The sequence below is a fragment of the Pogona vitticeps genome, chromosome 6 (assembly GCF_051106095.1).
Source record: "Pogona vitticeps strain Pit_001003342236 chromosome 6, PviZW2.1, whole genome shotgun sequence".
In the NCBI taxonomy this organism is placed as follows: Eukaryota; Metazoa; Chordata; class Lepidosauria; order Squamata; family Agamidae; genus Pogona; species Pogona vitticeps.
Window position 1 is genome coordinate 98,319,448 of NC_135788.1, and position 140,468 is coordinate 98,459,915.

General features: G+C 42.6%; 2 protein-coding genes and 3 long non-coding RNA genes across 5 annotated transcripts; 3 read left to right on the forward strand and 2 right to left on the reverse strand.

Annotated features, from left to right (window-relative positions):
• The first annotated feature begins 18,678 nt into the window (after positions 1 to 18,678).
• On the forward strand, positions 18,679 to 34,529 carry NXPH3 (neurexophilin 3). The gene is made up of 2 exons (XM_073004370.2): positions 18,679 to 19,067; positions 30,933 to 34,529. Exons 1-2 carry the CDS (start codon positions 19,011 to 19,013, stop codon positions 31,683 to 31,685), a joined length of 810 nt encoding a protein of 269 aa, XP_072860471.1. The 5' UTR covers positions 18,679 to 19,010; the 3' UTR covers positions 31,686 to 34,529.
• A 6,940-nt stretch (positions 34,530 to 41,469) lies between these two features.
• Positions 41,470 to 46,788, forward strand: LOC140708454 (uncharacterized). Its single transcript, XR_013537580.1, has 2 exons — positions 41,470 to 41,541; positions 45,566 to 46,788. It is a non-coding gene; the product is annotated as an uncharacterized LOC140708454 (long non-coding RNA).
• Positions 46,789 to 59,818: 13,030 nt separating this feature from the next.
• LOC144583662 (uncharacterized) lies at positions 59,819 to 81,224 on the forward strand. The gene is made up of 3 exons (XR_013537581.1): positions 59,819 to 59,975; positions 61,538 to 61,617; positions 68,061 to 81,224. It is a non-coding gene; the product is annotated as an uncharacterized LOC144583662 (long non-coding RNA).
• Positions 76,894 to 94,018, reverse strand: LOC144583661 (speckle-type POZ protein-like). Its single transcript, XM_078377958.1, has 5 exons — positions 86,073 to 94,018; positions 85,808 to 85,932; positions 83,075 to 83,252; positions 82,100 to 82,155; positions 76,894 to 80,789 (listed from the first exon to the last, which is right to left on the reverse strand). The coding sequence occupies exons 1-5, from the start codon at positions 86,074 to 86,076 to the stop codon at positions 80,637 to 80,639; spliced, it is 516 nt and encodes a 171-aa protein (XP_078234084.1). The 5' UTR covers positions 86,077 to 94,018; the 3' UTR covers positions 76,894 to 80,636.
• A 34,672-nt stretch (positions 94,019 to 128,690) lies between these two features.
• LOC144583663 (uncharacterized) lies at positions 128,691 to 133,740 on the reverse strand. The gene is made up of 2 exons (XR_013537582.1): positions 133,135 to 133,740; positions 128,691 to 130,906 (listed from the first exon to the last, which is right to left on the reverse strand). It is a non-coding gene; the product is annotated as an uncharacterized LOC144583663 (long non-coding RNA).
• Positions 133,741 to 140,468: the final 6,728 nt, after the last annotated feature.

Genomic DNA, 140,468 nt, shown 5'->3' on the forward strand with positions numbered 1-140,468 from the left:
AGACACTAGGTAACAAAGCGGCTTAGTGCTGAACTGTTGTTCTTTAGTTTAGCGCTAGCCCAAGAAACTTTGAGGAATTAAGTCATTTCACTGCTACTCAATTATATATATAAAAAGTTTTAAGTGGACTTGGTACCAATACAACAAAATGTTGTAAGTATTTCTCTTAAAAACTGTAGTGACTTTTAAGATGGGTCAGGAAGGGAGTGGGCAAAGATGAGAGTGGTAGACATGGTGAGAGAAGGAGTGAAATGGGTGAAGAATAGGGTAGAGAAATTGGAATAGAAGGATGACCCAAAATGCTTCAGATTACTCTATCTGGATGGATATTTAGCCATATTTAAAGTGGGCTGACCGAAATCAATGAGAAACTTTGACCCCATTGATTTCAAAGGGTCTACTTCAGGTACAACTGTATTTCAATCCAAACTATAGCTTTCAGTCTGGTTCGTGTCTCTGCATTTCTCTTTTTAGAAATTAACTGCTGATTTCTCCCAGCTGAATTTCATGCTTGACTTAAGCTTCACCTGTATTTAGACTAGGTTGATAATACATAATAACAAATGTGAGTCATGTGTTTTTCTCCTATGACATCATTATTTCCTATGATTTCAACAGGGATAAATGTAAGGTCCTACACCTAGGCAGAAAAAAATGAACTGCACAGATATAGGATGGAAGGCACCTGGCTAGGCAACAGTACTTGTGAAAGGGATCTAGGAGTCTTGGTAGACCACAAACTGAACATGAGTCAGCAGTGTGATGTGGCTGCCAAGAAAGCTAATGCAATTCTTGGTTGCATCAATAGGAGTATAGTATTGTATTGTATAGTATTGTTTGGCCTAATTCATGAAAACTTACAGGGAAATCTAAATATCATCATCATCAATTTCTAACACTACTGAAGTTTTCCATTCCTGCTTCCATTTTTTTTTGTCTCAGAAAATCTATTAAGATAGCTCAGTGGCTACAGCAGAGGTTGGGAGTTTGATTCCCCCACTGTGCCTCCTTACCAATGGCTGGCCTCAGTGATCCATAGGGTCCTTTCCAGCTTTGCGGTTCTGAGAATCTCTGCACAATGTCTTTTCCTTTCCACGGACATCTCTAATTTTAAAGTCCAAGCTTCCCCTCTCCTACTATCCCATGTTTTACTGCTGAAAAGCAGGAATACTGTGACTGATACAGATCATGCTTACACTTAAACCAGAGGTCACTGGGTTCTTCTGCTAAGAGAAGAAAGGGTTCCTTCGCTCACATTCTTCATGGAGATGCTGGACAACCACTGTAGGAGGTGCTTCAGCTCTTGATTTCTTGGTTTGAGCAGAGGTTGTCTAGATGACCTACAAAAACCTTTAGAATTTAATACTTTTGTCTGCACATTAACTATGAATGGTTCTTCACCTGATGGAAGTTATTTTCTATACTATACCAGCTTCAAAGCAAGGGAAGATAAAAAAATAATAATAATTACAGTACAGAGTAACTACACAGTACCTTTTGGTGCACCAGAAACACACTGTCTCTTGAGACACCCTATAAGCCTCCATAGCAACTGGGTACCCTTATAATGTTCAAAAACAATGTCTAAATTTCCTTGTTTTGCTCTTTCTTCCTCACCACTTTTTTCCTTTCGTACTATGTCTTTTAATTTAGACGATAGCGCTGGTTTTTTTGTTGCTGATCTATTCCAAGTCAAAACAAGCGCCAGCAGTAAAGGCACATTGGAAGACTTCTCAGCCAAGGCAAAGCTACTTAAAATAAAAGAAAGACATGCAGTTGTTCGTTTCCAATCTGTTGGGCATGGAGGGCGATGGAAAAGTTACCCAAATAGCTGTGATGAACTCCAAAAACTTGAACGTTTTCAGAAAAAGATGTTGGTCAACTTCTTTTTGTGCCTCCTTTTCGTTTCCCTGGTTCTTGCCCTTGACCAGCTGCCTGTAGCAGTTCTCTGCTGCCCTCTGCTGTAGTCCACAGCTTGGTCCAAAAATCAAATACATGCAAAAGACCATACAATTTGCATGTATTTGCAACATAGCAAAGTCAGCATGGAGATAAAGGGGATAAATATAGAATAAAATTAGCACAAAGTAGGTTCTTTGGCTTTTTTTTCTCCTGGGAGGACTCTATGTCTTTTAATACTTTCAAAAGGTAGACATTCAAGTTAAGCTTTTGCTTGCGCAAGATTCTAGGTGTTGTGCAGAATCTGAAAGCACAGGAGTCACTGCTGACAAAAGTGAGTGGCAACTCTAAAACCACAGCACCAGAATTGACACCTTTAAAGTTCTCACTGGACCTGCTGGCTGTGAGATCATGGGAGTTGTAGTGCAAAATGTATAGCAAGAATAAAAACAAGATTGTTGGCACCTTGAAGCCAAATAGATTTATTTCTGGGTGAGCTTTCATGCATTGCAATCCACTTCCTCAGACACAGAGTGTAATCAAGGAAAACCCTTGTGGAAGTACGTAAATTTTATAGTCTTTAAGGTGCCCTCATTCCTCCGTTTTTATTTTTGTTGCATACTGAAGTAGTTTTTAGATGGTAACCTTTCCAAGCATTGCCCTTTATCTTTCTCTGTGCATTACAATAGTTGAGTAAAGGTTTTCAGGGTTGAAGCTCCAGGGCTTTCTAATGAGTTGGAAGTGTGACATCTCTGCCATGCTCCTTAGGCTTATTTGCTCCCCCTGAATTTAGCTTCCTCACAGTAGCTGAGGAAGAAATGGATTTTCTCAGGAACAGTATATTCTTGGAAGTTATCTGTTTTGTAATGCAAGCTATGGATGATGTTTTGCTCTTGAATAGGCAATGACCATTAACTTTACAAAACACCTGTCCTCATTTGAAGACTTCTAGTTGCTTGGGACCTTCATGATAAGCATTTCCAAAGTCATGACTACACCCCTTTCCCTGTGTAGCGTCTGTATGTACACAACCATGACATCATTGCACACTATATCTGCTAGCAGGATGCTGTCACAAAAATATATATGAGAATCAGTGGCTGACAATAAAGAAACAGTGTTTAAATGAAGCAGTTACACATTTCAGCTTCTCCTTTTTGTCACCTATTGACAATGGGAGAAACCAAAATGTCTAATAGAATAATATGAAGTTTGTTTTGGGGAGCTGCAATTGTTTGGTGCAACTGTGCACGTGAGAGAAAAGACCTACTGGATTTATACAGAGCTGAGCCAGCACATTTTGGTGCCATAGAGTAGACAGTACTCCTCTCCCACTCAGATCAAGGTGCGTAGCACCCCAAGCCAGCAAAGTTTATTTCAGTACATAAGCATAACATCTGACTAACAACCACACCATGGCTGCTAAAGTAAAAATACTGCAAAACAAATTTAATAGCTATCAAATGCTGCTGCCCAAGGGAGACTGTCTAATGATAGAGCCATCCCTGGATGAAGCAGCTTCGTCCAAAACTAGAGACCCAAAGAAACAGGAGCTTGAGGGTCAGAGGCAGAAAAGAGCTGGGGAGAGGAAGCACCATTTCAAATATTCCTTCCCTACCCTAATTCTGTTTATCTTCATTTCCTTCTGTTTCCACTGTTTCCTGCCCCCAACATCCTTCTTCTGGAAGGCAGAAGACCATAGGAATCTCCACACACACACACACACACACCGTCCAAACCTCAGACCTCCATTAAACTGAGATTTCAGTAACTGTAGCCGTATGTTTGGGCAAAACATTTGGGTAAAAAGCCATTCCATCCCTCGTTCTATTCCCGTTTCCAACCACTGAAGATGTATTTCTGGTTGCATCTCAATTTGTATTCACTGTGCCATGCAGTCGGGCTGACCTCCCTGCTTCCCTCTCAAAATTAGACATTGCCTAACATCTTACATGAAAGAGAGTCATCATTGTGGGTAAACAGACTGTGAGAGCTAAAACGAATGGGACAGTGAGAGTTCACGATTGGATCTCCTGAGGACTTGTTCAAAGCTATAGAAACAGAACAGGGCGGGGCTCTCTGGAAGCTTCCTAACCTCCCTTTCATGCCATTCTCCCCATGTTCTCCTTTCAAAGTAGGTTCTAGGAAGTGGGGAATAAAAATCAATTACATTATAGGTGCCAGGAGTAACCTTTGGGCAGCTGTAGCCCATGGGGTTGGTGGGGTGGAAAGCAGGGATGTTGGCAAGTCTTTGGTTCCAAATTCAAATCTTTGGTACCAAGTCCCAAATCCCAAGACCCTACTAAAAACAAGCTTTCCCACCCCCCAGGGGAAAAAAGGGAGGCGTGGGTATGTTCTGAGTCACAAATCAAGTCCAAGTCATTGGAAGATTTTTAATTGTATTTTGATTGTTTTATCTTTTTATTGTATTTTTATTGTATTTTAATTGTTGTAAGCCGCCCAGAAACCTTTGGGTAGAGCGGGCGGCATATAAGTTAAATAATAAATAAATAAATAAAATGAAAACCTCCGAGTTGAGTCACAGGTGCAATTTAAGTCCAGCTTGATAGTGAGTCACACAAATTGAGTCCCTATCCCTGGTGGAAGGAGAAAGGTGGTGAGATGTGGGATGGTATACAGCAGTGGTTCCCAACGCTGGCTGCCCTGATGTTCTTGTACCCCCCCCCCAACAGCCTTCATTATCAGCTGTACTGGCCAGGACTTCTGGGAGTGGTGGTCCATAAACCTCTGGCAAGCCAAGGTCGGGAACCACTGGGATAGAGGGTGGGAAGGAATGGTTGTAATCCCCACAGCAAAAGTGGTGTTAACACTGAAGCATAAACACAAACACACCATTCCCTCTGTTGAGGAGGCAGGCGGGTGGACGGGCGGGCTTGTGCTGGCAGTGGGGCAGACCCCTATTTCCCCAAAGGATGGGCCTGCATTGCTCATTGAATTGGCAATAGAGGAGTACTGCAGATGGGGGGGGGGGAAGTCTACAGGCAGTGACTCTTCTAGGTTCTTTTGTCTCATCCAGTGGTCCAGTTCTCCATCTATTGCATCACATCTGGCTCATCCATGCTCCAGGTTCTTAAAACTAGGGATCTGTATTCCTTTTTGTTTTGATTGTTTTTGTTGCCCTACTTTCAAGTGCCCACGGTGAGGGAAAGCTTTATATATCATTTCCATGTCCCGAGTTAAAAATGGTTTTAATCTACCTGTATGCATACTTCACAGACACCCAAGAAAGGCAGACCCATCAAAGTTACTTTTTCCAGGCCCTATTCCCTTGGTACGAGAGGGCAGGGCTAAACAGAGAACTGCAATTTCTTCTTCTTCTTCTAATTTAAATTTCTGAGGATGTTTGCTTAACCCTCGTAACAGAAATACACAATAGCTTTCAAAACAACAAAAAAGGAGCATTTCTTGAACGGAGCACTAATCCTTACATTAATTAATTAATCCATATAATTTTTTGATTGCCTGGAGTGTCAGGGTTTTTTTTTCCTTTGAAATATTTAGAATGTAGCAATATACCTTTTATATGGGTTTTCCCCCCTCCCTGCTAATCCTGGTCCACAAGTCACCACAGCTTCCATTTAATTATAAGGCCTGGATTATCAGTCCACCCTCTGTTTAACTGTTCAGATTCCCACTGTGCCTCTTAGGAGACAAGCCAAGTGAGATCACCCATAGTGGAGCTGGTGTGTGGAATTACATGTCCTACCCCCAGAAAGACAAAGAAGGATCCCAAGGTCTAAACTATCTCTCGACAAACCTCCATTCTGAGTACCTGTGCACAGGACTGTAACGTTAATATCTCATATCTGTTTTGATTGTATGGATGTTGTGATTCTTCCAATATACAGTATTTATTTATTCATTTTTGTATTATTAACCACTTTGATTCACCACCATCAGGACAGACACATTAGGAATTCAACTAAATGCACCTATCTTTTTAAAAATTATAAATAAGTGGGAAGAATAGCCACAGGTCTTCCTCAAGAAGCCAACGATCAAAATAGTTAATTTCAAACTTCAGCCCTGTACAGTGCACGTTTTGCTAGATATGCCCATTAGAGGGCAGTACAGTTTCAAGGAACGCATGGAGGGTTTAAAAACAAAAAAAGATGCTGCTACTCTGCAAATAATAATGCCAAGCTCAGTTTATCATACTTGGGACAACTCCCACATATTCCCAAACCATTTGCTGCTCATTCTTCAGTCATCAAAAACTGGTTAGGCCTCACCTTATCCATCCTTCATTCCTGGCTTATCTGGAGAGAGGGAATCTTCTTGCAGTCGAGCAAAGAATACAGAACAATTCTTAGCAGAAAGGACAGCTCCGGCACCATATTGAAAATAGCAAAATCTGTCCATTTTACTTTCTCCTACAGTTACTTCAGGAAAAGAGAGGAGAGGTAGAAACCTTGATTCAGTACCAGCATAGAATGAAACTGGGTGGCCCAATTATCCGAGCCTGGATTATTCTAGATTGTGCTAAGCAGAGTAACTTTGAGGTGCAGTATGTCATTTGGGGTGATCCATGTTTCCACATACAGGGACCAACCCCACTGCACTTCAAGGAACCCTGTTTAGCACGTGCAAGATCTTCTTTCCCTTTAAGGGGAAAAACAAAACAGAACAAAAACAAAAACAACAAAAAACTCTTCTGTCTTCTTCTCTGTGCTTTGCCTAAGGCGCTTAATGATTTTGAGAAATGAAAAGTTTCCTGCTCTCCCATGGAAGAAATGGGAAAATACACTTTCCATTCCTTTTTCATTGTTACTGACACCATGGATCAGCAATGCTTTTAAAGGACTTTGTTAAAAAGAGCTTTTTCAATGTATCACTAATGTATTAGTAACAATTAGAAAGAAATGGAAACCTTCCTCTCTTTTCCCCATCCACAGGGGAGGAGGAAGGAAGCTTTCCATTTCTCAATTTTGTTAGGTGGCTTAAGCAAAAGGACAGCTTAAGCCATCCACTTTGGTGTGATCCCAGCAATCATGCATGCTGCAACTGAACCAAAATAGATAAAAAATAACAGTTGCCCCGACAGACACCCAAAAAGGTACAGGTAGGTATAAGTTAGGTGCAGGCTGGTTCATGATGTTGCCAGGAAAAGGAAGGAATCAGCCCATCCCTACTCTGGACCAAACCATGGGGCAAAAGCCTATTTAGTCACACTGATAGTTGAATCAGGGATGGAAACCTCAGGTTTTATGCATTCATTTGCATTGGTTTCTGTTTTTCAATTGCAAATGGTGAAAATCCTGTTGCGTAGTTACCACCAGTATAAAACTAACTGTGGAAATAGTGGAAGCAAATTGCCTCAAGAAATTGCTGCACCTGTTTTCTCTTATATATCTTCAGTAATTTCTTAACTTGAAACAATTCACATCCATAAATTACACTGTTACAACGTTATGCCAGAAGAATTATGCAACAAGATTTGGGCCACTGATTAAGAAAACCTATGACAGAAACATTTTAATGAAGGAAACTGAAAGTAACAGATTTGTCCATCCATGCCCTGCTCCTAGATAGGCGAATCTACCCATTATGGCTTTTCCTACCAGTTCAAATTCTTCTGCTGTATGTTTACCCAAGGAACTGGAGAAAGAAAACAAATGCAGCTCCTATAGAAATTGTTATCTTGCTCCATCTAGGCCTGAGTGGTTTGGCACCTGGTTGAGAGGATGAACAGATTCAGCCACTCATTCAGTTTTCTGTTGTAAAAATGAAAGTAATTTTGTCCAATTCACTTATAATAATAATAATAATAATAATAATCATCATCATCATCATCATCATCATCATCATCATCATCATCATCATCATCATCATCATCATCATCATCATCATCATCATCTTAAAATTGCAGAGCTGGAAGGGACCCTATGGATCACCGAGGCCCAGTGGGGAACTGAACTCCCCAGCTCCACCTGGGTGCAAGCCAGACAAATGGCAATCCATAGTGGTTCATGATTTGTGGCTACCCATGAATCTTGAACTTTCCAAACTTTTTTTTTAAAAAAAGAACCATGAGATGGTTCATTTTTTAAAAAAATTGTGCTTGGGGGAAGCAATCCACACCCCCGCTGCTACCCACCTGCCCCCTTCACACTGCCCCATCACCTCCCTTCCCGGTCTTGCTGCCTCCTCCTTCATGGTCGTTCTGGCTGCCACTGGAAACAAATGGGCAGCCCCAATTCAGGGCTGTGCTGCCACCCAGCTTACAGGGAACACTGATCCCAGCTGATCTTCCTGGCGCATGTGCAGAGACATCAGGCCCAGCTTCCAGAAGTATTAAAAACATAGAAGCATAAAATAATTGAGTTGGAAGGGGCCTATAAGGCCATCAGGTCCAACCCCCAGATGGTGGTCTGATTTTTCCCTTGAACACCTCCAGCACTAAAACACTCACCACCTCCAGAGGTAATTAATTCCATTGTCATGCTGTTCTAACGGTTGAGGTTTTTCCTCATATTCAGCTAAAATCTGGCTTCCTGTAACTTGAGCCCATTGTTGCGTGTCCTGCACTCTGGGATGATCGAGAACAGATCCTGCCCCTTCTCTGTATGACTACCTTTCAAGTATTTGAAAAGTACTATAATAACTCCCCTCTGTCTTTTTTTTTCCTCAAGGCTAAACATGTCCAGTTCTTACAATCTTTCCTCCTAGGGCTTGGTTTCCTTGTTGGCCTCCTCTGAACTTAAGAAAGGTCTGTGTATCCACCTGGATGCTTCTCTTGCTCACCTCTGCTTCTACTGTGATACCATTAAGTTGGGCAGATGGTCACTCAACTTAGTCTAGTAGTTCCTTCCTTCCTCACAATCTCGCCTGCATCCTTGTTACACTGTGGAACTGGAACCTGAGGGCCAGTGTGTGTAATGGTTTGTTGGACTGTGTGTTAAGAGATCCAAGTTCAAGTACCATTTGAGCCATTAAAATCACTGAGTGTCACTGTCTCATCTGCTTCATGGGTCTATTGTGAGGATGGAGAGGAAGGAGGATACCACATGTCATCTTGAGCTTATTTGAGGGAAAGTGGGATATACTGTTGTTGTTGTTTAGTCGTTAAGTCATGTCCGACTCTTCGTGACCCCATGGACCAGAGCATGCCAGGCCCTCCTGTCTTCCACTGCATCCTGGAGTTTGGTCAAATTCATGTTGGTAGCTTCGATGATACTGTCCAACCATCTTGTCCTCTGTCGTCCCCTTCTCCTCTTGCCTTCACATTTTCCCAACATCAGGGTCTTTTCCAGGGAGTCTTCTCTTCTCATGAGATGGCCAAAGTATTGGAGCCTCAGCTTCAGGATCTGTCCTTCCAGTGAGCACTCAGGATTGATTTCCTTCAGAATGGAGGGATATACTACCGTGTTTCTCCAAAAATAAAACAGGGTCTTATATTATTTTTTTGCTCCAAAAATGCATTTGGGCATATTTTCAGGGGATGTTTTATTTTACAGTCATGTCATCTTCTTCTGGATGCTGCACAGTGCTGCACAATGGTGGAGGGTGGGGTTTCACTTAACTAAGGCTTATTTTCAGATTAGGTCTTATTTTGGGGAAAACAGGGTAGTAACAAAGAAATGAATTTTACCATGATACTTGCTATGAGTACGACCTTTTAAATAAAATCCCCTCCCTAAATTTTTTTCCCTTTAGACATGGCCTCCCCTACCATGTGCCCTCTGAATATTCTTCAAAGTCAAAAGGTTTTAGAAATTTCTCCCAAGGCCACCCAACAGGTAAAATAGTTTGTGATGAAATATTGCAACAGCCAGTGTCTCTTGCTATCTTTCCAAAGTTTTCTCTGGGGAGCACCCTGGAGAAGGAGCAGCAGGTGTTAAAGTCCAGATAGTTCATCTAAAAATGGCAGGCAGGTATTTCTGTGCATTATTTCTGTGGCTGCATCAATATAAAATTAAAGCCGTTAAGATAAACGAATAAACCCACCAGATAATATTTTGCTAGCATAACAAAGAGATTCTTGTCAAGGTCGGCTGGTTTTGCAAAGAGCTGCCTCTTCCTCTGCAGTCTTATTTTTAATTCTGTTTATAAATAGACTTGCTGGCATTTTATTGGTCTTGCTGTTGTATCTTTAACAGGCAACCAACCCCCAAATCTGGGAGATCAAACCATGCCGACTGCGTATTTCAACACCGGGTAAAATGTTTCCCACCACATTTCTGAAGGTTGGGCTGCTGTGAAAGTCATAGAATCAAGTTTTGTTTCTTGGGTTTTTAGTGGTAAACTAATTTATCCATAAAGTTGGCTGGCTCAGAACGACTCTGTAGTTTAAGGTTGGCCACATGTAATAGAAAGCAGGGCTTCTGTACCTTTCCTTGCTGTATAGAACAGGGAATTTCCACAGATGTAGCCCAAAAAACAACTATTTCCTTTTAATTGTGCCCATCCTATTAGTCAAATTAGATATGCTTAGCATGTTCTTAGAAGAGCTGCTCCCTCCAGTGTTGAAATACTTTTGCTTGTCAAACAATAGTGTGTTTTTTTCACCTCCACATCTTGCATTTAGCATGTTTTTTTTGGGGGGGAGGGACAGAGTTATTAGCTATCAGAAAATAAACACAGCCTTTATTTACAAGGCTGAGTGCTGAGGCACTCACTTCTGAGGAATCTTACTGAGAGAGAGAGAGAGAAAGAGAAAATATGCATTCCCTTTGACATCCTGTTTGTCCACATATATCTTCTAGTAACTTGGTATGATTTTTGTCATAATTTGTCCTAATAATGACAGGAAAATCCTGTATCTGACATCTCTGTGAAATACAGCATTCCTTTCAGGACAGGCCTGTTTGTAAAAGTATGAATTGGGGATTGAATTGAATGGTGAAATATTAATAGCATTCAGTATTACCCTCCTTTTTCTCTCCTGGCAGAAGTCTTGCATTTGTAACATCCGAGTAATGAGTAAACATTCATCGGATGCCATCTGCCTGCACATGTGAATGTGTCTGCTCTCACTCCCTTGCAGTCTCTCAGGCATATGTGCACTTTCTCTGTCTCTCTGTCCCTCTCTCTCTCACACACACTGCTTTCCTCCCTTCATTCTACTTCCATCTCATTCTGTGCAGCCGTTTGCTGTTGCTTGCCATCTCTCCTTCTCACTCCCCATTTCCCATCTCCCTATGGCCCCACCTCCACAAAGAGAAACAGTGGGGAGGGGAAGCAGGATTGGCACCAACCACCCATCTGCCCCTTCTTCCCCTTCTCATCCCACCCACCCTACCAGAAACAAGTATCAGGCAGACACTTGTTCCACTGAAAAAGTAGTAAATTGCAATGATCATTTTTACTAGACTAGCAGTAAAGTAGCTTCGTTTCAGCTGGTTTCGGGGAACACCACTTGCCCTAGAAGTAACTTATTTAAAATAGTTCACTTCCTAGTTGTGGATAAGATCCTTTATCATACCTACATCATCAACTTCATTTGGAGAAGGAGGGGGGGTAGAGAGAAGGTTATGTGACCTCTAACCCAGGTGTCCTTGGACTGCAACTCCCAGAAACCCCAGCCAGTACAGCTGGAGGAAAAGGCTTCTAGGAACTGCAGTTCAAGAACACCTGGGTTACTCAAGGCTGAGAACCACTGCTCTAAAACCTTACTGCTGCCACTCTCTGGCATCTGCTGCCTGGGGCACGGGGCTCATTCTACTTAATGGTACAGCCTTTCATTTTGGCAGTCAAAACTTTTCATGATGTGGGTCTCCCTCCTGAAGGGTTGTGGATCTACTTGGGATTCTTGATGAAGTGGTACTCAATCCTCCACTGATGCAGAACTCATGAACTGGCCTAGTTTATCTATGTGAAGTGTTCACCTTTGACCTCAAAGACTTTTGCCCACTTCCTAGCTCCTTGCATCAAGCCTTCTTATGTTGAAGACCTAGGTGTGCTAACTGCTGTACAGGAATATAATCAGGACCGGCCCTACCATTGGGTACAGTGGGTTGACACCAAAAGACAGGAAATGGTTGGATAGCTGTGTTCGAGCTAGAGATGGGGACAGGCCTTTGTGGGACTTTCTACCTCTTGATAACTGGCTGAATTTGGGATACCTTGACTGCCATCTGCTGCTCTGCACAGGGAGCAAAATATCTTAGGCTGGGCTCAGATATAGGCAGGTTGCTTTATAGTCAGACCAGGGATGCATATCTTTCAGTTTGGGGGGAGGGAGGGGTAATGAGCAAGACCCGGGGCTGCGCAGCAGTAACCCAGACCCCAGGACTGGCTTTGCCCTTTCCCCCTCCACATCCTCAGTGCTGTAAGAAGATAAATTTGTGTATTTAAATGCATGGAATATTGGCACAATAAAATGCATTACATCGTTTGAGGTGTTGTATTTTATAGTGATGAATTCATTAATAACCATGAATGCCAGTTCAATAGACAGGCAAGCCTACTTTAATGGCATGCAGAAAGAATATTTTATAATTGCAGGAAAATAGGAATTATTTATGATGACTAAAATTAAGGCTAGAAGTTATCCAACATTTGCATAATTCAAACAGTTATCCTTTATTACAGAAATTAATGAGTCAACCAGTCCTTAAACAGGTAGCTTCATTGAGCAGCTCTTGCTTTGCTTTCACCCTGGCAAACCTGCTGATGGAATTATCATCGGAGATTTTTCTAGCGAGCTCACTGCCTGCTGAAAGCTAGAATATGGGTTAAGTTATTCTTGCTTTACAATATATCTTAGGCGATGTTTTCAGAGCTTGGAATTAACTAGGTACTGCTAACATAATCAATTGTAGTTATCTCAGTGTGATAAGTAACTAGGAGTTACAAAGTTCATTTTTGTGTAACTAATAACACCGGAGAGCTAATGTACTGCAGCGGACAGAGTGTTGGTTTAGGACTCCAGAGACCTGGGTTCAAGTCTCCACTCAGAAATTAAATAAGAAGCAATGCTGTCTGGGAGCATTTGAAGATGTTTGCTCTGTAGTTGACTCCTGTTGCATGGGTGAGGAATCTGTGCTCTGTGTCCCAACTGATATTGACCTAAAACATCCATCACGCCCCACCTCTGCTGGCTAAGACTGATGGGATTTGAAGTCTTTACAGCATTTGGATGGCCGCAGCTCACCCAACCCATCTTTGTCTACTTGCCTAGGAGAAGATGGCTGAAAAACTGCAGAGCATAGAAAAGTTATTTTTTGGACTAGATCTCCAAGAATCCTCAGCCAACATGGCCACTGTGGGGTTCTGGAAGTTGTAGTCCAACAAGTAACTTTTCCCAGGCTGTGAACCATAGCTAAAAAAAATCAGCTCTTTGGCCTTCGAGCTGGGTTTGGCAGTCCTATACTTGATGGGTGCCTAGAGCTGAGAGCTGATACAACTTAATGACTTTAGAGTAGAGATAGACAGAGACACTCAAAACTTTGAAGGTTTTCCCTTCAGGGGCTCTCACAGGCCAAGTCAAATCAGATCAGGTGTCCCTTGAATTTGCTAAGCAGCAGCTTGTATGTAGCAGAGTGGAAGACATTTGACTTTTTCCCCCCTTTGTGAGAGGGGAGAATCCTAAAGGAATTGATGAGTCACACGCTGACTCCACTTGTGTCCTTTAGTGTCCCCTTCTTGTCATCTGCTGCAGCTGCTGAAGAAACGGAGAGAACACACTAAAATGACTGGTTCTATCACATCACAAGAGCAATGTTCCCTGCCCAGGAAATCAAGGGGGAGGGCCTTAGTTTTCACAAAGTTTATTTGCTGAAAGGAACTTGTGGCATTTTACTCCTTGCTTTGCAATAACAGGGTTACTGTGATGCTTTGTTATGTGTTCCACAGAATCTGCACCCTGTCATTTTTCAGGATGCCAAAGAAAAACCTTTTGGTTCCCTCTAGTGGTCAATTCTGATACTGCATCATAAAAATGCAAAGGGCAAAATAAAACCATATTTTTGTTGCCACTTAGGATTGCTAAGAGAATGGCCTAAAATTGGAACATTTCCTGTCAAAATGACTCTAAAAGTGCTACTCAGGAATCCTAAATGAATGGCCTAAAACATTAATGTTTCCTATAAAAATGCCTTTAAAATTCTTTAGAATACCTTTTTAAGCTTCTGGAAATGAAACCCATCATAGCAAAATTGACTATGTAATGTACATTACATTGCTTTTGAAATATAACTTAGTTACATCTCTGTTACCCACAAGTAACTACTTGCAGGTAATTGTGTCACTGGTAACAGTTCCTTCCAAGCTTCCTCTTTACAGCTTTGAGTCACACCATTTGTTCATCTAGTATGGTGTTGACAAGTGGAGCTCTCCATAAATGGTTGGGCTGCATTTCCCAGAATTCCTCTTAGCCCATAAGACTTCTGGGAGTTGATGTCCAACCATGTCTGGAGGGCTACACTATGCCCATCCCTGATTCTAGTATATTGTCCATCCGAAAGTGTTCATCCAGCCTAGATTTCTTCTGCTCAGCAGCACCTTCCAGATATAGTGGACTACAACTGCCAGCATCCCCAGGAAACATGGCCATTGTCTGGTGTGTTCTGACTGGCAGTGTATCTGGCAGAGAACCTTCTCATTACCTTCTCTTACAGGGGTGGGAAAATTTTGACTTTCTAGTATTTATTTATTTTTTTAATTTTTACCCCACCCATCTAATGACCAAGCCACACTACAATACTGATGAACTTCAGCTCCCATCAGCCCTCAACATTGCCCAGGTTACTAAGAATTAGAAATCCAGCAACATCTGAAGGGCCATGCCTTCTCCAGCCAAAAAGTATGGTGTATCCAGTTCTTTTTTAGCTACATGCCAGGGATTGTCACTGATAAGGAATGAGGGGAATTATAGCCTGAAACAGCTGCAATCAATGTGCAATGAGAATTTGGGGCTAGAATTTGCACAACTGCATTATTTTCATCACATCAAAAGTAATGTGATAAACTGCCCCCCCCAAAAAAAAACTCCCACAACCCAATAAAATGGCAAGATTCAACAGCTCTGGGGCTGATGAGTATGCAACTGGGAGTGGTTTGGGAAAAGTTAAGGAAGAGTGGCAGGAAGAGTCAGGATTCTAGGACGGCTTCTTTGAGGGCAACAGAGAAGATGCCGAGAGACCTGAAAGGATGACTAGGCACAGAAGTGCAACGTGGGGGGAGCTTATCTAAGAGCACAGCAATGAGGGAGGGGAGTTCATGCTCAGCTGCCATTTGAACAGGGGTGGAGAATCTTAGTCCCTTGGGTCCCAATCATGTTCTCAAGGGTTCTCCAGAAGACCATGACCCCTTGCCTCTGGCATCATCATCTGGCAGTTTCCCTGTTTTTGTACAGGCTTCTTTCCCACTCTGTAAGGTTGACACAACTTTCTCAAGTCTTATTGTTATTGCCAGGAAGATGTCTTTAGCTAAAACATGTAGAGTGTTTTGCTCTGTTTTGTCTTCTAGTTCCACTCTTTAGCCTTCAGTCCTGCTTGCCACTGAAACTGAGTGTTGCTTTTAGACCAGAAGAAGCTCCCCGTTCTTGTATTAAAACAAAAATGAGCAGCTTGTGCCATCAACTCCCTGATTCTCCTCCATCAGTCCCACAGAGCATGACCAGTGTTTGAGGATAATGGGAGCTTTAATCCCAACATCTGGAAGGCTACAAGTTGCCCACTGCTGTGTGAAAGAAGCACAAAGAGCATTCTTCACAGCAAGACAAAAATCCCCACACAGAATATGCCTCAAATACAGGTTGCTAACAAGAGCAAAACCTGATAGGTCAAAAACACAGACCTTCTTCTTAACCTGTGCAGAATCTCTTGATCATTTCTGAGGAATCACAAATAGTCCATCTCTACTCACTCAGTGTTTAAGATTATATAGCTAAGATTTGCCTGATCAGGATGTGGAAACTTTAAACTGCAAGGTCTTAAGTGCTTGTGCAATGCAATCTGATTTTTAATTTGCACAATTAATGTGTGTATCTTAAAAAGGAAAGGATTTGCAGACTTAGCATTGAAGCCGATCTGAAAACTCAACACTTTGTGTTTGGTTTTAAAGCAAGGGTGATAAACTGGTTTGATTTGGTATGGACCAACCCATTAGGATTCTTAGGGCTTGTGTATGCTCTTGACTGATGATCATTGTACTACTGCTGATTCATGTTGTACAAACAAAACTTAAATAAATTTAAAAGAAAAAAGGTATTTGCAAGCTGTGGAGCCACTTGTAACACCCTATAGTTCCACTCGTAAAGGTGCTGAACAATTAAATCCTGCTAGTTTTCTTAAGGATGCCATCTCTTTTCCTAACAGAGGCTCCCTGTGCATTTAGCAGCTGCATTGCAGGCAGGAATTAAAGGAGGACATGTTGGCTTGATAGATAAGCAGACCCCGTAAATATTGCTTTTTTTTTTTTAACCACAGCTCTAAAAATCTTCCAGCCAGCAAGGCCACTATTTTGAAGACTTGGTTGAAGTGCAACCTCTTGCCAGGATGGGACATGTAAAACTGTGTTGTACCTGGTCAAACCATCCATTCATCAGTGCTAGTATTGTCTTAGTCAAAGTCATTTCCAGGTATGATACTAAAGATTTCATTGCAAACTGACCACACTGGGGATGGAATCCAGTATCTTCAGGATGCAAAGGGAGTGCTCTCTGACTGAGGTGAAGTTGCCACTCCCAACTTCTTTATATAAATGAATCTCTAGTTTTGTTCTTGTAGATCAGACCTGGAGAACGCCTGGCCTCCAGATGTTGCTGGACTGAAGTCCCCACCTTAACTCACTATGGGCTATGCTGGACGGGGTCATTCCCCATTCCCTGCTGTAGGTGGCTCCAGAAAGGATAACATTTCTTTTGTTACTGATGAAATAGAATAAATATTTCTTTGATGATGATGATGATGATGATGATGATGATGATGATGATGATGATGATGATGATGATGATGATGATATTATTACAGGTCTGAATTTTTCCCATGTTGCTACATGGTCTTCTGTCTTCTTGTGAAATCTGGCATTCAGAGTTAGAAAGAGCTACAGCTGCTGTATTATGAGCGCCACCCATTACAGAGCTGAACTGGTATTCTCTGTACTCCAGATCCACAGAGATCCTTTGTTGCCCATGAAGACTTGGAGGATTACTGCAACCTGACACAGCCATTTATGTATCTGTTCAATGTCTATGCATATTCACAGCTGAATCCAGGTCTTGCTGGTGGGCTTCCCACAGCCATCGAGATGGCCATGGTGAGACCATAGCCTAGTCTAATCGGGCATGACTCTTCATGTTCTTAAGTTCTCCCATTGTTTCTACTTTCCAATGAAAAGCTGCATCTGTTAAGGTCCTTTAAGGGTACAGGAAATATCTAAAGGCTGCTGGTTTTAATTGCCTTGCTCTTTACTGGCTTGAGCAGCATCTTTCCTTCTCCACCCCCCCCTGCAAAAAAAGAACAGTTCATCAGTGTCCTTGTTTGTACTCTGGGATTTGCAGTCCTACATCTCAAGGGCATCTCTAGTTGCCCACCATTTGTATAAACTATTGAAGAAAGCCCAGAGACCACAAGGAAAATGGTGCTATAGCTGTTTTCTGCATTATAATGGAAGGGGCATTCCAGGCAGACCTGACCCATATTACTGATGTACCGTAACATACATCGGCCCCTTTTTCATCCGAAATGAAGGTTCGGATTGAGGTGGGTTGGGGGAAGAAACATAATACAATTAAAAATCAAATGTAATTGAAACCAGTTTAAAACATTTAAGAACAGCCAAAGAATCAAAGGAGAAGCAAAATCTGCACAGAACCATCAGTATCCTGAAGAAGAGCTTAATGAAGACCCAAGCTCAATTGCAAATGAATGGGACCTGTCAAAGGCTACAGTTCATCCTAATGAGGTTTTCTAAATGGGAAGTTCTTGGTGGATTGGGCCCCTTGTGAAAGTGGGGTGAGAGGAGTCCTTTGTGTTTCCTTCTTAAATCACAAAATGTCTTGGCCCAGATCTCCATACAAATCCTCCTGTCATTCAAAGCTGGCAAAATATAACTGAGTCTAATAGGGTTCTCCTGTGCTTTTTCTCTGTATGCTGCTTCATCACTTAAAAAAAACTATTATTTCATATTCACTGCCCTAGAAGCTGTTACCCTGATTCCAGAAAAGAGGTGGAGCCGGTAAAAAATAACTTTTTATGGATTACAGCTCCCAGAACTCCACCACGGACATTTTTTCTGGGCTGGTATGTTTTTCTGAGCTACTTCTTCCTCCAAACTCCATCTATTTTAGGAACAAATGCTTGCCTTGAAAACAAGTTTGGGGGCTGATCCCCATCCCAAAGTCAGCCTTGACTAAACCTAAATCAGAGTTTGGAAATGTTACTGTGGGGATTACAATTTCCAGAATACCCCAACCAGATGTGCTGGCTGGGGGGTTCTGGGAGTTGTAGTTCAAACAGTAGCCTCTCCATACTCGGGCCAAAACCCGGAATGTCTTTCCCCAGCTTTAGGGAAACCATCACCCAAACTCCAAACCACTATCAAACTCCTGTTATATTTCTGCATGTCTCAGAAGAGTGTTTCTTGACTGTCCCCTAAAATCTCACCAGCACATTCTTCCCTAGATGCTGGCCTAACAATGGGGCAGGCTCGGGAAAGAGACCTCTGCCCAATTCCTCCCTGCAACCAAGCCATGCTATCCCTTGAGCCAACTTTTCCTTTTCTGTGCTGCCGGAGTTTTGGTGAGTTTGCAGGCAGGCAAGGGTTAAGGCAGGACTGCTCCGCTGCTTCCAGTGGTGGCACCTGCCAGTGGGAGGGAGCTAGTGGAGAGCAGAGCAGGGAGAGGGAGAGAGAAAAAGAGAGAGAGAGAGAGAGAGAGGGACTGGAGTTTTACCAGAGTCTCCAGCAAAGGCGAGCAAGCAACCAGCAGGCAGCCACATGGAGGTCTCCAGCTGCAGAGAGTGAAAAGGCATAGCTCTTACCCCACTGACTGATTAGAAAGCCAAGGGCGGGAAACTGGCATGGGGGGTACCTAGGAGGCTGGAGGCCAGATTATAATAACACCGGTGAGAAGGAGATAGAAGAGGCTGAACAGACTGACCAGAAACCAACCGAAGGGAAAAAAAACCAAGGGAAGAGGTCTGAAAATGCAGCTGACACGGTGCTGTTTCATCTTTCTTATCCAGGGAAGCATCTATCTGCTGGTAAGTGACTGATGGGACCAGGGGTGAGAAGTGGGTGGTGGTGCTGGAGGAGTGACGGGCCATGCCCTTGTATCTACCTGCAAGCAAAGCAAAGGGGCGCCTCCTCTCCTTTCCTCTCTATCGGGTGCGATGTCCAAGCAGTTGCTGTGGTCTGCTGTTTCCACAACCCTTCTCTTAGCACATTTCTGCTTGCTTCTTACCATCTAGCCTTGCCGCAACTTTGACAGGTGGGTTGTGGCAGCACAAATTCACAAAGACTCAAGAGGCCATCTAGTCCAACCCCGGCTGTCTGTAAGGGAGAACCACCGGTCTGTTTACCAGAACCAAGAGTAGTGAGAGTCTTATTTCTTTAGCCTGACAGTGGGAGCATTTCTGTATTACTTTGTTTTCATGTCAGCAGCAGTTTCTCCTGCTCTGTGATTTTGTGCAAGGGAGACAGGCTGGCGACTCTGCCACCCCACTGCAAGCAGTATTCCCTAGACCTCAGTGCCACAAGAAAGAGGTATTCCACCTTTCTACCTGACTCAAGCAAGTGAGCCAGGCTGCAAATAACCCAAAAACCATCCCGACCACCCAAGAAAGGGTAGGAGAAATCTGGCCAGTGATGATGCCAGGCGATGAAGTCCTTTCTCCAGTATGCAGTCAAATCCTAAGCAGAAACCCATGCTGCAAATTGGGCTGAACAAAAATGGAAGGCCATGGAATACCTTGCTTCTACTTATAGGGGAGGTTTTACACCCAAGAGAGGACAAATAACTTGTCACTCAAGGGAGCAGGGGGTGCAGAATCCTCCCAAACCTAGTGGGACATAGAAGGAAGCAGATGAGCAGCAAATAAATAATAGAGATGACGGAGGTCACCAAGCGAGATTTCTCACTGTATGGATTTGAATGCAGCTTCGAAGGCAAGGCTAAACCCGACCAATTATGTACCATCAACCGATAACATTCCCTAAGGTCCTCTCTAAGACACACTGGTTCCCCAATGCCTCCTCTTTCAGCAACTGCCCAAACTTAACGAAGACTAATTACCAAAGAATGTCTTAGGAAGAGCTCAGGTTTTAAAGGGGAGCCAAGCCTGAGAAACATTGTTTACCTACCAAGAGTGTTTGCGTCAGCCAGTGTCAAAATGGATAGCTGCAAGGTTAATTTTTAAATCCTCTCTTCTCGATGCTCCAGAGCTGGGAGTTTGCGATGTGATGGACTCACAACACTTCAGTTGACAGGAGTGGGCTGAGATAAGACCGCCACTCTGAATCCAACGAGGTGACTTCTGTGATTGTTTTCCTCCGAAACTGTAGGCAGAGAAACCAGGGGAACTTATTCAGAGATTTTCTGAATGGTGTTTCTATTTCAAGGTGGAGGAGGGCTTTGCCTGGTATGAATTGGCAGAAGTGGAAATAAGAACTATTTCTAAGATGTGGGAGAAGACGTAATGTCCTCCACTTCCCCTCCCAACGAAGAGTCTCTATGCTCAAGAGAAAAACAAACAGAATCTCGTGGCACCTTAAAAGCTAAGAGATTTATGGGAGGGGAATCTGTTCAAAAAAGAAAAGAAAAGAAACACACAGTATTGAACCATTTAATCACTGTTCTGTGTAACAAAAACCTTAATGCTGTTTTTAAAAATGGTAGTCTTTAAGGTGCCACAGAACTCTTACGTTTTTCTTGCAAGAGGCTGGCATGCCTGTCCCTTAGAAGACAGTTCAGAGAGAGGTCCTCCCACTGGAATTGCAGGGGGGGTCGCCTGTACAAGCTTATCTCCTGTAGAAGCTGCTCAGCGTCAGTAACTACTCGACCCTCTCTGTCTTGCTCTTAAGAGCTGAACTCTTTCCCGCTACCTGCCTTCTTCCATCGTTTTGTTGTTCTTTACACAAAAACACATTTCAACTCCACAGGGAAATGAGCCCAGAGCGTTCTTTGGCAGCTGAGTGCCCTTAATCCCTGTGGATCTGGCATGGAATCATCTTCCTCCAAAAGCTGTGGGCACTGCGGAGGGTGGCAGCTGGGCTGAATAAGAATGGAGTTGGCTGGTGGGATTCTGTGATCGCCTCCAACCTGGGCATCTTTGCCCATCCACCTTTTAAACAAAACAATACAAAAACGTATCTTTAATGCCTGACAAGGGCCTGCTTACAATTGGCAGACATTTACGTAACTTGAAGTACACCCAGGAGGATGATCGGGGCCTTTCCAAGTTTATGAGAGGTCTCCCTCACAAAGAACTGGGAGGCTCCTTACTGAGGTAAACATATGAAGGTATCTTACACTGAGTCAGACTGGTGGTCCAGCTAGGCTAGCAGCATTTGCTCTGGGTTGTAGCAATTCCCCTGGCACCTCATTTCAGCTGAGAATAACCAAAATTGCTGGCAAGTTAATCATCGTCATTATCCTAGAACTGCAGAGATGGAAGTTACTTTTTGGATGATAGCTCCCAGAATCCCTCAACCAGTGTCCCTCAATGGCCAGGCCAGCTAAGGGATTCTGTCAGTTGTGGGCTGAAAAGTAACTTTCCCAAGTAAAGGGTGAGCATGCTTGTTATATGAAACAGGTACAATCCGTTTGGACACACAGTGAGCAAGATCTATATAGGAGGTGGGGGAAATGATTTGGCCTTGGAAATTCTTCAATTTTAGCTGGATAATCTATATAATGCGGCAAGATGATTTGATCCCCAAAGGCTTTTAGTGATTTTTGTTTGTTTGTTTGATCTTATACAAATAGATGAAACGTTCTGGTGCATGTTTGAGATACAAAAATCTAATGAGGGCATTGACTATTTTGCAAATTTTAAAAATATATTTGTTAAGCACACTTTGGTTGTTTATGGAAGAGAACTTGAAAGTTCTGACCCACCTTTCTGTACATGGTCTGTCGAATATTTATTTATTTATTTGTTTGTTTGTTTGTTTGTTTGTTTGTTTGTTTGTTTGTTTGTTTGTTTGTTTGTTTGTTTGTTTATACCCCACCTATCTAGTCATTTCGACCACTCTAGGCGGCTTACAACATAAAGGATAACAAGTTCAAGAAAAATTTATAACAATTAATTAATTAAATGATTCTGCAAGATGGGAAAAATACAAAATAAATCAAATAAAGAGAAAAAGAATAAAAAAGGAAAGAGGACAGGAATTAACTGGAAGGGAAGGCCTGCCTATACATCCACGTTTTTAGTTGGTTCTTAAAATACCACAGGAAACTACAAATAATGCAGGAGTTGGGAATCTTGGGTCCCTTGGGTGTTTGGAACTACAGTTCCCATAATGCCTTATCATTGGCCTTGCTTGTTGGCATTTCTGAGAGACCAAACTCCATTAGAGAACCAAAGATTCTTTGACCCAGTGGAATGTAATAGTAAAGCTGGGTCCTATATCAATGGAGGCACAGTGCCTTGAACGGTGGAGACCCCCTTTGGCTTATCATGACTATCGGCTAATAGACATTTGAGTGCTTCTTCTATATTAAGTAAACATACTAAGTTACACATACAACTCCAGCTTGCTTCATATAAATGGCCAAACCGAGCTACGTTCAAAATCGCTCTTCAAAAACAGGGATCACTGAGACACTCTCTGTGAGCAGTCCTGTCACAACAACCCTGCAAAGTAGGTTAGGCCAAATAACAGAGAGTGGCATAAGAGAACTAACTGAGTGGAACCTGTTCACAGATATTACCCACAGGCAGTGGGGAAATTTAAAACAACAACAGCACTTTTTTGCCTTTGAAGTAGTAATTTCTTCAAAATAATCCATTGTCATTAAAAAAAAAAACATAGTCTTTGCAAACATTGGCTTATATGGCTGTGCAGCCATATTGAATTGTGAGGTCTATGGTAGGCCCGTGTAACAGATGGAAAACTGAGGCTGAGCAGAGATTTAAATTAATGTTGCTGCTGCAATCAAAGTGCTAGATCGAAACATGCATTCATTGGCTTGCTTCATACCTGCCGTCCTATGCCTGGGATTCTTTTTCTGGGAGCAAGTTCTCCCAGGTTAAGATTTACTTTCCAAACAGATGTAGAACAGTGGAAGACAAGAACGGCACTAAATAAACGCTGAGATTGAGGGAATGAATATTGCAATATTCTCACGTATTCTCATCCTGACAACCATGAGACAACCTTCTGCGCTTGTCACCATACAGAGATCCTGGGTCAAAATCTGCCCCCTATCCTCTCCCTTTCCCAGCCTTTCATTATGGCAGAGCAAACCAAATGCAGCTTGTTCTATAGTGTTAAGGGCCATGTATTGAATGTTGGACACAAGAGATTTAATATATATATATTTTGGCCAATGGGGGGGGGGGGAGTACATATCAGTGACAGAGCACCTGCTATGCATGCAGAAGACAGCAGGCGCGTTCCCCAGAACGTCCAGTTAAGAAGATTCTGTGATGGGAAAGCTTTCTTCCTCTGACCCTGGAGAGCAGCTGCTGCTGCCGCCGCCGCCTGTCAGGAAACAGACAATACAGTCCTGCTAAATGGACAAAATAGGCTGACCTTGTATAAGGCTATATTTTTTAATGGAGTGTTCATATGAATACAGACTTGCTGGGCCAGGAGCAATGCTAGGGACCAGCTTGCAGATCCCTCTCTAGTGTGGCACCCACCAGCTATCTTGGACTGGAGGTCCCATTAGCCCCAGCATGACCAAGGCTGATGGGAACTGTAATCCAGCAACCTATGGAAGGCAGCACATTGGGGAAGTAGCCACCAGTTTCTGGAAGAAACGGGTTTCAGTGGGGAATAAAAGGGCTAAATCCAGCTGCTGGTACTACCTAGCTAGACCCAGTCAGTCAATAAAAATCACATAAGTATCCAAAGTTCCATAGATTCAGTAGATTCATGTTTTCGTCTTTATACAGGGCTAGCCAAGTTTTTCTTTCCTTTTTAAAATAGGCTGCTATCACTGGCCAGTTGTGCAGGAAGGGAATCTTTTTCAGGCAGCAGCATACGACTCTTGGGGTGGGCAGCAATGAAAGTAGCTGTTGATGCTGACACAACTGTTGGTTGTCACACAGGGCTGTCTGGAGAGGCAGGCTCTTATCCTGGTTCTGCTTCAGGTGGCAAAATGTAGTGGGATGGCACTGCTGACACATACTTTACAGTAGCTGTGGAATGAGGTTCTGGTTATCAGCAGTTTTCAAAGATTCTGAGACACCAGTGGGAAACAGCTGAGCATTCTAGACGTGTATTAATAAAGGACCAACTTCTACCCTCTTTTCAGGAATAGAAATATTTCAGTTCCTGAGGAACAGGAGGATAGAGAAGTAGAAAGAGCAATCATTGGGACATTCACGAAAGGACACTGAATTGTCCTTGAGGTTAGCAGCACAGCCCAGAATCTTCTGACACTACAGCCCTGTATATTATATTGTGATGTGAAAACTTCTCTGTCTCAATTCTGTTCTGTTTCCCTGAATCCCACCTGCATTTTCTTCAAAACTTTGCTTTTCTCAGATTTTGAGACAGCTTTTCTTCCCACACTGAAAAGTATGCACATTTTTCTTATTGATTTTCTCTAACGGGTGCATTTATGTGTGCATTTTCCCCATTTAAGGCAACTTTCATTGTCTAGACTAGAGCATAACCGTGCTTGTTTGATCCATTATATACACTTTTAGCCATCTGTATTTTCAAACGTGACATTGCCACATGCGTGCTTTGTTTCTCCAGAATGCCCTGCTAGCCTTGCAGGTTCTTGGGTTCTTGAAGCAAGGTGTGTTTCTTCTTGCGAAAGGTGGGGGAAAGGTGCAGAAGGCTACTTTCATCAAAACTGTTAAATCCAACAGAATTCTTGGCCATCCATCATGCACAGCTTTATGCAACTGCTCGTGAAACTATCCTGACACAATCAGGAATGTTGGAAAAAATGGATGCAACCCCAGTGTGTGCAAACTCTCTTCTAACTTGTAAGATTGAAGGCTGGAAATGAACACTTTTCCAGACTACAATTCCCATGGTAACCTGGCCAGTATGGAGTCCAAAAAAAGCAGTATCTTCCAGCTCTGTATAGGATCAGGACATAGAGGCAGTGGAAATGGGGAAGACAGAGGCTATTCTAACCATTTCCCCCTCTATAGTCCCTAAATTGTATCCCCCTGATCTAGGAACGACTTCTACAATAACACTACTGGTAAAAAGGAGAGGAGCCAGGTTATGGACATGACTCTAAAAATGAACAGACCGGATATATGAGATGAGGATATAGATAACAGACCAAGTGAGGATAGCTTGTTAACACAGAAATGGAACTATTTTTTAAAAAAGCAAAGTGTGCTGCTTATATACCGCCCATACTGTTTCAAGCACTCTCTGGGCGGTTTACAAGTTATTTATGCAGGCTACACATTCCACACACACCCCACCAGCAAGCTGGGTACTCATTTTACCGACCTTGGAAGGATAGAAGGCTGAGTCAACCTTGAGCCGGCTACCTGGGACTGAACCCCGAGTCCTGAGCACAGTTTTGGCTGCAGTGCAGCAGTTTAACCACTGCACCACGAGGCTCTTTCTATAAGACAGTTAATTAGCAGAGCCTAACCAGGGTGGTAAATTAGGTTGACCTGGCTGCTACAGGAAGGCGAAGAGTTGTTTAAGGGACAGAGGTCAAAGTCTGTCAAGGGACACAATTATTTCTCTTTGCCTTCCTTGTGTCTGAAGAAGTTCATTTTGCTGAAATAAATCTGTTATTCTGTAATAATAATTCTGTCAAGTCAACTCTGATTTATGGCAGCCTTTGGGGGGGGGTTAAGGTAGAGAGTACTCAGAAGTGGTTTACCATTCCCTTCTTGTTGGGCTGGTATGAGACTTTTCATGTTTTCCCAAGGCTGGCTCTTCTGGATCCACAGTGAGGAATCGAACTCCCAGAAACCTAACTCACTGAACTATCCAGCTAGCTTTCATTCATGGACAAAAAAAATCAGATTAACGTGGCTACTTCTTTGGAGCTTGATGAGTAATACTGTGGCCCTCCAAATGTCACTGGACTACAAATTCACAATTGCTTCACCCAGAATAGTACAGGTTGATGGGCCCTGCAGTCCAAAAATCCAATGGTCCATATTGCCCAGCCTTTTAATACTCATTACTTTAATCTTTAAATACTGTCTTTTAATGATATAAGCCACGTTTGTATATTCATTGTTTTTCACTTTTAATATTGTCTTTCAATGATGTAAGCTGCCTTGGGTCCTTTTTAATAAGAAAGGCAGGGTAAGAATATTTTAAATAAATACTGTAATATGCATCTTTGCCTCAGAGTTAAGTAGGTGGTGTCTTACGCATGACACACTGTCGCTAGAAGCTCTTCCTCCTATGCATACTGGTAGAGCGAACATCAGAGGGAATGCAGTACCATTTCCAGTACAAGTGATAAACCAAATACAGGGCAGAGATCAAGTTATAAACCATCTCTGCTCAGGCGGATCTGTTTTGTAAAGTCCCAGCAGGCGCTAAATTCACTCTAAATTGGAACACATGGAATTAAGCTACCATGTTTTTCAAGAACAGAGAGGATTCTGGGAACAATTTTTGTGGCTGCTGTTCAATATTAATCCTGAACTGGCTGATTGCAGTAACGAAACAGGAGTGGGGTGGAAGTAAGCTGTTTCCCTCAGGATTATAAAGCAGCCCACTTCTTGTCTAACTGCTGGAGGTTGTAGGGGGAGTACAGCAGAGCAGCAATTTTGGGTACTCAGCATGCTTTACACATGGTTCATGTCAGTCTTGTTCCATGTTGTGGGGCCTCAACTAAACACATTTTCAGTGTAAGGTCAGGTTCACGCAGCATCTTAATTCACAAGCACAGCTTGTCTGATTGGGGAACACTAACGAAGCACTGGGTCAGGAAAAGTTCTATTTTTTTTTACTACAACTCCCAGAATCCCCCAGCCACCATAGTTATAGCCACGCTGGCTGAGGAATTCTGGGGGTTGTGGTTTCCAAAGTCATTCTTTCTAGCACCTAGTTGGATGTACCAAATCCAGCAGTCTGATTCAGCATAAGCTTGAGTCTTTACGTCTCCCTCTCTCCCACCTGTTTGCTTTTGAGAAAACACTGCTGGTGGCAGGAGTAGCTGATTACACACCGAGACCTATTATTTGCATTGCTTCCTCATTTTCACCCGTTCCCTATTGCTGCTGACCAATTAATGATCTTTGAATCAATGAAGTCCCTAGCCTTGTACTGATTAATTGAATAAATGCTAGCATGACCTGTAGTAAAATCTCAGTGGGTTGCCTTTCCCGCCAAAAGAAAAGAGGCAATTTCTCCTCAGTGTGACAGTTCAGAACACAAAAGCTGCAACTCACTCTGAGGAAGAATGTTTTCTCTCATGCAGTGGAGGGGCTAGGATAGGCTCCGTTATGAAGCACATCAAAGCCTAGACCAGTTCCAAAAATTAGACTGAAGGTATGTTGGGGTTATGGAGGATATAATTTCAAAGGTAGGTTGCTCAGGATTTTTCAACCAAAGATCTTCTAGGAGTCAAACTAAACATTAATAAGACCGTTTAGTCTCTTTGGTTAAAATGTCTGCAAAGACATTTCCTCAGAGACATGTGCATCAGAAGTCTTACAAATAGAGATGGGCACAAACCAGAAAACCAGTGGTTTGTGATGGTTTGAGGCTAACCATGAACCATGAACTACCCCAACCCTCCGGAAAAACACAGTTTGTTTTTCTGGTTCTTGCCTGGGTGGAGAGAGGAACCTACCATCTTGGGCTGACTCTGCCTCCCCCTTTGCCCTCCCACTCCCTTCCCACTGCCCCCATCTTCTCCCTACCGGGTCCTGTCACCTCCACCACCACCTCTGCTGCCACTGCCGCCAGAGACAGCAGTCAAGCTTTCCTTCCAGGAGTCAGGCCGGCCACCACTGCACAAGCGCCCACCTACTTGCCAAAGCAAAATGAAGCGCTGAGCAGAAAAAGGTTTGGTGCTTCATTTCATTTTAGAAAAACGGGTTGCATCAACTGAATCATGAAACAGCCCAGTGCATCCTTTTTTTCCAATTTGTAGTTCGGAGTCTGCCCATCTCTACGCACGAATTAAGTCCGCATTATCTGCTAACAATCAGTCACAAAACAAAGCAATAACAATATAGGAAACACAGATAAGGAAAATGATGGACTGTGATAATCAGATGTCTTTCTTCATTAATGGGAGCACAACACTAAGGTACCTCTGTTGTGTAGTTTGACCACAAATGCATTGACAAGATTGCAGTAGTTTTGCTGTGGGAAATATCTCTCACCATTGTGAAGGAAAAATATATGTCCTCATTGTTGTAACCCTCTTAGGTCCTTCTATAGTGCAGTGACTTGGAGCACTTGGTTCAAGAGCCAAGGTGGACAATTCGAATCTCTTTTGTGCTTCCAGAGGGTAGGACAGGCTGAAATCACCAGGCTCATATGTGTCTGATGGCATTCCATGGCAAGCCACCTGTGTGGCCTGGGGCAAGCTGCACAGTCCTACAGTGTACAGTACTAGAAAGAGTGAGCTGTACACTATTTGGGGGTATTTTACACCTAGAAAACCCTAGCAGATTATCTATAAGTCACAGTAAACATGACAGCACATAGTTATTAATAAACAATCTCGAAGATGCTTGCTCCTGTCCTCAGGATAGTCATCAACCTCCTGCTTTGTAAGACGAACCCAGTCTTCTAACCTTGCAACTTTTGCCATGAACTTCCTTTGTATGGCATCACCTTTCTAACCTTTTTCAAAAGTTATTATAATCAGCCATAATTCATTATAACTGGAAGGAAAATAATCACTCCTTAGACCTATGTTATTCCCCTTTCCTCTGGCCTGGTGAGGATGAGTTAGGGTGTGTTAACTCCCACTTTTAAGTGGCCAAAGTGTGCTTGGTCAAATAACATAGTAGACCTAACAATGGTTTGGGCCAGAGAACATGGTTAAACTTAACTGTAATTTGTTTCAAACAACCAGCTTCACACAATGGATTATTAATCTGGTTTCATTGAAACATATCATAGTTAAGATTAACCACAATTTAGGGTTTACATGCAACATTAAACTGTGGCTGTATGAAAATTCCTGCCTTCTTTCTGCAACCCATGCTGGAGAACAGAAAGTGTACGGATACGTTTGTAGTCTCTTCACCTACCCTGAACTCAGGAGATTTTATTTGTTGCAAGACCTCTTTGAATATGAAAATAGAGGTTGATACATAAACATGAATTATTTAGCACATTTATTAGATTTTAGATTTGTTTTTAATGTGCTTTTTTTTTTAAAAAAGAAAAAGAAAAACTTTAAACTATTTTATTGTATATTGGTTTGGGAACTCAGGGGGTGAAATGTGATTATTAAATACCTTTTTATACTAATAAATAACAGCAAAAGTAGAGAATGTATAACTGTCCCAGATGTTGGTAAATAATATGAGTCCATGCTGGAATGAACATGAGTTAACATTTGCCCCCCACTTTTTTTCTTTCCCATTTTCTGTTGTAAGTGTGGGTGAACTTGTAAAAGGTAAAGGTTCTCCTTGACAATTTGTCCAGTCCTGTCCGACTCTAGGGGGCGGTGGTCATCTCCGTTTCCAACCCATAGAGCTAGCGTTTGTCCAAAGACAATCTTCTGTGGTCACGTGGCCAGCACGACTAGACACGGAACAGCGTTACCTTCCCATTGTGTTGATACCTATTTATCTACTCGCATTTTGCATTTTGCATGCTTTTTGAACTGCTAGGTTGGCAGGAGCTGAGAGAAGTGACAGGAGCTCACTCCGTCATGTGGATTTGATCTTACAACTGCAGGTCTTCTGACCTTGCAGCCCACAGGCCTCTGCGGTTTAACCCGCAGCACCACTACGTCCCTGAACTTGTGACCCACCAATATTTCTGGATTACAGTTCCCATTATCTCAGATGACAGAACATGCTGCTGGGACTTATGAGGGTCCAATATTTGGAGCACCATTGAACTGGTTGCTTTCCCCAATTCACTGGGCTACAACCCTGACTTTTGTTATACTCATCCCAAGTCTTCTGCACATAAGATAAACATTTTGTATACTTATACTCAAGAATTTCTGTAAAAAAGTAAAAACTCATTGCAACAAACAATTATGAGCAAGCTGGTGCTCTAGATCAGTGGTTCTTAAACTTTTTGAAAGAAACACCCCCTTGAGCCATTGAAGAAGTTATCATCGCCCCCCTCCCCATGGTGATGATATCTTATTTGTTTGTTTGTTTGTTTGTTTGTTTGTTTAAAGACACTTAAATCCAATGATCTCTGAAAACAAAATTCAATTCCAAGAAAATGAAATGCTCCCAAAAAGTAACATTTAATTATTTAGTTGTAAGCGAATTTTAAGACGCAAAAAGAAATATAAAAAGGGCATAAAAACAAACTGCAATGCAGGAACTAAAAATTTCAAGACAAAAACTCTGAAACTAAATTAAGATTGGAGGAAAATATATATTCATGCACACTGTAAAAAGGCTGCAGCCATCTTCACAGGTTTAGCTTGCTCCAATGCCCCCCTACTGCCCCCCTTCTGCTCCAGCGCCCCCACACCGCCCCTTTTCGTTCTACTGCCCCCCTGAAAAATGAAATCGCCCCCTGGGGGGCATTATCGCCCACGTTAAGAACCACTGCTCTAGATCAATAGTTCCCAACCTTGGGTTTCCAGATACTGTATTCTTGAACTGCAATTCCCAGAAATTCTGGCCAGCACAGCTACTGACGAAGACTTCTGGGGTTTTTAGACTAATAATCCATTGGAGACCCAAGGTTGGGCACCACTGCTCTAGATCCTCACTCTGCCAGCTTAAATTACATGGCAGAAAAAGACTGCTCTTCATGAATTCATAGATCTTATTGTTCCCATGCAGGTGATTTGCGGCCAAGATGAGACAACAGAAGAGGAGGAGGAAGAAAGTGGGAAATCACCCAAAGAGCAACCAAGATCCCGAGTACATAAGAAGAAAAACCAACTCTCCTTGAAGTCTTCTTCGGCTGCAGCCCCCTCTCACTTCCAAAACACAACCTTACTAGAATTGGCCTCCACCAACACACAAGAATTTTGGGATGTCTTAGATAGCTTGTCCAAGCAGGGCCAAGGACTGCAATCCTTGCGGAGCCAAAGGGACTTGGGCCCTGGCCCTGGCCGGCTTAAGAAAATATTTGGCTGGGGCGATTTCTACTCCAACATCAAGACGGTAAAGCTGAACCTCTTGATCACGGGTAAAGTGGTTGACCATGGGAACGGCACCGTCAATGTCTTCTTCCGGCACAACTCAACAGGGCAGGGGAACATCTCTGTCAGTCTGGTGCCTCCCAACAAAGCTGTGGAGTTTGATCTGGAGCAGCAAATTTTCATCGAGGCAAAAGAATCCAAGATCTTCAACTGCAGGGTAGAGTTTGAAAAAGTAGACAGAGCGAAGAAAACGACCCTGTGTACTTACGACCCTTCTAAAACCTGCTTCCTGAACCACACACAAAGCCAGGTTTCCTGGGTCTGCTCCAAACCCTTCAAGGTCATCTGTATCTACATCACCTTCTACAGTGTAGACTACAGGCTTGTGCAGAAAGTGTGTCCTGATTACAATTACCACAGCAATGTTCCTTATTACCCTTCCAGGTGATGCCGTACCTCTTTTGATCTCAGATGCAGGCCAAGGACAACTTGATTTGGGCCAAGGGTGGGGGCAAGAAACAGAAACAGAGGCCACGAGCAGAGAGGAGGGTGAGCTGTGTCTCTCCAAGGCCAGACAAGCCAACAAAAGCCTGGCTGCTGCTGAAGGACAACAGTTTTGGAGCAGAGTTCAAGAGAACATGGACTCACAGACCATCCTTGGAAGAAACACTTCAGCCCTAAAAAAGAAAGAAAAAGAAATTCTCCCAGTTTTCATGCAAAGGGCAAAACAGTTGCTATAGCAGAAAATCCAAATTGCACATTTCCCACCTCCTCCAACTTCATAAGGGGCCCAATCCAGTAAGATTTGTGACTGTGAAAGTCTTGGTGTGGCTTCCATTGGAGAAGAATGGGATGACTTGCTTGTCAATGGCAGGGGTGGCAATGGGCCCAGCACATGCTTGGGCACTGCGACTACCATAACCCCCTCCCCATCAGTTAGGCTGGCTATGGGGAGAGCGTAGACCTGGAGCACATGGAGGGCTACAATCTCCTACACCACTCTAGGACCAGATCTGTCTATTTCCCATCTTTAATTAGAGTTACCAGGTGTTGCCTGAACATGCTTCCCTTCCGTTCTCCATATTTTTCATATTTAAGGTCAAATTACATGAGACAGTCTGGTCTCACGTAAGAGCTGGCAATACACTATCTCAAAGCTGTGTATCCAAGCTATCTGACTGACAAACGAGGGCCATGTTTACCTTCCAAAGACCAAAACAATGCAAGCAGGTGTGCTGATTGGAGAGATGAAAGATGCTCCTGCTAAGAGTGAAACAGAAAAAAATAGGCATTGGAATTTGTAGGGCTTCATCTAATTTTAGCCTCACCTGGAGTAGTCCCATTAAAATCCATGGGACTTTTACATATTAAAGGTGCTTTGCTCTAAATACACAGCTTATTGTGTTGTGTAGTTTGACCCTCTTTTCTCTTTAAGAGACAGAAGACAGAAAAGAGGATTGAATGAGTGCAACTATAGGCTGAATTCAATCTTAATTCTACCTGAAGCAAACCCCTGAAATCAATGGGCCTACTCTAAGCAGGACTAACATTGGATTTAGTTCTTAAAATTCCAAAGGGGTGTTGCTGGGTCACAAGTTGTGTGACATCAGCTCATGATTCCAGGCTATAGCAGTTGCTTCCCACCCCCCAAGCCTTCTCCTTGCACCTAATTTTGCCTGTCCCTTATAATGGCCAGGTCTTGCCATCCTCTAACGGGTAATGCTTCTCAAATAGGATGCAGATATAATTTATCTGTTGCTACAATGGATTGATCCAATGCCTAGGGCATGAGGCAGGATATGGCACAGAAAATGGATGCAGGCGAAAATAAAACTATTACACCATCACTTGATTTAAAGAAAACCTAGGCCGATTAATTAGATGAATGTTCAGAATGGCTTGTGCAAGTGTAATCAACCCAAGTGAGACAAAAGCTTGATTTGGTCATTAGCAAATCATGCATGCATGGGATGTGGATTTTCCAGGGGCCTGACTCACAGGCAGAACAAAACAAAAAGCCACACACATCTGTGAATAGTGAGGAGCCTCTTCTTCAAACTCATTGCTCTGTTAAGTGTGGGAAAGTGGGAAAACCAGAAATGGAAAAGGTGGGTGTAGAATGCTCCCACTCTGCCCCTGGTTTGCTAATCACTAAGCAGCACTAGGAAGTTTATTGAGAAGGTGTGGCAAGAGGCCCAGTTGGAGAAGGTGTGAGTGGGGCACGGGGCACTCCAGCACGGACCTACCCATTCCAGCCAGGAAAAAATCTAACTCTAACTCTAAATCTAACTTCTTCATGACAACCAAGCAAGGTAGAAGTCAACACCTGATGTCTTTCTTCTGAGTTGCAAGTTGGCGCTTCCTGTGTTACAAAAAGGCACATTCCCTACATTCACACATGGAAGAGAATACTTCTTAAAAATGGGACCAGCTGCTGTTGACTCCCCTGTGACACCCATGTTGGCTGGGGGACTCTGAGAGCTGTATTCCAAAAAAAGTAACTTTCTTTTCATCTTTCTCCAATTCTCTCCTTTTTTTTTTCTCTTGCCATCTCTTTTCCTCCTTCACCACCTAATGGACTGCCAGGCAAGGAGCATGTTGCTATGGCCAGAGGTCTTCCATGAGTCTTTGCAAAAAATTTTGAGATTGAGCCATCACTGTTGGGAGAGGCATTCCACCTTCTCAGAGAAGGTATAAGCAATGCCTCTTCTGATGTGGTGCCCGATGCCCACATTACCGCCACCACCCAATACACAAGTAGTTATGTTTTGTCGTTAAAGTATCCATCTACACACTCTAATGCAGAGCAATCCTACTAATTTGAGAAGATGTAGTAAATTATTGAGATGTAATATATTGTGCTGTGAACATATTAGTTATACCAGTTAGATGACTGCCCAGCAAACCTCAATTCAATGGTCCTGAGAGTACTTCCCTTTGGTGAGTCTCCAGCAGAAGGAAGCTATGAAGCCAATCACTGAGAACATGCTTGTATGCATGTTTAGGTTTGTGTATAGAAATGGTGTACGGAATTCAATCACAGAGGTGGAGGAGGAAGAATAGTACAAACAAGTTTCCTGATTGGCTATGCTGACCGTGGATGATGTGAGTTGTAGTCCAAGATATCTAGGGGATGACAGTCTTGGAAAGGCATCAGACCTGATGGCTAGAGCATCGGATCAGATGTCTAGATGCAATATGGTCCCATGGAAGATTTGCTGTTTGTTATAGCCTGTGGTTGCAAAGGGAACATAGATTGGACATAGACACACTCTTCCTGTCTGTCCCTTGTTCATTCTTTTGTTCTTCACCTGTTCTATACGGAGATTGTTCCTGTAGGAAGGAGTAAAGAGAGTGATGCTATCATGTATACCAGGATTGCTGGCCCATTCTAGCCCAGTGACAATCACAAGTTGGACAAGTTCTCTTTTTTGGACTGCAACTCCCAAAAATCTCCCAGCCAGCACAGTCCGCCATGCAAGATTCTGGAAGTACAGAAAGTTGGAGTTTCAACAAAATTAACTTTTCCAAATTCTGCAGTCAGTTGTTGAATTAACAACTGTGTTTTCTTTTTAAAGAGAAGCCTAACAAGTCCATGATGGGACTTCAAGCTTTCACTGGCTGCCTGTTGCAGGTAACAGCCAACATGATGAAAAGGAATAGGCAGAAAAGAGACTGAGCCACATACCCAGTCTTGTACTGAGAACTGACACTTGGTTCAATCCAGCAGATCACTATGAATGTGTAAACTGTGTGAGCAAAATGGGTTGTTCTGGCTTCTGAGCCAGAGGAACAAAGCAGCACCTAAGCAGATACTGCACAGGTGTTTCTGTGTATATGCAGTACCAAGGAACCTGTGTTTTGGAAGCATAACATTATTATAATATACAATATATATTATAATATACAATATATATTATAAGATGTCCATGATTTTGCCTTCAAACCCACAAAGAATGTGTAATTTTTACAAATGGCAGGAATACCATGTTTCCACTGTAAATCCTTTTCTTTCTAACTGATGGAGAATAGGATTACCCCTCATGTCCCCCCTTGTGGGCTTCCCATGTGCACCTGGCCTACCACCGTAGGGGCAGAATACTTTAGTCTGAAACAGGATAACTCTTAAGTTCTCATGAATCTAAGGAGGATAGGTGTATATGGATTTCTGTCTTAGATGACACCAACGTAAATTCTGGTGACAAAAATCAGGAGCATTTCTCGGCCCTAAAATGTGTGTTTCTGCCAGAAAAAAATAATAATCATGAACTGGGAGGGGGGATGTGAATTTTTTAAAAAAAAATGCACTGAAAAATTGCCAATTTTGCATGGAATTTTGAGTTGGCAAGGTATGCTTTCTGGTATTCTAGAAAGCTCTGCTGGGTGTAATTGTGGCCTAAATCATGAATATGTGAGGTAGTGCATAACATTACATGTGCTGTATATGGTTCACTGTCATCCACATAGGCAGTGTTTCCACACCTGGTGCAAGTGGATCGACACATGGAATGGTGTTTCCAGATGCATTTTATGATTGTGCGACGTGAGACTTGAAGCCAGAGAAGCTGGACTGAAACCTAGATTTCGGGTGCAACCAAATGATGAGGAAGGATCTCATAGGATTGCTTTAGAAAGGGTCACATTCGCGATTTCCCTTAAAGTGACCGTTCCATCCATGAAGGAGTCCCTCCCACCCAGCTCCCCAAAAAGGAGTAGCCCAAACACTGGATGAAAAAGATCCTGCTTGGGCATGAATCAGGGCTGAGCTGGTTTACAACTTCCTGTATATTGTGTCTCCACAGGGAAATAGCTTGCACTGGACCGTATCTCAAACTCCCCAGAATGCAAACTATTTCACCCTCCGTCTGAATGGGTTGCCATGAGTAATTCTCTCTCAACCTGTTCCCTACCTAAAGCTTAGGAAAGTTGTTTTTTGTAACTACCACTCCCAGAATCCCCAGCCCACAGGACCATCAGCCATGTCGGCTAAGGGTTGCAGAGAGTTCGAAACAGCAACTTTTCCAGGCTGTCCCTACTTGTGAAATTAGAACTTGATAAGGACCTACCTCAGAGGACTGTTGTAATGAGAGAAGGATGGTTGTAAAGCATTTGGTGCTATAAAGAAATGTTTCAAGAAAATTGTCTCCTACCTTTTCCGATATTCTCTGCTTCTTTTCTCCTCTGCTTTCCTCAAGGTATCTCTTCTTCCCTCCAGCCCAGCTGTCTCTGTTCTGCCTCCAGTTTACTGTGTATTTCCCTCTTTCTCCGATTCAACAATGGCCACATCTCCACATATCATGTATTTATTTTTTAATACTATCCTTAAAATGGAAAATAAAGTTTCCCTCTAGATGATGGAGGGACAGAATGATAGATGGTAGCTGTTTTTGTTCAAGTTGCAAGGATCCGTGTTGGTCTCCATTGGTACCTTTGAAAGGGCTTAATTGTGTAATGCTTCTGCATGGAGTGAACAGCTTCGGGGTGTTTCCAGTTGGAGGGTTTAGTACTGCTGGTCGGTTAACACAGTGGAGCTATGTTGTCTTTCTGTCCTAATGGGTTTTCTGCAGTGAGGAGGAAAGATGGAAGAAACAGTGGCAAAATCTGGGAATGCTATAAATGGAAGGCTGCCTTCTGTGAATAAGGCAGGGGGGGTGATCACGTAAAGAACAGCTCAACTGGCAGTACCCCTACCCTGGAAGGATCCATGCTAAACATGTTTATCAGTTCAAATTACTATCTCTGAGTTTTAATGTTCCCCAGAATCAAAGATGGGGAAAATTAATTTGCTGGAGTACAAATCAGAAAAATGCTCTAGCCAAAATGGCTATTATTCTAGGAGTTGCAGCCCAAAAATAATGACTTTTCTCATCTCTGCCCAAAATGGTGACGGGCAAGTGATCTGAAGTGCCTCTTTTTGGAATCATTCCCCTCTCATTGTGCTTGGGATCCAATTTTGTTGGGTCCTGTTTTGTCTGAAATCATTCCAAAAGATACATTTCTTCTGCCTCGTTTTCCAGATCTGTGTGTCTTGTGAGAGACTGGCTTTGCCACAGGGAATGGATCAGATATCTTCTAATGATGATGAAAGAGAACGGCCTGATTCCTCTGCCAATTAAAATACAAGAAGCCAGATGGGTTTGGTAAAGGATAAGCATCTGGGCAAAAGAACCATACGAGTGTCCTTCTGTAGTTAATGTAAGCTGTATATAGCTTGCCAATAGGCCATTTAGTATATTTGGATATTTCCAGCAATGAACAGAATTCAGATTCACCATTCTTCCTTGTGATATGGCAGATGTGATCCACTCTCCATATCAAGCAGCAAGTGGCATTGATACCTGGTGTCCTTGGGCAAGAGCCAGGACTCCAGCACATGCCCGTGGCCACGTCCTCTTTTCTTCTCTAAGCCCTGTGGGCTGAGCAATGCTAGGGCTTTGTATCTCATCACCCATTTGAATATCCCACAATGTTTCTGGTGGGGCTTTTGCTCTCAGACACTGTGGGACATTATAGTGATAAGGTGAAGATTTCTATGACACGCCACATTTTCTCTGCAACCTATATTTGAACCCATAGGCAAGTTCAAACATGTCAATGAGGAATTCTCACCAGATTACTCACCCATAAGATCAAACATAGGTTGACGAAAAAACATGAGTTGTCATAGAAATCCTTCCCCTAAAAGATGAATAAACCATGATGTTGGGGCCCCTGACCTCAAATCTAAATTGATGAGTCCATGAGCAGCCGTCTGACTGTGGGACTCCCTCTCGAGAAAAGTCAGGTTGTTTTCATCTTTGCACTGCTTATGTTGGGAGGTCAAAGCCATTGTTCTGCATATTCTTTCATTTTAAATTAGCTTTTAGAATGGTTTTTAATCTGTCTTCAAAGAATATTGACTGTGCATTGCTTTGGGGGCCTTGCCAGAGAGAAAAGCCATTATTAATTACTTTTAACAGCAAATACAGTTACCTTCTGGTGCTTGGAGGGCTGTTGTGTCTGCCACCATCAGGAAAGCCCCCACTGATGGACGGGGGAGGGGGGAGGACTTACTGATGGATAGTGGGGAGTTGTCCATGGAAAATGCATTTTCCCACAGTCCACCTTAACCTAGAACCTCTGGGACATTATTTTACATGCAAGGCCTAAGAGAATAGCTGATGCTGACCATGGATTTTTACACAGTCAATGTAGTTTAGTATTGAGTGGTGTTGGTGGGGAGACACCTGGCTGCAGCAGGAAATGATTTATAAGGTCGTTGTCCCAATCCAATTGCAATGAGCAGCAGAAGGCTGCACAGATGCTCCAGCATCCACAGAGACACACAGTGGCCAGTAGCCAGCGATGGGAAAGCTGCTGCATTGCAATCTATACAAGTATCCCTTTCAGTCAACCTTTCCCATCCCTGATGCTCTTCAAATATACTGGATGAGAGTGGGCATGCTGCCTGGGGACAATGGGAATTGTAGTTCAACTTATGTGGACAGCATCAGGCTAGGAAATGCAGCTTGGTATTCTTCTGGTGTTCAGCCATTCTTAGATTCAGCCTCTTGCACATTCACATAAACACATGTATGCATAGCCTCGGGGGGATGTGGTGGCGCTGTGGGTTAAACCGCAGAAGCCTCTGTGCTGCAGGGTCAGAAGACCAACAGTCGTAAGATCGAATCCATGTGATGGAGTGAGCTCCCATCACTTGTCCCAGCTCCTGCCAACCTAGCACTTCGAAAGCATACAAATACAAGTAGATAAATAGATACCAACTCGGTGGGAAGGTAACAGCATTCCGTATCTAGTCGCGCTGGCCATGTGACCACAGAAACTGTCTTCGGACAAACGCTGGCTCTATGGCTTCGAAAGGGGGATGAGCACCGCACCCTAGAATCGGACACAACTGGACTAAATGTCAAGGGGAACCTTTACCTTTACCTATGCATAGCTTCACCAGACTGCTAAGTACATTGCTGTGATGCATCAGGATGCATGATTTGTGTGAATGTGAGAGGGAGAATCAAGAAGAAGTACTCACTCAAAACAAGCCTTTCTCTTCAAGAGATTTCATAGAAAAAGTAAACTTTGCCTATGAAACTGTTTGCCACAAGACACTGCAATGGCTATTCCAACATCAAGTATTAAGCAGTAAAGCACAGAAACAAGAGGCGAGGGGTGCAGCCATAAAGGATGGATATTGACAGCTTAGCCACTGGCAAACAGCAATTGTAGGTCTTTTGCTTGCCCATGGAATGCTGGCGATACAGTTTGGCTAACTGGCAGTTCTTAGGGAAGATGAAAGAGTCCTTATACATGGCAACAGTTCTAGCAATATTTGAATCCCATCCCGCCATCATAAAGAAGAGCAAATATATAAACAAATAAAGAGAAGGTCTTTTGCAAAGCTAATGATGCTTAGCTGCCCGTTCAAGATGAAGCCACTCTCAAATATTTTGCATTATAACAGAGAGAAGTTGCAACAATATATTTCACATAGGTATCCATGTATTTCCAGGGTACTGCAGCTGATCTGAAAGAGAAAAAGGAAACCAGGGGGTGGGTGTGGGTGGTGTAATAGCCCCTTTCAATCAAAAAATCCCAGGGCTTTGACCCTTTGAGTCCTGGCTCCACTACTTCACTGATGCCTGCAGGATGGATCAAGGAACCCGATGAACAGTGCTGTGAAGATTTTGTGCAACAAAAGGTAGCTCATAAATTGAGAACTATGTGGTGGTGGTGGGTGTTTGCTGATTGCTTATTAAAAAAAAACTGGCCTGCATCCTAAAATAGTACAGGGGAGGGGGAGGAAAAAAGCAGAGAAGTTGAGCCTCCAAAATTTCAAAATGTCAGAGCTTGACTGCCTTTCCATTGCTCTGATCACACGCAAAGCAGGGGACGAATTTGCTTCCATCTTCCCGAATCTGATGCTTGCCAGTTTGCTAATAAATAGATTCCCTCATTTCACTGGGAAAGGGAGAGGGAAAAAAGTCCTCCTCTAATTTAAATTTAATGAGCCTCAAATGCTGGAGCCTCCAATAACCTTTGCTCCAGCACATCCAGAGAACCAGCCACTTAGAACAAACACCCAAGTCAAATCTGCCACGCTTAGCTGTTAACAGCGAAAGGGAACAAGCACAGCTGCCTGTGCTGCAACCATCTGCCCAGCTGAACTGTACATAAAGGACGAGGAGGAACAGAAATCAGAAAAAACTGTGAGACAAAAGAGAACGATGCCTGCGAACAACAGCTTTCTTGTCTGTGCAGAAAAATAAAAATAATTACTTTGAACATAAAACGGGGATTAGCTTCTGTAAGAGCTGGTCATTCTTTCTGTCATCAGAGCCGAGATGTAGTTAGGATGAATGGCATTCTACCAACAAAATGTAGGATCTCAGGCAGAATCTAGTATCCCAAGGAGCTCAGCTGTCAATTAAGGAAAGAAGCAAGTTTCCAGTCCTCATGGCAGCATCCACAAGAATAAAAATGGGAATGTATCTGAGGATCTGAGCTCCATTGCTTTGACACATTGAGGAGAGGATGTGTTAAATTGTGCAGAATTAACAGACTATGTAATTAATTCTGGAGTTGTTCTGGCCTCATTCTGGAATTGCGGTATTAACCGGAGATGTTGGAGACACAACAAGGATAGGTGACTCCAATTGACCAGATGGCGGAATTTGAACGTCTTCTGGGGATGCAATAGTCATCGTAGGTTGATCTTGTACTGGAAGTTGTTGTAAAGATGATTCTTGAAGAAGGGTGTTAGCCGTTTTTTACACTTTTTTGACTTAGAAGTGCCTGATATAGAAGTAGATTTTGGTACCGATATTGACGCATCCAAATTTGGTGGTTTCAATTTTGATTTATGAATAGTCTTAGATTTAGCAGAGGAAGAAACTGTTAATAGTACTGGAGTTTGCATAGGAGATTGCACTCTATGAGGTGAGGCCATTTTCTGAGGTTTAACGGATTTTCCCCACAAAAAATATCTAAGTCCCTATTGCCTTAATTTCAGAGCCTGTTTTGTCAGGTTTTTACAAAACTGGCAAGATGAGGTTTGGTGGGCTTCCCCTAGACAGAAGAAGAGGCAGACGTTGTGGCCATCTGTGAGGGGAATTGAAGGGGTGCCATAAATGGTGGGAAGGTAGAAAAAGGGGGAAAGTGCAAATAATGTATTTATTTAGCAATATATGTTAATTAGAAGAGCCCGAATTAATTAAACAGTCATAATATTCTTTCATAGAAAAACAACAATGAATGCAGCAGCTCGACTGAAGAGAGACCTCATGCGGCGGTGGCAAAAAGGAACTGAGGTAAATGTGAGGGAGGGCGCACCTCATGGTCTAGGCGGGCAGTCCTTCACGAACGTAGCAAAAAAAGAGCAGCTTTGGAACATCCCAGAGACCTCTGCGCAAGCACACCATTAGTGTGCATTCACAGAGAGCACAAAGAAGAAAAAGTCTTTTCCAAACAAAGAGAATTAACAAATGACATTTTACCTGCCCAGTCCCATAGATTAGCATTAGTAAATAAATCACTTGAGGCTATCATTCTGCAGCCAAGTATCTGAGGAAAGCCTCACTGAATTCAATGGGATTTACATCTGAATTAGCCACATAAACAAGTGCACTGTGGAAGAAACCTGAAGTTCTCCTGGAGCGTCTGCTTTCCAAACTACATCAGCCCCAGCCAACAAGGTCAAAGGTCAGGGGTGATGGGAGCTATAGCCCAACAGTTCATAAGAGCTTTCCCAACCCTTCCATAAAGTGGCAGTTGATTCAACATCACGAGCCAATCTAAGCTTGCAAACGCTAATAAACACTTTATTTATTATTATTATTATTTTATTATTATTATTATTATTATTTATTTAATTTATATCCCGCCTATCTAGTCGTGGTGGACTACTTAATTGCCAGAAGAATTAGGCTGGTGCTCCAAAGGAAGTATAGAGATTTAGTGGTGGGTTGGGGTCCAGACACCAGAGTCTTCCATTTGTAATCCCTCATTTATTTCCCATCATTACTTCTGTCTTTTAATTCACCTCAGAAAATCTACCCAGGAGGAAAAGACAGAACAACTGCACCATGTACACTGACACAATGGCAGAGGAATTATCTGTCTAGAACTAGAAGGCTGTGTGGTCCCCAAGATTACACAAATGTAAAGAGTGAGTGATCCCTTTTATTGGACCACTAAAAATTAAACAAAATGCAAGCTATTGTGGATAAAATTCCACTTCTTCAGGCTTAACACAACCCCTCCATGGCGAGTGCAGAAAAATTGTAGACTGAAGTCCTGAAATCAATGATATATGTCTGTGAGAGGTAATGTATGTTCTCTTGAGGCTGCTGTCTTGAGCAGCTTTGTAGTCTGGTTGGAATTTTTACTCCCCTGCTCTTAAGGTCCCCCCCACACAAACACAGACATTGCCGTCTTTATTTATTTATAATGTTTTTACCCCGCCTTTCTACTTGAAAAAGACCCAAGGCAACTTACAACATTGAAAGATAGCATTTAAAGTTGAAAACAGTGAGTATACAATGGCGGTTAACATCAATAAAAGACAATATTTAAACCTAAGAACACTGAGCATAAAGAGGCAGCTTACATCATTAAAAGGCAATATTAAAGCAAAGAACAATAAGTACACAAATATTAAAAAGAAAAACAAATGTCTCTCTGAGAAATGCAAAACACAAGGATGAAAAACACAAGTAGTACCACGTTTCCTGTAAAATAAGACAGGGTCTTATATTAATTTTTGCTCCAAAAATCCATCAGGGCTTATTTTCAGGGGATGTTTTATTTTTTTCATGGACAACAATCTACATTTATTCAAATACAGTGATGTCATCGTCTGGTTGGTGCACAATGGTGGACGGTGGGATTTCACTTAACTGGGGTTTATTTCGGGGATAGGGCTTATATTACGAGCATCCTGAAAAATCATACTAGGGCTTATTTTCAGGGAAACAGGGTACTAAAAATCCAGTCAAAGCAGTAATGCATAACAGTCCATCTAATCAGTGGTCTTAATCGACTAGATAAGTGGGATATAAAATAAATAAATAAATAAATAAATAAATAAATAAATAAATAAATAAATAAATAAATAAATAAATAAATAAATAAATAAATCACACACGGGGAGCTAGTTACTGAGGAAAGGCTTGCCTGAAGAGAAAGGTCTTGAAACATGGAGTTTGTTTTTGTTTATGAAAGCAAAGAGAAACAGCACAGAGACATAGCAGCCTCAAGTCTAGCACAACTTAATTTGGTTTATGCATCAGGTACCACCACCGGCCACGTGGATTATTCACATCAGCCACAGGTGACTGCAACCTGAAGAGATATCTCCTTGTGCTCACCAGGAAAAAAATGCATTTGATAATTAGGTGCAATTGACTGAATCTACCATGAAATAAAAATTATAACCCCTAATGTCTGCTAGACTAGAGGCTGCTGGTGGTGAGGAATGATGGGAGTAGCAATCTATCAGCATCACTGATGTTGCTAGTCCCAACTGGAGTAGATACATTCAATCAATGGGACACTAGTGTTACTTAATCCAACCCTATTGATTGATTCAAAGGGTCTACTTAGTCAGCTGGTGTCTCAGTGTCCTACTCAAGGGGTTTAGTTCTAGAAACTTAAGACTGATACTTTAAAATGCCAGTGTTTCCTACACATGTACAGATTTTAAAACTCAGCTCAAAAAAGCAAGTAGCAGGAATTGGGGCTTTCTCTTTTTTTGGTGAATATAGAGAGTTTCACATCCCAAAATTAGTATACCTCCAGTGTCAAGATACTGGAACAAACATGGCATAGTTCTCCATCATATCTTGCATGTGAGCTATGAAGACTAGCTGGTAGGACCAGCCCTACCCTTAGGCAGGGTGAGGCAGCCACCTCAAGTGGCAAAAGCTGAGAAGGAAGTACCAAAGGCAGCCCCTAAACTTTGCTTTTGTGTTGTTAAGCACTATTCCGCCTTGGAGTAGCGCCACATAACCTGGCCTGTGCAGACCTTGTTATCCTGACAAGTGCTGGAAGTTGCTCCATACATCAAACAGCCATTGTGCCATTTATTTCAGACAGCAAAGTATCTTGGGTCGGTCCTGTCATCTGGTGTTCATCCCCAGTGTCAGTGCTGTAATATATTAAGCAGGAAAACAACAAGAACAACGTTTGGGTGAATTACTTGCTGAATAAAAAGCTGTTGCCAAAGCGATATGTCACATTGCAGGGAAGAAAGGAACCAAAACAATCCGCCTCCACATCTGGGAGTGTTGCTGTGCCAAAGCCAAGGAAGGGCAGGCTGTTGATGATGCTGGGTGTACCGCTGCATGCCTTGAAGCTGACAAGACCATATCCCTTCACAGAAGGTGGAAAGAGTGAGCCACCTCTTCTCAGCCTTCCACTGTGGTTTCCAAAACTGACCTTGCTTACTTACCCAGAGTGATGCTAATACTCTTCATTTTATCCTAGACAAAGAGATTTCCATTTTTTGTACTTGTCCTTGGGGGCTCCTGTAGTATGTTAATAGAAGGACCAAGATATTTGGTGGGGTTTTGCAACAAAAGAACACAACCTGTGTGTGTGGGTGTGTGTGTGTGTGTGTGTGTGTGTGTGTGTGTGTGTGTGCGTGCGTGCGTGCATGTGTGCACGCGTGCGTGTGTGCGCTCGTGTGTGTGTGTGCAAACTGAGGAAAACTTCAAAATAACATTTTGAGGCAAATATGGTAAATTACACAAAAGGGCAATGGCTGCTGCTTTGTTGCAAGGGTTGCTTGCATCTATTTAAAGCAATCAGTCAGGCATTCTGTGCTTTCTTGCTGGGTGCAACCCTACTTTGTCTCTCAGATGTAAAGGATTTTAAATGTGACAATGAAAATTACAGAGCCCTTGGTGCAAGAGAAGTAGCTTAATACTGCTATTGCTTGGAGGCAAGGGGTCTCCTGGGGTTTAGCAAAACCTCTTGGAGATGTTCCATCTTGTTGAGACAGCCTGAACCATCAAAAATGAAGACTTTATCAAGTATTCTTTACCTCCCCAGGGTTGCTAGTATGGAAGTTGGCTTACCTGGTTGTATTGGACATGATTGTTCAGTGTTGCTGGTGCCCACTAATTTTAGTTATTTATTTTGCCATAACCAAGATATCAGGGCTTTCTCCCTAAAGAATGAACTCTTTAACACCTCTGAACAATAAACAAGCAAGGAAATTGGAGAATCGGATTCCAAATCTGAAATACTTCATCCATTAATTGAGAATTTACAAGCAAGCTTATATTTCTCTGTTGACTGTTCCTCCAGTCTCCTGTTCTTTTCTCCCTTCAGGTCAACTCAGTAATTGATGGTTGGTGGTCTGAGTAGCAGGGCCAAAGGGGGCCTTGTCCTAGCACTGCAGAGTGAGGCCTCTCCCCTGCTTCTGCTGCCATATCGAGAAGTAAACACAGCGAAACAGATCAAAGAAAGGTTCAATCCCAGAAGACTGTAATACAAGAAACAATGGCTCTAAGCACATGGCTTTTGCTTCTGCTCCTGTGAGTCGACAGATCATAGACAACCTTTCATGCTGGAGCCAGAACTACGGATGTGCATATCAGGGGGCAGGGGGTGACCTTCAGCATCTTGGACATCCTCTGTAAATTTTGGAGTAAAACCTGAAGCATTAAACCCTATGGCATACAACCTCCAGTGAGGGACAGCAAAACCAGTGGCTGGTATGAGAAGTAAAAAAATATACAGAGAGCAGTTTGTTTCTTTTTCTTGATCTCAATACTGGAACTTGGGATCCTCTGAGATAACTTGAACGGTAGGGAGTTTGGGGCAGATAAAAGAAAGCCTTTCTTCACAAATGCACAGTGAAATGTGCCATTTGCTATCACAAGATGTAGTTGTGATGGCCCTGGACTGACAGGTGTTTGAAAGTTGATGACAGAAACACATGGAAATTGTGCCACTAGTGGGGATGGCTGTGCACTACTACCAGTATTAGAAACAATGTGATTTTGGGGACTACCTGTGGGGAACACGAAGAAATGAGGGTGCTTCATGGTGGTTCCAATGTTGTGGAACCAGGTCCTGGTGGAGGTACTCCTGTCCTTCTCCCTGCTAATGTTCAGAAGACAACTTGAAACTTAAATAAATAAATGATGAATGGATTGATTGATTTACCATTTCTTTGTGGGCTTCCTAGAAGCATCTGTTTGGCCCACTGTGAAAACCAAATGCTGGGCTACGTAGTCCTTCAGTCTGAGCCAGCAGGGCTTTGCTTGTGATCTTAAATCCACAAGAAAAGAAAGTTCACACTGAACCATTCCCGCTCCCCTCAGCTGCATTGCAGCCCTGGGCCAGAAACCTTACAGAACAGTGGTGGGGGCCAGGGTGTCAGGATTCTGCCATGTGCCTCGCGCTGCCTGTCACGTAGCCAGTAAGAAACTGTAATAGCCTGTGTAAGGTGTATGTGCGTGCTGTCACTTGGCAGATTATCCCCGATGCCCTATTGGTGCGTTATGTTATGTAACGAGTTAACTCAATAAAAGGAGGTGCTGGGTGTAGTCGGAGATACAGTATATTTTTCCTCTGCTAATTACCCCGAGCATGCTTTGTACTTAAAAATTTGACTGCAGTCTCTTAACTTCCTTCAAAGATCTCTCCCTTCATTTACCTTTGCGGGAGCTGGACTCCGACAAGTGGTGCCACGTGTGAGGCCTACTTCTGTGTGTGAGGCCTACTTCTACATGTGAGGCCTGCTTCTTTCTTGTGGGGCCTATTACTACGCGTGAGGCGTCCAGTGGACTCACTGTGTGTGACGCATTTCCATCGACCCACCCACGCCCAGCAAGGATTATTGGCCCGCCATTCATCTTCGGATCCCGGGTGAGTGTCCTTGGTCAAGTTAGAACACAACAGACATGGGCTCAAGATGCAACAGACCTCCATTTTCTTTTAACAAGAAATGGGCACACTGTTACGAAAAATGAGGTAGAAGATTTGGTTTCGGCCATTGACGATGTGTGTCCATGGGTACCAGAGACTGGCACAATAAAACAGGGAGGAAGAGGGGGCGGTATTCCCACAGGGCTGCTCGGCTGGTAACACCATGTCCTGAAGATGTAACTGCAGCCCTCCTTGTGGGCAGGCAGGGGCTCCATTTCCCACATGGTGCATTTTTCTCAGATCACCCATCTGCTCTGCTACCAGCCTCGCCATCTCCAGGGACCAAAGAGGAGAGGGAAGAAACAACAGGTACAGAAACATGGAGCGTCTCCTCCTTGCCTCCATATGCCCTGTCATTTTAACCGTGCTAAAAAAGAAACAGACTTTGCTTGTTTATTTAACACAGCCTTCCTCAACCTGTGGCCTTTCAAAGGAGTTATCCAGGGACCATGAGAGTTGCAATTTAACCCATTAGGAAAAAGCCTGATTTAACCTTCATCAGCAGCTGGGGGAAGACATTCCAGAAATATGTGCTTTCACATATGAAGAGCAAGAAGTTAGGAAGTAGTGCCCCAATATAGAGGAACTGGGAAAGTTTACCACAAAATGTGATGAACTTTGGTGGGGTCTTCTAGATGTTGTCAGACTGCAAATCCCATCATCCCCACCACCACTGGCTGAGCTCAGTACAGCTGATGGAAATTCGCAGTCCAACAACATTCAGAGAGTCATCATGTGTTTCCTAAACATGCTTTATAACTTAGCTCTCCTTGTTAAACCAACATGCTCCACTGGAATCAATGGGAGAATCCCAATTTTTCTCTTAAAGAAACCTGAAAACCTTTTATTAAATTAAGATTCAGGACGCAGTCTATATTGATTCTGCAACTAAAGTGCAATACTGGTGTTTCATAAGGGACCAATTATGTGATTTTTCATTTTAAAAGGAAGGCACCCTGAGCAGGTTTTACTCTACATTCTTTGAATTGACGACACAGTTTCCACCAGTATGATTGCACCTGCTTGGGCAACCTGCCAAAGGGAGCAAATTTCCAGAATAATATTCCATCAATGCTTCATCACATGCTCTTCTTTCTCCTAGTTTTGATCTCAAAAGCCCAATGTTCTTAGGGGCCAACATGCTAGTGTGTCCTTTCAGACAATTAGGATATAAAGTGTTCTTTGGAGGAACATAGAAAGTTGCCTTTCTGAACTTCCAGATAAAGCATTTGTTCTCCATAATGTACCTGATTAATGACTGACGTTGCTGCTAACTTTCCTGCCATCTACTGGATGCATGCCTCGTCTCAGTTTAAACAGTGACAAGGGATGGATCAGAAGGCATCTCCGCCCGAGTGCCACCCATTCTATCAGGACAGCGGGGAAGAAACCCTGAGGGAGAGAGGGGTACAGACAGAGCATTAGAGACAGAAAGGGGCCCTAGCCCTGGAAAGGAGGAAAGGGGAGTGACATCTGAAGTGCCAGAAGACGTGGTAAAGGAAGTAACAGGACAGTTGGAAAGGGCAGGAGCAGAAAAGGAAGAGATTGGCCCATGAGAAGAGGTAGGGAAAGAGAAGCGGGAGAAGAAGGTATGTAAGGAGAGGGCCTCAGGGGAAAAGATAGTGGGGGGTGGAAGGTGCAAAGGAGAGGAAGAAAGGAAAGGCACTCTCCTCTTGTTTAGGAGTGGATCTGGGTCAAAGAACCGTAGACCCGCTCATGGGAAAGATTGATGCCCCCCCACTGCCCCAGAAGAGACTGATAGGTGAAGGAGAGGAATCTTGATGCAAAAACCCTTCTACTGGAGAGAGGGAAAGAGCCCAGGAGTGGGGTAAAAATAGCCACAAAGAAAGGGCTAAAGTAGAGAGAGAAGAGAAAGGGCAAGATGGCTAGCGGTGCATGGAATGGAGCTGCTGGCAACCCAGGAATCCCCGAAGGTGGGTGACGACCTGTTGGGAGGCAGAATACAGCCCAAGGAACAGATGCCCTTGTTGCCATTATCAACAGGGCCAGCATTGGTGGATGCTGACCCCGTGCACATTTGTGGACAGTAGGAGTACACTTTCAATAACACGTTTGTACCTCTAGAGAAGAAGCCCTTCTGTACCCCATTAGGTAGAGACGAGCTGTTAAACATCAGTGTTGAAATAAACGGATGTTTGAAGGTCGAAAGAGAGTTTTTAATTGATTTGTTTGCACCAGAAGAGAACATAGATCTGCCTGAAATGAAGGATGAACCCTCACACAAAATGTGTGACTTTCCTGGGGCTTTTGGCCCTTCTTGAGACATAGATTCTTTTTTATTTTGGTTTGTTCCCTGGAAGAGAGTTTAACATTATGATGCTTCTTAAGACGTTGGTCACCTCTGTACTGAAGAGTTTCTTGGTCAGAAAGTTTTAATTCATTTCAGATTGGAAAGAAACAAATAAAAACTCTAGAAAAGAAGTTCTAGCAGGAATCTTTTACATTATTGTTAAAGTTAGGTCTCTGGCTGCAGAACGAGCCGTTGGGAGACCGGTTCCCCATTGTGTGTGCTAGCAGAAGAGCCAGCCTGTGTCTTATGTCACAGCAGCCCCCAGAAGAAAAGGATGGCAAACCACTTCTAAGAATTTTACTTAGAAAACCCTGAAAAGGATCACCGTCGGTCAGAACTGACTTGACGGCACACTGTTATTATCAAGAGTCACTGAAGAGAGGATGTTTCCTGGGAAGTGACTTTTAAAAATGAAGTTTGAACTTGAAAGCCAGTAAGTCCTGCACCACTTTGAAGGGAACAAGAACCAAACCTGGCCAAAGGGGGACAGAGATTTCTGCCCTCTCTCAACTCTCTCACAAGCCCTAAAATCCTCACACCTCCAGACGGTGGTGTCTACTAGGTATATAAGGCTGAGAGTATCTAGGAGAGAGAGAGAGAGTTCAAAAGAGTAACTTTCCCAACTTCAGTTTATGTTGACTGAAATCCTGTGGCTTAGCATCGTAAGTCACGTGAGAGTAGGGCCATTGAATTAGTGAGGATTTGGTGAGTCGACTCCCCCATAGGTTCCATTGATTAAAACGGTTCTGCTGTAGTCCTATCATAAGTCACAATTAGAGTAGGTTCATTTGAATCAATGGAATTTACAGATGAGAGACTCACCAAATCCCCACTAATTCAATGGGCATACTCTAATGTGACCACATTAAGTAACAGGATTTCAACTGCTGAGTGAGGCTACTGTTTGTATTATCTACCCTAACAGCAGCTTTCAGTGGTCTCACACAAAGCCTGCCTCAGCTCCCTCTGAAAACGTCAGAGAAAGAATAGGGGACCTTTTGCATGCATAATAAAGCCTGATCCCAACCCTATTCCAGCTTAGTGCTTAGGTTAGGCATCCTTCAGTCTCCAGAGACCATGGTATCGTGCTCTGCATGGAGAACTTGGAACAGCATCTAGTGTGGCTGAGACAGCTTAGTGCATAGTTATAAAAAAGTTCTATGCAGTTTGTGGCTATTCCCTAAACAACCTCTCCATCCAACAGTGGTTTAGGCTCAGACCTTGGGAGTTTGTTTCCCCATTTTGCCTCCCTGACAGAGGCTGGACTCGATGATATATAGGGTCTCTTCCAGCATTAAGATTATTATTCAGAAACACCAGGCACAGTCAATCAAAATTATAAAAACATTGACAGGTATTATATAACAGATACAAGTTTTAACCAAAAACCTAAGTATCTGTTAAATATCGATGTAGTATATATGCTGTTCCTAATATTGCTGGCTTTTGTAACTCTGATAATGTTATTTCTGAAATCTGCAACTGCTTATAATACGGCGTGAAACTTATTGAGATGATGATGATGACATTCATGTTTCTGTGAATAGTAATTCTTAGATTTTTTTTTTAATGGAGAAGTATTCAGACATTAGAACTGTAAGGATTTTCAGGGTCTGAGGTCCAGGCTATCGCACCTGGGGAGAGGGAAAACCCAGCAACTCCTTTCAACAGCAGCTCCAGGGATCCTTTCTTCTTCAACTTCTTCCTGAACTGGAAAGAGGTATAAATCCATATATAAATCCATATAAGTGAGGGCTATACTAGATCCATTGTGAAAGACCTGTGAACTGCTTCTCAATTTACTTTTTCAAACAGTTGATTATTAATATTGAGCTTGGTTTGTGTGCGTGAATTTGACTGGGGAGAAAGAGTTTACCTAAACACTTCTCCAAACAGAATAATGCTAAACTTGTAAGAAAAGAAAAGAAAAAGTCTGCTGCGCACAATGATTATAATTTCAGGTTTATCAAGCACTAGATAAGAAAGAGGATGGGGGAGGCAATTGTTTTGATTAAAAACATTATCTGAATTTTTTAAGCTGCTGCCTGCATCAGAAAATCCCTCCAATAAATCAGATTAAGTGCTAGATAGTCAAATGCAAGGAGATTCTTTATTGGCATAAGACATAAGACATAGAAATCACATATTGAGAAATAAGATTAAAAGTACATTGAAATCAGCCTTCACCAACCAAGAGCCCTACAAATATGTTGAGACTATACAGAATGATGGAAGCTGTAGTGCACACATATGGAGACTGCCAATTTGTGGAAATTCTTCTGATATTGCTCTATGCCTTTCCCCCAATCAATACCAGCTTCTCCAAGCTGCTTCCACATTTCTGGGGAAAGATAAGGAGGGAGATATAGAGCATCATCTTGGTGGGAATCTCATCCAGTAGCAACGAGTTCCTACTGCTTCCTACTTCGATGAATGGGAGAGAGAATCCTGTCTCTTACTGAGGATGACAAAATCAAAGCCTTAAATGCTGAAACCTCAACAGCTCTCATGAAACAATGAAGACTTTCTATTTCTACAGCACTTTCAAGCATACCAAGTCCTTTGCCTGAATGATCTGATCATTGCAACAACCCTTTAAGATACGCTAGTATTATTATTCCCTAGACTTGATGACATCATTATCATCATTAATATTCTGCAGTAGTGGGAGGAGAATAAAATTAAAGGAGAGCATCTCACTAAATACCACCTTGTGTGAATTTATGGCAGAGTGGAGACTAAAATCAAGGATTCCCAGGTATAGATAGCCCAAATGGGAAGCTGATATCCACTCCAGGTACTGTACATGACCATCTCTCTCTCTCTCTTTCTTTCTCTCTCTCTCTTTCAATTTGCAAACCACTGGACATGTGAAAAACTCCAGCTGTGACAATAAGACCTTCTCCCCACTTAAGGACATTTTTATGAACAAATACACATATGAAGAGCCTTGCTGTGTCCAATCAAGGGCTGATCCAGGCTAGCATTGAGTCCCTACGGGGGCCAAGCAGAATCCCATGAACAGAACATGAATGAATTAGCACCATACAGCTCATGCCCCCCAACAACTGGTACTGAATAGCACACCGTCTCTGGCCTTAGCAGAAACATCTCATTCCCGGGACTTCTGTACCTATTGAGAGTATTGTCCTCCATGAATTTGTCTAACATGCTTTCACGGCCATCCAAGTTGGCAGCCATCTCTTCCTCATGGGCCAGTGAATTCCAGTTTAACTTTTCTTTTATCTGACCTGACATTCACTTTAAATGATTGACGTAAGTTATAGTATTGTGACAGAAATCATCTCCCTCTCTACCCAGTGCATCATTATCCACTTCTGCAGTATCTCTTTATTTGTCTTCTTTCCTCAGCAAAACAGCCTCAAGGGTCATAACCCTTCCTCATAAAGGAGTTGCTTTAGCCGTATGATCGTCGGCATGTCTTTTTCTCTACTCTTTTCTGGGTGCAGGGACTAGGCATGGGACTTTCAGAGTATTTGGACTGTAACCACCAGCCAGAATTCTTGGGAGCTGCACCCAAGAAGCCTGAATCCACGGAGAAGTCATTCAGCACTCCCATGTGAGCCTTGCTAAGGTTTCAGGCTCATTATTCGCCTCTGAAGAAGGAGGACATGACTAGGAATGGCGAAATTCAAAGGGTCCAGCAAGGGATTATGAGACTAGTAGTCTCTCAGTTTATTGGGATCAGGAAAAACTTCTTAACTGTTAGAGCAGTATGACAGTGGCACCAATTACCTAAGGAGGTGGTGAGCACTTCAATGCTGCAGGCATTCAAGAGAAACCTCAACAACCATCTGACATCTGTTTGCGTTGAGCCGCAGGTCAGACTTGGCAGCCTTATAGGCCCCTTGCAACTCAATTATTCTATGATTCTATAAAGGTTGCTCTTAAAAAAAGCTTACCAGTCCCACAAACCCCTGTGGTGCCCCTGGAGTTTAGCTTTTCCCTTCTTATTCAGAGGCAATTTGTCTCTTGTAAGTCTTATCAAGAATCATGTGTGAGTGCTGAAAAACTCCTTGGTAGACTTCAATTTCCTGGTTGCAGCTTCCAGAATCCCAGCTGGGGAGATTGCTGGTGAATTCTGGAGGCTGCAATGGAAGAAATCCAAAAGTCTGTGCCTAGGGGTGTTTGGACCTGTACATAGCGTTCCATGTCTGGTTACTTGTTAGCTACTTAACCCATTACTTAGACCAACCTTGGATCAGCAGAAGCCTTCAGCATTAGCTGTACTGACCAGGATTTCTGGGAGTTGCAGTCCAAGAACATCTGGGGACTCAAAGTTGGGAACCACTGCGACTTAGAGCAAGGCTAAGGAACCTCTTTCAGCTCAAATCTAGAGATGGTTTAGAGCAGTGGTCCCTAACTTTTTTTAAACAGCGGACCAGTTGGGGGGGCAGGGGGCGGTGTCCATGCACGGTGGGCAGAGCACCTGTATATGTGGGGATGGGGCACCCATACAAACTCGTGTGGATGGGGCACTCGTGCACACGTGGGGGTGGGAGAGGGCACCCATGTGTGCATGTGCGGGTGGGCAGGGCACACATACACGCGCATGGGGTGGGTGGGGCTTCCATGCATGCATGCGTTGGTGGGGCACCCGTACACACACACACAAGTGGGTGGGGCACCCATGTTTGCATGGGGTTGTGTGCATGTTTGTGTGCTTGGGGGCGGCGTACATGTGGAGGGGCAGGAGATCTGTCTCCAAGGCCCGGTCCTGCCAAGGCTATGGCCCAGTACTGGGCTGCAGACTGGGGGTTGGGGACCCCGGGTTTAGAGGATCTGGATTCCAGAAGCAGCTGGGATGAAAGGCTGGAAACCTTTTTTTTAAATTACATTTCAGCTTGAAGTTTTTATTTTCAGAAATGTTGCTCATCCCCCCCCCCTAATGTTCATCAATAGATTAATCTCTAGAATTTGGTGTCCTGCAGCAAGGCCCTGGTTATTCCCCTTTCCTTGGAGCCCCCGCCCGTAAGAAAGGTGTTCTCACTTTTCAGAAAGTGTGTGTGTGTGTGTGTGTGTGTGTGTGTGTAGGTGTGTGTGTAGGGGGGGTCACCAGATGATGGAACGATGGCAAAGGGAATGTAGCTGGAAGGGCCTATTGGGATCTCAGGAGAGCTAAATGGAGATCAAGGGTCTGAAGTTCCCTGCCTTTAGAGATTATCCTCTTCTCCCAGCGGCTCACAGAATAAAAGTACAATAGAACAAATACAGTAAAAATCAGTTTAGATTAGATGTGAGAGCAATCTCAGTAAGAGATCAAATTCTCAGCACAACACAGAGGAGAAAGCGTTGGAAGGCAAGACTAAGGATTCTCTCCATGGGCATAAGCAAGAGTTTATTTTAAGCCTTCTTACCTATCACTGTTTTTGTCTGTTTGTTAAATCATTTCAGCAGCTTCGGGGATCCATTCTTTGGCACATTCTCATTGGCTGAATGCTCTGCTTATCCCTTCTGCAGTCAAGCCTTCTGCTCCCAGCCTCCATTATGGTAAACTCGGTATCTTAATTAAAGGACTCGGCTGGCTTGCTCAACTCAGACAGATGGAGTCTTAATTTAATTAGTATATTTTAATTACCTATGATAATAAGACATCCACCTGTGTCCAGTCTCCCACCACCACCTTCCTTAAAATTGTCTGACAGGGAGAGCATAGCCTTGTCAGCAGTAAGCTGCAAAACTGTTGTTGATTTGCAGTTTTATCTTCCAAACAGACAAGTTTCTGCCCCAAGGAACATACACAAGCTCAGTTCTCAGCCAAAGGGGAAAAACATGTGAAGAAACCTGGGATGTGCATATAAGCACAACCTAGATTAGTATCCTGTTGGACTGTGGCACAAATATGATTGCTCTATCTACCTAGTATCGTTGCATGGCAGAATACTGCTGTGTGGTACTTCAATCTTTAAGACAGGTGTTGTCATGGGTCATTAATGGCCGGGCATTAACAGTGGTCTTTCTTGTGTGTGTGGTCCTGAACTTTCTGGAGAGGGATGAAAGGGCAGCATGATAAACAGGAGACAGATTATATCGATGGCCTCCACCCCTGTTGACTGAGGGATTTTCTATATGCACATGTATGGCCTCCCTGATCTCTCTTTCAAACCACCTATCATCTCTGGTCCAAAAATGAGTTGTTTTTGTTAAACATTGGTGATTAACTCTGAACATCGGAAAGGGAGGAAAATATGAGTTGTTGAAGTCTGCTTGAAAAATAAAACATAGCTTCAAATTTTTAAAAGAAGTAGGAACCCATCTAGAAAAACAATCAAGATCTCCTCTGATATCTAGTTGTCATAACAGAGAAGAAAAACAAATCTCAAATCTGTCAATTAAAAGCCCAATGGACTGGAAACATTTCATTCAAGTTTTGCTCACCCCTCTTATCTCCAGAGGGGAAAGGGGGATGGCAGAGAAGAAGAAGAAAAGGAAGGAGAAATGGCAATCAGAGGAGAAGCAGGCAGCATTTCTCATGAGTCCAAATGCATCCAGAAAAACATTGTGTAGTTGATGACATATCTGCTGCACCCCATATAATATTCGCCACCATTTTACACATTTTAAGAAGAAATAAGGAAGACAAGCTATAGGAACAGCTGGAGCCAGAATGTGGGGGAAAGGATGCAGGAATATCTTACATCTAGTGTGCCTTGTTTCGTGATTGGTTGCTGAAATGTAAACACAGGGAAGTTTGATTGCTGAGGCAGGTATACCCCAAGAAATCCCACTGAGTGAAGAAAAATGGGTTAACTACGAGAATGCAAATGCCTTAATTTCTAGTTTGATGTTTAGAACATTTTCTAATATCTTAGTAAAAGAAACAAACTATAGAACCACTGGTCAATCTGTGGGCACCACCCTCCCCCCTCAAGACCCTAACAAGATTAATATGTGTGGTGTGGAAACTGAAGGCAGAGACGAGGAAACTGACAGAGATCACATGTTACAGCAAAAGCAAATTTTCTCCTCCGGGAAGTTATTCCTCCAGGCAACACAAATCTTTCTCTATGCTTGAGACATCCGACATGAAAACAAAGCCTGTGCTGTCTCCCTATTGACCAATTACCAAAAGAAAAAAGAAAAGCAAACTAATTTGCCAAATGCATACCGAGGCAAGCTTGTGTTAGAACAAACAAACACTATTTTCTTCCTAAGCGAACACTGCTTCTGGATACAGAATCAGCAGCTGGTCCAGTAAGGCCCTGAGACTTTTCCTAAGAGCCAGAAAGACAAATTGTAGTGGAAAGAAGTGCTAGGGTGTATTTGGCATTTCTGTTAAGTAAGAGGACTGTGGAAGTGCAGCAATTCTGTTCCCAGTCTTCTCAGAACTGAATGTGGGGCATGATCTGTTTATGGGCCCTCCACACAGCTCATTCTCACCCTGCCCAAAGTAAGGGGAAAAGCCCTCCATCAAGCGAAGCTTCTTTTCTTTGTGTCTGAATTTTCAGTAATTCAGCCTGACATCTCTCTTCAGACTGGGAAACAGCTCCCCACATCTCTCCTTGCCAACCATTTAAAAAAAAAACACAGAGAGTCGCAACAGGGTAAAGCTTATTAAGGACTATTTCAACCCACGTTGGTGTGAATGTGCCCCTGGAAGTGTCAACAAAAGGAGACACTTGGTGGCAGCTGCAGCTGTTTCTCTTGGGAACGTGGGGAGGTGGTAGGGAAGCAGCGATATCTGTCAGCGGCAAAGACCACCAAGTCGTTCGCCAAAAGTCCTCAGCTGCCCAACAGATGGCCGGGGCTTTGCACCCGCGCCACCAGCTACTGCGACCATATGAAAATGCCGAGCTGCATACAAATGAAAGGCCGGTGTTCCAGGAGAGCAATGCCTTTTTCCCAGCCGTTCTCAACAAACAGAACCTTGGCTTTTCTCATTTGCTTTCTGGCTACTTGCAAGCACAAGGGAGAGAGGGAGGGAGAGGAGCACAAGCTGGCTGAAGGAGCTCTTCCTGGGGAGAAAAGGACCATCCAACAGCTCCTGTGCTCTCCCTACTCCCACCTCTTGACTGACACAGTCCAACACGTGGTGCGTTATTTTTGTCAAATGGCAGCCTGTGTACAGACTAGACAAGGAAGATGTCTGTGCAAGACCGTTGAAGTGAACCATACCTGTGTTATCTACCTAGAGACAGATCACTGGGATTAGCCGATAGATTCCTTCCTTGTTTTGTCTGATCTCATATTTCCCTTACCTAGACTGATATTCTCAGGACGACCCAAGTCTCTCTCTGAGCCCATAATTTCTCTCTCTCCTAGGCATGTGGTTAGCCAGAGCATCACAACAAGCCTAAAATGCTTAGGTCCAAAGACTGCATCTCCGTTTATGAGCCTGCCTGGGGATAAGATCATCAAGAGAGGCCATTCTCTCCATCCCACCACCTGCACAGGTGTGTCTGGTGAGAATGCAAGAGAGGGCCTTCTCTGTTGCTGCTCCCAGACTCTGGAACCCCCTCCTACAGAAAGCTGGGCTCACTCCATCTTTGGTGTCCTTCTGCAAGCAGGCAAAGACCATTCTCTTCAGGCAGGCTTTCCTTGAAACGACTGGTTGATCAAGGGGATTTTTAAAGGGATCATTATATTCTGTGTTTTATTTGTGTTTTTAATATTGCTGTTATTAAGAGCCTCGTGGCACAGTGGTTAAACTGCTGTACTGCAGCCAAAAATGTGCTCACGACCCGGGGTTCAATCCCAGGTAGCCGGCTCAAGGTTGACTCAGCCTTCTATCCTTCTGAGGTCAGTAAGATGAGTACCCACTTTGCTGGGTGGGGGGCAATGTGTAGCCTGCATATTTAACTTGTAAACCGCCCAGAGAGTGCTTGAAGTGCTATGGGGCGGTATATAAGCAGCACGCTTCGCTTTGCTTTATGTGTTTTAATATGATTTTTGTTTAATGCTTTTAAAATATTGTAATGATTTATTATGTAGCTTTTAATGTTGTTTCTTTTAATACCCTAAGATGCTTTAGGACAGGGGTGTCAAACTCAAATTCATCGGGGGCCACATCAGCAGTTTGGTCCCCATCAAAGGGCCGGTTGTATCTGTAGGTCTATGTGTCCACTCTTTATTATCATAAATTAATATCACTGCAGAGGGGGGGGGAGGAAAAAATCAGAAATAATAAACAGAGAGAGAGAACAATCTGACCTTCTGGGCAACCTTCCAGACACTTTCAGTTCACCACCGGAAAATCAAGCCAAATATCTCTGGGCTGAGGGAGGCCCGTGTGTGTGTGTGTGTGTGTGTGTGTGTGTGTGTGTGTGTAAAGGGAGAAGAGGGCAGCCCCCCTCCCCGAGACGGCCCTCCCTCTTTGGCTGGGCCTGGCCCATCTGGCGGGGCTGTTGTGGGCAAGGCAGGGAGCGGGGCCCCTCTTTGCTCCCCAATCCTTCCCTCAGGCCAAAGTCCCACCCGTCTACTCAGAAGGAAGTCCTCTCGGGGTAAGAGAGGGTTCGTCCTAAGGGCGCAGCTCGAGGGCACCCCCCTCAGGACCGCTGCCCGCGAATGGAAAGGGGTCGGGAAGCAGGTGGCGCCCAAGAGGTGGTGGGTGTTCTGCGGGGGGGAGGAGAAGAGAGAGGGCGGCGTGGGCGGCGGGGCTGTCCCCTCCCTTCCTCCCAATCCTCTCGCCTTTTCTTCTCCTCCTCCTCCTCCCCGTAAGTGGAAGTTCCAGAGCTTCCCACTGCCCCGGGGGCAGCATCCGTCCATTCCCGCCCCGTCCGCCCCCGGTCTCCCCTTTCTGTGCTCACCCCAAGTCTCCCCCAATTGCTCCCCCCTCCCTCACCTTCCACCGCCCGGGCGAGCGGCAGGGCCAGGAGGGCGAGCAGGGGCGCCCGGGGGCGCAGGTGAGGGGCTTCGCGGACCGCCGGGAGAGTATGGGGCGCCATCGAGGGTCTTCCGGGGTGAGAAGGGAGGATCCAGAGCCCGATGGGGCGAGGAAGGGGTCCGAGAGGGGTCCAGCTCCGCAAGTGCAAGTGCCCCGGGGAGGATAGTGCCGGGGGAGGTATGAGCCGTGCGGGGGAGGAATCCCCCCTCGGTGGACTGACCCAATGGGAAAAAGGCTCTGGCTCTGACCAGCCGGTTGCCAGGCAGATCTGCACCTCCCTCGGGCCTCAGCGGGCGAGCTCCTCCGCTCATCTGGCCCATCGGGATGCTCTCTGGACTTCCCTGCCTGGCGACTCGTGACATTTGCCTGGCGCTCAGGGCTGATTGGCCCCTAGGGCGGAGGGGGCGGTGCTTGGACGGTCAAGTGTTCTCTCCCCCTCCGGGGACGGAGCCCAAGACTTTGGCGTCAGAAGTTTTTTTTGGGGGGGTGCGAAGGTCGAGGGGGGGGCTTCCGCTTCTTTGCCGCCTCCGTCGAGGAGGAGAAGGGATCGCGCCTGGAGATGGGCTTTGGGATCCTGCTCGTGGCAGGGATGATGGGATTGGTCATCCTGAGCTTTCCCCCAGTGGCGGAGGGCGCGGCGGAGCCTCCAGGTAAACGCTTATTCCCGTGTGTGTGTGTGTGTGTGTGTGTGTGTGTGTGTGTGTGTGTGTGTGTGTGTGTGTGTGTGTGTGTGTGTGTGTGTGTGTGTGTGTACAGGGGGAAGAGTGAGAGCACCGGGGGGGAGAAGGAAACCGTGCCCAAGACCCCCGCCCCCGTCCCCAGACACTGGGCAGTCAAAGGTAGGTCAGCCGGGTAGGTCAGGACGGGGAGGGGGGAAGAGGGCAAGGGTCATCCAATCGCCCCCCCCGACACTTTGAGGTGGGGGTGGGGAATCCTGTCTCTTCCTCAGAAGGGGTGAGAAAGCGAGCGATGTGGGGGAGGGGGGACCCCGAGAGTCTCAGGCAGACTAGAGGTGCAGGAGAAAGAAGTCAGTGCGGGGGGGGGCTGGCGGCAGCTCTGCGGGCCATCAGACGAGGTCTGGCGGGCCGGATTTGGCCCGCGGGCCTTGTGTTTGACACCCCTGCTTTAGGAGAAAGGCTCCTCATAGGCATCCTTCAGTCTTGAGAGACTATGGTAACGTGCTCTGTATGGAGGACTTCAACGGTGTACGCGAAGCTGGAGTGTCCTCTCCAGAGCATGAAGCCTGGGTAAAATAATATGGAGGATAGGCTGTTACCCAAGCAGCAAATCCCCCCCTCCACATCACTGAAATAGTCCAATGGAAAGGCAAGAGCCAATACAACTGGTTCCAGCAACGTCACAGGAGTTGGCAGAACGACACGAACTGCCTCCAGGACTCTGGCTCCGGATTTTGCCTCGAGGTTAACTCCTGAAGCCTTTTCCATCAGTGGATATAGCCACAAGGAAGTGGAGGTTTCGAATCAGAGTTTTCCTTCTCCTAGATGGGCTAGAGATTATTCATTCATTCATTCATTCATTCATTTGTAGAGCAGATCATTCTGCCTGTCTTTGCACTTTGCCACCATTCCCCTTGGTCAAGGCCTCCTCAGCTTCCTGCACTGCACAATGTTTCTGTCTCTGGAATATCATGAAAATATCAAGGGGAATGGCAATGGTTCTGGTTATTTTTCTTTTCTTTTTTGGTATATGCCTTGGGAAAACACGCAATACCAGCCACAGGAGAGCCAGCCATGGAGAATATAGTTCAGCCCTCAATCTCAAAAACTAAATTTAACCACTAGAGAACTGAAACAGTTTCCAAAGGGGTGGCTGGGTTAATCTGTTTCCACATGTAGAAAGGCAGCACATTAAATAAAATAAAATAAGTATTGCTTCTGTATCCCTGGAAGTAGTTCCCAGAATATTTTTCCTTTGATTTGACATTACAGATCCAGCGCAGATGGCTTAAGCAAGTAAGCCCAGCCATATAATGTTGGGATTTGGGCAAAAAGAGTTGTCATTTTTAAAATATGGATCACACTACCACTGTTTCCTTAAGCTTATGGTTCCTATTAGATGACAAGGCATATTTTCAGCTGACAAAAATGACCCACATCTCATACACACACACACACAAACACTATCTGCATATGTTTCCATATAAAGGTGCCTGTGTCTGTGTCTTATGCATGCCTGTCTATACATCCCACAGGGCAGATCTCTCAGACAGATTAAGGAAAGAGTCTGCAAACACCACTGGCCATTTTGCTGTAGGCAACTTCTCCATCTAAGGTATGTATATGCAGGGAAGAAGTTAGGTCATTAGCTTCAAGTAAAGCATATCCACCACTGAATGGTGGCACCACGATCTGAATTATTGCAAGGATGATGAGCCTGCAAATTAAATTAGTTTGCAACCAGGCAAACAAAACAGGCTACTTTAAATTTAAAAGGATGTATAATGTATAATAGGGATTCCAAAAGTAAGAACACTTTATTGTTGTTGAATACAGACCAGAGCTCTCTCTCCATGGCTAGGAAATACTTTGATTTCTCTGGAATGCATTTTACTTTGTTAAGGAGACAGGCTCAGAAATTGCAGCCAGGAAACCTCTTCAGTTGGGGTGCTTGCAGACAAGAATGTCACCCCTAAAAAGTCAGTGTGTGTGTTAGGAGGGGACATCCTCTTTTCACTATAGGGATACATTCAGGGGCCACAATCTGAGGGAGTGAGATCAAAGGGGAAAAGATGGGGCTCAAAACGACAGGATATTTTAGCTTAAAGCTCTTACTGTCAATCATCCTCAGATGAGGTGTTTTTCAACCTTTTAAATTAAAAAAAGATAAAGAAAAGGAGATAGCAACTTCAAGAATAGGATAAGGCCACCAGGGAGGCCCAGAGATTATCCATTTCTGTCCCATATGAACAACAAGACAGGAAGGAAAAGTGAGGAGCAAACTACATGTACAATATGAATGGCAGCAGACAAGGAGCTCCTATGCTCCAAATTACACATATTTGTTTTTGTTTCCTCTCTTAAAAAGTTATTTTACCCTCCAGCCATGCTGAGAGATGGGCGGCATCATTGAGATTTAAGGCTGTAAGGGACAGAAGGAATGTGTGAATCGCATTTGGATAAAAAATGAAGTGGAACAAAATACCACCACCTTCATCTCTAACTTGAACATAGGCATAAATTATTGAATCTGAGCCATGTGCTGGAATCACATAGTTATGACTTATGATGGTTCTCAGGAGTGATATCTAGACCAAATTTCTATTGGGAATTTTGTCTACCACCTTGCATGTTGTCTGTAGTTTATGTGACTGGAAGGACCTTCCTGGGCTGGGTGATTGTTTATCCGCACTAAACAATCATTATTTCCAGCCTTTGAATTCAAAGAGAGCATCTCCTCTCTGCTGAGAGTTCTTTTCCTCTCTTTAGTTTGTTGGAAAAAATGTTGGGTTTTTGTTTTGCTGTTTTCTGTTGTCCAAAATGGGAACCAAAATACCTGGTTGAGGAAGACTGGTCTACTTTGATGGGTTTCGGATCAATCTTTTTGATCCCTGCCTAGAAGATCATGGTGAATGAACTGAGTACCGTTGGCATATACAGGATATGTTCCTCCACTGAAATCTTCCCCCTTTGGTTCCATCACCAACAGGAGCCTGTTGTTGTTGTGTGCTGTCAAGTCACCTCCAACTTATGGAGACTCTATGAATGAGCAACTTCCAAAATGTCCTGTCTTTAATAGCCTTGCTCAGGTCCTGTAAACGCAGGGCTGTGGCTTCCTTTATGGCGTCAATCCATCTCATATTTTATCTCCCTCTTTTCCTGCTGCCTTCAACTTTTCCAGCATTATTGGGGTCCCGGCAACAGGAGTATGGAACATCACTAAGTGCCAAAAATTTTGCGACACAGTTTACTCTCCAAAATCTGCTACTAAAAATCCAAAAACAGGAAACAATTAAGAACAAGGAGGGTGATCCTAGGCGTATGCAGGGCACATTTCCTTCCACCACTGAATAGTCCAGGCTGCCAGCACCACGAAGTACAGATTGTAATTCAAAGGACATGATGCTTTTTAAACCAGCATGTCTCATTTTTGAAATTATATTACCAACTACCTTGGGAGAAAGGCAGGTAAAAATAACATCTGCAACAGCTGGGCATTATTTCTTTTTCTACCAGCCTTGTATATATTATCTCACACCACCTCCCATCGCCCACCATCAGTACTTTTCAAATTTTCCTTCAAGCTGATGTCAGTTCTGTTCTCCTTTGTAAACAGACAATTAAGAGATGTGGAAGTTACAGCAAGCAATACAAAGTCTCTCACACACATTTGAGACAGATGTAGCAGAGAGAAAGTAGCCGCAACTCCATTTATTGGCTGCTCGCCACAGCCATGATGTATCAGTGGTTGAGAATCTAATACCCACAATGGATTGTGGGAGGTGTAGTCTCCAAAGGGAACTTTTCCAAGCCATCTCATAGGGCTTTCTGCCGTCTCACCCCCCCCCCCCCGGGCCAACCCCAGAAGCTGCAGTTCTGCTCAACATCTGTTTTACACTTCATAACTGGCTTAGAATTACAAAACTTTGGTGTATTAAACTTTCAAGGGAATGTGGAAGAACACGCAGGTGGAAATCAAAAGGATAATTTAAGACACTTGCTGGATATCATACCTATAGTTCAAGGTAGGACAACTTCCAAAGGTATGAGGATGATTTTTGTCCTGCCCCCTCGGCTCTCCAAATACCCGGGGGGGGGGGGGAGAGAGATTTTTGGATCCCAAAAAGCTAACTGAAATCCCTAGAATCCTCTTGGGCTATGTCTAATTTGCCACCATATCAAATGTTGCCTCCTCTAAGTAATGTTTTAAGTTTTAAAAGCCCTCTCTTTTTTAAAAAAAGAAAAAGAAATGATCAGCCAGTGATGTTTCCAGATGTTTAAAAAGACCCTTAAGCTTGCAGTAGCCTCTGGAGGACCATAAAATTGTGTTTACTGCACAAATTATGTTCCTCTGTGGATACTGTTTTCATTTTAGGTTGGAAGGATATATATGGAGTCCAAGGAGTCCTGGCGGGCTAGACATGGCTCACCAGTACCACTTTGCCCATCCCTGCTATTGGTGGGCCTCCTTTTTCTTTTTTATTTTCTTTTATTTTTATTTATTTTATTTTATTGAATGGGGAGAATCAGGTGTAATTCTACCAACTGCAATCTAATGAGGTCTTTCTGACCAGATTCAGTTCATGGTCCTTGAAGGCTGGGGAGAAATGAAGACACACACACACTTTAAAATCAGGGATAAGAACAGCCCTTATATCTTTGAACTGGAAATAATTGGGTCCATTTCCCAAAAATCTATTCAGCATCTGGGAAATTAATTTAACTGGACTGGGTTGCTGGGCCCTTCCTGTCAAAAACTTTTACTATCAAAGATATAAACAGATTCAAAGGGCCTTCTTCCCGTTTAAGGTCTCACATCCTCTAAGAGCCACCCCATCAGTGACCTCCATGTCTCGGTTTCAGACTTGAGTCTTCCATGGTCTTGTTCAAGATTCTAGCCACTATCTTGAGTTTCCATTGTATGAAAACCATGAAGGCCACAGACGTCTGAGACTCTTGTCACTACGGCACAAATTTATTTGGGAAACTGGGGACCTCCCTCTCCAGAGTGAAGGCTCCGTTTATGGTATGAAAGTTGACTTCAATAAAGCCTGAAGCTTTTTCACTTCTCATCAGGTTACAATCAGGGCTGTGACTGGTAAGCACTAGTGGGCTAGAGGAAGTTTTGGCTTTAGGGTACTACTCTGGACCTCTGGGTAACCTCCCCCCAATAACGACATATGCTTCTGCATCATACTATGATTTTGTTGTTTCCAAGACTGAAGCAACAGATCTAAAAGACAGAAACACCCTTTTTAAACCTTAGTTCCCAGCAGGACACCCTTTAATTTAAAACACTGACATTTTGAGGGTCCACTCTTCTGCCTTTGGCCTTGCCCATGGTGGCCCTTGAGAACCTTTCCTACTTTGAATTCATCCCTCAGGCTGAAAGAGTCTCCTTATCCTTTCTCTAAACAGTTTGAAGTGGAGTCTGGGATAATTTGTAAGAGGTTGACTCCTCAAATTGTGTGTGTGTGAGGGAGAGCACATGCTCATGTACATATGGATCTGCAATTCATCATTAAAATATTCCAATTAGATGGCAGGGCTGCAATTTAATTTTAAAGGGCCAGTAGCTAAATTATATATATACACAAACATTATGCACCAAGGTAATTAGTTTAGGAAAAGTCTTTGTCAAAGACTCCAGACATTTTTTCTCAAAACGAAGAGAAACAAAAGCAGACCACAGATCTTCCCATATGCAGATTCGTATAGACATACGGAGGGCTGTCTTTAAGCTGCAGAACAAAAGCTGAAGAATTTTCAAAGGACAGCAGCTCCCTCTGCTTGGTCGGTTATTTTGTTGGTAAATGGACAAGCTGTTGTCTTTCATAAATGGAGAATCAACTGAAAGTGTGTGTGTGTGTGTGGTGGTTTAAAATAAACCCTCACAATAAATGAGAAAAACACCTCAGCAGAATCTGCCGATAATAATTTAAACCCCAAGGGAGACAAGGCTGTGAAAGATCTCTTTAGCCAATAACGGTTGGCTCACTGTTAGACTGATTGCTAGAAACGCTCTGCAAAGCTTCTGGGGTTTGACTTTGCCGACTACATTTATTGTTTGCCCGGAGGAAACAATGGATTCGTGGACATGTTTTCCATTTTACTGGCACTGAGAAAACCATAGCCTTCCAAGTTAGGAATTCATGTGCGTTGGTAGGCTTCTAGAAAATCATTCATGGCCTTCACAGGAAGTAAATAATTTCTCTCCCTTTGATTTGCCTTGTAATGCTAGAACTCAGAATCCTCCAAGCTAACAGGCAGTCTTCCCCAAGCAGAAAAAGAGAGAGAACTTCAAAAAATTCATGATGGCTGGAATTCAGTGTCCTGAAATGGGCTGCTGGACAAGACATTATCACTTCCAAGGAGAGACTAAATTAAGTTGTGGTGAAAAGGTATGTTAAGTGCTATTCTGATGCCTATTTGGAACTGCCAAATTTCAATGGCATGGTTTATCTCCATAACAGGCACTAGGGATCAACAACAGGGAAGGCTGTTTGCCATCACCAGCTTGCTGAACGCAAGGAAGACAAAGTCTACACTAATGAATCCATCTATCCAGCCAGCCATCTGCTCACCCACCCACCGATAAACTGACAGAACTCTAGGACAGACAGACATATAAACATACATACTCAATTTAGGCAGAAACAGATTATATCTACTCAAATATCTGCCCATATTAAGCAAATAGTGGTTATAACAGAGACAGAACTAAAAAGACATCAACAGAACAGGTCAGTTATTGTGTAATACACAGACACAACACTCTTCTATCTGGAGTATTTTCAGTCTTCATCACCGGAAGAAGATTCTTGAATGAAAGCAGGCACATACCTAAGTGGACACTGAGTATTATATAGGAGACAGTGCAAATTGAAGAAGTTAGTTTTTGAACTACAACTTCCAGATTTCCCCACCAGCACAGCAATTCTAGTTGTGGGGGGGGGGGTTCTGAGAGTGCTAGTCCAACCAGGTGACTTGTCCAGTATATGGGGGGACAGATATAGGTGGCAGCTGAGGTAGCAGGAAGGATGTGGCTACAATGGCATTGTGAGAGGCTTCAGGATTATTCTTATGCTATTCTATATCAGATAATACAAACAATGTATCCAAATTATGTAAAAGACAGAAATACCCTTTTTAAACCTTAGTTCCCAGCAGGACACCCTTTAATTTAAACACTGACATTTTGAGGGTCACAGGGATCCAAGGCAAAAGCAAAGGCACTGTGTCGCAGAGGTCACAGGGAGGCTGTGAGGATGAAATGGGGAGCAGGAGAACCAGGTACATGGCCTTGAGTTCACAGGAGGAAAAGCAAGATATAAATGTAATAAACTGAAGTCCTGTGGTCCATTAAAGCCTACTACGTATTCCAGTGTAAACACTGAGGACCAGAGTTTCTTTGTGCCCAATAGCAGCCTATGGCTCCTGAAAAGCTTACGCCACTGTGTGTTTCCTGCGACAGACTAAACTGGCTAATCCTCTTAATAGAGCTCACATTATTACCATTTAAATAGCAGTCTAGTACATACACTTATTTAAGCCTTTTTTTTACGATATTCTTCTGCTGAGAAGATTCCCGTATGATTTATAATAAAAACATAGGAGCTGTTGTTAAAAAGGGCACTAGAAATGAAACTCAAGTGTCAACTGTGCTCGATTTGTTTCTGAACAGTCAAGTCTGAACACCCACACATTCTGAAATTTCTATTGCCAACAGCAAAATTTGCCATCACAACCGGAGAACTTGCCCGATTTTAACTCCTCTCTAGTCTTAAAATGTTAAAACCTAAAATATGGATTCAATTTTCCCTTGGGAGATCCACATTTTAGACAGAGTCACAGCAGATGCAAATCACAACACCATGAGATATTCGTAAACAGAAAGACACCTAAGGGACACCCTTTAAAGAGAGAGAGAGAGAGAGAGAGAGAGAGAGAGAGAGAGACTGCTAAGAGCCAAGGCCTTCATGGTTGGAATACAAAGGCTGCCAGCTCAGATGGTGGCTTCTTCTTCTTTTAAATGTGTGAATTGTCTCCTTCTTGCAGATTCTGGCTCTCCCAAACTGCTCATCTGGCTTCGACCTCTGCAGCAGCCCACCAAACACTGCAGATAGAGAGCTGCATCTTGGATGCTGAAGGAGGCAAGAATCGAAGTTAGCAGGAGGTTTATGAACAGTATGCTGCCGCTCTGATTCTACCATCGCCAGATGGCTTCGGCTGTATCAATTACTGTTTATTAAAAAAAAAGAGCGAGATACACACAAAAGTGATAAATGAAATGTTCGCTTGCAGAGAAGAGAAGCAAACACCAACAGGTTGCTGCTCCTCAAGGTCTTTCAGGGCTCAGCAGACTTCAGACTAGCAAGACTGACTTTGGAGTTTTCTTTATTACAACTCCAAGATCCACCAACTCGAGCCTGGTGCAAGGGGCATATAATTAATCAGTTTGGAGTCTGGCAATTTGTTCCTGAGCACCAGAATTCAGCAGAGATTCTTCCACAAACTTGCAAATCCACTTCCAGGGACACCCAATCTTTCTTCAGTTGAACAATGCCATTTCAAAGAGGCAGTGGCTGGGGTAAGGCGGGTGGGAAAGACAAGTTACTTTGTCACAGCTACATTGTTAAATCACAAGAAGCCAGAAATCCTTGCTGAACACAAAATCTAACCAAAAACAATCAGTAAATCCATTACAACCTTCTGCCTATTCATTTTAGATTAATGATTTCGAAACATAGGACTGTTCTAGCTCTTATGGAGGGTGAGTCACTCAGGTAACAACTGCCTGTTTTAGACAGAGATGCATGCAACCCATCTGGGATATCCATTTTCCTCCATCCATGGATCTCCCTTCCTGGATCAAAGCATGTTTTCCATGGCTTGCTATCCTCTTACAGACACAATTCAAAGCGTTCAGCTTTAGCATAACCTAGAAATGCCTTGGAGACAGTTCCCTTCTTCTCTACCATTTCCCATGGTGTTTCCATGTAGGAAACCTTTTTGAGATTTGAGGGCATCTAGGATGATCGTAGGTGCGACGTGGTGGTGCTGCGGTTTAAACCGCAGAAGCCTCTGTGCTGCAGGGTCAGAAGACCTGCAGTCCTAAGATCGAATCTAAGCAGCGGAGTGAGCTCCCTTCGCTTGTCCCAGCTCCTGCCAACCTAGCAGTTCGAAAGGATGTAAACATGTGAGTACATAAATAAATACCACCCCGGTGGGAAGGTAACAGCGTTCTGTATCTAGTTGTGCTGGCCACGTGACCACGGAAACCATCTTCAGACAAATGCTGGTTCTATGGTTTGGAAACAGGGATGAGCACTGCACCCTAGAGTCAGACAAGACTGGACTAAATGTCAAGGGAACCTTAGGATGATTGTTTCAGTGGTTATTCAGTATTCCCCAAATGGGGCCGCTACTGGAAGTACAGTGGACCCTTGACTTACAGACGGCTTGACTTACAGACTTTTTGAGTTACAGACTTCTCTGGCCGCAAAATTTAGGTTTGACTTGCAGCCTGAGATTTGACTTACAGACCAGAAAAAAACCAAAATGGAACAAAAACGGCCTGTTACGGGATTAATCGGTTTTCAATGCACTGTAAGTCAATGGAGACTTGACTTACAGACTTTTTGACTTGAGAACCGCCTTCCAATACGGATTAAGTTCTCAAGTCAAGACCCCACTGTACTGCAAGACATTTCATGGTCAGGGATAAAAAGGCTGATTGAGAAAATGTTTCATTTGACTTGCTTTGCTCAAGTATCAGCCATTTTGAAATAAAGAATGTTTGTCAACTGTCCTCAAATTGATCCTCCTCCTGCATATACCCAATCCAAGCAATGAGGTCAATGTTAGGCAACATTCTCCATGTGTCATCTCTAGAGACAGGAGAAGACTTTTTCAATTATAACCCTGTAGTTGTAGAACAGTCCTCCCCAGAGAGATCTCCTTGGCATGCACATTAGAATATTGTTTTGGATCCACATGAAGAAGTTTTTTGAAATAAAAACTTGAAGCACTGTTTAAAATCTGTTGGGATCTGGAACATTAAGATCAGTTTGCATTAGGAATTTCTGATCTTTAGACTGATCTGCTTTATGTCCTGCTCATTAATATTTTCTGCCATATTTGTAGTTTATTTGTTTGTATTTTTTAAATATATTTTTAACATTCTTTGAAAGCAGCTCAGTTGCAGGTGGCTTACCGAGTGAGCACAAAAATACTGTTAAGCAACAAACAGAGGGAATGTGATACACGGGTTTCTCTCTGACATTGCATTGCCCTATCTACATTTTGAACAACGTTGCAGGGAAACAGGCAGAAAATGGCCATAGGTATCTTTTTTTGATTCTCAAAGGAGTGGGAAAATAGCCACATGAACTGTAAGGCCTTGTAGATTTTGCATCTTGTTCTCACAACTGACTCTCCCGACATTATAGAAACTCATGTTTCCCCAGTATTGTAAGGGTCAAGTGTATGATTCAGTCCCTGCACATAAAAAGTTTGAGATTCTCTTGGTTGCTCACATACCGAAAGCTAACACTTGACCCTTCAACACCACAAAGGCAGCATTTAAAAACGGCAGTTTCATATGTCCAAAGGGAAGAAGCTGAGTAATAGTAGGAGCATATAATGAGGTCAGGGTGGTGCTGGCTGTGAAAGCATTGGTAGAGCACGGTTAAAATCCACATTTGGCTCCAAAAATGCCCTGGATCATTCTGAACAGGATTGTGGCAAGGATAAAACAAAGCCAAGAAATATATAGCATGCACACTGAACAAAACAGTGCAGCTATGAAAAGTGAATTACCACAAATGCAGCAGTATCAACATGACTAATATTAGTTGGGAAATGAAAAATTTCTCCACAGTAAAACTTCACCCCATCAAACATGTAAACAGTCCTGAATCAGGGGGAAATATGGCAGATACTGCTTCTCAAGAACAAGTGACAACATTTCAATTAATAATCTTCTGTGAATTTTTAACAAACAGCTGTAGGTCTAATGTGATGAGGATTCCAGAGTTCAGCACATGCTGAGGCTTTTCCATTCTTCACAAAAGAATGCTCAAAAGCAATCCCAGTGCACTGCCCCACCAGTGTTTCACAATGTATATATCTTTCTGCCACTAGAGGGCAAAATGGAGCCTCTTCGGTTAAAAAAGAATGAGTTTTGGCAGGGACATCTCTGGAAGTTGCCTACCCCTGCTTTATAGTGAACAGCACACACTCACGCCTCCTCCCTGCTGTCTCCCAAAACAAGAAAAAAGTTGCACAAATTCAGAGTTGCAAAGGCTCAGATATGAAGCAGGTAAGGTGAAGCTGTGAATTGGGAGAAGCCCTTATCCTTGGAAATATCACCCCGCTCTGGAACCACTGAGAATGCTCATTCCCTATTGCAGTGGTTGGCAATTTGATGCCCGCCACATGTTTTGGATAATAATTCCCATTATACTCTGACCACGTTTACCGGAGGTCTAAACCAAAACATTAGAATGATACCTGAGCACCAAGTTGCCTGCCCCTCCAGAAGGAAGCGCCTCCCTCCTAATACTGTACAGAAAAAGCTCTCCTCTCCACACAAATATGCCCTTGTGCACTGAATTAATGGATTTAAAGTAATCCACACTCCATGATGTTCCAATGTGTTAATTTCCTTCTATGTTCATTGAGCTGCGCTCTCCTTTGACCTCCTCAAACCCCCTTGGCTTGGGAAGGCTCTGAGCCACCATGTATGCCCAGGTCTGGGTTTTCTTCTTCCCTCTCAGGGGTCCCAGAAAGGTTTGTCTTCTCTGTGTGTGTGTGTTTTGGTTCCCTTGGGCAGGAGATTGCCAAAACCACCTTTGCTTTTCCAGTCAAGCATCTCCCTGAAGAGAAGGCAGGGCTGGTGATGTCAAGGTCCGTTTAACTTTTTGCAAGAGTATCTGCATTCTCCGAAGCAGAAGCTGAGACAAGAGACTCCCTGAGCAGTTATAGCTGCTCCTGGAAACGCAACGGGGATGGAATCTTTTGTCAAGTAACAGCAAACCTTTTGGTAAACAACAGAGCTACTTCCATGGAATAATTAAGCCAGCCCTCTTGCTCATAGCTAGAGATGCAGCCGGGATGTGACTGACACAAGCAAGCCTTTCTGTTATTAAAAACACAACACTCAAATGCTGCTAAAATGAGGAGACGCTTTGCGGAACAGCAGCAGCATGAGAGGAAATGATGGGATAGAAAAATACCTAATGAGTTGAAGAAAAAGCTAAGTTGCCATCTTCAGTAGGGCTTGGAAGGCTTAAGGCCATCCGAAGGATCACAATTACAGGTAATAGTAGAGTTTTACTCTCTCAAAATGAAGATGTGAGGTAAACTGCAGTAGTTAGAATGAAGACCGGAATTCAAATTCCCCACATGGGTCTCATGAAGATAAAGCAGTGATGAAGAGAGCCATGTAAACTTCCCCTTCTACCTTACTGGTAGAAGAGGAAATAAATAAATAAATAAATAAATAAATAAATAAATAAATAAATAAATAAATAAATAAATAAATAAATAAATATAGTTTGCCCTGCCAAAGGGTAATCAAAGTTACACTGCCCCTTGTGTGGGATTTCTGTTCTTAGACTGTAAGCTATTTTGGGAAGAATACGTTCTTGTAAATGTGGATAGAAAACCTAATTAAATGGAAAGAAATAAATGTAATGATCCGTAGCGGCAGACCTTGATAGGGCAAGTCAAGCTAAAAGACAGACTCCCACAATGTGTGAAGGCTAGAGTTCCCATCATCCCCAGCTAGCAAGCCCAATGACTCCGAATAAGTCTTACAAACAAGACAAAAGCTACTTTAGGAGAAGCCAGTGAGACCGTTTGGGAACATATTTTATCTGATTATTGCTGCCTGGCTTCAAGAGATACCTTGCCTGCAGACTCCCTGGTCTGCCTGTCACGCATTGTCAAGGCTGCACCAAAGCTGTTGTTGTTTTACTTCAGAAGGACCTGAAAACTTCCAACGTGAGTCAAACTCACGTTTGTATGTACCACCATAAATTTCTCTCAGCTAAGACTGGCTGAACACAACACTGTGCAAATACTTAGAATGTGTTTTAGAAAAGCTAAACAGGCAGATGTTGTGGCCGTTTGTGAGTGGAATTTTATCTGAGCACGTGCACTTTTTGAAGGGGGGAAGGGGTACCATAAATGGCGTTGATAGGACAATTTGAAGAGCTTTGAAGTTTGAAATTGGTCTTAATATTCCTTTTTAAAGAAAACAGACAACAAACACAGCAGCTCAACAAAGGAGAGACCTCATGAGGCGGCGGCAAAAAGGAACTAGGGAAATTCTGAGAAACTGAGGTAACTGTGAGGGCGGGCAGACCTTGTGGGCTAAAGGGGGTGGTGCTTGACGAACATAGCATAAAGCTTTAGAACATTCCGGAGACCTCTCCGCAGGTGCAGATTAAGCCCATTAGTGCATTCACAGAGGCCACAAAGAAGAAGCTGTTGTTGTTTTACTTCAGAAGAACCTGAAAACTTCCAACCTGAGTAAAACTCATGTATGTACCACCATAAATTTCTCTCAGCTAAGACTAGTATCAAGTATTTCCAAACTGCACATCACTGGTGTGAGGGGAAGGATGAACGTGGGCAGAGAACATTGTGGCTTGAATATGGCCCGCACAATACATTCATGGCTGGGTTTAGGATTGACATGATAAGTTTTCCGACTCTTAAGGTACATCCCTTATACTGTTCCACTCTCTCCCTTACAGTTCTTTTCACTGGCTGCCAGTTCCATCTTACCTTCAAAACAAGTTGCTCTTTCCTACATTTAAATCACTACATAATGTTGTTTTTCTTCCCTCCTTGTTATTCTCTTTTCATCTTGCTCACCTTCCAATATCATTCTGCTGGTTAATATATTCCTCAGTGTGCTCGTTTATATCTTTTCAGTCTCACTCCCCTTCACAACTGGAACTCTCTATTTTGTCACCTAGTATCATCATGGCATGCCTCCCTTTTTTCAACCCCTTCAACATTAATCTCTACATCTAGAAATCAACAGTAATTGCCACTTACATTTATGGCACATTAAAGGCATACAGTTATCTTCATTTACCTCTTTACCTTCCCATTCTGTCCTGCAGGGGTGGGGAACCTATGGCCACACAATAAGGCTGGACTGTGACTTCCATTACCTCCATTGACCCATGCTTTTGGCATTGATGAGAGATGGAATCACAACATCTGGAGGACCACAGATTCTCAACCCCTTGCTTAATGTATCATTCATTTTGTTAGATCAACCTTGTTTTTTTAAAAGGTCACACTGTAGCTGTTAAGTAGCCAGGAAGTTCCAAGCAGACAAAATGAATGAGCCAGCAGCAGCAGGGTGGAGATTTCCATTCCATCTCCACTAGTTTATTCTGCTTTCATGCTGACTTGCAGGGGAACAGAACTTTTCCCCTTAGCTTTGTTCCTCCTCAAGAAGCCTGATTGGTAAATAAGTAATTTTTAAAGATAAGAACAAAAATAGCTTGCTAAAAGTCTATGCCAGCATGACAAGAAAGGTGACTAGCACCTTAGCAGATGAGGTTTATAAAAAAGTCCTTTACATCCCTATCTGACTGTGCAATTGCACTGGATAATGGCACAACTCTATGATGCCCACCTGTGTGTTACATAAACGAAAAGCCCTCAGCTTCTGTTCCAAGGCTGTAGAAGAGAATGATTGTCTGCTTCATAAAATGTGTTTGAAATTAAAAACAGGAGTTTAAAACACATGTTGAAATGTATGACCCTTCTGTTCTACTCTTGTGGAATTACAACATAGTCCATCAACAGGAGATAGACAAGGCATCTTGAAGAACTGTACTGGATACTACAGAACCTAAACATAAAGGAAACACATTCAAGCAGTTCTTCTTTTAGTCCTCACTTCCTCATGAGGGAGAGGGAGCAGTCCCATTTACAGGGAGATAATCTATTATCAAGCCCATAGTAGACTGTTCATGCACATTGCTCAGATTCCAGAATGTCATCCTAGAAAGGGATCTCGAGCACAGGCCTTTGGCCTTGTTCTTTCTACTCTCTGAGGAGCTGCTCCCATCCTAAGGCGGTCAGTGACTGGTGTTCCAATATGCTCCACAGATCCCTCAAGGGTCAGAGAATTACCCTCCCACCCCCACCTAGGACATAGTACCTAAGAAGGGAACTGTCCCCACATCTGTCCAATGAGGACTGAGCTTGCCCAGTAGAATATAACTGCTGGTTGAACAAAAAAGGAATGGGGAGGAATGAGTTGGTCTATTTTGGTAAAATGGATGGTGTCATGAAATGAAGGCTTCTTATTACAACATTTTGTTATGGGGAGAATCTTCTAGGAATCCATCAAATATGTCCATCAAACATCACCTGCTTCTTTTTAGCTGTGTAAGAATCTGACAGCATGGCCTGAATCCAACTGGTACTCCCAGCTAAAGTGTGATTTGCTTAACCATTGATTCAACATTCAGCAGTTCATTCAATGGGTCAACTCTAGTCAGGAAGTATTAACTGGATTTAGGCCAAATGGTCTCTTATCTGTGTAACTCATGCTGTGATTGTGGGACAGGTTTCCCTCATGCCCTACTTTGTGTGGGTTTTTTGTTTGTTTGTTTGTTTTTACTATTTTAAGAAAGGCGAGGACACAGATTCTTGTCTGCTGCCTCTTGGTTCAACTTGGTTCAACTACTTAAGGCAAAGCTGAAGAGAGTGGAGTCAAAAGAAGTCAGTTCTGCCCATGCTAACTCCAAGGTATCCATCACTCGAAACCAGCTCATACTGAAATAGTAAGCCAAAGTACTTCAACAACAGCTGTTATGATTCGTGAACTGCAAAAAAGAGATCAGGATCAATACAGCACACATGAAACCAAATCTCAGTTAGGGAGAGGGAAATGGTTCTTTTAAAAAACAGAGAAAAAAGCCATGAAGACAAGACAGAACAACGCACAGTACAAAAGAGTAATTATATTTCCAAAAAAAGAAAAGCTTGCTTGCTTGCTTGCTTGCTTGCTTGCTTGCTTGCTTGCTTGCTTGCTTGCTTGCTTTATTTATTTATTTATTTATTTATTTATTTATTTATTTATTTATTTATTTATTTATACCCCGCCTATCTAGTCAGTTGTGACCACTCTAGGCGGCTTACAACACTCACTAAAAACTTAAACATATGATGTATCGCATAACATAACATAATTTGCATAATTAAAAGATAAAATACAGTTTTTCCCAGAGATGGTGAGAAATAGGGTATATTATAACAGAAAGAAAAAAGAATAATTAGGTATTAGGTGGAAAGGGGGAAGGCCTGCCTGAAGATCCATGTTTTCAGGTGTTTCTTTAAAATACCCAGCAAGGGAGCTGTGCAAATGTCAGGAGGTAAGTTGTTCCAGAGGCGAGGAGCCACCGCCGAGAAGGCCCGGTTTCTTGTTTTTCCTTCCGGGCCTCCCTCGGCATCAGGCTCCTCAGCCTCACCTCCTGACTCGCACGGGTGACACAGGTAGAACTGGGTGGGAGTAAGCGTTCCGCCAAGTATCAAGGCCCTAAATCGTTTAGGGCTTTAAACGGATGCGTCAGAACTTTGAAGTCAACGTGGAACCGAATGGGCAGCCAATGCAGCGCGGCCAGAATAGGAGAAATGTGATGGCATCTTCACCCTCCACTTAGGAGTCTGGCCGCTGCATTCTGCACCACTTGGAGTTTCCGCGTCAGCCTCAAAGGTAGCCCCACGTAGAGTGCGTTACAGTGGTTTACCAGCTATTTTGGAATTTCTTTCCTGTAAAAGAAAACTGACTTTGAACAAACCAGCAGATCAGGTACAAACACTCATTAAGAATTATTTTAGCAACTCAGGACAAGAAAACTTTGACACAGTGTTCATGAACAATAATTTTTTTAAAAAAAAAAGCAAAAAGATTGAGAGGATGTGAAGGAATCACAGGAGACAAAAGGGAACAAAACTAACTCAAGGAAAGGACGTACCAGAGGAACAAAATTTCCACCATATCTAAACAAATTACCACTATTTGGTTTGTTGATAAAATAGTGGAAGCTAAAAATATTATTTATACAAATCATACGCATTGGAAAGATGGAAATAGCCTCCGAAAATTTTAAATATCAACTTTTGGGAATTTTGCCAGATAAAGAATGGCAGGTTACCATGCAAATGACAATAAGAACAGGATTTCAACAGGTAAATGAGCGTCTCAACCAGGTGGAAGATCTGATGAAAGAGAAACTATCAGATGTTAAACAACAGTTAAAGGAAACTGTACTAACTCCAGAACTATTTTTATTGAGTGTGATGCCAGGTAACATAGACGAGATTAAGAATTACCCTGTGAGCTATTTAGCTACAATACTCAGAAAAGGTGATGTTAAAAATCAGATTACTGTCCTGGATTCAACCCTATATCCTCAAAACTGGAAGAAAACAGAGTCACAGAAACAAGAGACGTGTACTGAGAAAATATGGGAAGTGATAGAAATTGATACTTTTTCAGGCATGTTGAACGTATGTCCAAGACAGAAGGAAATTGAAAGAGGGGATGTATTTTACAATTGGTCTCGGTTTACTGATAGTATTGGAGTAACTTAGATTTAAACTAAAACATAAATATAAGCTGATAGTTAGAGGGTAATCAAACAGTAAAAAAAGAGTAGAAAGTTGTTTTTCAAATTGAAAAATGAATACAGTGGATGCTTGTATACTTAATATGAATAGATTGGATGATTATATATTTTGTGTTCTATTCTTAAAACCCGTTCCCCATCCCTTCCACTTCCTTTTATCTTTTGTATTCCCTACCCTATTCGTAGGAGTTTAAAAATAAAATATTTTTTTAAAAAAGACAAAAGCTGTTCCCACAGCTATAAATACTCAACTATACAATAAACAGCAACAGAGCATGGACAGAGTTCCTAGTCCAGTCCTCTGAAGATGCCAGCCACAGAGACGGGTGAAATGTCAGGAAGAAGAAACTTCATAACACAGCCAAAGAGCTTGAAAAACCTACATCAACCATCAGATCCCGTCTGTGAAAGCCTTCGAGAATACATTGAATGCCTCTACAGGGAGGAAACAATCAGTTAGACCCGGAGACTAGAAACACTCCAAAGCAAAAGAGCACACCTACTATGTTCCTTAACATTTCTACTACATTGCAGAGACACGAAAACCATACCAGCCTTCCTCAGGAGAAAAAGGACCTTCATTTCCCCTCAGGCCAGCTGCATCTATGACCGCCTCGAACATGCCCTCCTACAGGAAAAAATCCAAACAACCCGCAAAAAACTGGACTCCACAGACAAAGAACTACTATTCCTACACATCGACATTAGCCAAAAAATGAGGAGTCAAGATTGGGACAAGATCGATTCCTACAAAAAGATGGAAAAAGAAGTGGTGAACCACACAGCCAGACAAAAACAGAAATTCAACAAATGCCAAACAAGCCAACAGAAACCTACATTAGACACTCGCGCATCATCATCAACCTATCTGAATGCAAACTTTCCCCAGAAGAAACCTCAGTCTCACCTGTTTCATTTCCTTTGTTTTTGTTGTTGTTGTAGTTTTGTAAAAAAATATTCTACATTAGTACCAAGGCTTCACTAAAAGCAGAATTATATGAAGTTATAGTATCTAAACTCCCTAACTTGTTCAGCTGGTAGAATTTTGCAAGTCTGGGAATAGACAACATAGAAGGCCAATAGAGGACCCCCTATATGCAGCTGGACCAAAAGTTAACATCCTTGGGCCCTTCCAGTACAATAGCATTGTTCTTCCATCTTCTCCAATAACACTTTCAAAAGACAAAGCCTAACTCTCAAATCACATCTTCACTTCAGAGCCCAATGGCAGATCTCCAGGGTTCTGGATACGTACTGTGTTTTGTTTATACGGTAATTACGTATTTTCCTCAAGAGATTCGAGGAAATACAGAACAAGCTGTTCCAAAGCCTCTTGGGCAGATATTAATAAGTTTCATGTGCAGCCATAAAAGGTTTTGCTTTCTGTTTTTAAAGAGACACCCACACCCACGATGTTTAGATGAAAGATGCATAAGAAGTCACTTACACATGCAAACAACTAAGAGCCCCTTCAGTTTTCTTGCCCTATCAACTTAGCTGTGTTTACTTTAAAATGTACTTGCCATACACAAGACCCAGACACTTGAGACATGTTTGGTGTGTATGTACAGAGGCCTACTTGATAGCTGCTGGGTAGCAGGATAATAGGAGAAAAGTAGCACAATATGGGAGGGGAAGAGACATATAAATATTCCAACCTGTGTGGTGATAAATTCCTACCAGAGCAAACTGAGATGCTCCATCTGAAATACACTACTGATTTTCAGAACAGTATTGATTTTTACAATAGTATTGATTTTCTTCTCTGCAGAAGGATGTCTGAAACCAAAGGGTTTTTGATTGCTTATTCTCATGAGGATTTGGAACAGCACTGGAAAAATAATTCCAAATCCTAGAATCCCATCTTCTTCCATTCTCTTCTTTGCCACAGGCTGCCCCAGGGTGGATAAAAAACAATATTTTTTCAAAATATCAATTTATATCATAATTTTATTTTTTAAAGCTTTTAAATTTATTAAAAATTCTTTTTTTAAAAAAAATTAAATTGTTATTTAAATTTTGATTTGAATCAAATCTACCCTGCTTGACTCCCATCCTCCTTCCAACACAGAAACTGAACACGATTTAAGGACCCATCTATTTGATCACAGCATTCTAGTCATCAAATCTGATCCACATCTCAGAATCCTGGTTTTACAGGTAATATTTCATATATTTTATTCTTGTATTCAGATATCTGCAAGGATTCATACTGGAGAAAAACAACTGCTGTGAGGCAAAGATTAAATAACAGGTGAAGTATTAATATTAAAACTCCTCATTTAAGTTTTTCATTAATCAGTTACATTCCTCAGATTCCGTACGTTTTGAGGTGAGACTCAGAGAAATCTAAGCAAAACAGAAACAAAGGAATGGATCCTAGCTTTTTCTCCTCTGATCATCCTATCTTCTGTGACCAGAAGGGTGGGGAGGACAGCAGGAAAGAAGATTAAAAACCAAGGTTGCTGGAATACCACCTCAACAGACGCATAGAGAGTGTGGCATTTTCTGTGTTACTATCTGGAATGTCCGGTAAGAAGAAGGTCATTCTCAGATATCTCCAGTGTCTTAGGTTCTACTTCTGTGATGATCCAGGTTCTAAGAATCAGACTATATAGTCATGGCCAAAAATATTGGCACCCTTGCAATTCTGTCAGAAAATGCAACCCTCCTCTCAGAAAATTATTGCAGTTGCAAAAGTTTTGGTACTCACATGTTCATTTCTTTGGTTTGCGTTGGAACAAAACACACACACACACACACAGAAGAAAAGTCAAATTTGATACAATCCCACACAGAAACCCAGAAATGCACTGGCCAAAATTATTGGCACCCTTAACTTAATATTTTGTACCATTCCCTTTGGAAAAAAAATGAAATCAATTGTTTCCTGTAATCATGAATGAGTTTCTTACGCCTCTCTACTGGAATTTTGGACCACTCTTCTTTTCTTAAAAATAGATCAAAGAGTCAAAGATTGGTCCTTCGATACCTTTTCAGCAGCGGCCAGCAAATCATACGCCATTTGGTTAATGTTGGGCGCCTTTCCTGAATAGATAAAATGCACCATTTCTTTAAAAACCTCAGGCTTGATGTCCTTTATGTTAACTTGATTCTACATGGGAAGGAAAATGGAAATTATTTTTACATCCCTCCGGCAACAGATCCAGTGATACCTCTCCTTCTTGAATCCTTCTTATAAGACAAAGGTTGGAAAGAACACATGCATTTAGGGGAGATAAGTACAGTACACAGAAAGTGTTCATTCGTGCATGCTTCTCTATAGCTACAGGAAACAACTTATTGCAATTCTCCATTTTCATCCTCTTTTGCTATCTCTCAAAGCAGAAGATACTGACACTTATGTTACTTAATCTTTAATATCGTAACACTGCTTCTGGATTCATCCAGCTTTGCTAATATGCACATTGTTGCCTATCAGCCGTTTTACAAGTGTTTGATCAGATTTCTTTCCTGACCAACACATAAAACTCAGAGCAGCTTACAACATGCCTATCTTTCAATCTTATTTTTCCCACAAACCTAGAAAGTAAGAAAATACAGTGGTGCCTCACTTTACGATTACCCCGCATTACGACGAATCCACTTTACAACAATCTTTTTGCAATCGCAATTGCGATCACAAAACGATGGTCTAAATGGGGGAATTTCGCTTTGCGATGATCAGTTCCCTGCTTCTGGAACCGATTCTTTGCAAAACAATGTTTTTTAAACAGCTGATCGGTGGTTTCAAAATGGCCACCGGGTAATTAAAATGGCTCCCCACTGTGTTTAGGGACAGATTCCTCGCTATACAGGCAGTGAAAATGGCCGCCATATGGAGGATTTTCGCTGGATGGTGAGTTTTTACCCCATTGGAATGGGGTTTTAATTTTTTTATTTTTCAATGGGGTTTTCATTTTTGCTTTACGATGTTTTCGCTTAACGGCGATTTTGCTGGAATGGATTATCGTCGTTGAGCGAGGCAACACTGTAATAAAAAAAAACTCTGTAACTTGTAGCAAAGAATGCTTCACAGATGAACAAGGATTTGATCTGCAGATTTGCACCCACTGCTTTAGTTCTGGTTCCTTCAAGCAAACAAAAAACAAAACAATCCAAATGTAAACTGAATGACAGTGATTTTTTTCCATGGGCAGTGCTCCAGTCAAGACCCAGATTCCAAGAGGCAGTTTATGGAGTCCCAGAGCAAAATACCTTCACCTGGACACTTTGACACTGATTTGTTTTATTTCTACTCTGAGCAAGACCTTGGCTGGCAGAAGTAAAACATCTGCAACACATTTAAGCTTTCTCCTTAGTTCACCAGGATTGTTTTTTGTAACCTCCTCAATGTCGCTTCTTCTGTAGACCAGTACAGAGCACTTCATCATGACCTGAAAACTGCCTTTTCCATTAACTTACCTTTTTGCTCTCCTCCATTTCATGTTCGAACATGGCGCTGAAAACGGGAGAGCGGGCTGTGGCCATAAGTGAGATGGGGAGGGGAGAGGAAAAAAGCAAACAAACATAATTTTAAAGATTGTAAGAGATAAACCTTCCTTTCCAGACAAGTACAATCAGTACCTGTAAATACAAGCACCAATATAAAACAGTCAGGTATAAAATAAATAGAATGTTTATGAGTGAAATGTATCAAATTTCTTCCTAAGGGCAATACCTATTCTAGAAAAAGTGAACACATTTAGGATGTGTTTTGTCCCATCTCACATACCACCCTTTCACTGTCCCAACCAAGGAATGTGCCATTCACTTGATAAATATTCTCAATTAATCTCACTATAATAAGGGGATGGGTGGGGATAGGGTTAGGGGATGGGTGGGGATAGTCTCTTGCCATATATATTACATAATTTTGTGTAGGTAATTAATCTTGAGAAATCAAAAGAGCTGGCAACGTATTTAAACCAACCAACCAACCAACCTGAGACTTAAATGCTGTCCAACACAGCCTGGACCAACAGATCACAGCATTACTATACAGGCACGTCTTCTTAAATAACAATTTCCAGACCTGGGTCACCAGAAGTGCTCAGATGATCATTTTCATCATCCCCTGCCAGTTTGAACAATGGTAAGGGATTCTAGGAGCAGGAATTCAATAGTATCTAGAAATCCCAAGCTGGAAACTATTAGTTTGAAATAGCTTTGAGAAGGCTAATTTTACATTTCTTGTTTACCTTTCCCAACCATGTCACTGAATTCTTTCTCTCATTTCCCAAGATGCAACCCCCCTGCCTCTCATCCTTCTCCTGAAGCCAGTTGTTCCCATTCTTTAAAAGTAGCAATTCTTAAGAAGCAGCCCACAGGAGACTCATCAATGCCACAGACCACTCCACCTACCATCCTGCTAAGTCTCAGGCCTGTGTCGATACCAACCTGCTAGAATGGCTTTGTGAGCACGGAACTCCTGGCCACCCACGCATAAGCAGCAGTCTGTATAACGCTGGTTTCTCCAGAGACCTCCCATCTCATCTGCTAAGCTGCATTCTGGTACCTTCAGCTTGATCTTTTGGGTTTTGCCAGAAGTAGTTATAGGCTCCTCAAGTACAGACACCTGCAAGGAAGCACAGGGGGTCAACATGTCTACAAAGGTAAGCTTAGCAATGAACTTTAAAAAGCATGTGAGCAGGAGAACAGAAGTGTGCCGTCCTCAGTGAAGAAACAAGAGGAAATAAGTGAAAGCTGTGCAGTAGGGGAACTGATTAAACTAGATGACGGAAGAACAGGGAATACTAAAGCAGTGGAAGTATTTCTAGCGGAGGGAAGACAGAGACAAATGAGGGAGGAGTTAGAAGGGTGGAGATGGGATGATATAAAAGGGGAGGAGGAAGGTGGGGGAGAACGGACGAAGCTGGAAAAGGAGTGTGCAGACAGAAGAGACTGGAGAAAGCAGAGATAGAATTGTGAAATTGTTAAAAGATTTCCCAAATCTAATGACTGGAGGTGGATGCTACCAACCCCACCAGACCTGTACCAGAAGGAGAAGGGTGAGCAAAAGGAAAGATGGAACTGGGGAGCGGTTTCTCTTACTCCGGTTTTGGGGAAGAAAGAGATCCCCTTTTGTTCCAGCCCTTATCTCCCCAGGTTGGAGGGAGCCCAAGTGAAACATCCTTGCTGTGGGACGGTATGCACAGTGCTGAGCATGCCTGCACAGGGCCCACCAACAACCTCTATCCGTGGAGTGAGGAGAATGTGAGGGGAAACAAAAATGGTGAACAAGTTAAAGGAAAGAATTACAAGTTATTTCCAGAAGTTGAGATCTTAGACCCGTTCGGTTTGGAAATTCCAGATGTTAAATGTAATAAACAACCATTATTTGTACCTACCGCTTCATCTCCGTCTGTTCTTCCCGCCGAAACCCCTGGCCCACCCAGTCTCTTGAAAGAACCCAATCACAAAGCATAAAAAGAAGAAAGACCCAGGAGCAAATCCCATGAAACGTCTCCTGCCGCAAAGCAGACCTTTTTATGAGACAAACAGAGCACTGCAACAGGAAAGAGAATTGTCCTCCCACCCCTCAGCATGGCTGGCTGTGGCTTCCATACACTTGGACAGAATTAGGAGTTTGCTTATACGTATTCACCCCTTCTGGGTTTAAAGACAGGACCATTAACCTCTATACAAAGTGGTCTGTGAAATCTTAGCCACTGTGGGCCACAGGCAAAGCAAAGGGGTGGAACAGAGAGTCAAGCCCTAGATGAGAAGCGCTTCAAATGAGAAGAGATAAACAATTGAGATACACACTACAAGAACTTCTCAGGACGGTGAGCACCAACTGCCATTTCCTCTGTTGTAACTAACTATGGTGTATGGGTAAAAACTGAGAGACCATGATCTCTGCTCAACAGGATCAATCCAAACATTCACTTAGTGGAGCAGCCCCTTTCACTCAGTTGTCAACTTAGTTACCTCTAGGAGATCTATAAGCCATACATGGAAGAAAGCAAACTTCTCTCTCTGTTGCCCCAAGCAACAAATATTCAAAAGTATTCTATCTTCGAAGACAGAGGTTCCACATAGGCACACCGGCTAGTAATGACTGATAAATCTGCTCTTCATGGATGTATATTACTCTTGCACTCTTTTATAACCATCTACGTTAGTGGTAACTGTAAGGAGAACCTACCCCAACCCAGAGTCCCTAAAATGTGCCTGACTATAATTCCAATCACCATCAGCGAAGCATGCTGGGTGGGGATTAGAAAAATGCAGGTTAATAGAAACTGTGTTAGCAAGTGTGAAGGCAATCGGAAGTGGGTGGTACCCCTGTGCTCTCTCTCACTCTTTCTCTTTCACACACAACCAAAGTAAGACTATCCCACTATTCTGAAGCCCTTGGCATAGTTACAAATGTAACCCAGTTTTTACAACATCTCAGAAGTGCAGCAACAACAACAACAAAAACCACCTCAAACACTATTCCTGCTAAACATAAATACAGTTGTAGGCACCTGTGGCCAAGGAGGAGGAGCTAGCTGAACATATGGCACACCTACCTAAATGCCGAGAAAACATCTAAGCAATAGCAAAGAATAAAGAAAAGAAAGTTCTACGTGCAGAATTTCTGGCTTCACAGATTTATAAATTTGTCAGGGAAAAAAAAGCTTAAGACAAACCCTTCGCTGTCTTGAGGCTAGAGCAGAAAGTTACAGTGAACAGGACGGCTAGCTGCTCTCACAACCTCAGCAAAGCTGGTCCAGAGATTTGGTTCACCACCTTCTGGTCTGCTGGCCAATCGGCAGAATTCTAGAGCTTAGAAAGGTTACTTTTTTGGACAACAATTCCCAAACTTCTCCCAGTCAGTGTGGGAGAGGCAGTCCAAAACAGGAATGCTCCCAAACTCTACATAGGCCACAAAACAAGAGGCCAAAAGTAAGCACAACAGAACAGCTGTTAACTGAACAACAGCTCCCAAACACTCAAGCAAAGTGCACTACACCCTACAGAAGGGAGACAGAGAATCTGCTCTCCAAAGAAAAGCAGAGCAAAACCCCTCAGGGTGAGCAAAGACCTGAACCTACAAAAGGAACCGAGATGGCAGAGATGGGAGAAGCAGCTTCGGTGTATTCCTGCACAAGCAGCAAGCTTTTGCACTTCTCCCCTCCTTACCTCACACAAGAGAGTCAGTTCGTCATTTTGAAGAAGTCTGTTGTTATCATCAAAAAGGACTTCTTTCTTTATAAATTCTTCAACTCCCCCAATACTGCCTGGAACAAAGTGATGGATTGGACTCTCTGCAAACATATGAAAGGTAGGAGTCTTTTAAAGCAGGAAAGGAAAGGAAAGCCGAAAGCAAACACAAGAGATGCTCTTATTTCTCTTCTGCTCATGAGCAGTGAGAAAACAAATGGACCCAGCCCTCCACCAGGCATACCCATTGTATTTGTTTCTTCTCCTTCGGAGTTAATGATGCCGATCTTAAACTTTGCGCGCACTGCTATTTCTTCTGGAGAGCTCTTCAGTAAGAGAAAAGCTCCAAGAAACTCTCTCCTCTGTTCACTTGAACCATTTGGAAAGACGTGCAAACACCTGCAGAGGCAGAAAACCCTCTTCAGCTTCTCTATACAAACATTCCCTCAAAACCAGTTCCTATATCCAATCCTGTTGCCCTAGACATACAGGAAACCCCCACAGTTATGCATGAAACAGGGAAAGGCTACTTCAGAGAGGTCCCAAACAGAAACATTTAGCAGGGTTTGAATATTTTTCTACCTGCTACAAGATCTATGTTTCCTACATCCATACTCCTCCACCTTCAAGGGTATTGAAAATAGTTACAACTAGGAGCAGAGCAGTGCATGAGATAGACTTTTTATTTCTCTTCCATGGAATTTCTTACTGAATGGGTTTTACTCACACCTACGATCTAAAGATACTGCTTTGCCAGTAGTCAGGAAACAGCTGTTTCATAGTTCAGTTTAACCAGTGCTTGCATATTTATTTCCTTTGAAGATGCAACTTGGCTCACTTATTTGAGCCTTCTGGATTACTGTTCCTGTGTTTTGTTTTGTTTTTTTCTGTTACAACAGATGGTGGCTTGTACTTAATAACTGGTGTTGCTTGTCTCTTTCCAAACCATTAGAGAAAATTATACTAGGCTGTGAAATCAGTGAAAATGAAACCGATTCTATAAAATTCATGTTTTGGATATAGATACGTTCTGAAAGATACTAATTATCACTGGCATGCTGATATAACGCATGTTCACGTGGTTATACTCCAACACAAGAATCATTATATTTTTGGAAAGAGATGGGGCACATGATATAAATTAAGATGAAATTTATTGATGAGAATATAAATCTATAAATTTATATTCCCAATGGTGGTGAGTTACACTGTATATTTGAGTTATGATTCTATTTGTCATTTATGATTTTATTATATTTTGTTATATTAATTAAAATAGTAACAAAAATAATTAAAGCACATTGGCATATCAGATCTGCAGCCCCTTTACCTTCTACTTAAGCACAAACTGCATGCCAAGTATTCTTTTTTTTTTTTTTTTTTTTTTTTTTTGGCCAGTCTGAAAACAATTCTTATCAGTCAAGTCACTACAGTAGCACCTGGCGGGAGGCAGTACTGAGGGTGAGCAGAGCAACCTGCCCAAGGTTTCACAGTGAATATGAGGCTGAGCAAGGATTTTGAACTCAGCTTCAGGCTACTAATTAACACCCCTCTTGCTCTTTTCCATTACATGCTGCAGCCATGTATTTCTTGTTTGATGGTCCTTACCATTTAAATTCATTATTTGCTCCTGAGGAAAATGTTGCACTTTCCATCAGATGGCCTGTTTCCTCCGGGCAAAAGCTGTAGTTAATTATCCTCCAGGTGAATGAAAATTTCACTATGTTGATCTTACCAAAAGAAAAGAAAAGAAAAAGGAAAGCAATTCACATACACAGTGGTTCTTAAACTTTTTGAAAGAAACGCCCTCTTGAGCCATTGAGGAAGTTATCATTGCCCCCCTCCCCACGGCGATATCTTTCTTATTCATTCATTCATTCATTCATTCATTCATTCATTCATTCATTCATTCATTTATTCAAGACACTTAAATCCAATGGCCCCTGAAAATAAAATTCAATTGGAAGAAAATGAAATGCCCGAAAAAAACACAGTAACATTTAATGATTTAGTTACAAGTGAATTTTAAGATGCAAAAAGAAATATAAAAAGGGCTTAAAAACAAACTGCAATGCAGGAACTAAAAATTTCAAGATGAAAGCTCTGAAATTAAATTAAGATTCGAGGAAAATACATATTCATGCACACTATAAAAAGGGTTAGGAGTTGCATCACAGCCTCTCCCAATTTGAAGAGGCACTTGTCCAGCAGGCCGAGGCAAAGAGGCAGTCCCGAAAGCAGCAAAATCAGGGAGCTGGACAGGGGACAGACTGTATTTGTGTTCAGTGTGGAAGGGATGGTCAGTCTCAAATTGGTCTTCTCAGCCACACGATATGCTGTTCCAAATCCTCCATACAGAGCACGTTACCATAGTCTCCCAAGACTGAAGGATGCCTAATCAATCAATCACCCATGGGCAAAACACAAAACAAGACATGAAAATGAAAAAAGGGTGCTGAGGTTTTTATCCAGTGGAAGTTACTCCACCGATAGAAGGCACTGCCCCCTTTCAGAAGAGGGAAGGAGACAGTTTTCAGTGATGCCCCTCCCTCTTGCAGACCACTTCAGATCTGCTGTTAAGTGTAAGTTGGGTAACTGAGCTTAGTGTGGTGGCAATGGAGAATCAGGACAGCACAGGAGAAAGAAAATTAAGGTAGGGAAGCAGCCTAATTTTTCCTTCCACCAGCAAGATGATCCTTACTAGACACAAGCCTGTGTATTCCAAAGCTTGAAAAATGCAGCTTAATAAAAGCTTCACTTTATCTTCCACAAACTACCTCTGATACTAAAAGGTGGCAATTAAAACAATACAGTATGTCTCCATGGCTTCTGGCCACATCCTGATGAAAGCATAGCCAGGACTATGTATTAATGGCCCATTCTAGTTTCACCAAAAGACTTAGTATTCATACTGACCAATAATATGTCAGCTGGCATATTATTGCCATTGCTGGCAATAACATGCTAGCAATTGGTTTTGTCACTTCAGCTACAAGTCCTAATAGAATTTTAAGAATCGGAGAATCTTAGAATAATAGAGTATTTGTTTGAAAGGAAAGGAATATTGATTTTGCTGCTGTCTGAACCCTAAATTCAAGATAGCAACCCACTTGGGTCTCAAAATATATTTTTTTGAAAAAGCAGAGCAATGTTAGAGAGAAATTCTGTAGACAGTAGACTTTATATTAAGGAAATAGAGAAACAAATTAGGGTTGTATATTGCCTTGTAGCAGTTTTAAATTCTTTTTTTAATTCAAGGAGCATTGTTAGAATAATGCAAAAGTCTGTTGACCAAAGCAACCTTCTACACACAAAACTTGTTTAATGTAACATTTTCACATTATCTTTTCAGAAGATATTGAGAAGAATTTTCAAGTTTTATGCCAATCACTTCACAGTCCTAAGGGTTTTACAGTAGTCAGAAAGTAATGAGTAACTAACACTCTTTGCAACATTTACTCACACAAATTAATTTGGGGGACGAGGGTTACAACAACATCCATAACAAATTACCTTAAAAACAACTTTCCAAGTACCCAACAGAACAATAAACAACTGAACTGCTGAATAGCTCAATGAGAGATGGCACGCCACCCCAAACTGACCCGTTTCTTTCCGCGCTTCCATTGCAATGGGCGGGAAGGTAGGCCAAGGGCAGGGGATTGTGGGAGTTGTAGTCTAAACCTTTTTGAGCGCCCCTGCCACCCCGTTCTTGAAGCAAACAGTTATACTCAAGCCACTGACATGCTGCCCTTTTTGCCTTCACTGAATGGATCCTCAGGGTTCAGGGAGAAAGAGGAGCAGCTGACTTTCTGCAATGCGTTTGCTTGTCTCTCTATGACAGCCCCGTGGATTTTGCCCTCAGCGCTCTCAGTTCAATTTGAGAGCTTTCTCTCCCAGAGGATTTACACATAGAGGCACATCACAACCGTGTACATGGAAGACAGGGGAAGATCTCAAGTCCAACGTCCCTCAAAGCCATTTAAAGTTGGCCAGGTGAACTTTCTTCCCCCTTGACAGCCAGCCAGCTACAACAGGACAACAAGAAAAGCCGGAAAAGCTGCCGAAATCCCACCCACCCAGGATGACCCGAGCCAGCCCTGTCCCTAGAAATCCTGCCACCCCACCCCAAACCGACCCGTTTCTCTCCGCGCTTCCCTTGCAACAGGTGGGAAGGTGGGCGGGAAGGCAGGATGGACAAATGGGGTTTGTCTCTCCCTCCCCACCCGGGCGAGGATGGGGACCCGAGAGATCCTTTCTTTCCACCCAATCCACACTTGGTGCTCCCCTAAGGGAGAAAGGTGAGATGTGGCAGGCAGAAAGAGCTGGATTGTCTGGCAGTGGCGGCACTGGATCCACTGCCAGCACCACGGCTGCAGCTGCCTTCACAGGTTTGGCTTGCTCCGGTGCCCCCCTACTGCCCCCCTTCTGTTCCACCGCCCCCACACCGCCCCTTTTCATTCTACCGGCCCCCTGAAAAATGAAATTGCCCCCTGGGGGGCATTATCGCCCACGTTAAGAACCACTGATATACACTGTGGTGAATAATAAGGCAAAATAAAACTGAAAGGCAAAAACCTCATGGCACCTTAATTCTCCTAAACAAAGAAATGTGGTTGAGGGGGAAATCTTTCCATTATCTATATTAAGGAATGATTAATAAATAAATACAGTAAAATAAATCCCAGGAGAGACTTGAGAACCTATTGTTATGGTTATGTCAAAAAAAGTGTTCTGCCAATTTGTTTTCCAGTTTCTACCCACAGATATTAGAAGGTTGTAGGTGTGCATTTTTTTAAATTACAAATGAACGTTTAAATGCTTGAGATGCTGATTTCTGCAAGATGGCCTACTCTGCCAAAGGAAAGTGACTACAGTATTCTTGTGACTCCATCAGAGTCGTCTTCTTGTGACTCTGGTGCTCAAAAAGTACTAAGGGCACCTTTCCTGGCTGTAATATGAAGGCAACTCCATGACACATTAGATACACTACAGTGTGGCAGTATTAAAAGCTGCCCAACAAGATACATGTTTTTAAATAGTCGGAGCCCAACCATTTAGTGGAAACCCTGCCATGATAATCTTATCTGACTGGTATTTTAACATCTGACGTTAAGCAGGTATGAGGAAATGTTGAAGTATTTGGCAATATGAGATGCAGTCCAGCCAGAATGGACCAGTTTGACTCTCTATGATTTCAATTTGAGAATAAATGGGCTTAACACCCACTCCCTTCAAATCATAAGGACCTGATTGTGGCAAGTTTAAATATATAGTGTTAATCTCATTTTGTCTTCAATTGGGGCATTGCATGCCTCTAGGAAAACCTGAATTAGAGAACAAAATACAAAGAAATATTGGCCTTGTTCTATATACTGTGCATTTCCAGAGACTTTCCCAATGTTGTCCGAAGGGGAAGCCACATCAGTTTATTGCAGTAGAAATTACAGATCGAATTCTGTTGAACTTTAAAGAACAACAAATTTATTACCACATGAGCTCTCGGGGATTATAGCTACTTCATCAGATAGCTTTCAACTACAGTAAGTATGCAATAGGGGCCAAGGACCTGGATTATTACATGGCCTGTGCAGAATTTAGCAGAGCAGTCTCTGCTGATACCTACTTCTGGGATTACCTAGGACTACAGCAATGAATGGCAGCTGGTATTACAACTATTGTCTGGTATTCTCCGCTCTGTCCAAAAGATTCAAAACCACAGACATACTTGAGTGTAACACCAGCTCTCCGCCACAGGTCCACTTGACATCTCTGCCGGAGGAGGAGGACTCGGTACCCTTGACATCGCCAGTCTGGAGGTCAGACAAGATCTCAGAGTTCGGTTACCAAAATGTGGCTGTAGAGGATTCACTCTGGTTGAAGAAAGTGCAAGACAATGGTTTAAAAATAACAAAACCACAACAGAAACTCTACTTTATTTATTCATTTCATTTTTTCTACTACTACTCTTTCTTGAAAAATGCAATTATACAACATAACATGTATATATAGATGCATATGTATGTGTTTTTATGGGAAGAACTAGAATGTGATATTTGCATGATAGTGCATTCTAACCAATAAGAATCTGTCTCGCATTACCCAATAGAAGTTGAGAAGATTACCTGTCAGATAGATACATAAAGCTACTGGCAGATGGTTGACTATTTGGTCAGTTAGGCTGTTAGTTGTATGTCGGAGATGGTGTCTGTCAGACAATCTAGAAGTTATGTTAGAGACTTATATAAGGAGTAACTTTGTATATCAAGTATGAAGATAATAAACCAATATGAATAAGTCAAACACAAATCTACAAAGTACAAAATGTCACAGCACTGTTTACTTTAGTCTACATGTTATACAGTAAAAGTTCTTTAATCTTTTTTAACCTAGACAAAGTGATCATTTATTTTCAACTACTGGCCACACACAAAACAGAGAATACTATCCATTCTGCTATCTGTGGTTTTTAATATAATGTGTTAAAACAACTGTGCACAAACTCTCATATACATTTTCAACACCTACAAACAGTAATCAAGCCCACCACAAAAATACAACAAATGTTACGGTCAGCAAAGGACAGAAGGGACCCCCTCACCACTGCAGGAGTATACCGGATACCTTGCAGTTGTGGCCAGGTATATATTGGAACCACAAAACGAAGCATCCACACCAGAATCAAAATACATGAGAGACACTGCAGACTAAAACAACCAGAAAAATCTGCAGTAGCTGAACATGCCCTGAAACAAACTGGACATGAAATTCTATTTCAAAATATTGAAATACTGGACAACAGCAGCAATCATTACATCAGACTGCACAGGGAAGCCATTGAAATCCACAAGCACAAGCACAGTTTCAACAAAAAAGAGAAAAGTATGAAGCTCAACAAAACTTGGCTCCCAGCTATCAAACATACTTCATGCAAAAGGTCAACGAACTCAACCCACCCACAAGGAGAGGGGATCATTACACACAAAAAACCAGCTAATGACACCCATCAACCACAGGAACAGATTATTTCTTCCCCTTAACACAACAATACACCCACAACAATACACACTAATCACCCATCTACAGGAAAAAGACAAAGCCTATCTCACAGCCATAAATTCTCCACTCCCAAGCAAACTACACCAGAGCACAGGTTGCTGTCCTCTGAAGATGCCAGCCCCAGAGACTGGTGAAATGTCAGGAAGAACAACCTTCAGAACATGGCCAAAGAGCCCGAAAAACCCAGAACAACCATTTTCAACACCCTTTCCCAATGCAGGAATCCAGGAGAGCTTATAAAATGATTAAAAAACAAATATAACTCCAGATATGACGTTAGAATATTAAAATACAGTTAAACATAGGATAATGGGCAAAATCCTGTTGCGTTAATGCACCTCCCATTCTCCAGCTGTGTTTCACTGAAAACTCATCTGAGGACTTTTATTGCTAGGCTAAAGATCCCAAAATTCTGGGGGCTGAAATCCAAGAAATACAGAAGTCTCAGACCTACTCAGAACTAAGGTAACAGCCAAGACAAACTTTCCCAAACATGGATCCCTCAAGATGTTTTCGACTCCAGCTCCCACAATCCTACAATCACCATACATATCTGGATGTGGGATAAAGTAAATTGTAGTCTAATGTATTTTGAGAGCATCACACTGGGGCAAAACTAGGCCAAGGAATAACCTAGATTGGGTACACTTTATCACTCATTTTCATCCACTTGTTGTCAAATACAGGTTGCAATTTAGCAGCAGCAGCACAGGATGCTTCTAATTCCAAGAGTGTCCTTTTAAAACAAGACATGTTCTCACCCACACTTTGTTGTGTGTGTGGTGGAGCAAATGCTTTCGTGTGGTTTTATGAGAAATCAAATGTGCCTGGAAGGGTTCTCAAAGCATGCATTTCCAAAGAAACAAGAAGCCACTCTTTCCCCCTCCCATCGCCCCCTAACCATCTTCAGCCTCCGCCTCTCCCCTTCTGCTGAAGCCAAGATCAAGAGGAGGGGTGCCCTTCTTGGCCCCCAAAGTGCCACCAACAGGAGCCAGCTTCCAACACATCCCCTGGCAGAGCGTCACGGAAGCACCACAAGGACCTCCCAAGCTCAGGGGTAGGTGCCTGGGCCAGCCAGATGGGCTTGCTCCAAAAGCAGGTGCCAACAGAGGGGGACCCAGGAAGCCCCAAAGGAGGAGGCCCCTTCTACAGTGGGGGCAACTATGTGACTACATTTCCCCAAAATCCATAGAATTGCTCCCTGGGCCACAGCTGTTTTTTATGCCAGCCGCCCCCCAGAGGCCCAAGGAGGAATTACAGCTCACCCCGCCTGCAGGCTTCTAATTGCTCTTCGCATTTTAAAACGATCCTCTCCACAGTGCTGCTGGCTGGGTTTTGTAGTGCCACGGGGCGGCACAGTTTGGAAAACACTGTGCTAGCAGGTAAAACAATCAGTGGATAGAAATAAATACAGAGTGAAGACCACTGAGAAAGATAGAGACTGGTATCTAAAATGTGGAGATACAAGCTTAATTCAAATGAAAGCAAAATGAGATCCTGACTCCCTATCACCAAGGGTAGGGAACGATGGAGGGGCTCACTGCCAACTGCGGCTGCACAGTTCTCCAAAGCCGGCCTTCACTTTGAAATATGTAATAAATAATGTCTAGATTCAAAGTGAAACTTTCTTTCTAATAAGAAGGAAAATAAAAGAGAGGTGCCTGGCTGTGTGTGTGCTACTGCGCTGCACTGGAACCAGATGCCTAATGCTAGCCAAAGGTTCTTTGAAGGGGTTAACTGCCAGATAGAACATAGAACATGATGTGGCAGTTAAGAATGAGGATGATTCTATTTGCTCTGCTTTGTCTGTTAGGCTGAGGCTTATCAGTTAAGGAGTTTTTAAGTGATGTTGCCTACCATTAGTATGTTGCAAAAGGAAACATTATGAAACTCTCATGTCTGTCAAGCACAAATCCATACCAGGAAAAATGTACATGTACTGTTAATATTTCAGCATGTTATACAGTAAATGTTCTTAAAAGTTTTTCTATGACTAAATGAATATTCTTTCAAGATCAGCTATTTTACCATATATCAAATCCATGTTCTATCACCTGTTAAACCATGAAACCTATAGCAGACACTCTCTCTGGGGCTGATCTCCCTTAAAAGGTTATTGGGAAGATAAAAGTGGTGAAGGGGACAGCTATGAACAGCACCTTTAAATCACACGAGAAAAGTCAAGTTTTACCACTTAAGCTTTTCTCCTTTCTTCTCAAACCCTGCTTTTATATCGTTTGGTTTCTAACCTAAACTCCACAAACAAGCTTTTCTGAGATGGCAATAACATTTGTGGTGAGAGCAAAAAGAGAGATGATCAGAGACCAGTTTTCAAGAACCTGAAAACAGCAAAAAGTTTTTTTTATTTTTTATTTTTTGCTTTTAGATCTCAGTGTAACTGTAGGGACAAGCATACATCCTTCCCCTAGGACAGGAGCACACCAGAGTCAATGGCCATCACAAAATCTTCTTAACTTGATCCAGCCAGAGAGTAAAAATCTTCCTTCTTCATGTTTCACTGCAACTATAAATTGCCTCAGAGGCAATCTTCTTATACAGCTAAAATGCAGGGCATACTATATTCAGTATGTAACATTTCCCCTCTGACCGAAAGACTAATGGCAACAAATCACACAGGCAGGTGATGTTTAATAATAATAGGTGACTTCCACCACATTTAGCTAGGTGAATTTATTTCAGGTCATGAAAGAAACAAAATTCCTCCATGCAAAGGGTATCTTGGAATAAAGTCAAAAACCCAACATAGAGGTGATAAGGGTAAAGGAAACTGAAAAGTATAATTAAGAGGAACAAATATCTGCAGAAAGCTTGGAGGTTATTTACAAAACCAGAATCAAGGCTAAAATCACATCGAAAAGAGAAGACACAAACAAGCCCAAAAGTGTGGTTATACAGGAGAGTAGATATACAAAGCAAGAGCTACAAAAAATTAAAACATAACATAGCCCAGCAAATTGGCAAAGAAGAATGTATTTGTGGTGGAAATTCCTACACTGAACCTACAAGTCTCTTAAACCAGTAGCAGAAAAGGGGTAGTCAAATGACTAGACCTGAAAGCTATGGGAAAAGTGTAAAAAGGAAAAGTGTACAAATTGGCCAGACTGATAAAGTGTGTTACACACAGGAGCATATTGGATAATAAAAGATGTAACATGAAGCTAGTGAAGAAAAATATTGATCAACAGGATAAATCTTCTTCCTTACAAAATATATTGAAGCTTTATTAGTTTAGAAAAATAGGCTGGATAGCTCAGTGTTTTAGGTACATGTCTGTGGAGGCAGAGGTTGGAAGTTTGATTCCCCAACGTGTCTCCTGTGAGTAGATCCAGCCTGTGTAGCCTTGGTCAAGCTCCACAGTCCCAGGATGCTACCAGAAAAAGGGAATGATAATACTCACTTGTGAGTGTTCTCTATCAGGAAAACACCGAGAAGGGTCAGAATTGAAGGGCACATGATTATTAGAAGCACATGAGAGGAATGGACACAATTGCTATCTCTCAGAAGACTAGAACTCCAGATCAGCCAATGAAAATGACCAGCACTCAATTCATGAGAAACACAAACACCATTTCATTCCTTTATGGGATCTAGTGCTGCAAAATGCAATGATGGCCCCTAGCTCAAATGGCTTAAAAAAAGAGACACTTCTGGGATTCTGCCCTATTACAGCACAGCTCAACCTTACCCAACCTGGTGTGCACCAGATGCCTTGAATTACAACTGCTAATGATGGCTGGCAAAGATGGGAACTGTGGTCCAAACATCTGGAAACTACCAGGCTAGGGAAAACTGGCACAGACAATGATCATTTCATTTCCCCCTTCCACCAGACAGGTCTCTCAACACCTATTATACATGGCTGATAAAGAAGACTTTGAAGGTAAAAGGCAACGTGCATCTAATGGTCAGATGTAAATATACATAAATGATGGCTCTTTTTAACCTAGCCATGTTTGTGAGCCTCCAAGCAGCATGTTAGCTATTGTGATTGAAAACAAAGAATATGGTGATTCTGGTCTGATCTGGCAAGACAAATCTATGTGTTCTAACTCTGAAACAGGCTAAGGTTATAAACTGCCTGACCTTTTTGCAGCTATGTAACAAAAAGAGCAACAGAACATATTTTGGTATCTTATTCCTCCCTGACCACTAATTACAGAAATGTGTTTTCTAAAATTAATTAATTAATGGTATTTATATACTGCACCTTTAGTGCACAGCATTATTCTGGGCACTATACATGTATAAGACAACAAAATAGCACAGTGAAGCCATTTATGCAGGCTCATCATTCAGATATGCCATCAGGTCTCCAAAAGCTCAGTCAGGCCCTTCCCTACTGACCTAATCCGCTGAATCCTTCAGATGGAAAAATGCCAGTGATTACATCTGGATTTCATATGGGCAAAGTGCATATACAGGAATCTTCTTTCTGTTTACATTGCTTCTATTTTTTTAATGCTTTATATACTGTCATCCAAAAGCTACACAACACAGTAAGGATTGAGGTAGGTAAGGGCACCTCTCCCAAAACATTTCCAGTTTTGTGTATGCTTCTGAGTTGCTCCCATACAGTGGGGTCTTGACTTGAGAACTTAATCCGTATTGGAAGGCGGTTCTCAAGTCAAAAAGTTCTCAGGTCAAATCTGCATTTCCTATAGGAATGCATTGAAAACCATTTGATCCGTATCTGCTCTTTTCCGTCCATAGAAACTAATGGGAAGCTGCTATTCTGCCTTCGACCAATAGAGGGGGATATTTTGTTTCTTTTTTTCTTAGGTCAAGAAAGGTTCAGGGAAGGCAGGGAAAAGACAGTCCAGGCAGTACCAGGCAGTCCGAAGACTGTCTCCCAATCCATTCTCTAAACGCTGGGAGGAGTGAGGAAGCAGACAGGCACCCTTTTCACTGGCCAACAGTTAACTGAAAGTTCACATTTTGCACTTTCCCTGCCTCCCACGTGGGTTTTTTTCAGTTCTTAACTCAAATCTAAGTACTTAAGTCAAGTCAATATTTTCCTATGAGAGCGGTTCTTAAGTCAAAATGTTCTTAATTCGAGCCGTTCTTAAGTCAAGACCCCACTGTATATGATAGTCTGCTTACAATCTGAAGTAATGAGTCCAAAGGGACCGGCCATGTTCCAAAAAACATTGACCAGCGCAGAGTACTGCATAATTTGAGATGTTTCTTCTTTGTATTTATATGCTTGATGAAAACTACTACTCATCTAAACGTCTGCAGAACACCCTTCTCTCTCTGCAGATGATTGGGGAGCAAACTCCTGGATCAGAGATTGTGACGACAGAAGCAGAGAATGGGTCCCTTTAAAAAGTCTGTTAAGACTAAATTCTAGGGAGTTGCTTGAAACCAGAGGATCATGAGGCCCTTGTCATTTTAACCTCTTCACAGCTAGACAGATACCATAGATACCTATGCTAAGGCATAATGAGGAAGACACCTGTATCCACTGAACTTTCGCTTTGGGCTCTTACACAACATCCTAATTTTAATTGGCAGGGAAACAAATCTGACTGTTCTGCACATGAATTGCAGTTACTCTGCATTACCTTTGAGCCAGTTCCAGATTTCTTCAGATGTTTCAGAGAGCAGAATACAGTACTTACTGAATGCCAGACAAGCCAGCTTGTGCAGCGGGTGGTGACGTTAAGCTTGTCTTTCTAACTCAGTTAAGTTATGTGGTTTGGTATATGAACATGTACCTTCTAGCCTATCCCCTTGTGTTATTTTGAAAACAAACACTTGGTGTCCACATAGTTCATCAAATGCCTGGCTCAAAAGCACTGTGCACTCCAAGTCCTGTCCAAAATCCTCAGGTTGTTCCCAGAGAGGAGATGTCAGCAACACTAAAGAGAGAAAAAAAATCCTCCAAGCTGACAAATTGTTTAAGCAGACGTTGAAATTTCTTTTGCCAACTTGCAGCAAAGAGAGACTCAGAAGAAGGAGGTGAATTCTCTCTTCCTGCAGCTCCATATAATTTCAGTTAATATTCTGCGTACTGTAGTAACAAAATAGAATATTTTTTAAAAAAGAACATTTTTAAAAGCTATTCATCAGTAAGATAAAAGAACAAATAAAACCAATTTATAAGGCAGCAAATTTTCCCTATATATCACAAATACCTGTAGCAACACAGCATTTGTATTTCAAGAGGATTGTTCAACACATTCAAAGGTGGAAGAATAACAGGTACAGAAATTTCAGCACGATGAATTCACCATACTGTCCCTTCTGCCATGAAATAGAAAAAAATATGCGAAGGGCTACAGCACCATGAAACATAGTGGAAACTTAGAAAAATACACAGATGCAATATTTTCACAGATTGAAAAATGCTTTTTGAAGCTACATTGCACTCACTCAAAATGACATGAAAAGTATATTATGAAGATTTGGATATAAGACAGTCCATAGAATTAAAGAGCAATAATCCCTGCACATATTGCAGGCATATGTCAGTCATAAGAACAAATGCATTTCTGCACCTATCAGGAGCCATATTCTTCTACATTCTGGAAGATGGAATTGTCTATGAGCAAAACATGGATTTCTTCAAATTTTTATTCTCAGCAGAGTTTGACTGTCAGCAAATTTCAGGGTAACTCAAGTGTTTTGCTATGTTTGTCCTCTTTAAAAAGTCAGTAACTTGATGAAGGAAGGTATCAATGAGTTCTTCTGTCTGACTTGCCACTCAGCAGCATCACCCGAAAGTATCACCACTACAGTATTTCTTCATCCATGTTTTCTTCAAACATTCTCAACCAACCATCCATGTTCACATTTATAGATTTCCTTGTGCACAAGTTCCTTACACACAATGCTAGTCCTCCTCGTTTGATCTGCTCCTTTCAATTAGTTGTATCATTCAAACTCAACATGGCAATTATGAGCCTCATCCTACTGGTTTATTAACGCTTATTAAATCAAAATTTCCTGTGTTAAGATTTCAAGTTTGTCCTGTTTATTTTCCAAGCAGTGTGCATCTGTAATGAACAAGGATAGATACCATAGTGCCCTCCAGATATTCTTGATGACAGTTCCCATCAGATCAAGCCAACAGAAATTTGTCGAGAGTGGTAAAGGAATATGGGTTCAAACAACTGGAAGATACCAGACCTGCCAATCTTTTCTACAAAGACATAAGCAGGCATGGGTTACACATCCTGGCAATATCTTTCCTGGTTTTTCTTACTTTTTACTGGGTATCTGTCCTGGTTTCAGCCAAAGTATGCTGCCTAGTCCACAGTGTCAGATATATCTAGGACTTTCTTTCCCCTCTTTCACACGATTTGTTTATGCCATCCTGATAAGATTTGTAAAATTTCTGCCAAGTGTGTTTTTATGAGTCCATGCAAGATACAATTCGTTATCTACCAGAAATCCTTCACTGTGGAAGCAAGTATTTGCCAATGCCATTAGTGTAGCTAATCATTCATTTCCACTATCCTTCTCTCCTATGACCTTCAAAAGAAAGGAAGAGTGAAGAGAACAGTACCTGCACCACCACCTCTGATTTTTCATTTTCCTATTCAAGGCACCACAATCAACATGTTGAACACTGTAGCTGGTCAAATAAGCAGGAAGGGCTAGTTTTTAGTGGGTCTGATTAATCTTATCAAGCTTTCCACTGCAATCTGGATATGTGTACTGGGGGACAATGTACTTTTTGTGAGGATTACTCAGGATAGCAATGCACTACCTCCATTCCCTCTTGATATAAGAATCACCAGCTACCATCACATGTTGTCTTCTCATGGTGGAGCCACAGGACTCCTTCCCTTCATAGAAGTCTTTGTGTCATTATCAACACTATATGGACTCTGAGGAAGCTGTTCCTGTTCCAGGTGCAGGATCAGTACATGCGGAGAATTTTTCAGAATTTTGAAATACACAGAATTCTTCCCAATTATCCCCATTTGTTGCTCTTTCTTACGGACTACCATCTCCTGTAAAAATCTCCCTGTGTGTGTTTTTTTTTCTGACCAGTTTTGGTGACCCTATTTGCATGCCGTCTAATGAAGGCAACTGGATTGGTGAGTACCAAGGGCAGTGATTTTTTTTTCCTTTCTGATTTTGTAGCAGTTTACCCTGACTGAAATGTTACCACATCAGTTCAGGCTCTCAAACAACCTTGAAATAACTAGTTAGGATGCTTTCTCCTGGGAAATGCTAGTTGTTGCACTTTTAAACTGGTTTTACACTAGTTAAAAACAGTCTTAGCAAACTCTATGTTTTTTTCCTATGTTGCTATAGATAACTATGTTTGACAATTGTTTTAGGACATTCATGATGCTTTACAGATGATTTTTTTAAAATATTTCAGTTGTGTCTTATATACTAGAATGTACTTTATGACATATGTTACTGAAAAGCAGCCTATAGATCCTCCAAATAAATGCATGTTGCACTAATTCAATGGGTCTATTCTACTTGGCACTAACACTGGATTGAGACTTTAGGGCAGTATCCTGTTGACTATCAGTGGAGTGTGACACTCTGCTGGGTTGGGTTCTTAAATTTAAAAAAATCAGATTTGGGGGATGATTCAAATGAAACAACAAATTTTTAAAATGTAAACCATTATTGAATCAATGTGATTTTTTTTTTAAAAAAGCATTGATTTTTATTCACCCTGCTGCCGGCTGCAATTCTCCTCAACTTCGACCGTGCAGGCAGATATCATGAAGTGCACCCACTCAAATACATGACTTCTGTTTGTGTAAGAAAATACTTCACATCTCCATGCACAAACTCTGCCAACGCTATTCAGTTTTCAGATCCCTCTCTAGTGTGGCACCCACCAGCTATCTTGGACTGGAGGTCCCATTAGCCCCAGCATGACCAAGGCTGATGGGAACTGTAATCCAGCAACCTCTGGAAGGCAACACATTGGGGAAGTAGCCTCCAGTTTCTGGAAGAAACGGGTTTCAGTGGGGAATAAAAGGGCTAAATCTTAAGGGCTAAATGCAGCTGCTGGTACTACCTAGCTAGACCCAGTCAGTCAATAAAAATCACATAAGTATCCAAAGTTCCATAGATTCAGTAGATTCATGTTTTCGTCTTTATACAGGGCTAGCCAAGTTTTTCTTTTCTTTTTAAAATAGGCTGCTATAACTGGCCAGTTGTGCAGGAAGGGAATCTTTTTCAGGCAGCAGCATACGACTCTTGGGGTGGGCAGCAATGAAAGCAGCTGTTGATGCTGACACAAGTGTTGGCTGTCACACAGAGCTGTGTAGAGAGGCAGGCTCTTATCCTGGTTCTGCTTCAGGTGGCAAAATGTAGTGGGATGGCACTGCTGACACATACTTTACAGTAGCTGTGGAATGAGGTTCTGGTTATCAGTAGTTTTCAAAGATTCTGAGACACCAGTGGGAAACAGCTGAGCATTCTAGACGTGTATTAATAAAGGACCAACGTGTACCCTTTTTTCAGGAATAGAAATATGTCAGTTCATGAGGAGCAGGAGGATGGAGAAGTAGAAAGAGCACTCATTGGGACATTCATGAAAGGACACTGAATTGTCCTTGAGGTTTACCAGCACAGACCAGAATCTTCTGACACTACAGCTCTGTATATTATATTGTGATGTGAAAACTTCTCTGTCTCAATTCTGTTCTGTTTCCCTGAATCCCACCTGCATTTTCTTCAAAATTTTGCTTTTCTCAGATTTTGAGACATCCTTTCTTCCCACACTGAAAAGTATGCACATTTTTCTTACTGATTTTCCCTAACAGGTGCATTTATTTGTGCATTTTCCCCATTTAAGGCAACTTTCATTGTCTAGACTAGAGCATAACCGTGCTTGTTTGATCCATTATACACACTTTTAGCCATCTGTATCTTCAAACATGACATTGCCACATGCATGTTTTTTTCCCCACAATGGCCTGCTAGCCTTGCAGATAGGTGAGCTCTTGAAGCAAGGTGTGTTTCTTCTTGCAAAAGGTGGGGAAAAGGTGCAGAAGGCTACTTTCATCAAAACTGTTAAATCTAACATAATTCTTGGCCATCCATCATGCACAGCTTTATGCAACTGCTCGTGAAACTATCCTGACACAATCAGGAATGCTGGAAAAATGGATACAACTCCAGTGTGTGCAAGCTCTCTTCTAACTGTAAGACAGGTAAAGGTAAAGGTTCCCCTTGACAATTTTTGTCCAGTCGTGTTCAACTTTAGGGGGCGGTGCTCATTCCCGTTTCCAAGCCACAGAGCCAGCGTTTGTCTGAAGACAATCTTCCGTGGTCACGTGGCCAGTGCAACTTAGACATGGAATGCTGTTACCTTCTCACTGAGGTGGTCCCTATATATCTACTTGCATTTGCATGCTTTCTAACCACTAGGTTGGTGGGAGCTGGGACAAGCGACAGGCGCTCACTCTGTCACGTGGATTCGATCTTACAGCTGAAAATCTACAGACCTTACAGCACAGAGGCTTCTGCGGTTTAGCCCACAGTGCCACCACATCCCTATACCCTAAGATAGGAGGCTGGAAATGAACACTCCAAATGTCACTGGACTGCAAATCCATATCTGCTTCACCCAGAACAGTCAACAGTACAGGTTGATGGGCCCTGCAGGCCAAAAATCCAATGGTCCTTATTGCCCAGCCTTTTAATACTCATTACTTTAATCTTTAAATACTGTCTTTTAATGATATAAGCCATGTTTGTATACTCATTGTTTTTTCACTTTCAGTATTGTCTTTCAATGATGTAAGCTGCCTTGGGTCCTTTTTAATAAGAAAGGTGGGGTAAGAATATTTTAAATAAATAATATGCATCTTTGCCTCAGAGACAAGTAGGTGGTGTCTTACGCGTGACACACTGTCGCTAGAAGCTCTTCCTGCTATTCAAACTGGTAGAGTGAACATCAGAGGGAATGCAGTACCATTTCCAGTACAAGCGATAAACCAAATACTGTACAGGGCAGAGATCAAGTTATAAACCATCTCTGCTCAGGCGGATCTGTTTTGTAAAGTCCCAGCAGGCGCTAAATTCACTCTAAATTGGAACACATGGAATTAAGCTACCAAGTTTTTCAAGAACAGAGAGGATTCTGGGAACGATTTTTGTGGCTGCTGTTCAATATTAATCCTGAACTGGCTGATTGCAGTAATGAAACAGGAGTGGGGTGGAAGTAGCTGTTTCCCTCAGTTTTATAAACTAGCCCACATTATCACCTAAAAAGGGGCTATAGGAGCAGAAAGGTACCTGGACGACCTCTTGTCTAACTGATGGAGGTTATAGGGGGAGTAGAACAGAGCAGCAATTTTGGGTACTCAGCATGCTTTGCACATGGTTCATATCAGTCTTGTTCCATGTTGTGGGGCCTCAACTAAACACATTTTCAGTGTAAGGTCAGGTTCACACAGCACAGCTCATTCACAAGCACAGCTTGTCTGATTGGGGCACACTATCGAAGCACTGGGTCAGGAAAAGTTATATTTTTTTTACTACAACTCCCAGAATCCCCCAGCCACTATAGTTATAGCCATGCTGGCTGAGGAATTCTGGGAGTTGTGGTTTCCAGAGTCATTCTTTCTAGCACCTAGTTGGATGTACCAAATCCAACAGTCTGATTCAGCATAAGCTTGACTCTTTTGGTTGTTGTGGGTTTTTCGGGCTCTTTGGCCGTGTTCTGAAGGTTGTTCTTCCTAACGTTTCACCATTCTCTGTGGCCGGCATGTTCAGAGGACAGCACTCTGTGCTCTGGTCCAACCTTCAGAACACGGCCAAAGAGCCCGAAAGACCCACAACAACCATTAGATCCTGGCCGTGAAAGCCTTCGTGAATACCTTGACTCTTTTCCTTGTACGCCTCCCTCTCTCCCACCTGTTTGCTTTTGAGAAAACACTGTTGGTGGCAGGAGTAGCTGATTACACACCGAGACCTATTATTTGCTTTGCTTCCTCATTTTCACCCGTTCTCTATTGCTGCTGACCAATTAATGATCTTTGAATCAATGAAGTCCCTAGCCTTGTACTGATTAATTGAATAAATGCTAGCATGACCTGTAGTAAAATCTCAGTGGGTTGCCTTTCCCTCCAAAAGAAAAGAGGCAATTTCTCCTCAGTGTGATAGTTTAGAAACACAAAAGCCACAACTCACTCTGAGGAAGAATGTTTTCTCTCATGTAGTGGAGGGGCTAGGATAGGCTCCATTAAGTTTTGGTTAAAATGTTTCCCCTCCTACAAAGACATTTCCTCAGAGACATGTGCATCAGAAGTCTTGCTCACAAATAGAGATGGGCACAAACCTGAAAACTAGTGGTTTGTGGCTACCCATGAACCACAAACTACCCCAAGCCTCCAGAAAAACGAACCAGTTCGCAGTTCGTTTTTCTGGTTCATGCCTGAGGGGAGAGGGGAACCTACCATCTTGGGCCAAGTACAATATAGGAAACATAGATAAGGAAAATCATGGACTGTGATAATCAGATGTCTTTCTTCATTAATGGGAGCACAACACTAAGGTACCTCTGTTGTGTAGTTTGACCACAAATGCCTTGACAAGATTGCAGTAGTTTTGCTGTGGAAAATATATCTTGCCATTGTAAAGGGAAAATATATGTCCTCATTGTTGTAACCTTCTTAGGTCCTTCTATAGCGCAGTGACTTGGAGCACTTAGTTCGAGAGCCAAGGTGGACAATTCGAATCTCTTTTGTGCTTCCAGAGGGTAGGACAGGCTGATATCACCAGGCTCAAATGTGGCTGATGGCATTCCATGGCAAGCCACCTGTGTGGCCTGGGGCAAGCTGCACAATCCTACAGTGTACAGTACTAGAAAGAGTGAGCTGTAAACTATTTGGGGGTATTTTATACCTAGAAAACCCTAGGAGGCTATCTATAAGTCACAGTAAACATGACAGCACATAATTACTCTATTGATAGATAATAGATAATCTTGTTGAAGATGCTTGCTCCTGTCCTCAGGATAGCAATTAGTCTCCTGCTTTGTAAAACAAAGCCAGTCATCCAACCTTGCAACTTTTTCCATGAACCAACATGTTTCCAACCTTTTTCAAATGTTATTACGTATAATCAGCCATAACTCATTATATCTGGAAGGAAAATAATAACTCCTTAGATTTATGCTATTCCCCTTTCCTCTGGCCTGGTAAGGATGAGTAAGGGTGTGTTAACTCCCACTTTTAAGTGGCCAAATGTGCTTGGTCAGATAACATAGTAGACCTAACTATGGTTTGGGCCAGAGAACATGGTTAAACTTAACTGTGATTTGTTTCAAACAAACCAACTTCACACAACAGATTATTAATCTGGTTTAATTGTAACATATCATAGTTAAGATTAACCACAATTTAGGATTCACATGCAACACTAAACTGTGGCTGTATGAAAATTCCTGCCTTCTTTCTGCAACCCATGCTGGAGAACAGAAAGTGTACGGATACGTTTGTAGTCTCTTCACCTACCCTGAACTCAGGAGATTTTATTTGTTGCAAGACCTCTTTGAATATGAAAATAGAGGTTGATACATAAACATGAATTATTTAGCACATTTATTAGATTTTAAATTTGTTTTTAATGTGCTTTTTTAAAAAAAGAAAAAAATCTATTTTATTGTATATTGGTTTGGGAACTCAGGGGGTGAAATGTGATTATTAAATACCTTTTTTATAATAATAAATAACAGCAAAAGTAGAGGATGCATAACTGTCCCAGATGTTGGTAAATAATATCATCCCAAGTGGGAATGGACATGAGTTAACATTTCCCTGCCTTTCCCCCCCCCCATTTTCTGTTGTAAATGTGGGTGAATTTGTGACCCATCATTATCTCGGATGACAGAACATGCTGCTGGGACTCATGGGGGTCCAATATTTGGAGCACCATTGAACTGGTTGCTTTCCCCAATTCACTGGGCTACAACCCTGACTTTTGTTATTACTCACCCCAAGTCTTCTCCACATAAGATAAACATTGTGTGTGTGTGTGTGTGTGTGTGTGTGTGTGTGTGTGTGTGTGTGTGTGTGTGTGTGTGTGTACACTCAAGAATAAAAAAGTAAAAACAAAAACAAAAACTCATCGCAACAAACAATTATGAGCAAGCTGGTGCTCTAGATCAATAGTTCCCAACCTTGGGTCTCCAGATATTCATGAACTGTAATTCCCATAAATTCTGGTCAGCACAGCTACTGATGAAGACTTCTGGGGGTTTTAGTCCAATAATCCTTTGAATAATCCAATAATGCCGCCCTTTTTTAAAATTAATAACTTGGGATAAGTTATGGGGTACAGAAGGTAAAGGGGGATATGGGAGGGAAAGGAGGGAGAGGAGAAATGCAAAATGTACTGACATCCAATCTATTCATGTTGCAATATCAAATCGACTGCTCTTCTACAGTTTGATTGCCCTCCAAGTTTTAACTTAGATTTACATCCTAGTTTAAATCTATGTTATTCAAACACTATCTGGTGACTCAAGCCATTTATATAATAAATCCTATTGTTCAGTTGCCTTTTGTATTGGACAGTCTTTCAACACTTTTGATAAAATATACATTTCTGCTGCTTCCCGTATCTTCTCAATAAGTTCCTCTTGTTTCAGTTTCACCGATTTCTTCCAATTCTTGGCCTAAAGAATTATGGCTGCAGTGACTATATATATAACTAAGTAATTCTTTGTCTTATCTATAGTCTGGTATAATATCTATATTGTCTGGTATAATGCTCAGTAGAAACAGTTCTGGGGTTAGTGGAATATTACAAAGCAATATTTTTTGTAACAGAGTATGTACTCCTATCCAAAATTGTTTCGCTACTCTGCAAGTCCACCACATATGGTAAAAGCTTCCCTCATCTGCTTCACACTTCCAACAAACATTTGACATCTTTAACAATTTTTCTGGAGTCATATGCCACCTATAAAATATCTTGTATATATGCCAGACAAGCCAACAAAAGCCTGGCTGCTGCTGAAGGACAACAGTTTTGGAGCAGAGTTCAAGAGAACATGGACTCACAGACCATCCTTGGAAGAAACACTTCAGCCCTAAAAAAGAAAGAAAATCTCCCAGTTTTCATGCAAAGGGCAAAACAGTTGCTATAGCAGAAAATCCAAATTGCACATTCCCCCCCTCCACCTTCATAAGGGGCCCAATCCAGCAGGATTTGTGACTGTGAAAGTCTTGGTGTGGCTTCCAGTGGAGAAGAATGGGATGACTTGCTTGTCTATGGCAGGGGTGGCAATGGGCCCAGCACATGCTTGGGCACTGCGACTACCATAACCCCCTCCCCATCAGTTAGGCTGGCTATGGGGAGAGTGTAGACCTGGAGCATATGGAGGGCTACAATCTCCTACACCAGATCTGTCTATTTCCCATCTTTAATTAGAGTTACCAGCTGTTGCCTAATCATGCTTCCCTTCCCTTCTCCGTATTTCTCATATTTAGGGTCAAATGACACGAGACAGTCCGGTCTCAGGTAAGAGCTGGCAGTACAGTATCTCAAAGCTGTGTATCCAAGCTATCTGACTGGCAAACGAGGGCCATGTTTACCTCCCAAAGACCAAAACAATGCAAGCAGGTGTGCTGATTGGAGAGATGAAAGATGCTCCTGCTAAGAGTGAAAACAGAAAAAATAAGCATTGGAATTTGTAGGGCTTCATCTAATTTTAGCCTCACCTGGAGTAGTCCCATTAAAATCCATGGGACTTTTACATATTAAAGGTGCTTTGCTCTAAATGCACAGCTTATTGTGTTGTGTAGTTTGACCCTCCTTTTTCTTTAAGAAACAGAAGACAGAAAAGAGGATTGAATGAGTGCAACTATAGGCTGAATTCAATCTTAATTCTACCTGAAGCAAGCCCCTGAAATCAATGGGCCTACTCTAAGCAGGACTAACATTGGATTTAGTTCTTAAAATTCCAAAGGGGTGTTGCTGGGTCACAAGTTGTGTGACATCAGCTCATGATTCCAGGCTATAGCAGTTGCTTCCCACCCCCCAAGCCTTCTCCTTGCACCTAATTTTGCCTGTCCCTTATAATGGCCAGGTCTTGCCGTCCTCTAATGGGTAATGCTTCTCAAATAGGATGCAGATATAATTTATCTGTTGCTACAATGGATTGATCCAACGCCCAGGGCATGAGGCAGGATATGGCACAGAAAATGGATGCAGGCAAAAATAAAACAATCACACCATCACTTGATTTAAAGAAAACCTAGGCCAATTAATTAGATGAATGTTCAGAATGGCTTGTGCAAGTGTAATCAACCCAAGTGAGACAAAAGCTTGATTCGGTCATTAGCAAATCATGCATGCATGGGATGTGGATTTTCCAGGGGCCTGACTCACAGGCAGAACAAAACAAAAAACCACACACATCTCTGAATAGTGAGGAGCCTCTTCTTCAAACTCATTGCTCTGTTAAGTGTGGGAAAGTGGGAAAACCAGAAATGGAAAAGGTGGGTGTAGAATGCTCCCACTCTGCCCCTGGTTTGCAAGTGATCTGAAGTGCCTCTTTTTGGAATCATTCCCTTCCCATTGTGCTTGGGACCCATTTTTGTTGGGTCCTGTTTTGTCTGAAATCATTCCAAAAGATACATTCCTTCTGCCTCGTTTTCCAGATCTGTGTGTCTTGTGAGAGACTGGCTTTGCCACAGGGAATGGATCAGATATCTTCTAATGATGACGAAAGAGAACGGCCTGATTCCTCTGCCAATTAAAATACAAGAAGCCAGATGGGTTTGGTAAAGGATAAGCATCTGGGCAAAAGTACCGTACGAGTGTCCTTCTGTAGTTAATGTAAGCTGTATATAGCTTGCCAATAGGCCATTTAGTATATTTGGATATTTCTAGCAATGAACAGAATTCAGATTCACCATTCTTCCTTGTGATATGGCAGATGTGATCCACTCTCCATATCAAGCAGCAAGTGGCATTGATACCTGGTGTCCTTGGGCAAGAGCCAGGACTCCAGCACATGCCCGTGGCCACGTCCTGTTTTCTTCTTTTCTTCTCTAAGCCCTGTGGGCTGAGCAATGCTAGGGCTCTGTATCTCATCACACATTGGAATATCCCACAATGTTTCTGGTGGGGCTTTTGCTCTCGGACACTGTGGGACATTATAGTGATAAGGTGAAGATTTCTATGATACGTCACACTTTCTCTGCAACCTATATTTGAACCCATAGGCAAGTTCAAACGTGTCAATGAGTAATTCTCACCAGATTACTCACCCATAAGATCAAACATAGGTTGAAGAAAAAACATGAGTTGTCATTGAAAACCTTCCCCTGAAAGATAAATAAACCATGATGTTGGGGCCCCTGACCTCAAATCTAAATTGATGAGTCCAAGAGCAGCCGTTTGACTGTGGGACTCCCTCTCGAGAGAAGTTAGGTTGTTTTCATCTTTGCACTGCTTATGTTGGGAGGTCAAAGCCATTGTTGTGCATATTCTTTCATTTTAAATTGGCTTTTACAATGGTTTTTAATCTGTCTTCAAAGAATATTGACTGTGCATTGCTTTGGGGGCCTTGCCAGACAGAAAAGCATTATTAATTACTTTTAACAGCAAATACAGTTACCTTCTGGTGCTTGGAGGGCTGTTGTATCTGCCACCATCAGGAAAGCCCCCACTGATGGATAGTGGGGAGTTGTCCATGGAAAATGCATTTCCCCACAGTCCACCTTAACCTAGAACCTCTGGGACATTATTTTACATGCAAGGCCTAAGAGAATAGCTGATGCTGACCATGGATTTTTACAGTCAGTGTAGTTTAGTATTGAGTGGTGTTGGTGGAGAGACACCTGGCTGCAGCAGGAAATGATTTATAAGGTTGCTGTCCCAATCCAATTGCAATGAGCAGCAGAAGGTTGCACAGATGCTCCAGCATCCACAGAGACACACAGTGGCCATTAGCCAGCGATGGGAAAGCTGCTGCATTGCAATCTATACAAGTATCCCTTTCAGTCAACCTTTCCCATCCCTGATGCTCTTCAAATATACTGGATGAGAGTGGGCATGCTGCCTGGGGACAATGGGAATTGTAGTTCAACTTATGTGGACAGCACCAGGCTAGGAAATGCAGCTTCGTATTCTTCTGGTGTTCAGCCATTCTTAGATTCAGCCTCTTGCACATTCATATAAACACATGTATGCATAGCCTCGGGGGGATGTGGTGGCGCTGTGGGTTAAACCGCAGAAGCCTCTGTGCTGCAGGGTCAGAAGACCAACAGTCGTAAGATTGAATCCAAACGACAAAGTGAGCTCCCGTCGCTTGTCGCAGCTCCTGCCAACCTAGCAGTTTGAAAGCATGTAAAAATGCAAGTAGATAAATAGGTATCACCTCAGTGGGACGGCAATAGCGTTTTGTGTCTAGTTGCGCTGGCCATGTGACCACAGAAACTGTCTTCAGACAAACGCTGTCTCTACGGCTTGGAAACAGGGAGGAGCACCACACCCTAGAGTCGGACACGACGGGACTAAACGTCAAGGAGAACCTTTATCTTTACCTATGCATAGCTTCACCAGACTGCTAAGTGCATTGCTGTAATGCATGATTAGTGTGCATGAGAGAGAGGGGGATTCAAGAAGAAGTACTCACTCAAAATAAGCCTTTCTCTTCAAGAGATTTCAAAGGAAAAGTAAACTTTGCCTATGAAACTCTTTGCCACAGGACATTGCAATGGCTACTCCAACTGTTAAGCAGTAAAGCACAGAAGCAAGAGACATACTCTTGAAAAATGGGTGGCGGGCGGCCATAAAGGATGGATATTGACAGCTTAGCCACTGGCAAACAGCCATCGTAGGTCTTTTGCTTACCCATGGAATGCTGGCAACACAGTTTGGCTAACTGGCAGTTCTTAGGGAAGATGAGAGAGTCCTTATACATGGCAACAGTTCTATCAGTATTTGAATCCCATCCTGCCATCATAAAGAAGAGCAAACATATAAACAAATGAAGAGAAGGTCTTTTGCAAAGCTAATGATGCTTAGCTGCCTGTTCAAGATCAAACTACCCTCAAATATTTTGCATTACAACAGAGAGAAGTTGCAACAAAATATTGAACTTGGGTATCCATTTATTTCCAAGGTACTGCAGCTAATCTGAAAGAGAACAAGGAAACCAGGGGGTGGGGTGGGGGTGTGATAGCCCCTGTCAATCAAAAAATCCCAGGGCTTTGACCCTTTGAGTCCTGGCTTCACTTCTTCACTGATGTCTGCAGGATGGATCAAGGAACCCGATGAACAGTGCTGTGAAGTTTTTGTGCAACAAAAGGTAGCTCATAAATTGAGAACTATGTGGTGGTGGTGGGTGTTTGCTGATTGCTCATTAAAAAAACTGGCCTGCATCTTAAAATAGTACAGGGGAGGGGGAGGAAAAAAGCAGAGAAGTTGAGCCTCCAAAATTTCAAAATGTCAGAGCTTGACTGCCTTTCCATTGCTCTGATCACACGCAAAGCAGGGGGCGAATTTGCTTCCATCTTCCCGAATCTGATGCTTGCCAGTTTGCTAATAAATAGATTCCCTCATCTCACTGGGAAAGGGAGAGGGGAAAAAAAGTCCTCCTCTAATTTAAATTTAATGAGCTTCAAATGCTGGAGCCTCCAATAACCTTTGCTCCAGCACATCCAGAGAACCAGCCACTTAGAACAAACACCCAAGTCAAATCTGCCACGCTTAGCTGTTAACAGCGAAAGGGAACAGGCACAGCTGCCTATGCCGCAACCATCTGCCCAGCTGAACTGTACATAAAGGACAAGGAGGAGGAACAGAAATCAGAAGAAACTGAGAGACAAAAGAGAACGATGCCTGCGAACAACAGCTTTCTTGTCTTTGCAGAAAAATAAAAATTATTACTTTGAACATAAAACAGGGATTAGCTTCTGTAAGAGCTGGTCATTCTTCCTGTCATCACAGCCGAGATGTCGTGAGGATAAAGGGCATTCTACTTACAAAATGTAGGATCTCAGGCAGAATCTAGTATCCCAAGGAGCTCAGCTGTCATGGCAGCATCCACAAGAATAAAAATGGGAAAGTATCTGAGGATCTGAGCTCCATTGCTTTGACACATTGAGGAGAGATGTGTTCAATTGTGCAGAATTAACGGACTATGTAATTAATTCTGGAGTTGTTCTGGCCTCATTCTGGAATTGTGGTATTAACCGGAGATGTTGGAGACACAACAAGGATAGGTGACTCCAACTGACCGGATGGCGGAATTAGAACGTCTTCTGGGAACGTAATAGTCACCGTAGGTTGCTCTTGTACTGGAAGTTGTTGTAAAGATGACTCTTGAAGAAGGGTGTTAGCCGTTTTTTACACTTTTTTGACTTAGAAGTGCCTGATATAGAAGTAGATTTTGGTACCGATATTGATGAATCCAAATTTGGTGGTTTCGATTTTGATTTATGAGTAGTCTTAGATTTAGCAGAGGAAGAAACTGTTAATAGTACTGGAGTTTGCATAGGAGATTGCACTCTATGAGGTGAGGCCATTGTCTGAGGTTTAAGGGATTTTTTCCACAAAAAATATCTAAGTCTCTGTTGCCTTAATTTCAGATCGTTTTGTGAGGTTTTTACAAAACTGGCAAGATGAGATTTGGTGGGCTTCCCCTAGACAGAAGAGGCAGGTGTTGTGGCGGTCTGTGAGGGGAATTTTACTAGCACACGACGTGCACTTTTTGAAGGGGGGAAGGGGTGCCATAAATGGCGGGAAGGTAAAAAAAAAAGGGGAAAGTCCAAATAATGTACTTATCTAGCGACATATGTTAATTAGAAGAGTCCAAAATAGAAATGAAAACAGTCCTAATATTCTTTCATAGAAAAATAACGATGAATGCAGCAGCTCGAATGAAGAGAGACCTCATGCGGCGGCGGCAAAAAGGAACTGAGGCAAATGTGAGGGAGGGCGGACCTCATGGTCTAGGCGGGCAGTCCTTCACGAACGCAGCAAAAAAAAAAAAAAGCTTTGGAACATTCCAGAGACCTCTGCGCAAGCACACCATTAGTGTGCATTCACAGAGAGCACAAAGAAGAAAAAGTGTTTTCCAAACAAAGAGGATTAACAAATGACATCTTACCTGCCCAGTCCCATAGATTAGCATTAATAAATAAATCACTTGAGGCTATCATTCTGTAGCCAAGTATCTGAGGAAAGCCTCACTGAATTCAATGGGATTTACATCTGAATTAGCCACATAAACAAGTGCACTGTGGAAGAAACCTGAAGCTCTCCTGGAGTAGCTGCTTTCCAAACTACATCAGCCCCAGCCAACAAGGTCAAAGGTCAGGGGTGATGGGAGCTATAGCCCAACAGTTCATAAGAGCTTTCCCAATGGGTTGGGAAAGTTGATTCAATCTAAGCTTGCAAACACTAATAAGCACTTTATTTACTTAATTGCCGGAAGAATTAGGCTGGTGCTCCAAAGGGAGCATAGAGATTTAGTGGTGGGTTGGGGTCCAGACACAAGAGTCTTCCATTTGTAATCCCTCATTTATTTCCCATCATTACTTCTGTCTTTTAATTCAACTCAGAAAATCTACCCAGGAGGAAAAGACAGAACAACTGCACCATGTACACTGACACAATGGCAGAGGAATTATCTATCTAGAACTAGAAGGCTGTGTGGTCCCCAAGATTACACACATGTAAGAGTGAGTGATCCCTTTTATTGGACCACTAAAAATTAAACAAAATGTAAGCTATTATGGATAAAATTCCATTTCTTCAGGCTTAGCACAACCTCTCCATGGCGAGTGCAGAAAAATTGTAGACAAAAGTCCTGAAATCAATGATACTGTGTATGTCTGCGAGAGGTAATGTGTGTTCTCTTGAGGCTGCTGTCTTGAGCAGCTTTGTAGTCTGGCTGGAATTTTTACACCCCTGCTCTTAAGGTCCCCCCCACACACACACACATAGACATTGCCTTCTTTATTTATTTAAAATGTTTTTACCCCGCCTTTCTACTTGAAAAAGACCCAAGGCAACTTACAACACTGAAAGACAGCATTTAAAGCTGAAAACAATGAGTATACGATGGCGGTTAACATCAATAAAAGACAATATTTAAACCTAAGAAAACTGAGCATAAAGAGGCAGCTTGCATCATTAAAAGGCAATGTTAAAGCAAAGAGCAATAAGTACACAAATATTAAAAAGAAAACAAATGCCTCTCTGAGAAATGCAAAACACAAGGATGAAAAACACAAGTAGTACCATGTTCCCTGGAAATTAAGACAGGGTCTTATATTAATTTTTGCTCCAAAAACGCATTAGGGCTTATTTTCAGGGGATTTTTTTTCCATGGACAACAATCTACATTTATTCAAATACAGTCATGTCATCTTCTGGTTGATGCACAGTGGTGGAGGGCGGGGTTTCACTTAACTGGGGCTTATTTTGGGGGTAGGGCTTATATTACAAGCATCCTGAAAAGTCATACTAGGGCTTATTTTCAGGTTAGGTCTTATTTTCAGGGAAACAGGGTACTAAAAATCCAGTCAAAGCAGTAATGCATAACAATCCATCTAATCACACACAGGGAGCTAGTTAATGAGGGATGGCTTGCTGCAGAGAAAGGTCTTAAAACATGGAGTTTGTTTTTGGTTATGAAAGTGAAGAGAAACAGCACAGAGACATAGCGGCCTCCAGTCTAGCACAACTGAATTTGGTTTATGCATCAGGTACCACCACCGGCCACGTGGATTCTTCACATCAGCCATAGGTGACTGCAACCTGAAGAGATATCTCCTTGTGCTCACCAGGAAAAAAATGCATTTGATAATTAGGTGCAATTGACTGAACCTACCATGTAAATAAAAATTATAACCCCTAATGTCTGCTAGACTAGAGGCTGCTGGTGGTGAGGAATGATGGGAGCAGCAATCCATCAGCATCACTGATGTTGCTAGTCCCAACTGGAGTAAATACATTCAGTCAATGGGACACTGGTGTTACTTGATCCAACCCTATTGATTGAAGGGTCTACTCTAGTTGGGAGTCAGCTGGTGTCTCAGTGTCCTACTCAAAGGCTTTAGTTCTAGAAAATTAAGACTGACACTTAAAAAGTGCCAGTGTTTCCTACACATGTGCAGATTTTATAAATCAACTCAAAAAAGCAAGTAGCCAGATTTGGGGCTTTTCTTGGTGAATATAGAGAGTTTCACATCCCAAAATTAGTTTACCTCCAGTGTCAAGATACTGGAACAAACATGGCATAGTTCTCCATCATCTCTTGCATGTGAGCTATGAAGACTAGCTGGTAGGACCAGCCCTACCCTTAGGCAGGGTGAAGCAGCCACCTCAAGTGGCAAAAGCTGAGAAGGAAATACCAAAGGCAGCCCCTAAACTTTGCTTTTGAGTTGTTAACCACTATTCTGCCTTGGAGTAGTGCCACATAGCCCGGCCTGTGCAGAACCTTGTTACCCTGACAGTGCTGGAGGTTGCTTCAGATTCCATCTGAGTCCACTTCCATACATCAAACAGCCATTGTGTCATTTATTTCAGACAGCAAAGTATCTTGGGTCAGCCCTGCCATCTGGTGTTCATCCCCAGTGTGAGTGCTGTAATATATTAACAAGGAAAACAACAACAATGATGTTTGGGTGAATTACTTGCTGAATAAAAAACTGTTGCCAAAGCGATATGTCACATTGCAGGGAAGAAAGGAACCAAAACAATCCGCCTCCACATCTGGGAGTGTTGCTGTGCCAAAACCAAGGAAGGGCAGGCTGTTGATGATGCTGGGTGTACCGCTGCATGCCTCGAAGCTGACAAGACCATATCCCTTCAAAGAAGGTGGAAAGAGTGAGCCACCTCTTCTCAGCCTTCCACTATGGTTTCCAAGACTGACCTTGCTTACTTACCCAGAGTGATGCAAATACTCTTCATTTTATCTTAGACAAAGAGATTTTTATTTTTTGCACTTGTGTTTGGGAGCTCCTGTAGTATGTTAATAGAAGACCAAGGCATTCTTAGGTCCAGTGAGCTCCTCAGAAAATGTCGCTAGACCTGCCCATTCTCGCTTGTCTTATCCCTACAGACCAGGACAAGAAACCACAGCATTCTTCTCCTTCCCCTGCAAGAGGGAGAGAGATTTGGTGGGGTTTTGCAACAAAAGAACATACCCCTTGTGTGTGTGTGCGTGCGCGTGCGCGCGTGCGTGCGTGCATGCGCGCGAACTGAGGAAAACTTCAAAATAACATTTTGAGGCAAATATGGTAAATTACACAAAAAGACAATGGCTGCTGCTTTGTTGCAAGGGTTGTTTGCATCTATTTAAAACAATCATTCAGGCATTCTGTGCTTTCTCGCTGGGTGCAAGCCTACTTTGTCTCACAGAGGTAAAGGATTTTAAATGTGACAATGAAAATTACAGAGCCCTTGGTGTGATAGAAGTAGCTTAATACTGCTATTGCTTGGAGGCAAGGGGTCTCCTGGGGTTTAGCAAAACCTCTTGTAGATGTTCCATCTTGTCAAGACAGCCTAAAGCATCAAAAATTAAGAATTTATCAATTATTCTATACCTCCCCAGGGTTACTAGTATGGAAGTTGGCTTACCTGGTTGGATTGGACATGATTGTTCAGTGTTGCTGGTGCCCACTAGTTTTATGTATATATTTATTTATTTTTCCATAACCAAGATATCAGTGCTTTCCCCTTAAAGAATGAAGTCTTGAAAACCTCTGAACAATAAACAAGCAAGGAAATCGGATAAAGTATTCTTTACCTCCCCATGGCTGCTAGTATGGAAGTTGGCTTACCTGGTTGGATTGGACATAATTGTTCAGTGCTGCTGGTGCCCACTAGTTTTATTTATTTATTTTGCCATAACCAAGATATCAGTGCTTTATCCCTAAAGAATGAACTCTTGAACGCCTCTGAACAATAAACAAGCAAGGAAATTGGAAAATCGGATTCCAAATCTGAAATACTTCATCCATTAATTCAGTTTTTACAAGCAAGCTTATATTTCTCTGTTGACTGTTCCTCCAGTCCCCTGTTCTTTTCTCCCTTCAGGTCAACTCAGTAATTGATGGTTGGTGGTCTGAGTAGCAGGGCCAAAGGGGGCCTTGTCCCAGCACTGCAGAGTGAGGCCTCTCCCCTGCTTCTGCTGGCATATCGAGAAGTAAACACAGCGAAACAGATCAAAGAAAGGTTCAATCCCAGAAGACTGTAATACAAGAAACAATGGCTCTAAGCACATGGCTTTTGCTTCTGCTCCTGTGAGTCGACAGATCACAGCCAACCTTTCATGCTGGAGCCAGAACTAAGGATGTGCGTATCAGGGGGCAGGGGGTGGGTGAGGAGAGGATAATGTATTCATCTCCAACAACCCTAAGCAGGCAAATTTCCACAATGATAAAATCAAAATGGCTCCTAAAATCTTCTGAGCTGCTTCCATCTTGCATCCTCTCAGATACGCACACATATCCCCTTAAGAATAAAATACCTCTGAGAAGGTGGAGATGGGGTTTTGTCGTTCTGTGAATGAAACCACCAAAGGCTGCAGTCCTGCAACTGGAATTATATTCAGAAAAGATTAGTCACTCAACCAAAGGCGAGACACCTTGGTCCCTGAGGTCCTATATGACCCTCCAGTGGTCTCAGGCTGGACTTCTGGATATCATCAGACGGCCAAAACCCTTTTTCCATGACACCATCATTAAGTTATTGCCCAGTGTTTGGACATTTTCACCCAGTGAATAGGGCTTAAATGTGTTTCTCAAGTGTAGTTACTTGCAATAAGATTGTGAAGCTAAAATTTGCTGTTTTTTCACACTTTGGCTCACCCATCACATGGATGTGACCCCTTTTGCAAGAATCCCACTGAAATTAAATTCAGGCTGAAAGTGGTTTCTCTGCCTAAAGGCTAGCCCCACCATATATACACAAAGCTCCAGTTGGAACATATGCAGAGTGCATCCATCAACATTGCATATGGAGAGGTGGTAGTAACAACTTGTAGATGCAAACTTATGGCTCTGAGACAGTCTTGAGTCCTGGTGACTTTCATAATATCACACACTAGACTAGATGAAGAAATAATTCAGGAAATTGCAGTGGGAGTTACTGGCTCTGGTACTGCAGTGTCAGTGAATCTGTTCCACATTTTAGCTTGAACTTTACAAAGTGCTGAAACCTTCAGCACCTTGGACATCCTCTGTAAATTTTGGAATAAAACCTGATTCATTAAACCCTGTGGCATACAACCTCTAGTGAGGGACAGCAAAGCCAGCTGCTGGTATGAGAAGTAAAAAAGTATACAGAGAGCAGTTTGTTTCTTTTTCTTGATCTCAATACTGGAACTTGGGATCATCTGAGATAACTTGAATGGTAGGGAGTTTGGGGCAGATAAAAGAAAGCCTTTCTTCACAAATGCACAGTGAAATGTGCCATTTGCTATCACAAGATGTAGTTGTGATGGCCCTGGACTGGCATGAGTTTGAAAGGAGATGACAGAAACACATGGAAATTGTGACTTTTGGTGCCACTAGTGGGGATGGCTGTGCACTACTACCAGTATTAGAAACAATGTGATTTTGGGGACTAACTGTGGGGAACACGAAGGCATAAGGGTGCTTCGCGGTGGCTCCAATGTTGTGGAACCAGGTCCTGGTGGAGCTACTCCTGTCCTTCTCCCTGCTAATGTTCAGAAGACAACTTAAAACTTTGCTTTTCAGAGAAGCTTTCCACACCAGCCCAATTTAATTTTACTCTCTCTGTCCTGCCGTCATTCAGATAATTTTCCTTGGAGCTTCTTGTTACTAATGTTCTAATTCTCATGTATTTACTGTTCTCCATAATGTACCTGATTAATGACTGATGTTACTGCCCAAAATGGTGCTTTGCATTAATGGGTCTCTCTCTCTCTCTCTCTCTCTCTCTCTGTGTGTGTGTGTGTGTGTGTGTGTGTACACTGCACCATTAATGAAAAGCACAATTCTATTTAAGCAAACAAACAAATAATAATTTTTACCATTTCTTTGTGCGCTTCCTAGAAGCATCTGGTTGGCCCACTCTGAAAACCAAATGCTGGGCTACCTAGTCCTTCAGTCTGATCCAGCAGGGCTTTGCTTGTGATCTTAAATAAGCAAGAAAAGAACGTTCACACTGGACCATTCCCGCTCCGCTCAGCTGCATTGCATCCCTGGGCCAGAAACTTTACAGAAGAGTGGCAGGTGCCAGGGAGGAGGAGGGGGTGGTATTCCCACAGGACTGCTCAGCTGGTAACACCATGTCCTGAAGATGTAGCTGCAGCCCTCCTTGTGGGCAGGCAGGGACTCCATTTCCCACATGGTGCATTTTTCTCAGATCACCCATCTGCTCTGCTACCAGCCTCGCCATCTCCAGGGACCAAAGAGGAGGGGGAAGAAACGACAGGTACAGAAACATGGAGCGTCTCCTCCTTGCCTCCATATGCCCTGTGATTTTAACCGTGCTAAAAAAGAAACAGACTTTGCTTGTTTATTTAACACAGCCTTCCTCAACCTGTGGCCTTTCAAAGGAGTTATCCAGGGACCATGAGAGTTGCAATTTAACCCATTAGGAAAAAGCCTGATTTAACCTTCATCAGCAGCTGGGGGAAGACATTCCAGAAATATGTGCTTTCACATACGAAGAGCAAGAAATTAGGAAGTAGCTCCCCAATATAGAAAACTGGGAAAGTTTACCACAAAATGTGATGAACTTTGGTGGTGGCCTTCTAGACGTTGTCAGACTGCAAACCCCATCATCCCCGCCACCACTGGCTGAGCTAACTACAGCTGATGGAAACTTGCAGTCCAACAACATTCAGAGAGTCCTCACATATTTCCTAAACGTGCTTTATAACTTAGCTCTCCTTGTTAAACCAACATGCTCCACTGGAATCAATGGGAGAATCCCAATTTTTTTCTTAAAGAAAGCTGAAAACCTTTTATTAAATTAAGATTCAGGACGCAGTCTATATTGATTCTGCAACTAAAGTGCAATACTGGTGTTTCATAAGGGACCAATTATGTGATTTTTCATTTTAAAAGGAAGGCACCCTGAGCAGGTTTTACTCTACATTCTTTGAATTGACGACACAGTTTCCACCTGCTTGGGCAACCTGGCAAAGGGGGCAAATTTCCAGAATAATATTCCATCAATGCTTCATCACATGCTCTTCTTTCTCCTGGTCTTGATCTCAAAAGCCCAATGTTATTAGGGGCCAACATGCTCGTGTGTCCTTTCAGGACAATTAGGATATAAAGTGTTCTTTGGAGGAACATAGAAAGTTGCCTTTCTGAACTTCAAGATAAAACATTTGTTCTCCATAATGTACCTGATTAATGACTGATGTTACTGCTAACTTTCCTGCCATCTAGAGGATGCATGCCTCGTCTCAGTTTAAACAGTGACAAGGGGTGGTGGATCAGAAGGCATCTCCGCCCGAGCGCCACCCATTCTATCAGGATAGCGGGGAAGAAACCCTAAGGGAGAGAGGGGTACAGACAGAGCATTAGAGACAGAGAGGGGCCCTAGCCCTGGAAAGGACGAAAGGGGAATGCCATCTGAAGTGCCAGAAAGGAGGTAGCAGGAGAGTTGGAAATGGCAGGAACAGAAAAGGAAGAGGAGAAGGTATGTAAGGAGAGGGCCTCAGGGGAAAAGATAGTGGGGGTGGGAGGTGCAAAGGAGAGGAGGAAAGGAAAGGCTCTCCCCTCCTGGATTGGAGTGGATCTGAGTCAAAGACCAGTAGATCCGCTCATGGGAAAGATTGATGCCCCCCCACTGCCCCAGAAGAGACTGAAAGGTGAAGGAGAGGGATCTTGATGCAAAAACCCTCCTACTGGAGAGAGGGAAAGAGCCCAGGAGTGGGGTAAAAATAGCCACAAAGAAAGGGCTAAAATAGAGAGAGAAGAGAAAGGGCAAGATGGCTAGCGGCGCATGGGATGGAGCTGCTGGCAATCCAGGAATCCCTGAAGGTGGGTGATGACCTGTTGGGAGGCAGAATTCAGCCCAAGGAAGAGATGCCCTTGTTGCCATTATCAACAGGGCCAGTATTGATGGATGCTGACCCCGTGCACATTTGTGGACAGTAGGAGTACACTTTTGATAGCACATTTGTACCTCAAGAGAAGAAGCCCTTCTGCGCCCCATTAGGTAGAGACGGGCTGTTAAACATCAGTGTCCTTGAAATAAACGTTGGATGTTTGAACATCAAAAGAGAGTTTTTACTAGATTTGTTTGCACCATAAGAGAACATAGATCTGCCTGAAATGAAGGATGAACCCTCATACAAAATCTGTGACTTTCCTGGGGCTTTTGTCCAGTTAAAAGTACATTAAAATCAGCCTTCACCAACCAAGAGCCCTCCAAATACAGTATGTTGAGACTATACAGAATGATGGGAGCTGTAGTGGATACATCTGGAAACTGCCAATTTGTGGAATTTCTTCTGATATTGCTCTATGCCTTTCCCCCAATCAATACCAGCTTCTCCAAGCTACTTCCACATTTCCGGGGGAAAGTAAGGAGGGAGATATTAGACAATCAGATCTTCTCCCCACTTAAGGACAGTTGTCTTCTAACGACAGGGCATCTTTAAGGTCTCCAGGCTCTTTGTCCCTAGACACTATGCTGGCTCTCTACTGGCAGAAAGGGAATATCCTACCTGAAGGTATGGTATAAAACACTCCCACATTCATTTGTGATGAAACAGCTTGGTAGCATTTTCCTGGAGATAGGAACTCATATTCATGTCAGGGTAGATTTCTCCAAAAGCATTTTTATGAACAAATACACATATGAAGAGCCTTGCTGTGTCCAGTCAAGGGCTGATCCAGGCTAGCATTGAGTCCCTACAGGGGCCAAGCAGAATCCCACGAACAGAACATGAATACAATAGCACCATCCTGCTCATGCCCCCCAACAACTGGTACTGAATAGCACACCGTCTCTGGCCTTAGCAGAAACATCTCATTCCCGGGACTTCTGTACCTATTGAGAGTATTGTCCTTCATGAATTTGTCTAACATGCTTTCACGGCCATCCAAGTTGGCAGCCATCTCTTCCTCATGGGCCAGTGAATTCCAGTTTAACTTTTCTTTTATCTGACCTGACATTCACTTTAAATGATTGACGTAAGTTATAGTATTGTGACAGAAATCATCTCCCTCTCTACCCAGTGCATCATTATCCACTTCTGCAGTATCTCTTTATTTGTCTTCTTTCCTCAGCAAAACAGCCTCAAGGGTCATAACCCTTCTTCATAAAGGAGTTGCTTTAGCCGTATGATCGTCGGCATGTCTTTTTCTGTACTCTTTTCCGGGTGCAGGGACTAGGCATGGGACTTTCAGAGTATTTGGACTGTAACCACCAGCCAGAATTCTTGGGAGCTGCACCCAAGAAGCCTGAATCCACGGAGAAGTCATTCAGCACTCCTGTGTGAGCCTTGCTAAGGTTTCAGGCTCATCATTCGCCTCTGAAGAAGGAGGACATGACTAGGAATGGCGAAATTCAAAGGGTGCAACAAGGGATTATGAGACTAGTAGTCTCTCAGTTTATTGGGATCAGGAAAAACTTCTTAACTGTTAGAGTAGTACGACAGTGGCACCAATTACCTAAGTAGGTAGTGAGCATTTCAATGCTGCAGGCATTCAAGAGAAACCTCGACAGCCATCTGACATCTGTTTGCGTTGAGCCGGGGGTCAGACTTGGCAGCCTTATAGGCCCCTTGCAACTCCATTATTATACGATTCTATAAAGGTTGCTCTTAAAAAAGCCTTATCAGTCGCACAAATCCCTGTAGTACCCCTGGAGTTTAGCTTTTCCCTTCTTCTTCAGAGGCAAATTGTCTCTTGTAAGTCTTATCAGTACCCATGTGTGAGAGGTGGGATACAGACTTTGGGAAATCACCAGATGATGGAACGATGGCAAAGGGAATGTAGCTGGAAGGCCCTATTGGGATCTCAGGAGAGGTAGATGGAGATCAAGGGTCTGAGGTTCCCTGCCTTTAGAGAGTATCCTGTTCTCCCAGTGGCTCACAGAATAAGAGCACAATACAACAAATACAGTAGAAATCAGTTTAGATTAGAAGTGAGAGCAATCTCAGTAAGAGATCAAATTCTCAGTGGAGCAGAGGAGAAAGTGTTGGAAGGCAAGACTAAGGACTCTCTCTATGGGCCAAACATAAGCAAAGGTTTATTTTAAGCCTTCTTTCCTATCACTGTTTTTTGTCTGTTTGTTAAATCATTTCAGCAGCTTCGGGGATCCATTCTTTGGCACATTCTCATTGGCTGAATGCTCTTTGCTTATCCCTTCTGCAGTCAAGCCTTCTGCTCCCAGCCTCCATTATGGTAAACACGGTATCTTAATTAAAGGACTCGGCTGGCTTGCTCAACTCAGACAGATGGAGTCTTAATTTAATTAGTATACTTTAATTACCTATGATAATAAGACCTCCACCTGTGTCCAGTCTCCCACCACCACCTTCCTTAAAATTGTCTGACAGGGAGAGCATAGCCTTGTCAGCAGTAAGCTGCAAAACTGCTGTTGATTTGCAGTTTTATCTTTCAAACAGACAAGTTTCTGCCCCAAGGAACTTACACAAGCTCAGTTCTCAGCCAAAGGGGAAAAACATGTGAAGAAACCTGGGACGCATATAAGCACAACCTAGATGAGTATTCTGTTGGACTGTGGCACAAATATGATTGCTCTATCCACCTAGTGGGATCTGCAACAAAATGTTGCACGGCAGAATACCCCTGGGTGGTACTTCAATCTTTAAGACAGGCGTTGAACATCAAAGTACCAGTGCATGTAATAAGTGATTAAAATAAGTAATGGTAGTGTTGGGGAATAGATACAGTATATTACAGAAGTGAGTACACCCGCTCACATTTCATAAATATTTTAGTATATCTTTTCATGTGGCAACATTGAAGAAATGACACTTGACTACAATGTAAAACAATGAGTAGACAGCTTGTATAACACTGTAAATATGCTGTCCCTTCAAAATGACACAACACACAGCTGTTAATGTCTAAACCACTGGCAAGTTGGTGACATATCTGCTGAACCATTGTAATATTCAAAGGATGCAGGAATATCTTACATCTAGTGTGCCTTGTTTCATGACTGGTTACTGAAATGTAAACACAGGGAAGTTTGATTGATGAGGCAGGTATACCCCAAGAAATCCCACTGAGTGAAGAAAAATGGGTTAACTGCAGGAATGCAAATGCCTTGATTTCTAGTTTGATGTTTAGAACATTCTCTTAGTAATACCTTAGTAAAAGAAGCAAACTATAGAACCACTGGCCAGTCTGTGCACATCACCTTCCCCCCTCAAAACTCTAGCAAGATTAATATGTGTGGTGTGGAAACTAAAGGCAGAGAGGAGGAAACTGACAGAGATCACATGTTACAGCAAAAGCAAATTTTCTCATCTGGGAAGTTATTCCTCCAGGCAACACAAATCTTTCTCTATGCTTGAGACATCCGACATGAAAACAAAACCTGTGCTGTTTCCCTAATTTGCCAAATGCATACTGAGGCAAGCTTGTGTTAGAACAAACAAACACTATTTTCTTCCTAAGCGAACACTGCTTCTGGATACAGAATCAGCAGCTGGTCCAGTAAGGCCCTGAGACTTTTCCTAAGAGCCAGAAAGACAAATTGTAGTGGAAAGAAGTGCTAGGGTGTATTTGGCATTTCTGTTAAGTAAGAGGACTGTGGAAGTGCAGCAATTCTGTTCCCAGTCTTCTCAGAACTGAATGTGGGGCATGATCTGTTTATGGGCCCTCCACACAGCTCATTCTCACCCTGCCCAAAGTAAGGGGAAAAACCCTCCATCAAGCGAAGCTTCTTTTCTTTGTGTCTGAATTTTCAGTAATTCAGCCTGACATCTCTCTTCAGACTGGGAAACAGCTCCCCACATCTCTCCTTGCCAACCATTAAAAAAAAACACAGAGAGTCGCAACAGGGTAAAGCTTATTAAGGACTATTTCAACCCACGTTGGTGTGAATGTGCCCCTGGAAGTGTCAACAAAAGGAGACACTTGGTGGCAGCTGCAGCTGTTTCTCTTGGGAACGTGGAGAGGTGGTAGGGAAGCAGCGATATCTGTCAGCGGCAAAGACCACCAAGTCCTTCGCCAAAAGTCCTCAGCTGCCCAACAGATGGCCGAGGCTTTGCACCCGCGCCACCAGCGACTGCGACCATATGAAAATGCCGAGCTGCATACAAATGAAAGGCCGGTGTTCCAGGAGAGCGATGCCTTTTTCCCAGCCGTTCTCAACAAACAGAACCTTGGCTTTTCTCATTTGCTGTCTGGCTACTTGCAAGCACAAGGGAGAGAGGGAGGGAGAGGAGCACAAGCTGGCTGAAGGAGCTCTTCCTGGGGAGAAAAGGACCATCCAACAGCTCCTGTGCTCTCCCTACTCCCACCTCTTGACTGACACAGTCCAACACGTGGTGCGTTATTTTTGTCAAATGGCAGCCTGTGTACAGACTAGACAAGGAAGATGTCTGTGCAAGGCCGTTGAAGTGAACCATACCTGTGTTATCTACCTAGAGACAGATCACTAGGATTAGCCGATAGATTCCTTCCTTGTTTTGTCTGATCTCATATTTACCTTACCTAGGCTGATATTCTCAGGACGACCCAAGTCTCTCTCTGAGCCCATAATTTCTCTCTCTCCTAGGCATGTAGTTAGCCAGAGCATCACAACAAGCCTAAAAGGCTTAGGTCCAAAGACTGCATCTCCGTTTATGAGCCTGCCTGGGGATTAAGATCATCGAGAGAGGCCATTCTCTCCATCCCACCACCTGCACAGGTGTGTCTGGTGAGAATGCAAGAGAGAGCCTTCTCTGTTGCTGCTCCCAGACTCTGGAACCCCCTCCTACAGAAAGCTGGGCTCACTCCACCTTTGGTGTCCTTCTGCAAGCAGGCAAAGACCATTCTCTTCAGGCAGGCTTTCCTTGAAACGACTGGTTGATCAAGGGGATTTTAAAAGCGATCATTATATTCTGTGTTTTATTTGTGTTTTTAGTATTGCAGTCATTATGTGTTTTAATACGATTTTTGTTTAATGCTTTTAAAATATTGTAATGATTTATTATTTAGCTTTTAATGTTGTTTCTCTTAATACCCTAAGAGGCCTTAGGATAAAGGCAGCACATCAATAAAATATAATAAGTATTGCTTTTGTATCCCTGGAAGTAGTTCCCCGAATAATTTTTTTCTTTGATTTGACATGGTTTCCTTACAGATCCAGCACAGATGGCTTAAGCAAGTAAGCCCAGCCATATAATATTGGGATTTGGGCAAAAAGAGTTGTCATTTTTAAAATATGAATCACCCTACCATTGTTTCCTTAAGCTTATGGTTCCTATCAGAAGACAAGGCATATTTTCAGCTGACACAAATGACCCACATCTCTCTCTCTCTCTCTCTCTCTCTCACACACACACACACACACACACACACAATCACACTATCTGCATATATTTCCATATAAAGGTGCCTGTGTCTGTGTCTTATGCATGCCTGTCTATACATCCCACAGGGGAGATCTCTCAGACAGATTAAGGAAAGAGTCTGCAAACACCACTGGCCATTCTGCTGTAGGCAACTTCTCCATCTAAGGTATGTATATGCAGGGAAGAAGTTAGGTCATTAGCTTCAAGTAAAGCATATCCACCACTGAATGGTGGCACCACGATCTGAATTATTGCAAGGATGATGAGCCTGCAAATTAAATTAGTTTGTAACAAGGCAAACAAAACAGGCTACTTTAAATTTAAAAGGATGTATAATGTATAATAGGGATTCCAAAAGTAAGAACACTTTATGGTTGTTGAATACAGACCAGAGCTCTCTCTCCATGGCTAGGAAATACTTTGATTTCTCTGGAATGCATTTTGCTTTGTTAAGGAGACAGGCTCAGAAATTGCAGCCAGGAAACCTCTTCAGTTGGGGTGCTTGCAGACAAGAATGTCACCCCTAAAAAGTCAGTGTGTGTGTTAGGAGGGGACATCCTCTTTTCACTATAGGGATACATTCAGGGGCCACAATCTGAGGGAGTGAGATCAAAGGGGAAAAGATGGGGCTCAAAACGACAGGATATTTTAGCTTAAAGCTCTTACTGTCAATCATCCTCAAATGAAGCATTTTTGAACCTTTTAAATTGAAAATGATTCTTTAAAAAAGGAGATAACTTCAAGAATAGGATAAGGCCACCAGGGAGGCCAGAGATTATCCATTTCTGTCCCATATGAATGACAAGACAGGAAGGAAAAGTGAGGAGCAAACTACATGTACAATATGAATGGCAGCAGACAAGGAGCTCCTATGCTCCAAATTACACATATTTGTTTTTGTTTCCTCTCTTAAAAAGTTATTTTACCCTCCAGCCATGCTGAGAGATGGGCAGTTTCATTGAGATTTAAGGCTGTAAGGGACAGAAGGGATGTGTGAATCACATTTGGATAAAAAATGAACTGGAACAAAATACCACCACCTTCATCTCTAACATGAACATAGGCATAAATTATTGAATCTGATCCATGTGCCGGAATCACATAGTTATGACTTATGATGGTTCTAAGTAGTGATATCTAGACCAAATTTCTATTGGGAATTTTGTCTACCACCTTGCATGTTGTCTGTAGTTTATGTGACTGGAAGGACCTTCCTGGGCTGGGTGATTGTTTATCCGCACTAAACAATCATTATTTCCAGCCTTTGAATTCAAAGAGAGCATCTCCTCTCTGCTGAGAGTTCTTTTCCTCTCTTTAGTTTGTTGGAAAAAATGTGGGGTTTTTGTTCTGCTGTTTTCTGTTGTCCAAAATGGGAACCAAAATACCTGGTTGAGGAAGATTGGTCTACTTTGATGGGTTTCGGATCAATCTTTCTGATCCCTGCCTAGAAGATCATGGTGGATGAACTGAGTACCGTTGGCATATACAGGATATGTTCCTCCACTGAAATCTTCCCCCTTTGGTTCCATCACCAACAGGAGCCTGTTGTTGTTGTGTGCTGTCAAGTCACCTCCAACTTATGGAGACTCTATGAATGAGCAACTTCCAAAATGTCCTGTCTTTAATAGCCTTGCTCAGGTCCTGTAAACGCAGGGCTGTGGTTTCCTTTAGGGAGTCAATCCATCTCATATTTTATCTCCCTCTTTTCCTGCTGCCTTCAACTTTTCCAGCATTATTGGGGTCCCGGCAACAGGAGTATGGAACATCACTAAGTGCCAAAAATTTTGCGACACGGTTTACCCTCCAAAATCTACTACTAAAAATCCAGAAACAGGAAACAACTAAGAACAAGGAGGGTGCTCCTAGGCGTATGCAGGGCACATTTCCTTCCACCACTGAATAGTCCGGGCTGCCAGCACCACGAAGTACAGATTGTTAATTCAAAGGACATGATGCTTTTTAAACCAGCATGTCTCATTTTAGAAATTATATTACCAACTACCTTGGGAGAAAGGCAGGTAAAAATAACATCTGCAACAGCTGGGCATTATTTCTTTTTCTACCAGCCTTGTATATATTATCTCACACCACCTCCCATCGCCCACCATCAGTACTTTTCAAATTTTCCTTCAAGCTGATGTCAGTTCTGTTCTCTTTTGTAAACAGACAATTAAGAGACGTGGAAGTTACAGCAAGCAATACAAAGTCTCTCACACACATTTGAGACAGATGTAGCAGAGAGAAAGTAGCCGCAACTCCATTTATTGGCTGCTCACCACAGCCATGATGTACAGTGGGGTCTTGACTTGAGAACTTAATCCATATTGGAAGGCGGTTCTCAAGTTAAAAAGTTCTCAGGTCAAATCTGCATTTCCCATAGGAATGCATTGAAAACCATTTGATCCGTATCTGCTCTTTTCCGTCCATAGAAACTAATGGGAAGCTGCTATTCTGCCTTCGACCACTAGAGGGAGATATTTTGTTTCTTTTTTTCCTTAGGTCAAGAAAGGTTCAGGGAAGGCAGGGAAAATATAGTCCAGGCAGTACCAGGCAGTCTGAAGACTCCCAATCCACTCTCTAAATGCTGGGAGGAGTGAGGAAGCAGACAGGCACCCTTTTCACTCTCCAACAGTTAACTAAAAAATCAAATTTTGCACTTTACCTGCCTCCCACGTGGGTTTTTTTAAGTTCTTAACTCAAATCTAAGTATGTAAGTCAAGTCAATACTTTCCTATGAGAGTGGTTCTTAAGTCAAAATGTTCTTAACTCAAGCCGTTCTTAAGTCAAGACCCCACTGTATCAGTGGTTGAGAATCTAATACCCACAATGGATTGTGGGAGGTGTAGTCTCCAAAGGGAACTTTTCCAAGCCATCTCATAGGGCTTTCTGCCATCTCACCCCACCCCCCTGGGCCAACCCCAGAAGCTGCAGTTCTGCTCAACATAAAGGATAATTTAAGACACTTGCTGGATATCATACCTATAGTTCAAGGTAGGACAACTTCCAAAGGTCTGAGGATGATTTTTGTCCTGCCCCCTCTGCTCTCCAAATACCCGGGGGGGGGGGAAGAGATATTTTTGGATCCAAAAAATCTAACTGAAATCCCCAGAATCCTCTTGGGATATGTCTAGTTTGCCTCCATATCAAATGTTGCCTCTTCTAAGTAATGTTTTAAGTTTTTAAAGCCCTCTCTTTTTAAAAAGAAACAGAAATTATCAGCCAGTGATGTTTCCAGATGTTTAAAAAGACCCTTTAAAGCTTGCAGTAGCCTCTGGAGGACCATAAAATTGTGTTTACTGCACAAATTGTGTTCCTTTGTGGATACTGTACTGTTTTCATTTTAGGTTGGAAAGATATATATGGAGTCCAAGGAGTCCTGGCGCGCTAGACATGGCTCACCAGTATCACTTTGCCCATTCCTGCTGTTGGTGGGACTCCTTTTTCTCTTTTTAATTTTCTTTTCTTTTTCTTTTCTTTTCTTTTCTTTGAATGGGGAGAATAAGGTATAATTCTACCAACTGCAATCCAATGAGGTCTTTCTGACCAGATTCAGTTCATGTCCTTGAAGGCTGGGGAGAAATGAAGACACACACACACTTTAAAATCAGGGATAAGAACAGCCCTTATATCTTTGAAGTGGATTTCCCAAAAATCTATTTAGCATCTGGGAAATTAATTTAACTGGACTGGGTTGCTGGGCCCTTCCTGTCAAAAACTTTTACTATCAAAGATATAAACAGATTCAAAGGGCCTTCTTCCCATTTAAGGTCTCACATCCTCTAAAAGCCACCCCATCAGTGACCTCCATGTCTCGGTTTCAAACTTCAGTCTTCCATGGCCTTGTTCAAGATTCTAGCCACTATTTTGAGTTTCAATTGTATGAAAACCATGAAGGCCACAGACGTCTGAGACTCTTGTCACTATGGCACAAATTTATTTGGGAAGCTGGGGACCTCCCTCTCCAGAGTAAAGGCTCCATTTATGGTATGAAAGTTGACTTCAGTAAAGCTTGAAGCTTTTTCACTTCTCATCAGGTTACAATCAGGGCTGTGACTGGTAAGCACTAGTGGGCTAGATCTGGACTTTAAACCAGGGAAAGAGGAACTGTTGGCTTTAGGGTACTACTTTGGACCTCTGCGTAAACACTACCCCCAATAACGACATATGCTTCTGCATCATACTATGATTTTGTTGTTTCCAAGACTGAAGCAACAGATCTAAAAGACAGAAACACCCTTTTTAAACCTTAGTTCCCAGCAGGACACCCTTTAATTTAAAACACTGACATTTTGAGGGTCCACTCTTCTGCCTTTGGCCTTGCCCATGACTGCAAAGGTGGCCCTTGAGAACCTTTCCTACTTTGAATTCATCCCTCAGGCTGAAAGAGTCTCCTTATGCTTTCTCTAAACAGTTTGAAGTGGAGTCTGGGATAATTTGTAAGAGGTTGACTCCTCAAATTGTGTGTGTGTGAGGGAGAGCACATGCTCATGTACATATGGATCTGCAATTCATCATTAAAATATTCCAATTAGATGGCGGGGCTGCAATTTAATTTTAAAGGGCCAGTAGCTAAATTATATATATATATATATATATACACACACAAACATTATGCACCAAGGTAATTAGTTTAGGAAAAGTCTTTGTCAAAGACTCCAGACATTTTTTCTCAAAACGAAGAGAAACAAAAGCAGACCACAGATCTTCCCATATGCAGATTCGTATAGACATACGGAGGGCTGTCTTTAAGCTGCAGAACAAAAGCTGAAGAATTTTCAAAGGACAGCAGCTCCCTCTGCTTGGTCGGTTATTTTGTTGGTAAATGGAGAATCTGTTGTCTTTCATAAATGGAGAATCAACTGCAAGTGTGTGTGTGTGTGTGTGTGTGGTGGTTTAAAATAAACCCTCACAATAAACGAGAAAAACACCTCAGCAGAATCTGCCGATAATAATTTAAACCCCAAGGGAGACAGGGCTGTGAAAGATCTCTTTAGCCAATAACGGTTGGCTCACTGTTAGACTGATTGCTAGAAACGCTCTGCAAAGCTTCTGGGGTTTGACTTTGCCGACTACATTTATTGTTTGCCCAGAGGAAACAATGGATTCGTGGACAAGTTTTTCATTTTACTGGCACTGAGAAAACCATAGCCTTCCAAGTTAGGAATTCATGTGCGTAGGTAGGCTTCTAGAAAATCATTCATGGCCTTCACAGGAAGTAAATAATTTCTCTCCCTTTGATTTGCCTTGTAATGCTAGAACTCAGAATCCTCCAAGCTAACAGGCAGTCTTTCCCAAGAAGAAAAAGAGAGAGAACGTCAAAAAATTCATGATGGCTGGAATTCAGTGTTCTGAAATGGGCTGCTGGACAAGACATTATCACTTCCAAGGAGAGACTAAATTAAGTTGTGGTGAAAAGGTATATTAAGTGCTATTCTGATGCCTATTTGGAACTGCCACATTTCAATGGCATGGTTTATCTCCATAACAGGCACTAGGGATCAACAGCAGGGAAGGCTGTTTGCCATCACCAGCTTGCTGAACGCAAGGAAGACAAAGTCTACACCAGTGAATCCATCTATCCAGCCAGCCATCTGCTCACGCACCCACCGATAAACTTACAAAACTCTAGGACAGACAGACATATAAACATACACACTCAATTTAAGCAGATACAGATTATATCTACTCAAATATCTGCTCACATTAAGCAAATAGCAGTTATAACAGAGACCGAACTCAGAAGCATCAACAGAACAGGTCAGTTATTGTGTAAAACACAGACACAACACTCTTCTACCTGGAGTATTTTCAGTCTTCATCACTGGAAGTAGATTCTTGAATGAGTGCAGGCACATACCTAGGAGGACATTGAGTATAGGAGACAGTGCAAATTGAAGAAGTTAGTTTTTGGACTACGACTCCCAGATTTCCCCACCAGCACAGCAATTCTAGTTGGGGGGTTCTGAGAGTGCTAGTCCATTCAGGTGACTTGTCCAGTATATGGGGGAACAGACTTAGGTGGCAGCTGAGGTAGCAGGAAGGATGTGGCTACAATGGCATCCAAGGCAAAAACAAAGGTAGTGTGTCACAGAGGTCACAGGGAGGCTGTGAGGATGAAATGGGGAGCAGGAGAACCAGGTACATGGCCTTGAGTTCACAGGAGGAAAAAAGGTAAAAAGGTAAAGGTTCCCCTTGACAATTTTTTTGTCCAGTCGTGTTCGACTCCAGGGGGCGGTGCTCATCCCCGTTTCCAAGCCATAAAGCCAGCGTTTTGTCCGAAGACAATCTTCCGTGGTCACATGGCCAGTGCAACTTAGACACGCAACGCTGTTACCTTCCCACCGAAGTGGTCCCTATTTATCTACTTGCATTTGCATGCTTTCGAACCGCTAGGTTGGCGGGAGCTGGGGGAAGCGACGGGCGCTCACTCCGTCGCGTGGATTCGATCTTACGACTGCTTGGTCTTCTGACCTTGCAGCACAGGCTTCTGCGGTTTAGCCCACAGCGCCACCACGTCCCTCTCACAGGAGGAAAAGCAAGGTATAAATGTAATAAACTGAAGTCCTGTGGTCTATTAAAGCCTACTACGTATTCCAGTGTAAACACTGAGGACCAGAGTTTCTTTGTGCCCAATAGCAGCCTATGGCACCTGAAGAACTTATGTCATTATGTGTTTCCTGCGACAGACTAAACTGGCTAATCCTCTTAATGGAGCTCACATCATTACCATTTAAATAGCATTCTAGTACATACACTTATTTAAGACTTTTTTTTTACCATATTCTTCTGCTGAGAAGATTCCCATATGACTTATAATAAAAAGATAGGAGCTGTTGTTAAAAAGGCCAATAGAAATGAAACTCAAGTGTCAACTGTGTTCGATTTGTTTCTGAACAGTCAAGTCTGAACACCCACATGTTCTGAAATTTCTATTGCCAACAGCAAAATTTGCCATCACAACCAGAGAACCTGCCCGATTTTAACTCCTCTCTAGTCTTAAAATCTTAAAACCTAAAATGTGGATTCAATTTTCCCTTGGGAGATGCACATTTTAGACAGAGTCACAGCAGATGCAAATCACAACACCATGAGATATTCGTAAACAGAAACACACCTAAGGGAGACCCTTAAAGGACAGAGAGAGAGAAACTGCTAAGAGCCAAGGCCTTCATGGTTGGAATGCAAAGGCCGCCAGGTCAGATGGCGGCTTCTTCTTCTTTTAAATGTTTCTGTCTGAATTGTCTCCTTCTTGCACATTCTGGCTCTCCCAAACTGTTCATCTGGCTTCGACCTCTGCAGCAGCCCACCAAACACTGCAGATAGAGAGCTGCAGCTTGGATGTTGAAGGAGGCAGGAATCGAAGTTAGCAGGAGGTTTATGAACAGTATGCTGCCGCTCTGATTCTACCATCGCCAGATGGCTTCGGCTGTATCAATTACTGTTTATTAAAAAAAAAGAGCGAGATACACACAAAAGTGATAAATGAAATGTTCGCTTGCAGAGAAGAGAAGTAACCACCAACAGGTTGCTGCTCCTCAAGGTCTTCCAGGGCTCAGCAGACTTCAGACTAGCAAGACTGACTTTGGAGTTTTCTTTATTACAACTCCAAGATCCACCAACTCGAGCCTGGTGCAAGGGGCATATAATTAATCAGTTTGGAGTCTGGCAATTTTTCCTGAACACCAGAATTCAGCAGAGATTCTTCCACAAACTCACAAATCTCACAAACCCACTGCCAGGGACACCCAATCTTTCTTCATTTGAACAATGCCATTTCAATGAGGTAGTGGCTGGGGTAAGATGGGTGGGAAAGACAAGTTACTTTATCGCAGCTACATTGTTAAATCACAAAGAGCCAGAAATCCTTGCTGAACACAAAATCTAACCAAAAACGATCAACCTTCTGCCTATTCATTTTAGATTAATGATTTCAAAACATAGGACTGCTCTAGCTCTTATGGAGGGTGAGTCACTCAGCTAACAACTGCCTGTTTTAGACAGAGATGCATGCCACCCATCTGAGATATCCATTTTCTTCCATCCATGGATCTCCCTTCCTGGATCAAAGCATGTTTTCCATGGCTTGCTATCCTCTTACAGACACAATTCAAAGCGTTCAGCTTTAGCATAACCTAGAAATGCCTTGGAGACAGTTCCCTTCTTCTCTACCATTTCCCATGGTGTTTCTAGGTAGGAAACCTTTTTGAGATTTGAGGGCATCTAGGATGATCGTAGGTGCAACGTGGTGGTGCTGTGGTTTAAACTGCAGAAGCCTCTGTGCTGCAGGGTCAGAAGACCTGCAGTCCTAAGATTGAATCTATGCAGCAGAGTGAGCTCCTTTCGCTTGTCCCAGCTCCTGCCAACCTAGCAGTTCGAAAGGATGTAAAAATGTGAGTACATAAATAAATACCACCTTGGTTGGAATGTAAAGGCGTTCTGTGTCTACTCGCGCTGGCCACATGAACACAGACACTGTCTTCGGACAAATGCTGGCTCTATGGTTTGGAAACAGGGATGAGCACTGTGCCCTAGAGTCGGACACGACTGGACTAAATGTCAAGGGAACCTTAGGATGATTGTTTCAGTGGTTATTCAGTATTCTCCAAATGGGGCCGCTACTGGAAGTACTGCAAGACATTTCATGGTCAGTGATAAAAAGGCTGATAGAGAAAATCTTTTATTTGACTTGCATTGCTCAAGTATCAGCCACCTTGAAATAAAGAATGTTTGTCAACTGTCCTCAAATTGATTCTCCTCTTACATATACCCAATCCAAGCAATGAGGTCAATGATAGGCAACATTCTCTATGTGTCATCTCTAGAGACAGGAGAAGACTTTTTCAATTATAACCCTGTAGTTGTAGAACAGTCCTCCCCAGAGAGATCTCCTTGGCATGCACAGTAGAATATTGTTTTGGATCCACATGAAGATTTTTGCAATAATCTACCCATCCACTCCTTGAAGCACTGTTTAAAATCTGTTGGGATCTGGAACATTAAGATCAGTTTGCATTAGGAATTTCTGATCTTTAGACTGATCTGCTTTATGTCCTGCTCATTAATATTTTCTGCCATATTTGTAGTTTATTTGTATTTTTTAAATATGTTTTTAACATTCTTTGAAAGCAGCTCAGTTGCAGGTGGCTTACAGAGTGAGCACAGAAATACTGTTAAGCAACAAACAGATGGAATGTGATGCACGGGTTTCTCTCTGACATTGTATTGCCCTATCTACATTTTGAACAACGTTGCAGGGAAGCAGGCAGAAAATGGCCATAGGTATCTTTTTTTGATTCTCAAAGGAGTGGGAAAATAGTCACATGAACTGTAAGGCCTTGTAGATTTTGCATCTTGTTCTCACAACTGACTCTCCCGACATTATAGAAACTCATGTTTCCCCAGTATTGTAAGGGTCGAGTGTATGATTCAGTCCCTGCACATAAAAAGTTTGAGATTCTCTTGGTTGCTCACATACCGAAAGCTAACACTTGACCCTTCAACACCACAAAGGCAGCTTTTAAAAACGGCAGTTTCATATGTCCAAAGGGAAGAAGCTGAGTAATAGTAGGAGCATATAATGAGGTCAGGGTGGTGCTGCCTGTGAAAGCATTGGTAGAGCACGGTTAAAATCCACATTTGGCTCCAAAAATGCCCTGGATGATTCTGAACAGGATTGTGGCAAGGATAAAACAAAGCCAAGAAATATATAGCATGCACACTGAACAAAACAGTGCAGCTATGAAAAGTGAATTACCACAAATGCAGCAGTATCAACATGACTAATATTAGTTGGAAAATGAAAAATTTCTCCACAGCAAAACTTCACCCCATCAAACATGTAAACAGTCCTGAATCAGGGGGAAATATGGCAGATACTGCTTCTCAAGAACAAGTGCCAACATTTCAATTAATAATCTTCTGTGAATTTTTAACAAACAGCTGTAGGTCTAATGTGATGAGGATTCCAGAGTTCAGCACATGCTGAGGCTTTTCCGTTCTTCACAAAAGAATGCTCAAAAGCAATCCCAGTGCACTGCCCCACCAGTGTTTCACAATGTATATATCTTTCTGCCACTAGAGGGCAAAATGGAGCCTTTTCGGTTAAAAAAGAATGAGTTTTGGCAGGGAGATCTCTGGAAGTTGCCTACCCCTGCTTTATAGTGAACAGCACACACTCACGCCTCCTCCCTGCTGTCTCCCAAAACAAGAAAAAAGTTTCACAAATTCAGAGTTGCAAAGGCTCAGATATGAAGCAGGTAAGGTGAAGCTGTGAATTGGGAGAAGCCCTTATCCTTGGAAATATCACCCTGCCCCAGAACCACTGAGAATGCTCATTCCCTATTGCAGTGGTTGGCAATTTGATGCCCGCCACATGTTTTGGATAATAATTCCCATTATACTCTGACCAAGTTTACAGAAGTTCTAAACCAAAACATTAGAATGATACCTAAGCACCAAGTTGCCTGCCCCTCCAGAAGGAAGCGCCTCCCTCCTAATACTGTACAGAAAAAGCTCTCCTCTCCACACAAACATGCCCTTGTGCACTGAATTAATGGATTTAAAGTAATCCACACTCCATGATGTTCCAATGTGTTAATTTCCTTCTATGTTCATTGAGCTGTGCTCTCCTTTGACCTCCTCAAACCCCCTTGGCTTGGGAAGGCTCTGAGCCACCATGTATGCCCAGGTCTGGGTTTTCTTCTTCCCTCTCAGGGGTCCCAAAACAGTTTGTCTTCTCTGTGTGTGTGTGTTTTCGTTCCCTTGGGCAGGAGATTGCCAAAACCAGCTTTGCTTTTCCAGTCAAGCATCTCCCTGAAGAGAAGGCAGGGCTGGTGATGTCAAGGTCCGTTTAACTTTTTGCAAGAGTATCTGCATTCTCCGAAGCAGAAGCTGAGACAAGAGACTCCCTGAGCAGTTATAGCTGCTCCTGGAAACGCAACGGGGATGGAATCTTTTGTCAAGTAACAGCAAACCTTTTGGTAAACAACAGAGCTACTTCCATGGAATAATTAAGCCAGCCCTCTTGCTCATAGCTAGAGATGTGACTGACACAAGCAAGCCTTTCTGTTATTAAAAACACAACACTCAACATGCTGTTTAAACGAGGAGACGCTTTGCGGAACAACAGCAGCATGAGAGGAAATGATGGGATAGAAAAATACCTAATGAGTTGAAGAAAAAGCTATGTTGCCATCTTCAGTAGGGCTTGGAAGGCTTAAGGCCATCCGAAGGATCACAATTACAGGTAATAGTAGAGTTTTACTCTCTCAAAATGAAGATGTGAGGTAAACTGCAGTAGTTAGAATGAAGACCGGAATTCAAATTCCCCACAGGGGTCTCATGAAGATAAAGCAGTGACGAAGAGAGCCATGTAAACTTCCCCTTCTACCTTACTGGTAGAAAGAGGATATAATAAATAATAAATAAATGGCAATAGTTTGCCTCGCCAAAGGGTAATCAAAGTTACACTGCCCCTTGTGTGGGATTTCTGTTCTTAGACTGTAAGCTATTTTGGGAAGAATACAGTACATTCTTGTAAATGTGAATAGGAAACCTAATTAAATGGAAAGAAGTAAATGTAGTGATCCGTAGTAGCAGCCCTTGATAGGGCAAGTCAAGCTAAAAGACAGACTCCCACAATGTGTGAAGGCTAGAATTCCCATCATCCCCAGCCAGCAAGCCCAATGACTCGGAATAAATCTTACAGTTCAAGATAATTCAGAGACCAAGATAGGCAAAAACTGAATATTTCTTTCTTAACATTCAAACAAGACAAAGGCTACTTTAGGAGAAGCCAGTGAGACCGTTTGGGAACATATTTTATCTGATTAATGCTGCCTGGCTTCAAGAGATACCTTGCCTGCAGACTCCCTGGTCTGCCTGTCACACATTGTCAAGGCTGCACCAAAGCTGTCATTGTTTTACTTCAGAAGGACCTGAAAACTTCCAACCTGAGTCAAACTCACGTTCGTATGTAACACCATAAATTTCTCTCAGCTAAGACTGGCTGAACACAACACTGTGCACATACTTAGAATGTGTTTTAGAAAAGCTAAACAGGCAGATGTTGTGGCCGTTTGTGAGTGGAATTTTATCTGAGCACGACGTGCACTGTTTGAAGGGGGGAAGGGGTACCATAAATGGTGCTGATTAAGAGAATTTGAAGAGTTTTGAAGTTTGAAATTGGTCTTAATATTCCTTTTTAGAGAAAATAGACAACAAACACAGCAGCTCAACAAAGGGGAGACCTCATGCGACAGCAGCAAAAAGGAACTAGGGAAATTCTGAGAAACTGAGGTAACTGTGAGGGCGGGCAGACCTTGTGGGCTAAAGGGGGTGGTGTTTGACGAACGTAGCATGAAGCTTTAGAACATTCCGGAGACCTCTGTGCAGGTGCAGATTAAACCCATTAGTGCATTCACAGAGGCCACAAAGAAGAAGCTGTTGTTGTTTTACTTCAGAAGAACCTAAAAACTTCCAACCTGAGTCAAACTCACGTATGTACCACCATATATTTCTCTCAGCTAAGACTGGCTGAACACAACACTATGCAAAGACTTAGAATGTGTTTTAGAAAAGCTTTTTGGCTGCAATGGATTAATTAGGTACTGAGATTAAGTATACAAAACACTTAATACAAACAAAACATAGGGGATATTAAGTATTACCAAACTCCACATGACTGGCGTGAGGGGAAGGAGGAACTTGGGCAGAGAACATTGTGGCTTGAATATGGAGCGCACAATACATTTATGGCTGGGTTCAGGATCGACACAGGAAGTTTTCAGACTCTTAAGGTACATCCCTTATACCGTTCCACTCTCTCCCTTACAGTTATTTTCACTGGTTGTCAGTTCCATATTACCTTCGAAACTAGTTGCTCTTTCCTACATTTAAATCATTACATAATGTTGCTTTTCTTCCCTCCTTGTTATTCTCTCTTCGTCTCACTAACCTTCCAATATCATTCTGCTGTTGAATATGTTCCTCAGCTTGCTCGTTTATATCTTTTCAGTCTCACTCCCCTTCACAACTGGAACTCTCTAGTTTGTCACTTAGTATCATTATGGCATGCCTCCCTTTTTTCAATCCTTTCAACATTAATATCTACATCTAGAAATCAACAGGAAT

Coding starts and splice junctions, on each gene's coding strand:
- NXPH3 (XM_073004370.2), top strand. CDS start 19,011: ATGCAGCTGACACGGTGCTGTTTCATCTTTCTTATCCAGGGAAGCATC. Junction 19,068..30,932: donor AGGGAAGCATCTATCTGCTG/GTAAGTGACTGA, acceptor GTTCCCATGCAG/GTGATTTGCGGCCAAGATGA.
- LOC144583661 (XM_078377958.1), bottom strand. Junction 82,156..83,074: donor TCACAAAGCCATTCTAGCAG/GTTGGTATCGAC, acceptor TTATGGCCACAG/CCCGCTCTCCCGTTTTCAGC. Junction 80,790..82,099: donor AAATGGAGGAGAGCAAAAAG/GTAAGTTAATGG, acceptor CTTCCCATGTAG/AATCAAGTTAACATAAAGGA.